Below are 144,179 nucleotides of genomic sequence, written 5' to 3' on the forward strand. Positions count from 1 at the left end.
ACCTTGCAATTCTAGAGTATATTTTAAATATAAAATCTCTGTGTTGCATCGCTTCGCCGATTTTTCCGTACCCTTTCACGTAATCCTAATACGTCGATGGAGACGTCACAGGCAATAACTAGTATTTATGAAGGCGTCTCGGCGTTAAGTCTCGCATGGCTTGCCTCTGCGTTGCAGCGCGTTCTAAGGCGGCACATTTAAATATGAATATGTCTGCGACGCATCGCTCGACACGGCTAATAATCCTCGATTTTTCCGCGCACCTGCTCCCGCGCTAACGACAGCTTCCACGAGTGAATCACGGCAAAAGGCTAATTAACTGGAGTATTCTAAGAAAATGTTAATATAAGGTGAGATAACGATGAGATGTAGCGTGAATTACCCATGCCTGGATACAGCTCAGCATTAGTGGTGATCCTGAGGACTTGGAAATGTTTCATGCCTTTTAGTATCTTGCTGTTAATGCTCAAGTTGTAAAAAAAGACAATTGAATTTTGTGTGATAGAATCGAAAATGAATTTCTTGTTCAGAATGATGGTGTAAGATAGTAACGACATTTCACCTCGTTCAAAAGCGTAGTTAACAAGTTTCGTCCGATCCACAGTTTTCTTCTCGCGAGCTAACAACCCTGTGACAGGCATTTGTTTGGGAGTAATTCGACTCGCGAGAGACCGTTTCGGCGCAAATTGACGTCACCCCTCGATAAAACTTTTGATTCATATCGTTTGAGGACTGACGAACACAATCACGTTACTTCCCCTGTCCTATATTTTTTCCAGTTTAGGATGTCTATTCGGAAAAATGTTATCCCTCGTAAGTAAATTGTGATCTTTATTAATTAGCTAGCTTTGTGGTTATACATGCGCATAATTTTCTTTCCAATTAGTAAAAAAAACTATAGTAGGTACCAAAAAAAATAGTTCCTATAATAGTTCAGCGCTGAAATGATCCGGACTAATATAAACAGCAAAGACGCATGCCAGGGAAGTAGACTGCTTTTGCCTTAGAGAAACGTCATTCAAATTACGCAACGTTGTCGCGTTATTTTATAGAGAAGAAGTTTATGGGAGGACTTACTCAACTGATACTGTCATTTAAAACCTCTTAACCCTGACTTTAAAAGATCAAACGTTCACAATTTTGAACTTAAGAAATCGCTATAATAAATCAAATACTTACTCACCTCGTAACATCCAATAAAGTAATTCCGGCCTAAGGAAGCAAGAAGATAACCTACTTACTGATCCGGCGTATTCTATTTGCCTGTAATAATCGCGATGACAATCTCATATTACATAAAAGATTTGCCCTCTTTCGATCGAAATGCGATTTTCTCCCTTCAAAGTTATTGCCGGGTCGTCTCGATTTTTTCGCTATTGAAGAGAGAACGACACTACTATACGACATTTTTGAATGTATTCGAATGAATAAGAAATTTTGGCGCCACGGAGAATGCATAATACGTAAGCGGAGTGTAGGGCCAGGGAGGCAGGAGGGCGGCGCGAGCGGTAATGGGCTCGGGACGCCTCGGTATCGGGACCGCCGATTAATAGATAACACTCATAAAATTGTTTGTTCAAATAACCGACCCCTTTCATTTACTATTAAAGGGACTCCAGGTTTTTCCTTATTGTAAATAACATCTGAGCTACAGAAACGCGCTCCAATTTTGTTATAAATGAAGCACTGTTTAATGAAACTTAACACCACCAATTAGCTTTCAACAAAGGCTGCCAATTAATGAAACCATTCTCAATTTTATAAAATAACATCAGTTCCTGTTGAAACCTTTACCTCTAACTACCGTACGAGTGTGTGGGCTGTAGGTACCTACGGGGTTATCGCCGTAATATCAAAACAAACGTGACATCAATTACGAAGTGTATAACAGACATGAAGTCTGTTTTAATAGAATTCGGGTCCCTCGTCAAACAACCTCTCACCAATTGTGCTAATGTGAGTACACATCCAATACTCCTAACACTATTCAAACAAAAGTGGGCCGCTGGGTTCGGGCTATTCGCCGTGCGTGCAGCGTGTGGCCCGGGCGGGCCGTGACAATCGGGGAGATAACGCTGAAGTGAGCGAATTCGGCAGTCGGCGGCGCGTTTGTAGCATTAGCCTCGGGAATAAGTTTGTTCATTACGAGCGCGAACAATGCTGTAGGCTCGACGGCAGCGGAGGAAACGTGCGCCGACGCCGGTACAATGGGCGCGCCGCCTTATCACGCCGGAACGCGTCGCTCCCGGCGCCCGCCGCCTCCCGCGCCGCTCCCAGCTCCGACTTGACGTATGAGCACTGAATAAATGGGAAAACTTTTAGCGGCTGCCGTTATGGGAGAACGAACAATTGGTCATCTGTTGAGTGCGAGACGATGTCTAAACGTCGTTATCGAGCGAGAGCCAGTACTCTTCCTTTTGTTAATTACTACTGGCCTACTTACGGTATATGACAATGCATGCCTATTTATAAGCTGTCTCATTTTTTTGTTGCCGGATCTAATCATGGAAATTGATTGAAAATTTTACTCTCATTATAGGTTTCTTTGCAGGATACGAGTATTTCATACATTTTTTTTTTATGCATGGTGTTAAGTGAGATGTAGTCTAGGATGGTACATATCTGCCCTGTGAGTGCCTATTTACTCTCACCTTCAAAAGGCCCGGATAGTGTTTATAAATAACAAAAAGGAACTAGACAAGTAAAATTAACTAAGCTATTGTTACATGGCGATAAAAGGTAATTTGGCTGACGGAGATCAGGCACAGCGTTTGTTTACTAATCGAGGACGTCACCTAATTAATTAATTGCGTACTCATTACTTAATTAAGTAAATTGTGGTGTTTTCTACGCTGATCAAAATTTCTTAGGAACTCTATTTATATCATAATTAGACAACATTCTATAATTGTTTACCTATGTACGAGTACTTTGTCCAGTAGTGACCTTAAAGGGACAGCTTGTTATAGCTTAAAGTTTTGAACGACTGATTATTACGTATATTTACAGGTTTGTAATTGCTATGTAAGACTGGGTTGCACTATCTTACGACAAACGTCAAAAATCTGTCAAACTTCATACAAAAAGCACCGGTTATCGTCATAGTTACTGTTAAAGTTAGGTGGTGCAACTCAACCTAAATATTAGTGTCAACAACACTTTGTTATTCATACCATTCAGACGGAAATTGTAAAAATATGTAGTAAGATATACGTAATAAGTAAGGCATAATAAGAAGAAGATGAAGAACTCGAACTCGCTAAAACAAAAGAAGGTTAAATTCAAAGAAGAAAGAAAACAAAGGAATACTCAAGAAAGAAGATCTGAAAAAACAGAAGAATCCGCACATAATTCGGGTTTCGAGATAACGTAACCGTGCCGTTAATTGGTTCGTTGTCGACGAAACCTGCAAAATGTGCGGCGAACTACAACTTTATGAAGCTGCTACATGTGGAAATCACGACACGACACCATTTGCACTACAAGTTTTCTGAAACTCCTACATTTAGGAGTCAAGACTTAGTTTAATGTTTTACTTCCACCAAATTAAGGGTTAAGTAATAGTTTATTGTTCCTTGTTCTGCTGTATGTTTATAAAAAAAAACAGTTTGATCCGAAAGGTTCTACCTCATTGCTCTGTAATTATTATGCTGATTAACATACAAATACATATGTAGCTAAAACTAAAATAAAATGTAAAATAATATAATATGCTACTTATCTGTAATAATATGAAATGTAATTATTATTCTCAGTTTTAAATATTATTATTTGTAAAAAATATATGACTGTGTTCAACACACATTTCATTCATTATTTCCATTCTAACTAGACTAAAAAATTGAAAACATTTGATACAATAAATAAGTAAATACTCGTAATTACGAGTATAAGCTTAATAGTACTGTATCTTTTAGTGTATTTCTTTCATTCTTAATCTTATTTTGTGTGTGTCTTGTATAATAAAGTGTTATTATTATAATAATAATTAAGTACATCTCGTTGTAAATATTAAAAAGAAAACAAATAATAAGTTACACTACAAACATAATGCTACAAATATACTTTGTTTTATTGTCCCATGTATTTCGCAATTAAAATAATCCATACATACAAACACAATACATGCGAAAGTAACCCTAAACTGAAAAACTGATTTAGATTAAATTTGGTATGGAAATGTTAATGTAATGTAATCTTTTGTTAAAAAATGAATGCAGGTGAAGCTGCAGGTAAAATTCATAAAATTAAAATTCATAAAATTCATTTATTTTTGCAAATAGGCTTTAAAAAAGCACTTTTACACGTCCCAATATTAACCCTACCACTGCTTCGGGACAATAAATGGGCCAGTGCTGAGAAGAAGCAGCGCAAGAAACTCAGTCACTATTGTCAGCCTCCTTTTCAAGGGTTTACAGTCTTTAAAATATACAAATTATAGTCATAAGTATTGATGCGAGCTAGGTAGTTAAACATTCCAAACATTTTTATCTTTTAAAAACGGTAAAAGCTATTGCTGAAACTTTCTGTGATTTTTGACGGCTCTTGGTACAAGAACTTTTAAGCCAATATAATCTGTTGGTAGGGTCAATTTTTAAATCTAGTACTGAACTTCTATAACACGTTTTTTAACATTACTTCCGCATTATGTCCACAACACAACAAAATCCACTAAACCTCAAATACATGGAATGGAACCAACAAATGCCTACTCAGATAAAAAAAGTAAGAAAATGGGCTGTATGTTAATTTGGGTTACACTACAAAACAATATGATCTATTTTGACGGCATTTTCACTAGCACTTCGTTTTAATTATCAAGTTTTTAAAAAAAATAAGGTCGCGCGCAAAAAAAAACAACAATGTTTATATTTTGGGAGTAAAATTGGGCTGACGAGTAAAATAACCACAAAAAAATTTTTTTCTCTGTCGAACGCGAATTCGATTGAAGTAGAAATGTTTTTTTAAGAGTTCTCAGCCTACTGTACTGTACGTATTTACCTGTAACATTTTTAAGGCCGTAGAATTGAAAAAACAATCAATCAATTCACCTGTTCCAAAGAACAAACTCAATTAAGATTAAAAGAGGCCGCCTCAAATTACTGCGAACACAAATCGAAAGCGACTATTGACATGAATGTGCCTGTTAGTTTATTTTGAATATGCAAGTGCTTTTTTTAATTTGACAGGTGAGCGAGCACGCCTTACTCCGCCTATTGTGTTGTAAAAGTATCGAAATTGAACGAGCGCAGTCCATTTGGTGTCTGTATGAGAGCCGACAATACCCACGCCCAATACTGGCCGTTCGAATCTCGGCGAATATCCAAATCATTTTTCCAGGATTTCATTGCATTTTGAGCGGTGCCATACCCACTGATTCCTGAGCGTAAATCGCCGGTGGATACGTAACGTGATAAGTTAATTATACATTCGGGCTCTGACATTTTATTAACGTCGTTTGCGGCTGCGATGGAAATTCTGATTTTTTGCAATTCCATTCGTATTTTTGAGCGTATCTATTACATAAATACGAATGTAGTAAGTTACCTACTTATTTACTCCCCTTATACTTTACTTATTTACTTTTTATCGCCAATCAGATGGTATAATTTACTAAAGCCAATGCTTTTTATAAAACACTAGCTGACCCGGCGAACTTTGTTCCGCCTTAATGGCAATAAATAAGCAGACTTTTTTTTATTTCGAACGGGATAAAAAGTATCCTATGTCCTTCTCCTGGCTCTAAACTACCTCCCTGACAATTTTCAGCTAAATCGGTTCAGCCGTTCTTGAGTTATAAGTGGTGTAACTAACACGACTTTCTTTTATACAGGGTGTTAGGTAAATGGGTATATGAGCCGACACTAGCCCATGTTAACATGGGCATATAAATGGTATGGTGAAGTCAGAAATTTGATATCATCATTTAATTTTTTTAAATTGTCATACAAAATAAATTCTATAAAATCCGATTTGTATGAAAATTAAAATAATTAAAATGAAGATATCAATTTTCAGACTTCACCATACCATTTATATGCATATGTTACCATGGGCTAGTGTCGGCTCATATACCCATTTACCTAACACCCTGTATATACAGTGTGTCCGGGCATGTAGTGATCAAACTTTAAGGGCGTAATCTATAGACAATTTCATCGATGAAAATACTTCAAATTGGGGTCTTGACCCATTTCTCGCAAAATTACAAGGATTTAAGTTTTTAATTTTTAGTTTTCACCTCTTCCTTCAAAAACAAGTGAAAACGTGGGTAACTTAACATTAATAAGCAAATATTTTATATCATGCGATAGCCAATAAAATTATCTACTAGTAGAAGTAGAAAACAGACACAAGTTTCATACATTTTAAGGGAGTAAGAATGGATTAAATTAGAAAAAAACATGACTTTTTTCACTTCATTTTCAGTTATTTTCCAACACAAGAAAAACCAGGTCGTTAAGGTATGTTTTATTTGCATTGTATTATTAGTATTTGAGCCATTCTACAAAACGAATGTAAATTTATTAGTCTACGTCTATTAGTTTCGACGTAATTGTTGAACAAAGATACCCATTCCCAGCGGTTTCCATAGTAATCGGAATAGGTTGTGTGATTCTTTCAGGCAGTGCATTTTCGCATGTCGCGTGCGCTATGGAAACCGCTGGGAAGGGGTATCTTTGTTCAACAATTACGTCGAAACTAATAGACGTAGACTAATGAATTTACATTCGTTTTGTAGAATAGCTCAAATACTAATAATACAATGCAAATAAAACATACCTTAACGACCTGGTTTTTCTTGTGTTGGGAAATAACTGAAAAAGATGTGAAAAAAATCATGTTTATTTCTAATTAAATCCATTCTTACACCCTTAAAATGTATGAAACTTGTATCTGTTTTCTACTTCTACTAATAGATAATTTTATTGGCTATCGCATGATATAAAATTTTTGCTTATTAATGTTAAGCTACCCACGCTATCACTTGTTTTTGAAGGAAGAGGTGAAAACTAAAAATTAAAAACTTAAATCCTTGTAAATATGCGAGAAATGGGTCAAGCCCCAAATTTAAAGTATTTTCACCGATAAAATTGTCCATTGATCACGCCCTTAAAGTTTGATCACTACATGCCCGGACACACTGTATAGATATCGGTGCGAACGATTCAAATGTAAATCATACTTAGTTTAATTTTGTTCTCAAGTAAGTGACAATTATGTTTTTATTGAGAAATAAAGAATCTTTAAACCTTTTACCTAAAATATGAATAGTTATTGACACTTTGGATTCACATATTTCTATTGGAATAAAAGTTATCAGAAACGACGGTTTCCTTATAACAATTTACGGCCTGTTAATAGAGTCAATCATCTGGATTAACAGGATTACGAAGTCTTTATTAAGTAGGTACGTTTCATATTAAATAATTTACTCGACCTCAAGATTTTCCATTTCCATTGTAACGTAAGAAAGATAACCAAATTAAACAATTAGTTATATTGAAAGGGACTTCATGGTGATTAAACAATCTAAGAACTCTTCCGTTCTCTTAATTCCTGTATGGAATTGAGCTTATTAAAATAAGGGTTCTGCTTTAGGGATTATTTAATACTTACTAGCACAATATACACCACAAACTAGGTTTGACACTATCCTAAACGGCACAATTAGGCATCACTGTACTCAATCTCCATACTCCCATGGACGCAAATGGTGATCGCAGAGCGCAGTAATGGCCGCCATTCATCCCGATCTGCATTGATATGGCGTGTCATTACGCGGTCGCAAGCAACGCCTCTCTCTGTGCTGGCTGTCTCATCATCAATGTAGTCGTAGGTACGTCAATAGCCTATAACTGATACGTCTAGAACTCTGTTTATCTGGGGATATGACCCTTGACATAACGTGGTCTATAGGTTCGATTGTCGAATTAAATGAATGCTTAGCAAGTAGCCTACCCTATTGAAACATTTGAAACATCAGTAAAAGTACGAGTCGGCAGGTACTAAAATTATTTTGATATCCAATATCAAGTTCGTCCTTAATAAGTGGTCGGATTTCACTACTAGTGTTACATTATTTCTGATTTGTTCTTAATTTTGAAACGTGGTAAATTAAATACATAATATAATAAATCATTATTTTTAATAATCTCACACAACTTAAATATCTACGTCATATTGCTCACACTAGGCTTAAACTATTGTGCAAGCAAAGCTTACAAAGTTATGAGAGCAACTACTCTTCATCGCCAAAGAAAATAATAATAATTGACATGGCAACTATATTTTTGAAGTGTTTGTGTGCCTGAAGATAGAAGTTTTATCCAAATGGATAAGTTCAGTTGATCATAAACAAGGCATGAAATCTACATTTTTCTTATAGTAAATTATAAGCTGTTAATTGTATAACTTATACACCACGACCCAGATTAACATGGAGCTGCATGAATAGAATGATCCCATTTCATACTATTTATCCTTGTAATCGTACGATAAACTTATTATCCAGCTAAGGCATATTGCACATACGAGTAGTATGTGGATACGCTATCTCTGTAATTAGTCAATTAGCTTGTAGTCGTAATCTTAATGTAGATGCTATCAGTACGTACCTACTCGGCATAGTACGCGCGTGGACGTACCTAGGTATCTATTATAATTCAGAAACCTATTTCTTCCTATTTTAAGCAACTCTTTGTCTTATAGGTATTAATATAGCTATGTAGAGAACCCCAATATTATTAATAAATCATCAAAATGATGTTCAAAGCTATGGCTCTGTCTCTCTTGCATGCTTAAATAAGTGAAGTATATCATAATTTATTTGAGGAAGGGTAGGAGTACCTAAATCCGTCGTAGTCGCGTTCGTAGCAGTATTCATGTCGTAGCGCATACGCTCTCCAGCTAGTGTAACTCGTTTCTTCGTAGCACGAACGTTAAACGATTGGTGCCGAATGATAAAACAACATTTTTTTTTTATAAAAAATATAGCTTTTTACTACAACTTACAGAAGTGTTTAAAAGATTTGACACTTTTAGGCTGAGTTGCACCATCTAAATATAACTGTAACTAAGTATAACGATAACCAGTGTTTTTTGTATGAAGTTTGACAGATTTTTGACGTTTGTTAAAGTCAAAGTAAAGGTGTAACCCAGCCATAATAGTCTTAATTTTTATGGTTAAATTATTTTCTATCAGGGAATTCCCTTATTCAAAAAGGAACTAATACCAAAAACAAGGGATAATTTTTATCCTACAAAAAAAAAGTATAACATGACTAGACGTCCAATGAAGCGATTTGTTAGTATGTTTACCATGCAATTTGTAAAAGAGTGAAAATCTGTGTCTTTACACCTATGTGTTCTTTAAATCATCATGAGCAAACAGATATTTTTACAGAGTAGCGTATTTCATCTTAGTTAGACCTAGCAAAAAAAGTATCAACACAAAACACACAACGAATAAAATTTTCTCCTCTTTTAAGTCCGTTAGAAACACAAGTCCGTAGATATTAATTAATATTGCGCAGAGGGCTCTACCGAGATATTTATCAGGGTAAATAAATGAATAGCGGAACTCATTCTGAAAACAATAAAGTTTTCACCATTGTTCCTATAGAATGCACAAAATGCGTAGCGTTTTTCACACGCCATGTTTATTATCATCAATATAGCACTGAAGGAAAGTGGGTGAATTTTTTCATTGTATTTTTTAATTTAACCTTCATTCAAACTTAGTAGGCTATATCAATGTAATTAACTTTCCATCCATTTTCACTATTTCGCATAGGTAACATAGAATAATCATAACAAATCAACCTACCAGATAGTAATAAGCTCGTTATGACGGAATATCTTAGTAGCTCAGTGTATTTCCAAAACGACATAGAGTGACGACAATTTTCAGCACTTAACTTTTTAAATTGAATAAAAATGCAATTTCGTGCGGATTGCCGTGTAAAAGCCGCCGGTTTCGTATTCAGGGTGAGCGGCTTGCCTATTCGCGGGCAGCGCCATGAATAGGCGCAACGAGCGGCCGCGCATGCTGCCATCCGCCCATGCTATACTTGTAGGCTGAATGCGAGCATGCCGTCGTCCAATTTCGCACGCTAAATTGTTCATAACGGAAGTTCATATCCGGACGTCGGGCCGCCCTGCGCTTCGGGCAAGATTAGGCGGTAATTACCATTTCCTGTCACACAGGACGCAGACAACGTTCGAGAAGAAGCGGTTCCTCTCCAGAATCGTTCCGCGTTCCGGCCACCGGAGGAAGGAAAAATTACAATACATCCCCATTCCACACAATCGAATATTATTCTAGTCGACTGCTGAGATACTGAAATAAAAGAAACGGGACGTCTGTGACAAACATGCATTAGGGATTCATAGACGATAAGCGAATGTAGGGGTTTGGGGCGGCGTTCGGTGTGCCCATAAATTGAGTGTGTACCATTATTGAGTCGGAAAAACTGATTACGTAAGAATTGAGTAAAGCGCTGGGAAAGGTAGCCTCGATGTGCGGCGCGCGCGCCTCTCGCTGCCGATATGATTGAATAAGCGAGCACGGAGCTCCCTAATGAAACATATTGAACGTGTATCGAATCACTTAGGCGCCGGTGCGCTCCTGCACTCGCTTTTTGGGGCATGTCAACAAGCCGTAGGTGAGCCCTATAAATAACATTACGGTGGAGTCTCGTTTTAAGAGAGACAATAAATTGAATTAACTCTGCCAACTTTCAACGTCAAAGGAGAATAAAAAAATTCAACTTCATTTTACGGGCATAATTTCACGCGGCATCAGAGCGTCTTCCTTTGTGTCGCATTAGAAAATATTTACGCAAAGCTCGGCCTCGGATACCCAGAAAAAGGGGAATCATAATTATTTAATTAATGTCGTTAAAATTACGACATTTATGGCATTAGTGTACATTACTTTCAATCTACTCGCGCCGTTAAGTCATGTTTTTGTAGGTTGTCAACTGTTTTCAGATTTGTGTTGTGTCTCGGCTTTTACTTGTTTGTATAAAAATTATATTTTAAACTAAATATTTTCTGTACTGCTCATCGTGCTCGAAGACTTCTTCTATACCATTCGTTTACCATGTTTTGTCCAAACCGTTCAGCCTTTGACAGTACTATGGGGAGTGTCTGGTATATTGCACCGTCGAATAAATTGTACACACAGCAAAAAAAATATTTCAAATGTACCACTATACCTAAATTCTTTAGAAATTTCCTTAAATGTAAACAAACACTTCTGCACACAATTACACCATAATCACTTACGTGTTCATAATATCATACACATTATTTCACAAGCCCATGAAACCAACTTTATTCTCACGATTATACAAGTTTGGAATCAATCTTTAAACAAATTATTTTAGCAAAATATGTGGACGATGAAAATTTGTGAGACTTGTCAAATTGACTTGAAGTTTAAAATTATGTGTTATCTCCATGTTGTCTCTGACACATCAGTGTTGTAACCTGTAAGTCATAGACAATAATCGGTAAATTTAATCGATTTTATTTCAATTATTCAATCATTTTTATTACTGATTGCATTTAAATAGATTTAAATAAGGTCTTAATCAACAATGTATTTTTTCTTCATTGAATGTACTACTAATTGTTTAATGCATTGCTTTACAAAGCATTATAAATTCTTTCTATAGAGTACGTAAGTACTACAATAATTTCAAACCGCGATTAACGAGAGGTTTTGTCGCCTCACTAGGGCACAGATTAAAAATGTTTTAATGTCAGTTGGCCATATTTGTTTACATATAGGGAAATTTCTAAAGAATCCGACTTTAGTAGGTATCATTATAAGAACATTATTTTTCCGCATTCTGGTTTAAAATTAAGGCTGGGTTGCACCATCTTATTTAACTTTGACAAACGTCAAAAATCTGTCAAACTCCATACAAAAAACACCGGTTATCGTTATAGTTACGGTCAAAGATAAGTGGTGCAACTCAGCCTCAGTGTAGCTTATTAACTAAATGTTATTTCGAAAATAATTACTCTTCTAAAGAAAGTCATAAAAATTATGTGTGGCATTTTTTACATGTTTTAGTCGATATGAGAAACATTATTTACCAAATTCAATAAACATTTTTGTTCTGCAACTTCCGAGACTGACTGTACAATTAAACCAACTGGTCAGGCGGATAAATTGTAACAACGGAAAGCCTCTGAAAAAGTGTACTTTTTACTTTAAATATCGCACGGTATTCTGTATAAATAAATACATAGTTTGTTTTAAATCAATATAAACAAGCAACAAAATATTTTAAATGCGGTACATTACTTCTGACTCCAATATTACTTAATACATTTTTTCTGTGTGTGATTTCAGATTTTATCCCTGGATTCAGTTGGCATCAGCTTATGAAACTGGCGTTTGGTGTCTGGCATTGTTTCATCTTTTTGTATGTAATTGTCGAGCCTAGAAGAGGTTTGATCTTTTATCTGGCTGACCTGTGACAAACGATGGAGAAATGATCATAACACTGCACAGTGGCCATCATACATTAGTTGTGTTTTCGGCCAATTGGCAAGATTCGCCGTGAATGCGCGCCGTGATAAAATCATATGGATGATTTTAGACGACAATTGTATGGGATTATTGCGTAAAATCGATAAAATGGCGTGATAAACGCTTATCCAAGGCCTACAGGATAAGATATTTTTTAATTAAGGACAAGCTTTTAATATTTGTGGTATTAGTGCGTGTTGGTAGTATATTTCGTGTAGCAATTACATTAGAGTCTTCGTGTAGGCGAGAGCATGTAAATCACAAAGGTGCAGCGTGCAGGTCCGTCAAAAGGGGGCGCAGGCCGAGTTTCAATCAGGTCGTTGGCGCCACAAACACTGTGGTCGACAGCAAAGCTCTTTGAGCGCCGGAAAAACCCGCAGCTTTGCGACTCTTTGACCGGTGGGGTTTCAGGCCATATCTGCTATCACTAGTTTCAGGACTAAATGACTTTTAAAACATTTTTTTTAAATTAGTTAAAGTAGGTATGTTTGGAACCATATCTGGGCTATAACTAGGTAGGAATGTTTATAACTCAGTAATAACAAAACAGATGATCTATTTTTCTAAACTTAACGCATAGTCTTCCGGCCAATATCTACTTATGAAAAAACTTCCACTACTTTTTATTTGTAAGGTTGCACTTAAAGAATATTAGTAGGCACTAGGTACCTATTGATATTACCTTACAAAATTAATTCTAGATCATGTATCTAGACGTTTTAATTTCATTTCCATTTTACTTCCGATAATAAAACAACGTATCAACGTCGATGACCACTACGTCGTCTGTCACGCAAAAATTGAATCGCATAAAAATGGCATGTGGAAATCGTTCTTTTTACACGCTTCACCAGTTAACTTGACATGCAGCGGCAGGAAATTAAATAATAATGCAGTTTTCCACATGTATGTCCCGGCGCATCGTAAACTAATAACTGAACACAGGACGCTCGGGCGCTTCGCAGAGGATGCTAGTTATTAGCGTGGGTTTTGCTTAGTTACCTGCCTAAGAGCTTCTTTAATTTTCACTTAATATGAAGGAAATTCCACAAAGTGCAGAGGAAATAAAATTGATCAACGAGAAACGATAAGTTCCTTTGAACCGCAAAAAGCCACAGATAATGGTGGCTGCAAATTCATAGAGTGCAGTTACTTTTATTTTATAACTTTATTCGTCGCCTGGAGCTTATACACGAAGTGCTATCACTTAACTGTGTTTTATAAATCTCTATATTACCTATGTTTTACAGCTGTTTCCTGATTTTCGTGTAATACGTCACGATTCGTGTGCGATGGAGTCGTGCGGAATAAATTGGTGGCATAATTATCGAGTGGTCTGACAGATCCGAGGTGCGAACGCCAAAAATCAGTGCCGGGGAGACACGATGGTGACCACCTGAGTGGACTTGAGAAAATATTTTATAGTGCTCGCACAAGAAAGGAATCAAAGTAAGTGACATTTTCATTTTAAGTTAAGTATTTCACATGTTTTTTTTTGTCTTTACGACAAAACATAATAATGCATAATACTCGTATAAGGTTTAGTATAATAATACTGCAATTAAATTATCGAAATATAGGTGTGTACCTATTTTTGTTCGGTTTATTTTCATTATCTTTATAACTTGATTTTTTTTAGAGCATACTTAAGATACTTAGTGTAGTTGTCTGGAAGAGACCGGTATCTAGCGATAGGGCCATTTTAAAAGTGCTCAAACTTTATTTGCGTTTTTTTTTTTGTAAAACTAAAAATACATCGCATATTTTCCTAGTATTTACAAGGAGTACGTACTTACTCGTATATAAGTAGTACTAACTTAAGACTTTCATGGAAACTGAGACGGTTTCTATCTGCTTTGTGCTGCTTTTTAAGATTCTGTTATCGAACTAAGACCTTTATCAAACATATGCGGATATAATGCGCCGTAATCTCCTACTGTGTATGCACACTAGATACTTCAGTGCATATCCTCTTGTTGATATACCTACTCGTACTTTATAATTTATGGTTGTTTCGTTTCCATCTCATGATTGTTATGGTATTTGCTTTAAAAATTCGTTTTGCAAACTTTGCAAATAAAGATGTGATGACCTTTCTATTGTTTCTTTAGATATCAGGGTAAGTAGAGCTAATAACTGGTACTGAAATCGACTAATTAAGTGTACCTAATTAACTTTGTTTTTTATTTACATACATAGAAAAGTACTATTAATGTATCTTTCTTTATCCTGGAATTATAATCAGCTACTACTTTCCGAAAATATGCTGCGTTATACTTAACGCTAACGATACTTATAAAGAACAGATTTCTTTAACACGAATTACCGCAGCTCCAGTCAATCTGCGACTTTCCTATACATAAGATGTTATTACGACGCAATCAATAGAAATGTTGCAAGGTCAAACAATTCAAGTAAATGCTATCATTCGCTCTGAAAATGTAAATTGACTTTATGCGCAGTTTTATGAATACCAATGTGTAAGCATTTATTAGATTGTTTGTGCGCGTAACAGATGCAAATTGAGACAGATCACGACGCTGGGCGCTAACGAGCAGAGTGCTACCTACATGACTCTATATCGCTCTAGTGCCTACAATATAAAACATGTTAAATGTAAAAGTGATACACCACATGTAGAGATATGCAAGACTTGCACATAGTAGGTGTCGTGTTTAATGAACGCATAATCGATAGACCAAGAGGCGTCTCAGTGCAATTCAAATTCAAACTTAAATTCTTTAGACTTAAATTGTAAGCAAAGTTTTTATTGTGAAATGTTAAATAATAAGAGAATAGGTAATACCAAATTGTTTTTTTTGTAAAAGTATAGACCCTTTCCTATGTATGATATATGTACATAATTACACTTTTTCAGTTCAACATAACGTCTGTTTTTGCGTTATAGTAGTAGGCTAATAAACCTTTATTATGTAAAACCAAATATCCCAATAAGATTGATCAACAATGAGTTATCATTGAGAAGCATACATAATACAACAAGAACAATACATAAGTAAGTCCTTCTTAGACAGCCTTTTAAGGCCAGGTAAAGCGCAGTCAAAAGTTGCCACCTCAGTATTTGCGAACGGCTTTTTGTTTGCGTAAATCACAGAAAGTTTAGAGTGCAGCAAATCGTGGCATCAGGTGCGATACATTCACGCAAATATTTTATGAAAATACCAAGAATGTTATCGCTAAGGATGTGCTGACATCGATACTCTTGCCTGTATATTTTTAAGCACTTCTTGAAGGTTTTGAATACGAGTACCTACATCCCTTGCCATTTAGCCTTACAGTGTCATTAACAAAATAAAGAATTTCGATCCTAATACATAATTAGTAAAACTATGGTTATTTTTCAAAACAAAATATGCACGACTATGCTATTGTCTTAATTAAAAACAAATTGTGTTTAAGTGTAGCAATAAAATTAATTTACATGACAAAGTATGAAACTTACGACGTCAATCGTGGCTTGAACTGAAAGTGCTAAAAATAGAGACAAATCTCATCCACAGTAATTGTTTGTAGCGACAAAAAGCAATTAAAAAATAAATTAGCCGATATCGAGCCGAGTGTCGCGAGACATGACTACGGCGGCGTCGCGGCCGCATCCTACAGCCAAACGGTAAACACTTTGCTGTAATCTCGAGATGAGAAAACTTTCAGTTCTCTTAATTCAGAAACTTATTCAACAACCTAACAACCTTAGAGCGGACCGCCCGGCGGACGCAAGACAAACAAACTTACCTACTCTTTAATCTTACTCGTTCTGATACTACATTAAAATAAATTTAAAATATAAACTTTATTCCTCGTCTACTGGTTGGATTATAGGTGAGTACATTATAATTATAATAAAATACAGTCGCAATTAAATATCAATACTAAAAAATTTAAATTCTAAAAACATTGATTAGGTACACATCAGCATCTAGTAATTAGTAGAAAAGGGATGTATTAGTAGGTAGTTTCATTAAACAACAAAATTCTGTATGTTTTAAAATATAACTCTCAATATATTCGTTTAAAAATATTAATGATAAAATAATAATCCATAACATCAACTTACAATAATAACGTTGTCGCTACATTTCATACTCCGCTCAACACATATTTGTCAGGCGTAATCAGCTCACTGACAGCGCCGAACAGCTCTCGAGTGGTATAATCCTATCGGAAAGATCGCAGACATTAAGGGGATTAAGGTGCCTACGTAACAGAACTTCATGAAGACGCCGACACCTCATGTAAACAAAAACTTATCATTTGGCGCGGCTCGCCCTGCCGCACGCATGTCTCGTGACCAAATGTGCCTCCACGACGCGAAAATGGAAAAATAAGAAAAGAACTTTTACTGGAAGCAATTTGGATGTACCGTGTCAATTCAATTACTTGCGTTCAGCGCCCCAGTGTCGTGTCGGAGATTAGAGCAATGAAAAAATATTTCAGAAAAACATCTAGCAAACATTTAGAAATAGACAGGTGTGTACAGTGAAAATTAAACATGTTTTCTAAATATTGCATCGGCTTGAGTTTTCCTGGACGTCCATATTATAAAGACAAATGAGATCCCTTAAAGTTACTGACACAGTATTAATTAAAGGCATGTAAAGGGCACGCGCTATCTTTAGTAAGCTAGCATCACAACCAAATGAGGTCACTCTGACGCAGTTTTCTAGTTGACAACACGAACCATTCTTTGTCTGCCGAAAACCGATTGAGAATTGAAAAGACACGTGCGGCTGTTAAGCTGTGGAGATAATGTTGGAATTATTCTGTTCAGATGAGTCCGGCCAAGCGTCCGCTGAGCGAGTCGGCCGACCCGCGCCCGAGCGTCACCGTCACCGATATGGACACCGTGCACGAAGAAAATGATAACGACAATGACAGGTATTTTTATCATTCTTTTTTTACAAAAAAGTAACATGCTAATTTTGTGCTTCAGCACCGACATAATACTAACACTCACTCAAAAGCCTGAGTGCATCTCTAATTTTAATAGTGATTAGAAATGTTACTACACATTTTCCGGCTATCAAAAAGACTATTATTTCCCACCTCTCGTTCTCACTGCTGCAACTCCTGTGTAGCAAGGATCTACAGCTTATTTTGCGGCTATCAGTAAAAAATGTTTCCAGAAAATAAGTACTATAAAACCATTTCCAATTAGCATTATCTGAAATATGTTTTAAAACAACAGCTTTCATGCCGACATAGTTCCACAAACCAATAGATATATTTCAAATAGAATAATCTTTGTTGCGCTGATATTTCCACCGCTAAAATCAATGTTTTTACCGCTGTAAAATCAGATGCTGGTTAAAAAATGAAGCTATTTTTTTGAAAGCATAGGAAATGAATAACGTCGCTCGGCAGACGGTCGGCAGTCGTCATAAACAAAGCGCACTGTGGATTCTAACCATTTAATTAAAGTTTCTTTTGAATTTTTCTCCATTGTAACCGTTAGTTCAGCTTTATCTTATCTTAATACGGAATCACTCCCGCTTATTATTTTATGATGTTACTTTCTTTCGGATTAATTTTATCGATTATTGTAATTTAGTTAATGCACTAGAGAATAAGTACTACATTATTTGTATTACTCTGAAGGACTTAAGTAGGTACCTATATGTTTAGTCTTTTAGAGACCTGAATATCAGAAAAGAATCAGCACATAGTGTTCATATAAAATACTAGCCACCGTAGTGGGAATATTGTTATATTTTGTTATTCATGATAGGTTCGTGTGCATAGAAAGCTTAGGAAGACGTTTCCGGGGAACGTATGCACATTTTGGAGATTTTGCTCAAAGCCATGTAGTCCAAATAGTTCAATGCGACGCCGGTACAGACATTTCTTTAAATATTGATACTACAGTATGCGCTATTCCTTCAAGCGTTTGTTTAGTTTACAGAAATGGGTATCCGTAGCTGCCGCATTTTATTTGCATCATGAACATTTGCCTACCGATTAACTTTTTACTGACTACTTTTTATAGCAAAAATAGCCTTTGACCTACTCGTAAATAACTTTAGTCGTGAATAAAAATGTTACCAAGAAAATCAGTTAAACTAAAAACCTTTTTCCACCTTCATTTTTCACGGAAAAATATGCAAAAACTGCAAACTGAGCATCACAAATATTTTATCTAGCCAACAACAGTCCAACAACAGTTCGCTTAATGACCTCAACTCAATAATAAAATGTTTTGTACTCTTCTGTAACTGTACAGGCACTGGCATGGCGTTCATACAGTTAGTTGAATGTTTTACCTGTGGTTTTACCAAATACAAATCATTTACATAAGCACCTATTTTTCCCAAGTTTTTCTAGAAAATTCAAAATCAGAGCATGCTGTGTGGCACCATGGCGCATGGCAGTATGACGCGCATACACAAAGAGGGATTTTGGTGCGGAGGCAGCTTCGAAAATATTTATGACGTTTGATAGACTGCTTTGTGTAGATACTTACGCCAGATTTAGTTCCCGCCTGGTATATTGACACCCAATATCGGCGAAAATTCCTTTGATTTGTCAAGTTTTGTAAAAACTCTCTCAGTCAAGCTGTCCACAGCTTCAACCGTGTAGATTTCCGTCTATTACAAAAAATCATTGTGATTTGTGTATAATATCTACATTTGAAAAACATAACCCTCCTTCTGGCGCAGCTGTAATTTTAAAACTTTTTATGGGGAATCAATTAATTCAAATGTATACTGTCTAAAGGCTTTCTCCAAGGTCAAGTCTATTTTTATATCAAAAGTCGTTCGTTGAAAAGGTAACAGCCAGACGGACAAAATTAGTTTTGTTGTATTTTTTTTTTATCCACAACAAGGAAGCTCTTGGCCTGTATCTAACCTGATGGTAAGTGACGATCAGGCCGAAGGTGGAAGCGAGCTTCACCCGGAATCCTCAACCACGGAGGTTATTTCTTATAAAAATCTGTCTTATCTCACGGTTCTATTTAACCATGTTTTCTTTAACAGTGATGAATCGTCGTACTCAGACGTACACAGGCTCCGGGAGCGGACCCGGGCCATGCTGGGCACGCCAGCCGACCCGCTGGTGCAGCACGCCCATTCACAGCCCAGCAGCCGCAGAATGTCCTCTGACATGGAGGCAAAGCTCGCTGCCAACCTCAACACCAGGTAACACTGCAGTTTTTAGAAAAAGTTTCGGTTCATCATTTTTATCCGAACGCATCTTATGATACCTACTGGCTGATAGACTTGACATGCACAACAAAAAAGTAGTCTCGTTCCAAATGACAATTAAAACCTTTTTTGATTACTGATCATTTATAAAAAAAAAGTTACTAAAGTACGGCTCACACTGGTTTATCTTTTGTTTTGATTTTTGTAGAGTTCTAATTTCAAAATTAAGTTAGTAAAATTCTACCAATATTAAAATTTTTGTTTTGGTTGAGAATTTGTTTTTTCTGTAAGTTAGAGTTATATTTCAGTTAAATGATAATCTGCAATTAAGTTTAATACTTACTCTCTGAATCCTTTATTGATGATAGAAGAGGACTAGAAGTAAAATTGTTGGAATCAGAAATTTCGATTTTCGAGGAAGCAGTTTATTCTTCATCAATGAATCATGGATAACTGTGGTTTGTATTTTCAACAGGCGACCATCGGCCATAATCGCAGCGTTTCGCCGGCCATCGCAAGCGCTGGCGCTATGTGCGGCGACGCAGCGCCGGTTCCTCTCTGAGCTGGCGCCGCACTCGCGCGCCTCCGTCGCCTCCACCATCCACGAGCAACCGCCTTCAGCCGCCGACATATTGGGGCAGTGAGTACCAGATTACACAGCCATACCTTTGATTGCTACGTGGAATAGTGTTGATATTGAGATCAATGAGACTCTTATGTGCATTTCAATCTCGTAGAATCGTCATCTCCCGAACGTATCAGTCTTATTTACAAAAGGTCCTAAAGTATATTGGCATTTGGCGTAACCTTGGTCAGTTAAACCGATATTTCGGCACTATTGCAAGCGCCATGATCACGGAGGCGTACATATTCGTTTTAAAAATCTCTCCTCAGATGCAGAGGTGCAGAACACATAAATGAAAAAAAACCATCATTATACTCGTACACTGAATTTACGATCGTTTGCTGTTGAAAAAAAAAACATAATATCTGTTGATAATACCGGTATCAATAACTTTTGAAACAATGACGTTAAAATAAAATATTTAAAACACTACTAGTCAGTGTCACCTCGTAATCCTTTTTACAAAACTGTGATGGCCAGTTGTCACACTGCCACATAAATCAAAAGTAGGGGCCAGCTGCTCGCGACGCCGACACCGGACATCTTGTGTCAGGGCCACCGCGACCGCAGGCTTATGCCCTCTATTTTGCTTACCCAAATTAAAACAATTACAAAAGCCCTTATAACTGTTATAGTCAAACCTCGAAGTTCCGGCACTCCTAGGTTTGACTAGTCAATCCTCAGGTCTGACTAGAAGTCTTATGCCCGTTTTCACCATCAATCCCTAATTTTAAAGCGACTTTTATGAAATATTAGGCAATACCTAACAGGAATTTCGTTTTCACCAACACATAAGGGACACCTTAGGCCTTATGGGATCACTTTAAAACAGGGGCCCGATTTTCGGCCGCCTAAGTGTTAGGTGACAGTTATATTGTCAATGACGCTTATTCGGAAAAATGGAAACTGAATTAAATGATTTTTTTGAAGCTTTTTATGCAATTGAGACAGTGGAAACACTTTTTCACTCAAGTTTATTCAGGCGGCCACATAATAATATTATAGAGTGAGACAGGATTACATACGGTATAGATAGTAGGTATTGGTCACTCATAACTTCTCATAACCAAGCTATATTTCTGGCTTCGTTTGTAGTCCCTAGAGCCCTAACAATACCTTATAATTAGATATAATAAAGATTTGATAGGAAGGAGGGCTGCACTAAGGCTTTCTTGGCCTCAGTGGGGGTAAATGAAACACAACGCGGACGGTTGATATCTGGTTTATTACTGTTATGCTATTGCTATATACAAGATTTACACAATTCAATGTGTCCAGTCCAATGTGCCGTCGGTGTAGAGTGCCTACGGTGCACGTTGAGGGTTCATGGGCCAGTCGGCTAGCACGTAGGTCGCGGTCGATGCTGACGTGCTCGTACAGTATCCTTGTGGGCAAGTAAAATTTTAACCAATTTATATTTTTCCATGAGGGAAAAATTTTGCTTCATTTCTTTTTCCCGTTGTCGTTTTTATCGTTAAATCGCACAAAACTACACACAGAACTCAACAAAATATCTATCAAAATCAAGATGTACATTTATTTTTATTTTCATTTATTGTGGTGCAGCAGTCATCTTGACATTTACTTTTTTTAAGGCAAAGGAATTCCATTATGCACCCAAACCACAGATTACATAATAGCCCAAATGTCTTTTTTGACTTTGATAATAACTCAAAAATACAAAAAGACATTAGTTTTGGTCAACTATTTCTTAGTTTTACTTTTATTTCATTTGTTTCTGTGAAATACGTAAGATATTCCCAATAAAATATTTTATCGGAAAGTACCGGTTTTTCAAACGTCACTAGGCGCACGAAGAAACGCCACCTGACAAAAGAGTCCCTACTTAGGTTTACTATAGCATGGTGAAAACGAACTTAGGTTAGTGGACAGTTTAGGCGATCGTTTAACCAAAGTGATATTTAGTTAGCAAACGCTTATGGGATTGATGGTGAAAACGGGCATTAGTCAAAGCCCAAACATTTCGACCTTTGACTAAATAATGTTAGTCAAACCTAGGAGTAACTAATTTGGTCAGGCAAAGGTCGAAACTCAATTTAATGAAATCGGGGTTTGACTAGTCAAACCTCAATTAAGATTTTAAACTAAACTATACTTAATTCTGATCTCAAACTTATTGCATAGGCGTTACGACGGTCGGTTTTCACGCGCACGCGCAGCTATCTCTTTAGGTGAAGGTACGAGTAACTAAACTTATACAGTAATCAGGTTGGTTGTCAGTGTTTCTAGATCGATCTTGATTAATTACTAATTTTTAGGGTTCTGTTACCTCAAAGGATAAATAGTTTAGACCCTATTATTATGACTTGGCTAAATGTTGTCTGTCACCAGGCTCGTATCTCATGAATCATTCACTTAAAAAATAAATAATTCAATAAAATACTTAAATATTTAAGGGGGGCTCCCATACAGCAAACGCGACTTGTTGCAGTTTTTTACTTGATATTAATTAAAACGGAAACAGGTGAACCCTAGGTTGAAATATTCACATAATTTTAGTTGCATTTTAAAAATAAATCATAAAATTAAAATAAAATAAATATTTAAGGGGGCTCCCATACAACAAAAGTGAGCGAATCCGACTCACACATGGCTGGTTTTCTATTTTCCGTCTACTTTTGACCGAGTCTGTCAGTCGTTTCTAGGATTGACTAGGCAAAGCCCGAAACAGATTATTTTAGTTTCGACGTCTGACTGAACCGTTTAGGCACTTCTAGGTTTGACTTAGTCAAAGGCCGAAATAAGAATTTACTTCGGGGTTTGCCTGAAGGCCTTGGTCAAACCTAGGATATACCAGTCATTCCGCGAAGAGACTGCATATCGACCTTTGACTATGACATAACAACTACAAGTGACTCCTACTCGAAAATTGATCGTTTTTAACATGAAGACATGGGTTGGGTTGAAATATAATCATCATAATCATTTCAGCCATAGGTAGGACGTCCACTGCTGAAAAATAAGCCTCCCCCAATGACTTCCATATAACCGGTTGGCAACGGCCTGCATCCAGCGACTTCCTGTTACCTATAATGGGTTAAAAACTAATATTGATTTTAAAAACATAATAAATGTACCATAGTACTTCGGTAAAAAAAGCACTCCAATCGATTGACATATACCTATTAGGTCAAAATATTTCATGTATGTTGTTATCATATCGCACGTTTTCCATCAGATCTAAAATCTCTATAACATATCTTCGTCGGCAATCCCCTTACAAACCGAATTCACTTAAACAGAACATCAATGAGATGGTCGGGCACTTAGTGCTGAATACGGGAGCAGAGGCCTATTTAGAGGTAAATAATATTCAGTCGGATAACGTCATGCCGTCCGCATTATAGCGGGCACAATGCGGCGCCTACTACGCGTCAACACCATTCAAAAGCACACCCTTTATTTGTTAATAGAGAGACAGGTTGACAATGCCGCGCGGAGCATTCAACATACGCCTCCGATGAACGTAATTAAAATGTGAAAATGTTTATGTCGCTGCCATATCGCGAGGCCGCATTCGAGTTATCTAGTTAAATTCGAAACAGAGCAAGTTGGCAGTGAACATCCGATATCGTTTTCCGACGATACAGATATTTCATAGGGTTTTGTAGCGATATTTCTCTGCTCATTTTAATTCTAGGAACTTTATTACAAAGTATATAACATATGTTGCTTGTTACAGTGAGGCTTTAAGCAAAGCGCTATCGGCTTTGTACGCCAAACTAATAGTGGTATTAGGATTAGCCTTCCCCGTGACTGAAGTCATCGCAAATGGAGTCCCAGAAGCTTATTATCAGGTATGAAAATAATTATCAAAAAGAATCATTTAATAAGTATATAAATTCTAAAAATTATGTTAAGTAATTTACTTCTTTTCAGGGTTTCTATTTATACCTGTACTTGGTATCCGTTTTATTCGTTATATTCCAGTACGCAAATATTATGAGACAGAAGGCCGTCAGCATGATTATTCATACATACGGTAAAATATTTATCTAATTTGGTAGAGCTAAGACAATAAAAAGTAAACACACTTTGGGTGATTAGCCACATTTGCCTAACAAAATGCGACATTAAAATCACATCTTGTTTGCATAATTACAAACGCGAAGAATATTGCCTTCTTTAGTTTTCATTCCACTAACGTTTTCAGCCATTCGTATAAATGTACCGGAAAATTTCCTCTGTCCCCACACTCACACATGCATAGGTAGACTAATTACAAAATAAATGGAATCATTAGAGTTAGAGAAAAAAACACATTATATTATTATAGACTATTTTCAGATGACCCTGAAAAAGAGGATAAAAATGGTAAAACTACTCCTAATGAAAAACCTAAACCAAAAGAAACTATTGCTAGATATGGCAGTTTCTACCTCAGGCTTGGAGCTATTGGTGAGTCACTGACAGATTTCAGGCCATAATCCGAATGCTATTTCATCTCTAATGTTACTCGTAAACTTGTTTCACAGCTTTTGGAATCGGCTCTATGGTTCACAGTGGATTAGAGTTCGGGGAGTACTTTGAAATGACTGACAACTGCCGGTCGGTAATGTCGGCCGCCACGCCCGCGCTGCGTATGGCCCTCACCCTGGCACAAATGCAGTTCATATTCCTTACTAATAAAGACATCGAGACCGGCGCTTACAAACTCATACAAAGGTTCGGCTTCATGCACATGATCGCAACAAACCTCTGCGAATGGTTGTACGTGCTAGTTGAAGAGACGAAACACGAAATTCACCATTTAGAACATTCGATCATGTCTACACATAATAGCACACATGGAAATATTACCGAGTCATGCAGAAGGTCCAACATGATGGGAACCCTGCTACAAAACGCGTCTCCCTTCCTTTTTCCATGTACTATTGAATACTCGCTGATCTGCGCTGTCATACTTTACGAGATGTGGAAAGAGGTACGATTGTTATTATATTTTTTAATGTTGCTAGTCAACTCAGGCTCTAAAAAGTGATAATATTTTCTTTTTAAGGAACGTCGCAATATACCGTTAATATAGATCAAAGAAGCCTTATCATCACACTTCTTTACTTTGTAGGTCAAATGCACCCCGGAGGACTTTGAAAAGAAATTCAATTATGTTAAAAACAAGTCACGAAATAACTCCGTTACCCCGGAGAAAATACTTCAACAGTTTGGTAAGAAGGTCTTAATTTGGCAACTTTTACACTTATTTCCCGATATTATTTTATCAGGCCTTTAATTAGGTATTTGTCGAGATTACGGCTTGAAAACACAAAATAAACGTACAACGTTCTTGGAAAATATTGCCAGTTCTTTTTTGTGCAGTGTTCCAATCCCGCGTCCTATATTTTAATAACCAACACGACCGAGAACTGAAGCGTAAAGTATATTACTATTAAAGTTATGAATCTGTTATGACAGTAATCGCAACTACTGTGATTTACGGGTAGAGGGATAAGCTACATAATTCTATCATAGCTATGATAGGCGAAATAATAGAGTCAGTAATATTATTTTCACAGTAAATTGTAAATATTAGTGGTCCAATTATACCTAATTACTTACCTTTAATTGGACTTATCTACACACACTTCACTGCGAAAGTCTTGTACCCCAGCGTATTTGTTTTAAATAATCTTTATTCTCATCAGAACTCAGGTTGTTCTTTTACATATTGTATATCTCGCAATGTTTAAATTTTGGCTAAGGACTATATTTTGTGAATAACAAGACGCGAGTAACTACGTCAATTTTATACAAACCCATAACACAAAATAGGTATTATTGTTATTGTTTTTTTTTTTTCAAATCCTCCATTTGCCTCTGGTATACAGGGTGTCCTAAAAAGTAGTGTCAAGCCGGAGGTAGAGCATCACTAGGGCTATCCTCTGGGCTTCGGCTTGACACTACTTTTTGGGATATCCTGTATATTACAAAGGACCATTCTTCTGTAGTGAAGACTAAATGACATGATGATGATGATAATTGTTTTTTCAGCGGGCATGCTAGGGGTAGGCACGCCGCAGGGCAGCCGCGCGGCGCTGCACCACTTTTCAGTGGACTGCTCCCACGCACACCGCGGCCTTTTCGGTGGAATCCTCATCATCGTGCTGACTATCATATCCCTTATCATGTTCTTCGTCCTCGCCAGTAGCCCAGCTACGATTAATGTAAGATTTTATATGTACTCTAATATTTGTCAAAAAAAACCTCGTGTACAGACGACAGCACATCAGACTACACATATTTTGCAAATTCGCCCTAATTTTACAAACAGAAAATGTTTTTGTTTGAAGCTTTATGTGCCGTCACCTGTACACAAATACTTATTTAATTACTTGGCAAACAAATATTTTAAGACATTTAGTTAACTAACTGTGATATTTTTTCAGGACGCCATATTTGAAGTTAATATTTGTGAATTGATATTGTATTCGATCACAATACTAACAGTACTAGTGGCCTTAAAACAAATGAGGGTTTTGCCATACAAAAGAAAAGCACAAGGTAATGTATATAAAAGCAATATTTATTGTACATAAAAGGTATTTCCAAAGACAAAATAGAAGTTACAAAACATTTTTGTGGATCTTGTTTAGTATGTTGCTTTATTCAAGTCTCAGGGCAAGTTTTACAGGTTCCTAGTTGTAGAGTTTCAGATTATCTGACTTCTAATGGTTCTTCGAATGGTTACCGGTTACTTTATCTGCCAGCTCTTTATCTGAGACCTGTAATACCAATGTTTGTTGGCGATGTTGGGAACCCTATGTGATCTCATAAGACTCTATCTCTAACTCTATATCTTCTATTGTGTTTCTATTCGCTGGCACTTCAAGGGCTACCGCGTGTAGTGAAAGAGGTCCAATTTCTTATGAGAATAAAACAAATGCGCATTTTTTTTTTCGGTTGTTGGCTTTACACGGCTTGTGTGTTGCCACAAATGCGCATTAGAAGTTCATAAAAAATAAATCAACTGACGATCGTAGTTCGTACCGACAACTCTTTTCACTTGTTTTCTATAAATAAGTTTTTAAAATAGTGGTTTCGTTCCAGCGGTAAGGTCCATAAACAAATGCGCGTTAGAAGTTCGTAAAAAGTAAAACAATTGACGATCGTGCCGACTTTCACTTGTTTTCTGTAAGTTTTTAAAATGGTGGTTTGGTTCCAGCCGTGTTGGGCTTGGACACGTCGCTGCTGATCCTGGCGCAGACAGGCATGTTCGTGTACTGCATGTTCAGCCTCATCGGCAGCCACCACACGCTGCGCAAGAGTAACAGTGGCGGCCTTACTGGATTTTTCGCTGAGTTCTTATCTTTTATTCAGGTAAGAACAATATCATTTTTCAATGTCATTTTTCAGTAGAAACATTTTTGCGTCTTTGTTAGAAATAAGAAATGTAAGGTGGGCCGATGACCTCATAAAGGTAGCAGGAAGGCACTGGATGCAGGTTACTACCAACGCGATGTGGAAATTATTGGAGGAGGCCTATGGCCTATGTCTATGTGGACGTCCTGTGGCTGAAAGATGATGATGAAGTTTTATAAAATTTTATAATTATAAAAAAACAAACGAAGGAAAGGGAGGTGACCAACTTTCATGCCACTGTCACGGCTTGTTCCAATTTCAGTTTTGCCGAACGGAAACCGAACTTTTCAGTCAAACGGAAGAGTATAGGCTCGTATTATTATGGCATGTGTCCCTATAAATGTGTGTAATAAGTTTTAAATACAAGGTGACTTTGCAATAAGTATCCAAATTTTTAGAAGCGACTCAGAATCAGTAACTTCATCGCTTCTATTGCTTCGTTCATAGAAAAATATACGTATACACAGTTAACTTCGAACCTTAATAGACATAATGGTGCGCGAAAATACCTCAGCCTTAACCTTTCAAAATTAAGATACGGGCACCCGCGAAATAGATTTTCAATATTTTTTTTCGCATAAATACGATCCACGATTAAAAATAATTAAGATAAAGTTGTATTGTTAAATTGTTCTATAGAGCTTTTGGACACTGATTACAAAATCACCCTGTATACTCATAAATATGTGTTTCCAGACAATCCTGCAGTCTCTGTTCATAATCGACGCATGGTGGCGCCGCTGCAGCTCCTCTGAGCAGCGGCGGGAGAAGCCGGGCCGCCAGCTGGTCACATTCTTGCTCGTCGCCAACATGGCCATGTGGACCATCAACACTCTTGAGAAGGTAATAAGCATTAAAATTTAAACATGTTTGTATCAAAAATAAGGGGAATAAATACGATTCTGTCTATTATGTCCTTACTTGCACTGTAATAAAGAAGACAAAATTCGGAATAACTTGATGTCATCGGTGATATACTTATGTTGGACTAAATCGATTTTTAATTCATTACATTATTCGACACTGTTGTTACAATACTTAAAATTTTCTAAAAAAGAAGTTCAATCAGACAAAACTATTTATTGCACGTACCCTCGAAGGAACACAGCTTCCTACATTATTATTTCATATCATTATGTCTTCATATAGTAGAATGATTTAGGTATCCTGAAAGGTAATACGGCTGAAATACTTTACAGACTTATTCTGGTGTTAACTAAGCCAATATTGCATTATTCTAATGACCACTTTGGCAACTGTATGCACGACCACGGCCGACCGGCTTAGTGGTCGCAGCCGAACCTATTGCCTGCAGCCCGGAGCGAGCAAATGTTTTTGTGGCTGCCCACTGCCCGGGCCAATAAACTGCTAAAGCTAATTAAATCGACTCTACAAATAAATACATTCTACATACAGCCATTTAATCAAGAGCTAACATTTTCAAATATTTAGGTATACCTTGAAAGGTCCGTATGTAAAAATAAGTGTACTTTGAGTAAAAAAACGTCATATTATAACTCAAGGTTCGTGAAAAGAAAATCTTTAAATAACTTTTTATCTCGTTTTCAGAATCGAGCAGAGTTCAGGCCAGCCCACCTTGACTTCTACGGACCTTGGGCGTGGACGATCATCACCCACGTATCCATGCCGCTAGCGATCTTCTACCGATTCCACTCCACCATCTGTCTCTTCGAAATCTGGAAAAACAGTTTCAAGAATAAACCTATCTATTTAAATGTATAGCGCCGAAGCAGTCACAATGATAATGTTACGAATAAAAATAAACAACTTTATACCTATTTACGGGATTATTTATTTATTTTTGAAACCACTCATCAATTTATCAGGGTTTGACGTTGTGTCAATGATGTAAAATTTGTGGACCTAAAATACAAATATTTTAAATGATCCACATTTTGAATGGTTTTAAAACTCTTTAAAACAGCAAAACACATAAGACACAATCTGAAATATTATTATAGTTATTATTATGAGTGTATGTTGTTTAAATAAGTATTAAGAAGGACATTAACAGAACCGAATATTGACTGGAGATCGTGATGGCACTATTAACACGTCGTCCTTTGTCACGAGCCAATATCCAGCAACAATACAACGCTAATTACCTGCATTAACTAAACAGACATATAATTATTTCATTACTGTGTAGGTATATGCCATATGGTACTAACTACTAATGTACAGTGGAATTCACTTAGTTACCAGCTTCATCATGCAAAATCAATACCAACAGATTTTTTAACTGTGAAAATTATTCTTCATTATGAGAAATGCTTTCTACAAATTATCTTGGACGATTTTTTTACATAAGAAACATGGTTAACATACGAGTACAAAAATAATGCACAGAATAAATGAATGTATAATATCTGCATAATTCATACAAAGGATTGTATAGCTAGGTAGGTACCTACTATTAAACAATAATAATAGGACGTGTCTACAACAAAAAAAAATTATGACAGCAAGCACTAAAGGCTTCTATGAATCTCTTGACAAGATTTGTACAATAATTTGATTTATTTCAATGTAGCGTGAACTTTTCGATTGCAATGAGTAACGATGCCAATACACTAGGAATAACTCAGAACTGTATTAAATTTTATCCTGAGAAATTTGTAATATTGACTCAAGGGTAAGTTAAGTAAGGCTTCCTATGTGAAAATGTGAAATCTGAAAATTAATACCTCTAATTTAGTTAATAGGCAAGAAAATAATTTTCATAGGAAGGAAGCGACAATCAATGACGCCATCAGTAAGCTATGTGAGACATTCAGCCGCCTTACAAGATAAAATCATTATCTCGGCTCCTACGCAGCCCGATACAGATGAAAGATGCAGCGAATAACCGAAAAGATCGATAAAAAAAACTCGAGTCAAGTGACTACAAGATAATTTGCTTAATCTGCCATTTAATGTGCCGAAACGAACAATGGAAGACGTTATCGAGGAAGAAGTCGAATGGTGAGTAGATACAAGAATGATCACCTATTAATCATCGATCTCTATTGTTATTTGTGTCATTGATACGCTGGTGATGACCAAATCTGAAGTCTGCTTCTTAAAGAGCGACTGAAGATGCTACATTTTCTTCCTGATAACATGTGTCTGTTTGAAATTAAAAATCTACAACAGTCGAGTAGCCGATGCCGAGGATTAATTAAAATTACTTACTTAGAAATTCAGTTAGCATTCCTATATCTAACAAACAGCATGCACAGTACCTAAGCCCTGAGTCACACAAAACTAAAAAAAACACTAGTTATACGCAAAAAAAAAACCGTTTAATCAGTTCAAAGTGGTTGAATCTCACACTGGTGGCAACAACGTCTATTTTAGGATTCCACAATGATAATGACATTCTTAGGGTGGGTTGCACCATCTTACTTTGACAGTAATTATGACGATAACCGGTGGTTTTTGTATGGAGTTAGACAAATTTCTGACGTTTGTCAAAGTTAAAGTAAGATGGTGCAACCAAACCTTAGTATGGCTTTAATTTGGAAAATTTTTGGACTAGGTTAAAATGCAACCTTTACAATAATAATAATAAATAATAATAAATAAATTTATTCAATTAAACATTTGGATCTAACAAGGGGTGAACCCTGACACCGAAACTAGTAAAAAATACTATATTTTCAGTGTCAGTGATTCCTCGACATTTGTGGGCTAACATAGAAAGTTTTACATGCTAGGACTATTATAACATGGAAATTTCAGCTGGTAACATAAAATAACATTAAGGTGATATGAATAGGAGCGATTTTACAGAACATTTTATAATCCATTTTACAATGAATAAAAAGACTATTCTGTCGGAGTTGATTTACTCTAACTAATAATATTAATCTAGGCATGGCGAACAAAGAAGCAGACACCCCGCGAACACGGAACACTATGAACATGGCCTCCACCACTATCACCCGCATCGGCAAACTAGCACTAGTTTGGAACGCAAAATTAGACATAACAGGTGAGTAACTATGGTATTTTTAATTCTCTTTTGGACCAAGGCATACTGAACCAGTTGAGGTATCCAGGATGCTCTTTTTATTTCAATCTCAAATAAAAATAGATTTATTGGGTATCTACTATTACTTCATTTTCTATGTTTTGTAAAAAAACTAATTCCATAGATTAAGATTAGCCGAGATCAAACTCTGGCTTTAAAATTAAAAAGGTTTAAAAATTAGAGTGCCAACCAAAGCATCGCTTCGACATCTAATTAATCGTATGCTAAGAGATAAGAAGTGGGGTGTATGCAAGGCTAGAGCTGGGGCGAAAAGGGGGCGCATGTGGCTCGTTAGTGGGGGCGTCTGAAAGTGACACCGCGCCGCTAATTACCCGTGAGGACAACATCTCGGTCTCCTACAGCTCAGCAATAAATATGCAGCACCTAAATGAATTGTTGCAATCTGTTTCTTGCGTATCAAAAAATAAGAAAAACGCACTTGCTTGAAAAAACTCTTTCAGGTTGAATACTTGCCTAAAACAATTGAAAAAGCACCACATATGTATTTCAATGGAATATATCAGGTTGAAATGCTTGTCATAATTTCGAAATAACTATTTCACAACACTTTTACAAATAACATAAGCCTCATCGTGATGTCATAACTAGTCATTTCCATCACGTCACTAAGTCAGCAGTCACATCACGTACGACACGTGCTGACTAGGTATATCAGGTATAGGCACCGAGAACAGGAGCTTTATTGAACAGATTAAATCTTCTTCCATCTGATAAAAAATTGATAGTCATCGATAAGTTATGTAATTCAAATTTTCCATTATTGCAACCGGCAACATAACTGCTTACCATGGCACGTATGCATGCATGACATGCATTTAAGACGTTTAAAGTGGAAGTTCAGTTAAAGGCAAAGGCATTATTGTGTACTCAAATCAAATCTGTAACATATAATACGGCCTATTAGTATTAATATGTCGCGTACCACCACTAATTATTAACACACATGTATTACTCACTGTACCCGCTAACACATTCGAGACGTATGGCTACAGTCTAGAACGCGCTGCTCAAGTATTGACTACAGCGGTTATTTTTTGTACATATTTAAAAAACAAATTATCGGTTTAATACTGGCCAGTTTAAAGCGCCGATGAGTATTTCAAGGATTATTTTCGAACGGTGGATCGGTGATGAAAAATAAAGAGAAATCTAATATGAATGCGGCAAAAGAGAGGCGGGAGCGATCGGAACCGCTGCTTGCAGTGCCTGAGGATGAAAGGTGAGTCGCGCAGACGCTTCATTAAATCGCACTATTAGTCTATAAGCGCTGCAAACAAAACAACTCCGACGTAACATTATCGACACCCGTTTACCCATGAATAAATCCGCTCGCCTAAAATTCACTTTTAGCGATTCATTTATAACGCCGTTAACGAAGAAACATTTTGTTGTAGGTACTACATTGTGCTTTATTAGGAAGTAACTGATAACGTCTTCGTTAATATATTTAAAATGAATTGGTAACCATTGTCTTCGAATAATATGTAATTATAATAAGAACCATACATAGACCATATTTTATTGGTTATTTATTAAGTTTCTTTAACGAAAAAAGAAGGTTCTGTCAATAATTCAATTTATTTTAATCAAATCTGTCCTATAGATTTAAATCTACTGCCAAGTTGAACATTAATTGCATAACCAGTAGGTAAATTAGGAATTAAAAAATGTTTAAAATGACTTTTTTAGAAAACGTGGTAAAAAGTTTTCTTGTATATTTTTTAACAACAGTTGTTTTACTGTTATTTATAGAGAACACCCGCACCCGCCGCACTCGCTGCCGCGGCTGAGCGTCGTGCCGCCGGCCAGCAATAGCTCCAGCACCGACAACATCGCGGCGCCCGCGCCGAAACCCAAGCGGCCTCTGTCACACGGCGAGTAAGGAACAAAACCTCACTCTCTCCATATCTCCCTCACTCTCTCCCTATCTCCCTCTCTCTCCCTCACTCTCTATCTCCCTCCCCCTCTATCATCCCAATCCTCTCTCCCTTCCAACCCTTATCCCCCTCTCACTCCTTCTCTCTCCCTTTCTCTTTCTCTTCCCCTCTCTCCCTTTCTCTCCCTTTCTCTTCCTCTCTGTCCCTCTCTCTCCTCTATTTCTTTTGCAAATCCTATCCGTTCGCGATAAGTTTGCCGCTGGCGATATGACGTCACTCGAAGGAAAGCGTCTATAACTATAGCAAACTATATTGAATATATTTTTTATTTATTAATATTGATAAAAATTGTGTATTTGCGTAAAATAAGACACTTAATTGCGTTTAATCACTAACTAATTGCGTTTAATCGCGGTTGGGGGAGGGGACGCGCATTCCACAGACCGGCAAACTTAGCGCGAACGGGTAGTAACTGTTATTGTTTTCTATAGGTAGGTATATCTTGACGATTTTTTTTCCTGTCATACCTAATAGTTGTGGTCTTGGTGTCTGAAGATTATGCAACAACTGAAACACAGTATACAAAAACAGTCAACAAAAATCAACAATATATTACATACCTATTCTATTCCTAGCTGTAAAATCTCTACCATCGAAAAACCATTTTTAATGCTTTTATTATTCCATTGTCACCAAATTCGACTAATTAATCTACTGTATTCAATCCAATTTATTAACGTTAAATCAGCAAAACTCATTGTTACTAGAAATTAAACTAATGGTTTTCATATTTTAAAGCTGTTAATTGTGATCATATTTCACCCTGTTTCAGTGAATCAATGACCGTGGTACTGTCAGCGTTTTACGCTAAACTATTAATAGTTTTAGGAGTTGCACTGCCTGTAACGAGCACCATTCAAAATGAGCTCTATACCAATATTACGTCAGACGTAAGTACCAATTTTCTTTTTGTCTTCAGTTAAAACATAATTATTATATTTTACCTCGTTATCCCAAATGGACTAACCATTGGGGATAACGAGGTAAAATAGCCATTAACCATGCAACGCTCTTTTTCAGATCTTCACCATGTATTTATACATTATCAGCATGGCTTTCTTAGCTTATACATTCTACCATCTGAGAATAGCGAAAAAAGATTTGAAAAAAGGTATGTTTTCCCTTGACTAATTTGTTGGCCACTTTTTAAAGTTATAATTTTTATTATTGTCTATTAATGAAACGTTAATAATTGAAGATAACGTGAAACGCACACGCTATGGCAGTTTTTACCTGCACATGGGCGTGGCGGGATTCAGCGTGGGCTCCATCATCTACTCGTGCCTCCAGTTCGGAGGGTACTTTGACTTGTCGGGGGACTGCCAATTGCTCATCGTAGCTGTCAAACCAGCCCTGAGGATTCTGTACATGGTCGCGCAAACTGTCTTCATTTTCTCATACACAGATGTAAGTTACCCCTACGACAAATTGCTACGACAAAACCTACGAAATTTCTCGTAGCACTGATTTTCTTTCACCGAAATCACGTGATTTGAAACTTGGAAAATATTGCGACGCGACCGTCTGGCTATCGAAAACTTATTATCGTTTGTCTGAAGATGCATTTCAATAGAATGTGAATGTAGGATACTGGTACTTACGTACCTACTTTATAAAGCCTTAAAGCAAATACCTATGAATTAAATTATGTTTTTCAACGGTATTTGCTTAGATATTTATAGGATTCGGATTTTTTTTTCTTTTTGTCTCTTGGCTCCGACTCCAAGGTAGCAAACTCGGAAGCGCGCCTGATTGAATTCCCCCCGCTCGAAAATGCGGTAAACCGTTTGGCGGCAAGTCAATTGAGTTTATAAACCTTACTTCTCGGGAACGACGTCACAAATATTATTCATAATATCGGTAAAAACTAACAAAATCACAATGGCTGAAAAACATCTTTAAATCTTGCTAACTTTAACCAAATCGCAATGAAATCAATAGGTAGCATGTGCCGTATTCCATAGGTTTTAATGATTATTTCACTTGACGTTACTATGCATCTTTATCTTGTAAACTTAATATTTGCTGGCTTTGCTACAAATCATGTGTCTTAACATAGTAAGATCTAAAAAAATGCTACCACTTACATTAGATTAAAAAAACAAATATCGAAAGATACTCAAATAAAATGTGTAACATACCCAGACGCATTCTTGAGATCTAATGGAATTATCACGCTCGTTTATTTGTTTACTGCGCGTGTTTATTTACTTATTAGCAAATCTTTTATAAAGTAAATATAAGACTATGTCGCGACTTAGACAATACGTAGTAAGTACCTACTTATTATTATTCTGTGATAATACCAACAAGTATCGGCCCATATGCATCCCCATGGTCATAGAATATTCCTATGAAACAATGATATGTTACGGTTAATGTGATAAATTGAAAATTATTAATAATAACCGGTTATTATGAATAATTACCGACAGTCGCGGTAAAAGTGATAAATGAATCACATTTAACAGTGATTATTTAATAATTCAAGCTCAGTACTAACAAATTTCATAAAAGAGAACAACATCTTGTGTACGTGCTCGTGTACAGCCAAACTTTTGAACGTTTTGATATCATATATTAATATAAATTGGCATAATGAGTTTGGAGTGTTTCTTGCATAATATTAGTTTTCCATGATGCCTATAACATAATGTTTTGATTTAAAGTGAAAAATAGGTTAAGGTGCGGCGGGGGTGGCCCTTGGGCCACCCCTAAGCCGCCTATTTAGTTTTATACACACATAAATGACCTCATATTAATCACATTTACCAAATCATTCGGTAATTATTCATAATAACCGGCGATTATTCATAATTTTCACATTTATCACTTTGACCGTAACAGATACACTAACTACATAAAACATGAAAGGTCGGATATAGAAGCCCATCTCCACAGCGTGAAACAATAGGTTTGTGATTTACCTATATTTTAAAATATTTAAACCCGTTTTAGATTTTAGATCCAATGCGAGGAGTGGTCCTTGATAGATTTGGATTGATGCATTTGATCGCCACGAATGTTTGCGAATGGCTCAATGTGGTTATACAAGAGACTAGAGACGACATAGTCGCAGTTGCTTACGATCGACCTGCTCTTCTGCGATATGCTAACATCAGTGGACCAGCACAGACCATAATAATGGACGAAGTTGACAACGCAACCTTCATTGAACACCTCAGCTTAGCTAATATCACATCGAACGAAACAACCATGCGAAACTGGACATGTGATGTTTCAGACATGATCACTCCGCTGATCCGAAGCGTGAACCCTTACTTACGGCCGTGTGGAGTGGAGTACAGTCTCTTGTGTTCCATCATCATTGCTGTGATATGGAATGACATCTGCACTGTACCAGGATCGGTAAGTTCGTATTTTAATAAAACTACCTATTAAGTAACCAAAAAACGTTTAGTCTAATGCGCTTACGACTATCTGTTCTTTTACAAGTAATCATTTAAACTGACTTTAGCAAAAATTCAAAATCGTTTAAACATAACAATAACTAGATGTTTGAGAGTTAATGTTTGTACACAGAAATTCACCAAGAAATCTAACAGCAGTCCTCAAACGTTTGGCATAGAATCGCGACGGTGCTGCGCGCGGATTAAATCCAACAACCATTTCTCCGTGGACTGCGGGAGCGCACACAAGGGCCTCTTCATGGGCGTGGCGGTCCTGGCGGGGACCATAGTCAGCCTCATGCTGTTCAATGGGCTGTTCCAGAATCAGAAGCACGTTGAGCTGGCGTTGCTACAGGTTACTGATTTGCTTTTTCAGTTTGTGGTCTAATCATTATGACCGTAAAGTCTATAAAACATACTAAGTTCATAAATAGGTTTACTTATCTGTTATTATTTTCTTTTGATATAATTCTAGTGATGGCTTAGTTCCTATTTGTCTTTGATGCAATATCTTGACACTAGGGTGTAGGGTAGGTACAAGGCAGGTTTCTGGTAGGAATGAAAAATAGATACGAGGACCCCTTATGCCAACAGATTGATATCACACGATCCAATTTCTCTTAAGGCTTTTTATTTCAATTGATAAATTGAAACTCGTTTCATAATATTGTTCTGTTTTTGATGTACCTACTTGCCTACACAGGTAAATTCTACTAAAATTACCATTTATTAATTACAACTCACAAAATCTAATTTCCCAGACTAGGGTAAGTGGGGCTCTAAATTCGGATGGTTTTTTTTTCGTCATAATTCAAATTAAACAACTCCACTCAGGTGAACGTCTGGGAAACGATTCTCTTCGTGCTGATGACGGCGGGGTCGGGCGCGTGCATCCAGCGCATGCGGACGCTGCCGGCGCGCCGCGCGGTGGCCGCGCTGCCGCTGGAGCACGCGCTGCTGCTCGTCACGCAGTGCGGCGTCTACCTCTACTACCTGTTCCAGATCATCGGCGCCGGGTTCCTTATACAGCGGTACCCGGAGGGGCGGCGAGCTACACGGTACTAAACCCGTTGTAAAAAGCCAATAGCTTTTTTATGTGATATGGCAGACGAGATACCTGGCTGATGATAACGATCACCTGATGGTAATCAATTGCCACCGCCCATGTACACCCGGAACATCAGTGAAGTCACAAGTGCGCTGCCAACCTTTTACTCCCATTTCCTCCGATTAGGCTTCGGTACCCTCACTCACTAGGCGAAACACATCGCAAGCGCTGCTTCACGCCGGTTTTCTGTGAGGCCGTAGTATAACTCCGGTAAAGCCGGTTGCCGGCTTGCGATAGAGTAGCGGTTCAGACAGGAGGGTGCTTTTGCCAAATATTAGGTAGTGTAATAGTAACATAGATACTTGGAAGGTATGCCTTTTCACCATTTAAATTTCCCACCTAGCCTGTCACATTAGCCTTCTTAAAAAGTTTTACGTACAAATTATCTGTTTATTATATCTCCAATTAACTTAATTGCTATCTTTCCGTTTCAGAATACTATCGCCTCTCTGCGCATTAGTGCAAAGCTCTTGCCAGACTCTCCTGGTGTTGGACGCGTGGTCGCGGCGCTGCGCCGGCGCGCCGGGCGGCCGGCGCCCGGGCCGGCAGCTCGTTACCTTCCTCTTAGTGGGCAACTTCGCGCTGTGGCTCTTAAATCGAGTCAAAAACGCTAGAGCTGAATTTCATCCGCTGCAAGTACGTATAAAAGCGCACACTGGCGTATCTAGAGTTCTTTTTCCAGGCCGGCGCACGGTGGTCCCGATTTAATAAAACATGGACATTGATGCTAGAAGCACGAAATTTTTTTTGATGGTTACTGCTATGATAACTAGTAAGGCAAAAAAATATTACAATCCTACGACGTCTATTTCGTAGTAAAAAAAAATATGTAGATATTTTTTGTATGGAAGAAATTACGTTTCTGTAAATTTTTCGAAATTCTTAAACGATGTCAAAATGCCGATCACACATGTTATAAAACAAGTGATTCTGAGTATTTCATGCGAAGATACTTGTCACTTATCTCTGCGTACTTTTGAGTTATCGAGGGTTGAAAAATCGATTTTTTTATATTAAATATTTCCACGAAAAATTGCCAAAATTACAATATGGTGTATAAGGGACACCTTTGATGACACATAACAACGACTCACACTCGCGCGCGCTCGTATGCATCAGCTTTTAATAAAATAAAATAAAAAATTAAGGGAAATACTTAATACAACATTGTATGTATAGGTCCGCTGGCCGTCAAAAAGTAGCTTATACGAGAGGTTGCCCAATTTACAATATGTCCATCATTGATAACTCACACAAATATCATCTCTCTCTGAAGGATAACAAGTTTTTTTTGTTTCCAGAAGCTTTTGATAGGATGGAAGCTCATAAATACTCTCTGAAGTGAGAATGAATCTCAATTTGCGATATTGCCATTTTGACAAATTACATGATGTAACTAGCGCTAACGTTTATCTTCAGGTAGACACAGTTTTAAGTTAAAAGATTGTCTACTATTTCACACTGTTTTTCGTTTTGGAACAGTTCTTTGATTATAGGTAGTCGCTAATTTCGTTTTGTTAGACTCTTTCGGTTTAGCACATAAAGCGTAAACTAATTCCTCCTCAGAATGATCTAAAAGTGTTAGAGAGCGCCTCTTCTTCTGCAGAAGAAGAATTTTGCATAAATCTTCAAAAGGTTTTTTATTTATAACAGAAGTCGATGGTTGCACATCTACTTCCGCAGTCTCATCAACTGGAGCGTCTTCCTCGGTGTTAACGTTGTCTATGCGTTGTGTTAACTCGATAAAAGAACATTTTTTAAATCTAATTTTTACATTTCGGCCAGACCATTTCAGACTAAAATGACGAACGTATTGGCATTGAATTGTCTTCCGAAGATTTGAGTAATTATCAAATCATTAAGTCGTAATTTTACAAGAAATATATCAAAGAAGATATGGTCTGCTTCCAGTAGAGCCCAAAAGACATTTTTGCACCAGAATTCGCATTGGCTATACTCTGAAATTGTCTGGCCGAATTGTAAAAATATGTTTTTTACCGAGTTAACACAACGCATAGACAACGTTAATACTGAGGAAGACGCTCCAGTTGATGAGACTGCGGAAGTAGATGTGCAACCATCGACTATTAGTCCCTTGAAGACCCTGCAGAAGAAGAATTTTGCATAGACCTTTTGAAGATTTATGCAAAATTCTTCTTCTGCAGAAGAAGAGGCGCTCTCTAACACTTTTAGATCATTCTGAGGAGGAATTAGTTTACGCTTTATATGCTAAACTGAAAGAGTCTAACAAAACGAAATTAGCGACTACCTATAATCAAAGAACTGTTCCAAAACGAAGAACAGTGTGAAATAGTAGACAATCTTTTAACTTAAAACTGTGTCTACCTGAAGATAAACGTTAGCGCTAGTTACATCATGTAATTTGTCAAAATGGCAATATCGCAATTTGAGATTCATTCTCGCTTCAGAGAGTATTTATGGGCTTCCATCCTATCAAGAGCTTCTGGAAACAAAAAAAACTTGTTATCCTTCAGAGAGAGACGATATTTGTGTGAGTTATCAATGATGGACATATTGTAAATTGGGCAACCTCTCGTATAAGCTACTTTTTGACGACCAGCGGACCTATACATACAACTTTGTATTTAGTATTTCCCTTAATTTTTTTTTATTTCAGTAAAAGTTGATGCATACGAGCGCGCGCGAGTTCGAGTCGTTGTTATGTGTCATCAAAAGTGTCCCTTATACACCATATTGTAATTCTGGCAATTTTTCGTGGAAATATTTAATATAAAAAAATCGATTTTTCAACCCTCGATAACTCAAAAGTACGCAGAGATAAGTGACAAGTATCTTCGCATGAAATACTCAGAATCACTTGTTTTATAACATGTGTGATCGGCATCTTGACATCGTTAAAGAATTTCGAAAAATTGACAGAAACGTAATTTCTTCCATACAAAAAATATGTATATATTTTTTTTTACTGCGAAATAGACGTCGTAGGATTGTAATATTTTTTTGCCTTATTAGTTATCATAACAGTAACCATCAAAAAAAATTTCGTGCCTCTAGCATCAATGTCCATGTTTTATTAAATCGGGACCACTGTGCGGCGCAGGCTTATTTTTAAGGGGCCTGTCCCCTGATGCTATGTCACGGGGGTGCGATTAGTATCATAGCTCATGAGTTAGCACTATCAACTATGATCTTCAAATCAGTAGCCCAACATCCTGGGGGCCGGGGGGCAAAAGACCATTCTGAGGGGGGCCGTGCCACCGCCGCCCTCCCGCTACATATCGCGCATGAAAGCGCATTCATCTTGTAGATAATAAATTCTTAAAATATTATGTCGAGATTTCTCGATTCATTACCAAATCATATTATTTTTTCCAGATGGAATTCTATGGAGTTTGGGCTTGGACACTGATCACGCATGTTTCGGTGCCGCTTCTTGTCTGCTACAGATTTCAAGCTACAGTTTGTTTTTATGAAATATGGAAGAACTCTTACAAAACTAATAAAGATTCAATTGATGTAATTGCCGAGGACGAATTTGAATTAAAGAATTATCATTTAGCCTAAAATATTAATTTATTGTTATTTTTTTAAAAACCCCACTTATATCTACATTAAAATACCTACATCCTAGTCACGGTAATACTATCTATACAGTATTCCAACTTGACCATATTTTTGAAATAAATGTCAACAGCCCCGCGGTACGTCACCGTATGACATCATGCGATAGGGCTGCCCACCTGCAGACCCTATTTTCATTACATCTGCCTATTTAGAATTTCTATCTAGTTTTGTGAATGTATTTTGTGATTGTAATTTTTATTTTATTTTGACAAACAAAATACTTCGTGACTGAAATAGGATAAAAATGCATGTTGTCTTGTCATTAGTAGATTTAATTAAAAAAATATATTTGTGTTAAGATTTAGTAACAAATTTTATAAATTTGCGACCGTAAAATATATGCGCCTCGACTGAGGCGTACAAAATGCTTGATTTATACAGGGTGTTAGGTAAATGGGTTTATAAGCGGACACTAGCACATGTTAACATGTGCATATAAATGGTATGGTGTAGTCGGAAAATTGGTATCATCATTTTAATAATTTTAATTTTCATAAAAATCTAATTTTATAAATTTTATTTTGTATGAAAATAAAAAAAAAATAAAAATGAGATCACTGACTTCACCATACCATTTACATGCATAAATGTTAAACATATTTATTTAATAATATGGGCTAGTGTCGGCTTATAAACCCATTTACCTAACACCCTGTATAAATAGGTACTATAGTAATCATTTTTATAAAAAAACACTTACTGTCTAAAAACAACACATCGTCCGTTTATTACTGTGGCACATTCGCGACACCCCCGACTTTTGCATGTCGAGCGCATACCGAGATTTGAATTTCGAAAGAAAGCTCGCGTTTCGTCGGTTTATATGAAGTTACAATACTGTATTCTTAAGGATCAGAGGTGAGAGTGCTTTTTTAAAAGTAATGTACGGCACCAGCAAATATAGATTTAATAAATAACCGAAACCAATAATTCCACAAATCAAATTAATGTAACAAAGAAATATGCCTATGCCAGAAATAATGATCTAGGTCACAAATATCACAGTCCCTGAACCGAGGGAACGTCCGTCACAGCCAAGCGCTCTAGCAAAAATGTCGCGGTGCGCGGGGCGGCCGGTTTCTCGTGCCTTCCCTCTCTAAGACAGAGACAACAGGATCGAACGATATGACGTCACGCTGACGTAGCGGGTGTTATTTCTAAGACGGCCGTTCCTGATCGTGCGGCGTCCTCGACCGCTGCCTGCTCCCCATCAGCCACGGCTTCTTCCGCGCGCAGCATAACCTCCCCGACGTTTGAAAACTGATCTGCGCAGCTCGGACCCGCCAAAGGCTGGTCATCGCAGCCCTGGTCCGCAGGAAGCTGATGCTCGGAGCCCTGAGGTGCAGCTTGAGGCTGACCCTCACCAGGTTGGTTCATCCATGTTCGGTTCCATAGTTATCATCTGGAATGTCAGTGGTATATGTTCAATGTATGACAGTTACAAGGAACCAAAGTGAAACCGTCGTTTCTTGAAGTTAAAATTCACAAATGTTAGTCGGTTCCATGGTAATCATCTGGAATGTCAGTGGTGTATGTTCAATGTATGACAGTTACAAGGAACCAAAGTGAAACCGTCGTTTCTTGAAGTTAAAATTCACAAATGTTAGAAAGATCACAGCCTTTTAGCACAATCCCATGCGTGCACTCATGTGATTGCGATAAGAGACCCAAACTGACGTTCAAATTAACTAAACTCAGATAGTGAATAATAAAATAAAAACAATTAGTGAAAGAAAATTACTAGTCCTACGAATAATAGCTCCGGAATGCTATTATCCGTAGATTAGTTAGAACAGTAAGCACAAAAGAGGCCCAAAGTTTGCATAATGTGCTTACTAACCCGTCGCCGTCAGCAGAGGCCATATTTGCATGCCAACACTACACCTTGGGTATTAAAAACCCGCGGCGTCTGCCTGGACAGAGCCAGAAACTGACAGAGGCCGTCTTTGCATGTCAAAATCAAAACTACGCATCTGGTATTAAAAACCATCAACGTCTGCCTGGACAGAGCCAGAAACTGACAGAGGCCGTATTTGCATGTCAAAATCAACACTAGGCATCAGGTATTAAAAACCATCAACGTCTGCCTGGACAGAGCCAGAAACTGACAGAGGCCGTATTTGCATGTCAAAATCAACACTACGCATCAGGTATTAAAAACCATCAACGTCTGCCTGGACAGAGCCAGAAACTGACAGAGGCCGTATTTGCATGTCAAGATCAACACTACGCATCAGGTATTAAAAACCATCAACGTCTGCCTGGACAAAACCAGAAACTGACAGAGGCCGTATTTGCTTGTCAAAGTCAACACTACGCTTCAGGTATTAAAAACCAGTCAGCGTCTGCCTGGACAAAGCCAGAAACTGACAGAGGCCGTATTTGCATGTCAAAGTCAACACTACGCTTCAGGTATTAAAAACCAGTAAGCGTCTGCCTGGACAAAGCCAGAAACTGACAGAGGCCGTATTTGCATGTCAAAGTCAACACTACGCTTCAGGTATTAAAAACCAGTCATCGTCTGCCTGGACAAAGCCAGAAACTGACAGAGGCCGTATTTGCATGTCAAAGTCAACACTACGCTTCAGGTATTAAAAACCAGTCAGCGTCTGCCTGGACAAAGCCAGAAACTGACAGAGGCCGTATTTGCATGTCAAAGTCAACACTACGCTTCAGGTATTAAAAACCAGTCAGCGTCTGCCTGGACAAAGCCAGAAACTGACAGAGGCCGTATTTGCATGTCAAGTGAAGATTCGCCATCCTCCAAGAATGCTCCGCAAGCCCCTGGAGTCCACTCGCCGCGCCACGAGCCCATGTGCTCGGCGGCCTCCTGGGTTTTTCGATGCAGGACCCAGCCAGCAACTCCAAGTCATAGTGGTGATGCGCCAGCGCCCGTTCAAACTTGTATGGGCAGCACGTCGTTTACTTCAAAACACACGCTCGGCCTTCCTCTGCACATCAAATATTAAAAATTATGCACATATTCGTCAGGATCGTCTTCTTCGATGTCCCCTCGCGAACCGAACATTGCTCGTTCGTTCGCCGAACGCTCGCCGCTCCCTCCGGTCACGCCACCCGCGGGCAATGTCCGTGAGTATACAAGGGTAGATAAGAAAAGAAAGACAAAAGTTACAGGACCTTGTTTGTAGCAAACCAGACAAAGCACCAATATTCCTGTTCACTACGTCCTTCCTGGTAGTTGCTGCTCCTGCAGTCCACGCCCCCGGGGCCACCGCATCCACAGGAATGCACCTCTCGAAATCCAGCAAAGGCAGCGCACGACACTCAGGGTCAGGGCGCGATATTGTCAAACCACACATGTAATGCAATAAATGATTTGATTTGATTTGGAGTCGACGGTAGTACCTACTACTGACGAAGACGTGGGGAGGTTACCCACTACATAATTATTTTGTTTGGTCAAACCAAAATTTTCACCAAGACATGGTCTTGTGATCCATCACGAAAACTACAAGAACCATCGCGTTGCTTACAAGATTTTGAAAAGTCGTCACGTAGGTACGAAGTTGATTCGACCTCCTGACTTCCGATTCCTCGCATCACACGATAAGTCGGGATTCTATTAAAATAAGAAAGAAAGAATTATAAAAATAAAATTAAAACGCTTCAAAACTGATTAGGACATTAACGAAATGTCCGACCCGTTGTCAATCAAAATATTAACGGGTACTTTTTACACTAATATTGCGGGTATTATGCCACTGAGCTGGGATTCGACTCTAAGCAAAAACACACTTGAAGACCGCCTTCCACTCGAATCCCCCAACGCTGCTTTTGAAAGCGAGAATCGACAAGACCAATACAAAACGTGCAATATTTATTATTAGGCTTGTTCTTACTCGGACACTGAACGGATCTGTGACGGATCGCTCCGAACTAGTACAATTGGTCAAATGTAGTTAGTTCATTTTCGTACACCGATTTTTTTAATCAGATCGGACGAAAAACGTCTTTATTACTATCACCTTTAAGTACAATGTCGCAAAATACTCGCAACACACTCACAGAGCCGGATCCATCTCGCACGCGCGCGCTTGTCACCAATTTAACGTCTCGTTCACACCTATTTATTCGTGATCGGCTGTACTAAAGTGAACTAAAGAAATTGCTTCCTATTAGTACATAGTACATGTACTACACAAGCCTATTTATTACTCTTCCCATCATCCGGTGTCGACGGTGACGGTTTCGCAGTCGCGTCGCGCTGTAGGACCGCACTCTCCGTATTTAGTTTCCTATGGGCAGCGCCACCCTTTTTATGGCCCATACTGCCGCAAATGAGACACGTAACAATTCCATCACAAACAAGCTCCAGAAAAATATTGGACGGTGTCACTGACGGTTGCAATCCACCACACCCTCAAACGAGTCAATTCGCGACAAAAATTTCCCAAACACATCGTCGCGCGAGCTATGGCGGCGGCCGTACGAACTGTCACAGCGCCTACAAAAATCACTATGAGGGCTACGTGAATATTCACGATTCCCAATAGGACTACGACGCGGAGTGCGTACACATCGCCTAGGTGACCTACCTCGATACTCAATACTCAATCGATGCACACGTTCATTTAACGGCGGCATTCGATATTCGAACAAACCCGACGTTTAACTAACTTTTATCACGACACTGTTTACGAGAATAATCACGTTCTTTTTTTTAATCTAGACGAACGCCTGGTCATCTTAACTTTTAACACTGCACTGATAATCACAAACTAAGGCAAAAATAGATGGCAAAAACGGTTAGAACGCGTGGTCAATCCCACTTCTGATCTTAAGGATCAGAGGTGAGAGTGCTTTTTTAAAAGTAATGTACGGCACCAGCAAATATAGATTTAATAAATAACCGAAACCAATAATTCCACAAATCAAATTAATGTAACAAAGAAATATGCCTATGCCAGAAATAATGATCTAGGTCACAAATATCACAGTCCCTGAACCGAGGGAACGTCCGTCACAGCCAAGCGCTCTAGCAAAAATGTCGCGGTGCGCGGGGCGGCCGGTTTCTCGTGCCTTCCCTCTCTAAGACAGAGACAACAGGATCGAACGATATGACGTCACGCTGACGTAGCGGGTGTTATTTCTAAGAGTATGATATTATTACCGTGTCCTAGTTATATGGTAGTCTGGAGGTAGGTGGTACTCCGAGCGAGGGCCGTATCTCATTAGGGTACATACAATGGTGGCGCAACCTATCGCGCTACCAACAAAATGTCTGAAAATGTATCTTTTTTGTTCTAACCAATAACTTCTTCCAATTTGTATTTTTTTTTGTCGATGGAATCAATGGAATTGAACAAAGAATAGGTATATTGTTTAAGAGTGAGTAAAGTATCAGAAGTTCGAACAGAAACACACTGTCTTTACATACGAACGGTGCGCGGTGGTGCCAGCCACCATGGTGTCCTAATCAGTCCTAATGAGGCCTAGGAACGGACGTCCCAGGTATACGATGATTACGAAAATAAGTAATGTTCGAATCTCAGTTTTTTAACAGGCATTTGGGTTCGTATCATAAGTTTCCCCTTATAAAATTGTTTATAGATCGTAAATTCATTCCTTCGTCTCCATCCTTGTGTATTTGTATCTTTGTCGCGGTCTAAGCATGTAATTGAGGGCAAGGTGACACTGCCCGCGGGCAACATAATGGATCAGCTTTGTGATTGTTAGAATTTTTTGTTCATCAATAAAAATGTTGTCACTCCTTTATCTGTTAGACTGACTGAGGTAGAAAAAGGCTTTCCTGTTTATTTGTCAGTTACCAGTTTATTTCCATAAATATAAACTGATTTCAAGCAACTTGCAGGCCTTGCAGCCATCTTGCAGCTGAAGCAATGGCCAATGCTTAATCTTGATTGTTATATCTTTGGTTCAAAGTGACATTATCTTGTCAATTTCATCTTTGCTTGTCATCGTCAGCCTGTCTGTCAATTCTGTCATAAAAATTGAAATCTGCCTTCGATTCTGACCATTAAAATTCGTGTACAATTTTATTTACATTAAAATCGGGTATATTTGATTAAAAAATGGCTTCTGTAATGGATGTGGATGAAGAAGAAGTTGAAATGGCTTCCTCAAGCAGTGGAAAAGGCGATAAGAAAAGATTCGAAGTCAAAAAGGTGCTATTTTTTTTCCTAAATTACGCTGCATTACTTGCATTGTTTATTTCGTTTAACACTTAGATCTGTTCTGATATATACTATTTTCATTTCAGTGGAATGCCGTAGCTTTATGGGCCTGGGGTATGTATCCATAATTTAGATTTTGTTGGTTTAGTTAGGGGTATCATAACCTATCATGAAACAAAGAAGCTAAGTGATATTGGTATTCGATGTTATACTTTTTATTTTCAGACATTGTTGTGGACAACTGTGCCATCTGTCGCAACCATATTATGGATTTGTGTATAGAATGCCAGGCCAACCAAGCTTCGGCTACAAGTGAAGAGTGCACAGTGGCCTGGGGAGTTTGTAATGTAATTATTCTGTCTTTATACCTACCATATACATTTTATAATAATAATAATAATTTTATTATTATACATTTTATGCATAACATTCTTCAGTGTAACAGTATTGGCTGCCCATGTGTAGTAGTTTGTTATTATACACTTAAATATTCAGACATAAACTTCAGCTACTTTACCTAGACTGATCAATTTAACCTCGTAAGACCGAAGAGCAAATTTTGTCGACTTCTAAGTATCGCCGAATGTGCTTTCAGAAGAACGAACAATTTGAAGTCGTAAACGCCGAGCACTTCGAGTAAAAAATTTTCTATGTTAGAGATTTTCTTTTGCACCCATATTTTCAGGGACCCTATATAATAGTGCATAGAGCTTATTTTAGGTAAAAAATAATAAAAAAATGTTTTCTCTTAAAAGAACATTCGGTATTACAGACTTTAAAAATAAAAAGTAAATAAATTGTATTTTATACTTTAAAGTAAAACATAAATGTAACCTCCTTAATAAATTAATACTACATAAAGATACAATAATGATATAAATAAATGTAACTGAAAAGGCACAAGTATTTTAATTTTATTTAATGTTTCATTATTAGTACTTTTAAAAGTACTATCGGTTTTATAACATACAATAATGATAGGTTAGAATGTATAAGAAGTAAAGTGAATATTCATGTTAATTATAATATTAATTAAACTAAAAATCAGAACGTTCTCATGGTAAATTTTCTCAATCATATCATAATTTCAAAAGTCCAATATTCAATCCATCTCAATAGAAAAAATATACAAAAATAAAACTTTCACCATCAAGACCGAATGTTCCTTGCAAAGAACTATTATTTTCAAACGAAAAAAAATCTTACAAAACTTCTTCGAATTGGTAAAAATATTTTTTTTGCTTGTTTAGCAGTATTTTAACTTAAATTATACTGGTTAGTTTTTCAATTAAACTACGTTTACGTGAAGAAAAAAAAATAATCGTAAATCACGTCCTCTCGGAAGAACCACCTTGTCAAAGAAAAATGATAATTTGACAGTGACATTTTGTTTTTTTTACATTAATAAGTTCGGATACTTGATTTTGAATACTTTAAGCCATAGACTATCACTCTTTTTATTCAATAGGCGCGAATTTTTGAACTTAAAATTATCGCTAAAGTTTTAGTTCCTCTGAGGGCACATCCGGCGATACTTACAATTCACCTCCGAAAATGTCTCGGCGTTACTGACTACAAAGTTTCAGTTCCTTCTGAGGCACGTCCGGGCTTACGAGGTTAATTTAAAATTATTTTATCACAGACTATCAGAAATCATTGCATTTGCATATTCTCTCATATTACAGGCTTTAGATTCTGTTCTTTGTACTGTTTCTAGTAAATTTTTTAATTGTAAAGTTAAACATTTATTTCAATCTTCCCTTTCCACACCCATCAAATTGCTCACATTCTAGGTATCATTATATAATGTAAATTTAACCTGGTAATTAATTTAATTTCAGCATGCGTTCCATTTCCACTGCATCTCACGTTGGCTCAAAACTCGACAAGTCTGTCCATTGGATAACCGAGAGTGGGAATTCCAAAAGTAAGTAACTGTGTATTTCTTGTTACTATCAATACTCTATTTTTACAAACAACAATTATTTTTTGTCCTTTTTTAGCACTTACAAAATAATACATAGTTCTATTCTAAAGGATATAAGGCAAAATCCATGTAACTATGCAACGAATAATAATCTAGACTATTTTATGTTTCAGGTATGGACATTAATGACAAACCTATCTCAGCATCACATGAAGCCAACAGTAAAAGTAATATTTATGGGTTCATGATGTCATCTTTTCATTAATTTCTAAATAAATGTAACTCAATTAACTAGTTTCGTTCTTAATTTTGCACTATTTGTGAATGTAACTTTTAATGTAAAAAAAATTGTAATACAATATTAAAAATTCACAGAAATAGTATAATATTCCATCAGCCAATGACCTGTTTTTTTTTACTGTCTGAATTAAAGGGAAAAAAATATTACACATTTTTGAAAGAAATTTGAGGCATTTTATTGTGATTATCTAAATGAAAAATATTTCATAATAACTAATTTTGTCAACAATATTCAACTGCTTTCAACTAACTTAGTTACTTTACATTCTATTCCAATCAGGAATATCACAAAGCTAGTTCCACAACTAGCATAATTTTACAGACTATAATACAATACAACCACTCCACAAAATTGGGTGTGCTGTTTCCTTCCTTCCAGGAAAATGTTTACAGTGTAGGTATAATATAAATAAGGAACTGGCTTATTTTAAAAATATCGGACGCGTAAAACTGCATTAAGCGGCAATAAGTTTAATATGATACTTATTTAAAATAAAAATAATTAGGTATGTTCAGTAAATTTGTATTTCTGATAAAGCCTTTCAAATAAATTTGTCTTTTCCTTGAAGGTTGAGAGAAGACAAGCTAGATGTAAGACTATGCAAAACGTATGTGCTTCGAAGAGGCTTTCCACTAAATTCCTTAATCTATCAAATCTGTCCATGGTGAACAGCACTGGCGCTACCTATAGGATTTATACTGAAGTGATAATTAATGATTATTAATTCTCGAGAATTAGGCAATTGTCGAAGTCCCACAAAATAAAATGACTGCTTAAACAAAACTGAAACATCCAGAAATAAAATGTATCAAAACAAAATCAAATGCATATTAAACTTGTAAAATCAAATCTGCCTGCCCTGCATCTAATATTTCTTTCGTATTTCTAAACATACAATTTATGTAACTAAATAGTCTTATTAATTTGCCCATAAGTACGTACGTTATTCGGTAATTAATTATCTATAGGCAGTGAAACAACCTAACACTATCATACAAAGACAGTGTAAACTGCCGAGAACTCCCTGTCGAAGCGATAATAGAAAACAGTAAATTAAACTAGCTACATAAAAGTACAATGAAAATGCGTGTATTGTACCCTAAGAAATACATTTCTATCTACATTAAATGATAGGAATACGAAGGTATGGTCTCAAGTTCACACAGAGAAGTCGTCGCGTCGCGGTGCACAGGTCATTAAAGTTTGTTCGATCCAGAACAGTCCAGCTTGCCAGATGTCTTCTCACGCGCCCGCCAATTTCCTAACTTTGATGACAATAATATCTCCACATAGCCAACACTCACAAAACAAGTTAAATCCTAACCCAGCATGTAATAATTTTCTCTAAAACGAAACCAAAGATATTTCATCTTTTCCTTCAAAGTACCTATGTCCACTAAAAATTTAAATGTACAGTCAGCATCAAATATTTCGTGATACCCAAAGTAGCCAACGCTGACTGTACCTACATACGTCTTGGTATTTAATCCAGCCCGTTTGGATCGCGCGCGCACGGGTGACTTTTTTTTGTCGCCATGACAGTATTATCCGTTAGTTAACGGGACTATTCCCACCGCTCATTCCCACCGCTGCAACTCCTGTGTAGCCAGGATCTACAGCTTGACCGCCAATAAAAACCCAACCAATGAAGGTCAAGTTTGTCCCAGGGGAAAGTCATTGGACCCGCAACGAAATTAATCAGAAGAACATTGGAGGAATTCAAAGTTCTTTATCTGTTAGTTAGTAGTATATTATTATTAATATCTGTTTTTTTAACACCTAAGAGAAAAAGAGAGACTGACGGTGACAAAGTCACCCGTGCGCTCGCGTCGTAGTGAAAAATCGATAGGTCCGTGTCAGCTCACCACGGTACCTAACAATAACATTAAAGATAGTTGATGGTTGGTTGCTTAAACGTGGACAACACGAATAAAGGCACAGACGACGAAGATCAGTATGAACCTATGCCTCCTTGGGAAGTCTCAAGCGTAACAAAGTGCCTATTAATTAACTAATTATTTGTGTTCACATCACAATGTCAATTTTGTTATAAAATGAAACGTTTAAGCCTTTGGTGAAAATAAAAAAAATACAAAGTCCTAAAGGTATGTAAGTAGATAAATGAGGTATAAACATGCCATTCACTAATAAATACACAGCAAATCAACCACACCAGTGTCCATACAAAAGTTTTAGAAACTATAGTAGGTATGATCACTTAAAAGAGGAAAAACACTACATAAAATTTGGGTTTCATAAAGCAGGCTAGAGCTAGTTTCGGTTTTAAAATTTAAATAATTATTCACCTACTTTAGGACTTGGAAATTTAATTCCAAGAGATATTATCAAAATCATTCCTGGAGCAACTTTAAAATGCTATTCGAAGCACTAAACAGTTGGTCGAAACAAACGATAAAAATATAAATAAATATAAATGTGTGAAAGCACTTAAGTGAAAATTACTGCCGAACATTTTATAATTTACATACAGGTAAGTAACAACTACATTTACCTGTATGTAGACATTATTTCATATATCATCAAGATGAGATTAATTTATTTCATCTTCAGACCATTTAGTGGCAAACAGAAAATGGAAACAAAATTATCACTGCATATTTGGTAGCACTATATTAATTTCATTAAAACTATGCATTAGGTACGTACAGAATTTAAGTTTGCTCATCTTCAGCAAAATCCATAAAAAACTAATTAACTATATATTGCATTTATATACAAATGTCTTACATTATTATGAAGTGTTAAAATTACAATAATTTTCACTAATATTATCAGAGATTGTTAATTTGTTACATAGAACACAATATTGATTTGATAAGTTCAGTATCACAAAACTTATATTAATTTATAATCTCTTCAACATTGACAAGAATTACTAAGAAACAAATTCAAATTGATTATTTCAGTCCCAAAACGTAGGTACCAACCCATGACAAGGATTAAATAATTTGTGCTAATGAAATAACAAGTTCAATATTTTCTATTTTAATCAATAAATATTTTCATGGAATCATCAAATAAAATCTGATGTCTATCACACAATACTTAATCAGAATTTCAAGTCACAAAAATAAATACTAGATAAAATATCCTAGTCAGTGACAATTAAACTAATAATTGAATATTAACGGTGGAAAAGTAACCATAAGGTATTTGCGGCTGTCAGTCTGCTGATATAGCAGTAGGCAAATCAATTGTACGGCTCTCATTGCCAAAAATTAGCCTTAAGCGTTTCATAGGGGGCAGAGGACGGATGGGACTGTGCTTACGATGGCGTTCTTTTGAACGACGCCTTTTTTTAAATCGACGCACAGTTTCCGGATCTACACCTTCTAATCGTAACACTTCGTACTCGGGCACCTCAGCCGTGGCGCCACAATCCATCACCTCCTCCACTACTGGGCTCCTCTTCACCCGTAATGTCAGTTTCAGACCTCTCCGAGGTGGTGTGCACGGACACTCGCTGCTTTTATTAGAATTATCTGCTAACCAAGGAGGTCCAGAGTCAGCCTCTTTATTAGAATCTTCGTTTCGCTCCGTTGATTCTACTTTATAACTTTTGTTCACTTTGTTATCTTTTATTTCACTTGGGTTAACATTTTCTCTAAAGTCATAAATCTCACTTCTGGAACATGCATTATTACCACTCACACAGTCAACTTCTATTTTTTGTTCTTTAATTTCAGGTCTTTCTACTGGACTATTTGGTTTGACTTCAAAGGGTGTAATTGTTTCTATGTTTTGATGCAGAGATTCTTTTGTATCACAATCACCTTCTTGCTTTACATTTACTACAATGCCTTCAGTATTAGTTTTCATAAGCTTATGGTGGCTATTTGTTATTTCAGTTTTATTAATTATTTTATTTAATTCTATTTCACTTATATTTTCTGATTCTACCTTAGGAGTGTTGAGGTTTCTATCTTCTTCTTTTGCATCATCAGTTTTGACATTATTTTTAATTTTGGAGCATGTAAGTTGATTACTGGACTCCAGAAGCCGCTTATGGCTTCTTAAAACTATACCAGTGTGAGAGTCTCTACTACTTCTTGAACTGGTTGTACTACAACACCGTGATGGTGGAGCTCTCTGCTTAGTTGAACTTGAGTTAGTTAGACCGTTAGCAGTGCGATTGCTATCAGTGCGCTTCCTTAAACGCTCACCTCTACTAGATGCAGAAGACTCTCTGCTTCCTTGGCCTTCTTTATTTGCTGAAGCATCCATAACATCAGCAATACATCCTTGAGCTATTAATAACTCAGCATCGTATTTTGTCAAACCTTTCTGTTTCATTTCCTTCATGCTCAGTGGTGAAACTATATTCGAATTTTGACGACTGGACATTCGAGATTTTTCAGAACTTTTTCCGTTTTCAATCTTTTTAGTCATCTTAGCTTTTGTCCTATTAATTCTGTTATCAGTTTCTCTAAATCTATATCTAGTTGCTTGTTCATCAGTGTCTGCACTTTTGACTGAAAATGCACCTTTACCTCGTCTTTCACAAGTTTCACATTCACAATAGCAGTTTCCATTCCCAAAGAAATCTTCACCATAGAAGCAAGTTATTTCTTCTCCAACCTCTATATCTCTTAAAACACGTACAAATGCTTTGCCTCGATCAGTGGCCTCAAAAGTACAGTTAGGTCTGCAGTCATGATTAATATATGCAGCAGGCCCAAGCCAAAGTTGAGCACAGTTTTTTCTACAACTGTACATTACAGAAAAATCATTCTTTCCAGGATGAAGTAGTTGTTTTTCTTCATCTTCTGTCATTTCTGCTATACATCCAACTAAAAAATCTATTCTTTCATGCTTGAAAAACTTTTTGGTTGTTGAAATTTTTGCTCCAACTTGACCTTCTAATGAATATCTATAACATGGTTCTATGACAAAACCAGCCTTCTTATCAAATACTCGCAGGTAACGATAAATCTGAAACAAGTTATGTTATTGTTTTATTTTATACAGAATACAATTTTGTAAACCAAAATCAATCAAATATGTATCATTAAACAATAAATGGTGTATTAATACTGAAACAGCTGTACCAGATAAAAAGAATGCTTATTTAAAAAATAATTAAACTACAAACAACAACCTGTTTACAATAAATACTAACATGTTCTCTCAGTTTACTTTGCTGATGTTTATTTTTGCTAAAATGTCTTGGCATCCAGTCTCCATTGGCTAGTTTGGAATATGCTTTATTGTAGTCTTGAGTTTGAATAAATTCCTTTACAATATTCTTTAATTCCTCCTTGTTTGTTTTAATTGGTCTATAGCGGATATTCATTTTATGGGTTGTGATACCAAGGTAGGGGTCAACTATCAGAGCAGTCGCCAAGTCGTCGTAGTCCGAGAGCTCGCGCGGGGTCATGCCCATTGGCTGCATTTTGTGGAGCACTTGCCTCCCTGGGTACGTCGCTGATCCAACAACCATTCTGAATTAAACCTGAACAACAAAGGACGAGAAAATCTTATTAATGAATGACTTTACTAATGAACAGTACTTTTATGTTATGACAGAGTTAAAACTTGGAAATTATGCCCAATACTTTTGTAAATACATAACATGGTTATCACTAACACACAAAACCAAAATTCATCAGCTTTTTACTAAATAAATTATAAAAGGACAAACATGGCGGACGATCATGAAAGCCCGAAAACGACACGTCAAATCTTTGACACTCATTCTCAACGTTTTAGGCCAGATTTAGAGAACTATTGTTTGATGAAATAAACAGTATTAACATTCAACTAACTTAATCACTTACTAATAACATTGATCAAGGATCATAGTCATGTTTATTCCCTTCTAACAACTGCAGTATCTAGAAGCACATCCAGACGCTAACCTTTAGGTTATTATTATCTTCTTGCATGGGAAAACTTTTGTTTATTTTCCATTAAAGCGACTTCATTGTAGCTAACTATCAATTAAACATTAATGAAACCAAACAATGTTTATAATCTCCAAGGAAAGCTGAAAAACAACCATGTTTTCTTTTAGTTTCTTTTTTTTTTTAATACTACCAAATTTCCAAAGATAACAAAATTAAACAACTAAACCACCTTATTGCATAACTTTTTTTTATTGTTGTACACTATTTAAAATACTTATTTGTCGTTAGACGAGCCCTTGTATCGTTGTCGACTCGACTAAATTACCCTTCTTTTTTTACACAGTATTGATATTTAACGCGCAACGAGAGTTGAGGCCATTTACATTGTAGTCAAAAGAATCTGAAACGTCGAGTGGCAAAAATCGGTACTAAATCCAGCGCCCCGATTGCGCTAATTTGTAGTCTCCAATTCGTTCGCATTTCAACCCTAATCTACACTCCAGTCACGCTCCTTTTTCGTTCCAGAGCCCCGATTACGGTAACTTTTAACGTCTACAATCCAGACACGCTTCATCGATTCTGCGATACGATTGGTCAAAACAGCTGACGTACGCTGTTTACGCTGGCGTACGTCAGCTGTTTTGACCAATCGTATTGCAGAATCAGAAACGCGTCTGGATTGGAGACGTTAAAAATTACCGTAATCGGGGCTCTGCTGATGTGCAATGCAGTAAATATTCGTGTAGCGCTTGACATGCGTATGAGAAAAAGTAGCTTTCTGCACGGTAATACCAGTAATACTAGTATTACAACAAATACATAATACAGTATTACTGCTTTTTGTCAGATTTTACTCAAAGGCGTTTTTTTACCCAACGTTCGCGTAGTCTGTTCACGCGGGCGGCTAACTTCTCACTGCTCTGCGCGGCAGGTCTTGTCAACTAGGTGGGCCTGTCGGGCAACCCATAACCCACAATTGAGTGGGCCGGGGCCGTCGAGTCATTTGCCCGGGCCACGATGCAGGGGACATCTTTAAAAACTCCCACAGGTGGGGGCTAGCGGGGCATTTGCCCGGGCCCATTCTTTGGAAGGCCGCTCTCGGTACTTCTCTGATCAGCAGAACTGACTGAGCAGCGGCATGGAGCAGAACGTAACCCACTACGGCGGGCCGAGGGTCCTGTTGTACCAGGGCTACGAAGAGAAAACCTGTATAAAAAAAACTGGAGGAGGGGATTGGGGGTTTCCGTAGTGTAGTGTGGATGAGCAAAACATTTTTGCCGACATTAAAAAAAATCTAGCCACACCGGAGAGTTATTAACGTGACACATTAGTACCCTGAGCCCCGATTACGGTAATTTTTAACGTCTACAATCCAGACACGCTTCTCGATTCTGCGATACGATTGGTCGTTCAACAGCGTACGTCAGCTGTTTTGACCAATCGCATCGCAGAATCGAAGAAGCGTGTCTGGATTGTAGACGTTAAAAGTTACCGTAATCGGGGCTCTGAGAGAATTTTCGGGGCACAATCGGGCTCGAATAATAAGCTATCTAATGGTGTAATTTTCATCCACCTAGACCCAACAGATGAAAATGATGTAGCCAGGATAACGTTTATCCTGGCAGAATCCGTTTTTCTTGAATACTGCCGGAACGACCAATGGCTCAAATTTAAAATTTCGGGCACATTTACACCAGATAGGGCTCTAATTAACTGCATCATTATGTTAGATTTTTGAAAGGAGACATTTTGCCAGGATAACGCACTCGAAACAGCAACAATAAAAAAATATATTTTTGAAGCTTAAGAGATAAAAGGACTTTACATAAAGGTAAGTTTATGAATAGAGACCAATATTACGTTGATATAAGTTTTTATTTGGTTACATTTTAATGTTAACAAATATTTAACAGCTTGGTTTGTTTCAGTAGGTACTTCCAGTATCTGAAAAATAACCTCATTACTTTTTACCTTTACTACTAAGCAGAGTCTTCAGTGCGTGTTTTGCTCTAGACCATTTTGGTTGAATGTTAACATAAGTATTGTTTTTGTCCTGGACCAATAAACTTTGTCTTGGATTGTTGATTGTGTAGTGCAAAACACGCGCTGGAGACCCGGCTTTATCTCTGCTGTTTCAGTAATTTCGTGCTATGTTTCATTGTTTTTTGTTTGCGGAGCTGGAGGAGACTCACACCTATAGGCTTCGCAAATACTGTTGATACTTAATTGTCGCTAGTATGGGTTATGGAGTTTTCATTATCCATTTCTTCATATTGATCATCTGCTGTTGAAAGCCAAGTTGTTTTTGAAATCTGGAGAAAATGGACTATCACTATCATCTATGCTGGAAGCAGAAGTAACAAGAGCTGTAGGTGGTTCCAGGCTTTGTATGTCCAATCTATATAACATTCTATTTATTTCATACCTAGCTTTACATTGTAAATGTGGTGAATATTGTCGTAAACGTGCTGCAATATATAACCCAAAACTTGTTAGATCATCAGCAGGATTTTGTGAGATATTTTTTCTTTCCCTAATAACTCTCAATGTTTCCACTGCTTCTTTATAAAATGAACTCTGGCCATCTGTTTCCCTTTTTTTCTTTTTTGGTAGCGGTGGCTTAGATGGTAGTGCTTGAGTTAATAAACGCGGCGGCGTTGGAGTTCTCTGTGGCGGCGGTGGCGTTGTAGTTCTCTGTGGGTAATGCCAACAATGTTCAAGACAGCGAATATTTAATTACAGCCCCCCTAGACAAAACGCACTTTTTGATCGAATCGAAAATCGAATCCGTCAAAACTCCATACAAAAAAGGGGCTTTTCGCCACTTTTCGACTGGTTTGCGATTAAAATTTGCACTTTGTCTAGATCCACAGATGTGTCGCGTCTGATTGACCAAAATGCATTTGGCATAATTTAAAAAAATCCAGCTTTTAAAAAACACTTGACAGTGCAAATCGACACTTAAGTAAGGCGATGCATGCCGATTTTAAGTGCCACGTGGCACATTTAATAATGAAAACTTAAGGTGAAATATTACCAGTGCCCCGATTGCGCTAAAAATGTTCATCTTCAACGCGCCCCCGGACGAAGAACGAACATCAGCTGTTTTAAAAAATCCGTATCGCGGTGTTGTTTTGACAACTAGTTGAAACGAAGCATAGACGTAAACAGAGAGCAGCTGCGCCTTCGAGTAAAGTTAGAAAATTCTTCAAAACAAAGTAAACGTCATTATTTTCTGTCAAAAGTAGTGCAACCAACACTTGAACCATGTGCTTGAACTTCCTAATCGACCTTCGATTTTAGATAAATATCTCATGTGACAATGAAAATACTAACAATCCATTTCCGTTTTTGTTCTCGCTCTAATCAAATGGTGATTCTTTGCGATAGAACGAGATGACATGACAGGCAATGGATAGTTAACACTGTGGCCGATAGTACGTCCATTACCGTGATACCGACTTTGCACCTCAGCTGGAATGAAAAACGGAGCGCAACTGGAGAAGAAGCGCCAATGAATTGGAGACGTTAAAAATTAGCGCAATTGGGGCACTCGACTTATTGGAGTTTTCAAATCATGCTTACCTCACTATTATTGATGTAAACTATTGGTGTATTGCATGACATTAAATCCTCCATCTCCTTGTATGCATACCATTTTGTTTTATATACCGAGTCTGCGCTGCTGCCTGTTAAAAATAATATACAAACTTGTATAGCCAAACAAAAGTTTGTATGGCCGGGTCTCCAGTGCGTTTTCCCCTATACAATCAACAAAAACATGTCAACATTCAACAAAATTGCCTACAAAAATGTTGACATGTTTTTTTTGATTATGTAGGGCAAGTCACGCGCTGGAATCTCGACTTACAATACTGTAAAAAATAAAAATATAGTAAAAGGAATTAATCAATAACAATTAATTAATTAACAATATTGTCGTGTCATATTAAAATACAAGAAATAGAAACAAACCCATCATCTTTCTCTTTTCCCGGCTGAATTGATTTCGAAGAATAGTCCATTTTACATTAACTTCTTTTATTGAGATGCCCATCAACATCGCCACTTCTGCCAAGGCGTCATGTCGTTTGTTTTTAATTTTGTGATCCCGCGATTGAGTGTTCCATATCGCAGGTCTCTCTCTTATAAAGCCAATGAAGCTTAAGATCGTTTCTTTATTCCAATCCATCTGTACTTGCACTACACCACCAAAAAAACTATGAAATAAATAAAACCTTGCTGCCAAACAAAACACACAAACACGTACAAGCCGAGCTAGCGAATTGTCAAAATGACAAATGTGAAATGATTGATCTGACCATCTGACAATACAGTTTATTCTGCCCCTGACCCACGTGAGAGTGATTTTGTGTACGTGTTTTCCATCGGGCATGAAAAGCAAAAACATTGTTGGTGCAAACATAAATGTGTAATGAAACAATGTTTTGTCTACAGACAATTTTAATCAAGGTTGAATAAAATTGTTGATTGTGTGAGGCAAAACCATTGACGTATTATACGTACGATGGACTGGGCATACCTTTAAAATAAACGTGCTTGCTTTAGCACATACCAAAAAAGAACGTGACTATCGTCTATCCCTCGCACCTCCCACTCACCCACACACCTCTCCGCTTTCGCCCCGTTCGTGCCCCGATTGCGCTAATTTGAATGTCTCCGACAGGCTAGTTGTCCTCAACTTTTGTTGTTGCGCGTCCATTCTAAGTAATATACACTATTTGTTTAAAATTAGCCAATAGCTCTTTATACCGTATTCAACCTTCATTTACAATATCTTTGGTGACTCGAAAGTGACGCAAGAACTGTCAAACATCACATCACAGCTGACTGAGCGAGCAAGCGCAAGCGCTAAATATTCAATTTCAAAAACAAACTAGGAAAAACTACAAAAGTACCTATTTATCAAAGTGGGTAAGTAAGTAGTATTTTAATAAATAAGTAAAAAGTGAATATGTCTATTTTCTTAATCAGACAACTATGAATTTTATTTAGTGATTAATTTTATGGCGAGGTTAACTTATGTTATCAACTATTTAACCTTATCATACTTATCACAAAAGTTGCTTCCACACGAGCTTCTCATAAAATAGATAAGCGACCGTGTGGTGATATTTATCATATTTATCCAATTTTATTTACAACAGTATATTTTGTTTGTTCACAGAGCAATAAATTGTTGAATTTTGCACAAACTATTTAAGCATAAGGGTATTTATTTACATGATTAAAATTTATAAAATTTATTTCCTCTATTCTCGTTCCCATTAAATCCTGCATACTTACCAAGTAAGGCACATTAGAATACTTAATTGATTTAAAGGTTTAAAAAATGCCCAAATCATTTTCAGTTTTCACAGATATACCTACTTAACTGGAAAAATGACTCATTCATCTGGTTCGTCTGGGAACCTCAAAAATGGTATTATTGATTTTACTGCTGGATCTTTGGGTAAGTTGAAGTTATTGAATAAACATAAAAATAATTATACTTCCAATGTGGTGTGTAAGAGTGCAGGACTTAGTATATTAGTAAAATGAAAATTAATAAAACTTAATTTATTCCATAATCCATATTATTTTGGTAAATATATTTTTCTTAAATTTGCGTTAAATGTTATTTACAGGAGGAGTAGCAGTTGTGTATGTTGGTCAGCCATTAGATACAGTTAAAGTGAAAATGCAAACATTTCCACATTTGTATAAGGGAATGTATCACTGCCTTAAACAAACTTTAAGAAATGATGGGGTTATAAGAGGCTTATATGCAGGCACCACTCCAGCGATTATGGCCAATGTTGCTGAGAACTCAGTTCTTTTTGCAGCCTATGGATACTGTCAGAAATTTGTTTGTAGTGTTACTGGAACAGAGGTAAAAATCATACTACATTGGTTTTATAGTGCTAGTACATCTTTTTCTATTTAGTCCATAAATTAATATAAACCGCAAATCTTAGTTTTAATGACATTGTATTAAAAAGACATTATTATATTTTATCTAATATTATAAAATATATTTTTACATTTCAGAATATCGAGCAACTGTCAGCATTGGGCAATGCATCAGCAGGTTTTCTGGCTGCATTCTTTTCCTCATTTACACTTTGCCCAACTGAACTTATCAAATGCCAACTGCAAGCTATGCGGGAGGTCAATGTGCAAACTTCACAAACAGCTGTATGGTGATTTGTTTTGGTATCTGTTTAGTATAACAAAAAAGGCATATAAGTCTGGGTTGCACCATCTTATATCAACTACATATAACCAAAATCTAAAGTCAGTCAAACTCCATACAAAAACACCAGTTATATAAAGTTACGGTTAAAGTTTAGGTGGTGCAACTTAGCCAACGTGAACAAACTACCCATTTTTGTTGCAATGTCACACCTATTACAGTGTATTAAAGTATATATGTATATTATATTAGTATATTAAAGTAACATCATCTATACTATCTATACTAATATTATAAATGCGAAAGTAACTCTGTCTGTCTGTCTGTCTGTCTGTCTCGCTTTCACGCCTAAACCACTGAACCGATTTTGTTGAAATTTGGCATAGAGATAGTTTGAGTCCCGTCCCGGGAAAGGACATAGGATAGTTTTTATCCCGGTTTTTGAAACAGGGACGCGCGCGATAAAGTTTTTCTGTGACAGACAAATTTCCACGCGGGCGAAGCCGCGGGCGGAAATCTAGTATTTTTATAAATTTATAACAATTTGTACAGTGTACTTGGGCAATTTTACTCAAGAGATAAGTTTATCTATATTTTTGAAGTAGATTTAATTATCAGGAAGTATCCTAATCAGTAATAGTCCATAATATGTTTTTATTACGTCATTTTAATATAGACAATATCTTTAATATCTAATTGGCCTTTGCTATCGGAGCTCGCCGCGGAGGCACGATTATTATCTGCCTCAGTTTATCGATGTATGCGCCACCCTGTATGGTATGGGTGTAAGTTTCTAAATGATTAGAAAATGTAAGACTTAACCTAGGCGCAGACCACCGATTTTTATTTGGCCGATAGGTCGGGCTGTTGATCAGTATGGAGATGTATGAAAGTGCGCACACTATACCGATTTGGTATCGGACGATTCTTCATACAAATTAGAATCGGGCCCAACTATCGGCCAACTAATAGTCGGTGGTCTGCGCCTAGGTTTAGTAAATATTATAACTTAATATAGGAAAACTTTAAAACTTCTAGATAATGTTTCACATAATTCGTTTTATGACCTATAAAAATATGGCGGGCAAGTTGTTTCAAAAGTAACTGTTAAATTAATTAAAAAACAAAAATACCAGTGGAATAGAATTTGTATAACAAATTAAGTATTGTTAATAACTTACAAAGTGCCCACTTGGCCCTCCCCTAGATCATTTTCATAATATCGATATTAATTCGAGAACTAAATATAGTTAGGCCCGGTTTCCACCAAAGCGAAGCAGAGCGGAGAAGTGCTGCGCCGTCAAATTTTTCTATAGAATTTGACAGCCGCGGCGCAGAGCGGAGCTGTGCGTAGCGGAGAACAGAAGTGGAAGACAAGAGAGAAGTGAAATCTGATCGATTTCAAAACACTTCTCCGCTCCGCCTTGGTGGAAACTGGGCCTGAATGCGCACATAATTATACAGGGTGGAAACGATAAGTGATCTCACTCGAATAATTCTAAACTATACAATATATCAAAAAATTGATTACTGATCCTGAAAGTGCTTCACGAGCTCTATCCAACGCCTTCCGCCCCGGGTGCCAAGCATCAGGGGGTGACTTGTCGCGCAGATTAGTGCTCACTGGCGCATCTGCATGCCAACCCATGCTACGCCGCCACTTATCGTTTCCACCCTGTATAGCACACACTAATTATAAAGTCTCAAGAAACCAAGTCTACTCGTTTAAAATAGCATTATTTTTTGTTAAATACAGTATACTAGCTTTTGCCCGCGGTTTCACCCGCGTGAAATTTAGTATGTCACAGATCGTCATAAATTATAGCCTATATGTTAATCTGGGTTATAAACAGTAATACTGTAAAGTTTCAACAAAATCCGTTCAGTAGTTTTTGCGTGAAAGAGTAACAAACATCCAGACATCCAGACATCATGACATCCAAACTTTCGCATTTATAATATTAGTAGGATAGGATAAAACTTGTTCCAACATTGTCCTGTTTTGTATACCTAGCTAATAAAGTAATTATAAATACGGTCCCATTAATTTCCATAATAAGTATCTTTATTCCATTGCAGGTTAAAGTGACTCCCCTACAGTTAACGCAACAGATTTTTAGGCAATATGGGATACAAGGTCTATTTAGAGGACTTGTCCCGACAATCATGAGAGAAATGCCAGGATACTTTTTCTTTTTTGGTGGTTATGAAGGTAAGATAATAATAATAATAATTTATGTAGTACAGAGGTACAATGCGCTAGCTACTAAGAATACTTATTGTCTGATTCCACTGATTCCACCCTCGGCTTGCCATTGTTGTTTCACTTGCCTGTCTCATACACATTATGAACCCAGTCTGCGCCACGTACGAATACGTGATAAATAGACAGATCTTTATGCAATGTGAGGAAGATCATCAATACAGGGTGTAAATCCCAGGTTGGCAAAAACTTTAATGAACGTCCGCCATAATATCAGAGCCGAAGTTAACAAGAGTAAATTTTATTTAATCGATTTTTTTTAACAAGCTGGATTTTTACAGGTACAAGAGAACTACTCAAAAAACCCGGACAAAAGAAAGAAGATATTGGCTTCGTAAAGACCATGATAGCTGGAGCCGTTGGTGGATTAGTCCTTTGGACTGTTATATTTCCTACTGACGTCATCAAATCTCGAGTACAAATTTCTAACAAGAGCCAAAAGTTTTTAACTGTGGGATATGAAATAATTAAAAATGAAGGTTGGTACATAATTTTACAAATTTTTATTTACTTAATAGTAAATCTCCACTTACCTAATAACAATATTAGTAAATCACTTGCACTAGTTAGATTACATTTTTGAAAAAAAAAAATTTTAAGATTATTAGTAATTTGTGTTACAAAGTCCCGTTAGCCCCTCGTACTAAGCTTATTAATATGCTTGTATCACGAGTGAGCTCACCACAATAGTCGAGCGGCGGCGGCGGCGGGGACCGAACCCACATTCCCCGGATCACGAGTCGGCCAGTCCGACCTCTTCACCATTCGGCTATCGTGGTTTTGAAAAATAAATACATAAACTAGACAAGCTTAAAATACTTACATTCAGCAAAATCTCAAATAAGTAGGTGTCGTATAATCGCAATAATGGGAAAAACATTATGAATGGGTCAAAGTGGGTGATAATGTGTCTTCAATGCAAAATAAGCGGATGGTATGTAATGAATAACTTCTTTTTTCAGGTGCCTTAGCTCTTTACAATGGTTTAAAACCTACATTAGTGAGAACTATACCAGCTACTGCTGCTCTTTTCGTAGTCTACGAATATTCCAAGAAGTTCATGCACCAATCATTTGGAGATTGACATTCTTCTGATATTGCAATTAGTGCTGAATTTATAAATTTTTATACTTTATTTAGTTAATTGACCTGTACAAACTGTAAAATTTATTATTATTATATTTCTAATCTAAGACTATTAAAAAGTTATCGCTGAAGCGAAATGTTGAACTTGAGTCTTTCATTCTCAATTGATAAATATCTTACCACGTTTTGTAACATAAATGATTTACGAATTTTTATACATTGTTAAAAACGCTCATATAACTCATTTCCAATGCGTTTACGCATTTTAAATATTTTAGATGTCTAAGATGTATGTCACAAAAGTCACAAATAGTAGGTATCTACTTTACCAAGTACCTATCGCTAGTGAGGTCTTCTATGGATAGGCTCGAATTTACTTGTAACCCTATTTTCAATGAAAAAAGTAGAATTGCCTTATATTAATGCATCATTAGTACGTTAGTTTCAAGCAATAAATGATGTCCACTGCAGGACTAACAAATATTTCCACAACGACCAGGTTTCCACCAGAAGCAGAGCGGAGTGTCGGGCCGTCCCAAATTTTTCTATAGAATTTGACAGAGGCGGCGGAGCGGAGAGAAGAGAAGTGGAAATAATTAATTCTGATTGGTTATTCAAAACACTTCTCTGCTCCACTCCGTCTTATACTTTAGTTGGTCTATCTTCTCCTTATTTTGAAACGATCTTTTTTGGACAGTCTGTATTTCTATGCATGCCCAATTATAATTATAATTTTCTTTTGACGTTGTCAATTGCAATCATAATTGCGAGAACCTATCTCCAAAGTGATTTTGATAGAAAACAACAAATCAAGATGCTATGATTATCAAAATATTCATAAAACTTAAGGGTTGCATCCTAAGTTGCATCTTCTAGTATATTCAAGCTGTTAGTCATGTCATCAGACGATTACCAGGTGCAAAACATTTATCGTTATTCTAGGAAAAGTTATAAGAAAAACCACAGAGAGACGCAAGACGATATTAACAGTCCTAGGAACATCGAAGTAACAGAATTATCACCCAGAAGTGATGAGAGAAATAATGGCCATGCATTTGGTTCGCCTGGCTGCAGTTGCGATATGGATTCTGAAGGAGAAGTAGCAAGTATTTTACACAAAAAGTGCCCTGTCATAACTCTTGCTCAACAACAACTTCAAAGGCTGCTTGACGAGACAGACAAACTGCTTTGCGACAATACAAGATGTTGCAGGTAGGTATCTACCGGGTTCTACCGTCTTATTATCATGGATGAAAGGAAAGCTAATAATAGGTAGGTACCTACAGAACTGAGTGTAAGTGGTAGTACCTACTTATTATTATTCTGTGGTGTAAGTAAATAGATTCTGCACATCAGTCAAATTACAAAATATTTGTGGCATAATAGCGGGTTGGTAATCACTTATATTTTTGAAGTGAACTAAACAAAAATACTATTTAATTTCGTAACGCTTCTCGGTAAAATGGAGGTACACACACGGCCAGAGTTCCAGCTACCCTTTTCCGGTCATGTTGTCTTGTTACATCGCAAAGAATTACCTACCATTTTGATGAGATCATGAGAGCGAAAGAAAAGACAGAAATGGATAACTTGCAACTCAACTCTGGCCCACTTTTAACCCTACTTCTTACCTTACATTAGCTACCCTACCATAGCCTGTTCTGCTATCTGTACTCTGTAGCATAAATTTCTCTAGCTAGAACGAAGAGAGATTCCTGGGATAAGCGAATTAGTTATCGCTATGCTAGGTACTTTCCAGTGTTGGCACTAATCAATTAATTTTTTAATCAATTAATTAATTTGATTAATTTTAATCATGATTAAATTAATCCTGATTAAAATAATCATGATTAAAAAAGTAATCATAATCATGATTAATTTGTTAATCATTAATCAATAATCATTAATTTGATTAACTTGATTAACTTCTTAAATGTTCTATCGAAAACAATGTTAAAACATTGAATTCTAATATTAGATGTTTGGTTTTAGGCTACAATTCTATGACAGGTCATACCTAGATAAATATAAGGTAACCTAGACTGCCCCCCGCCCCCTTCCCTCGCTGAAACTTCCGGTGCAGTCTTCCAACCTCCCGTAGGAGGATATCAGTCCACTTCCCCTACCGTTCCAGCACTTACTTGCAACCCCACACTCCCACGTCCCACCACATGCCCCCCACCCCTAGCCTCCCCTGAAACTTCTGGTACGAAGTCGCCTGCACCTCCCCAACACGCAAAACCTCCTTGCTTAGCAACCCCACCCTTCTATTGAATTGCCCACGCGTGGGCCTCCCCCCGAAACTTCTGGTACGAAGTCTCCTGCACCTCCCCAACACGCAAAACCTCCTAGTTTAGCAAACCCACCCTTCTATTGAATTGCCCACGCGTGGGCTTCTCCCCGAAACTTCTGGTACGAAGTCTCCTGCACCTCCCCAACACGCAAAACCTCCTAGCTTAGCAACCCCACCCTTCTATTGAATTGCCCACGCGTGGGCTTCTCCCCGAAACTTCTGGTACGAAGTCTCCTGCACGTCCCCAACACGCAAAACCTCCTAGTTTAGCAACCCCACCCTTCTATTGAATTGCCCACGCGTGGGCTTCTCCCCGAAACTTCTGGTACGAAGTCTCCTGCACCTCCCCAACACGCAAAACTTCCTAGCTTAGCAACCCCACCCTTCTATTGAATTGCCCACGCGTGGGCCTCCCCCCGAAACTTCTGTTACGAACTCTCCTGCACCTCCCCAACACAAAACGTCCTAGTTTAGCAACCCCACCTTTCCGTTGAATTGCCCACGCTTGCGCCTACCTTGGGAGGGGGGGGGGGACTTCTCCCCTATCGTCAGCCAGCCCGCTTAACTTCTATCCTGACCCAATTTTGCTGGAGGATACCTGAAGAATAGAAGGAATTGTGAGAAACAAAACTAGTGCGATAAGTGTTTTGAGTAGTGAAAATTGACGCAGTTTTTTGGGAAAACGACAGTACAACTCCAGATCCCCCCTTTGCTAGATATTTTATAAGTCGCGGGTACCTTTTCATACACTCCCAACCCTTTTCTTATGAAAATAGTAGATAGTTAATCAAATAATCAAATTAACGATTAATGATTATGATTAATTAATCTTAATCAAAATTTTTGATTAATGATTAACTAATATTGAAATTACCGCGGAAGATATAGACACAAAAATTAAACAACTTGACACGCGTAAAGGCCCTGGTCCAGATGATATTCCACCCAAATTTGTTCGATATTGCTCTGAGGAACTGTGTTCTCCTCTTGCCATTATATTTAATAAATCTATTAAGTCTGGTATTTTTCCCACTCGCTGGAAGGTCGCACATATTATACCCATTTTCAAAGCGGGTCACTATGGAGCGAAATTGAGATTTATGGACATAGCGATTTTTTTCACAATTTCTATTTGAAAAAAATACCTATCGATAGGTTACGTTATTCTGATGAATAAATGCTTCACAAGTTTTTCTCTAAAACCAATAGTTTGACTGGAAAAAAATATTTTCCATTTTCGTTGTATGGAATGAAACATAAAGTGGTCGATTTCGACTAAGCCTTGACAGATCTTGCTTTGAAACTACTTAAGCCTTGTTCTATGGCTTGTTGACTGTAATCCTACGCTATCAGCGCGCATCCAAAGTTGCCCGTTCACAAGTTATGAGGTTCTGAAAAATTAAAAAAAAGTAAGTAAAAGTGACTTTTTTTTGGAATATCTTTTAAGATTTAACAAAAATATAAAGATTTTATACGTTAATAATGTAAATTAACCTTAAATTACTGCTAAAAACACATTTTAATAAACTTAAAAGGAATTAAATCAGCGATTTTTTTTCACAATTTCTGTTTAAAAAAAATACCTGTCGATAGGGTATGTTATTCTGATGAATAAATATTATGAACGTTTTTCTCTAAAACCAATAGTTTGGCTGGAAAAAAATATTTTCCATTTTCGTTGTATGGAATGAAACATAAAGTGGTCGATTTCGACTAAGCCTTGACAGATTTGCTTTGAAACTACTTGAGCCTTGTTCTATGGCTTGTTGACTATAATCCTAGACTAACAGCGCGCGCACAAAGTTGCCCGTTCAGAAGTTATGAGGTTCCGAAAAATGAAAAGTAAAGTAAGTAAAATTGACTTTTCTTTAGATAAGACGACAAAAGAAAGGTTAATTACATTACTAAAGTATATAATTTTCATGTTTTAGTTGAATCTTTAAAGATTTATACCCAAAAAAAGATACTTTTACTTACTTTAATTTTCATTTTTTGGAACCTCATAACTTCTGAACGGGCAACTTTGGGCGCGCGCTGTTTTTGCAGGATAGTCAACAAGCCATAGAACAAGGCTCAAGTAGTTTCAAAGCAAAATCTGTTAAGGCTTAGTCGAAATCGACCACTTTATGTTTCATTCCATACAACGAAAATGGAAAATATTTTTTTCCAGCCAAACTATTGGTTTTAGAGAAAAACGTTCATAATATTTATTCATCAGAATAACATACCCTATCGATAGGTATTTTTTTTAAACAGACATTGTGAAAAAAAAATCGCTGATTTAATTCCTTTTAAGTTTAGTAAAATGTGTTTTTAGCAGTAATTTAAGGTTAATTTACATTATTAACGTATAAAATCTTTATATTTTTGTTAAATCTTTAAAGATATTCCAAAAAAAAGTCACTTTTACTTACTTTTTTTTAATTTTTCAGAACCTCATAACTTCTGAACGGGCAACTTTGTGCGCGCGCTGTTAGTCTAGGATTATAGTTAACAAGCCATAGAACAAGGCTCAAGTAGTTTCAAAGCAAATCTGTCAAGGCTTAGTCGAAATCGGCCACTTTATGTTCTATTCCATACAACGAAAATGGAAAATATTTTTTTCCAGCCAAACTATTGGTTTTAGAGAAAAACGTTCATAATATTTATTCATCAGAATAACATACCCTATCGACAGGTATTTTTTTTAAACAGAAATTGTGAAAAAAAATCGCTGATTTAATTCCTTTTAAGTTTATTAAAATGTGTTTTTAGCAGTAATTTAAGGTTAATTTACATTATTAACGTATAAAATCTTTATATTTTTGTTAAATCTTAAAAGATATTCCAAAAAAAAGTCACTTTTACTTACTTTTTTTTAATTTTTCAGAACCTCATAACTTGTGAACGGGCAACTTTGGATGCGCGCTGATAGCGTAGGATTACAGTCAACAAGCCATAGAACAAGGCTTAAGTAGTTTCAAAGCAAGATCTGTCAAGGCTTAGTCGAAATCGACCACTTTATGTTTCATTCCATACAACGAAAATGGAAAATATTTTTTTCCAGTCAAACTATTGGTTTTAGAGAAAAACTTGTGAAGCATTTATTCATCAGAATAACGTAACCTATCGATAGGTATTTTTTTCAAATAGAAATTGTGAAAAAAATCGCTATGTCCATAAATCTCAATTTCGCTCCATAGTGCGGGTGATAAAACAGCATGCGCTAACTATCGGCCTATAAGCATCCTCTCTTGTTTGGCAAAATTATTTGAGTCACTCGTCTACACTACTCTTTACTCTCACTTGAATAAGTATATCACGAACAAACAACATGGCTTCGTTAAAAATAGATCGACACTTAGTAATTTACTAGTTTTTAAAAACTATCTCTGTCAAACTTTTGCTGTTAGAGGCCAAACGGATGCAATTTATCTGGATTTTAGCAAAGCTTTCGATAAGGTTAACCATTCCTTGCTCTGCCAGAAACTATCCCACTATGGGATCCACGGATGTCTGCTACGGTGGATAATATCATATTTAAAAAATAGGACTCAGCTCGTTACTGTGAAGGGTTACACATCTTCACCCATACCGGTCACCTCTGGGGTTCCACAAGGGTCGCACCTTGGACCGCTCCTATTTGTCATGTTCATCAATGACCTGACTGACAGACTATCCTCTCATGCCCTCTTGTATGCCGATGATCTCAAGATTTTCACGAGTGTTGATAGGGAGAGTAATGCTCTGGTGCTGCAGAACGATCTAAAGGTTATCGATGATTGGTGCTCGTCCAATAAAATGTCCCTCAACGTAGATAAGTGTTGTGTTATCACTTTTACAAAAAAGAAAAATAGATTTGTACAAGTAGTACACAATTAATAAGGCTCACCGATGTACCTGCGCAGAAGACGAATTTAAGTAGCGCGGGAAATGCTATTGACCAATCGGGATACTCCACGCACGGCGCGTCTTCTTCCTGTGCCGGTATTGGTCCGCGCCGCGTGTCATGTTTGCGCGCGCTGTGACACATGTTAGTCAGCCGCCATAGTCTAGAGTGCGTAGACGCGTTGCAGACAAAAGTACACTTAGTGGCAAAAAAAGTGTTTTATTTTTGTGAGCCTCCAATCTCCGTACATCTACACATTCACAATTCATTAATAGATTCAGCATTCACTCTTCTCACATTCGGAAATTCAAATATTTATTTGCCATTTAGTAGAGTACAGTATATTAAATATGTTATGATAAATAAAATAAAGTGCATTATCGTAATTCGCTACAATTATATGTAGCATGCAAATATTAACATTTCTAAATTATTAGGATCAGGATTAAATACATCCCACAAAAATAATCTTACTAATATTATAAATACGAAAGTTTGGATGTCTGGATGATTGTTACTCTTTCACGCAAAAACTACTGAACGGATTTTGATGAAACTTTACAGTATTATTGTTTATAACCCAGAATAACATAATATAGGCTATAATTTATTACGATCTATGACAAACTAAATCTCACGCGGGTGAAACCGCGGGCAAAAGCTAGTAAATAAATTAATACATATTAGACGCGTACATTGCTCCGATCGATCCCAAAGTATGTAGCAAAAGCACTTGTGTTATGGAAATCGGGAACAACGACACACCACAAGTGTATTTATAATTTGTTTTTTAAGAAGTCTATTTATTTATTTAAATACTCTATTAAACTTTTTTTGGCAAAAAGATAAATATTTTATTCCCCGTAATTCCGTTACAATTGGCCTGCAGTGTAATTATGAACTGGGCGGGGCTTGCGCAAGTGCGACGGGGAACATAATCGGAAAAATTTTGTCCTTGTCTGCGTGGCCGAAGATTCACGACGCGCCTTATTAAATGTGTACTACACACTCTTACTACATACGCGATCAATTAATATCCAGAAGGGACACCGTCAGAGACCTAAACTCTGATTTTTAATTCGACGGAATTTTGACATTTCAGAAGTGTTGCCAACATTGAAACATTCCCACTAAGGATGGAGAGCATTTTCACAAATTAAAAAATAATCCTTTCTTGAATTTAAGATTTCACTTCAAAAACTAAAGCTTAAAAAAGTACTGATCATTTCAAAATGGTTATTTGAATTTTTGTTATCATATTTTAGAAGTTACAAAAAAAATTGGGAAATTATTTTTCTATTACTGGACTCCCTGGCCAATAATCCATGGGTTACAAACCTTTTTTATGAAAATCCTTTTGTTAATAAAATCTTAGCTTCATAAAATATTCAATTTAACAAGATGCCAATTTTATAATCCAAGTTGATTATGATGACGATAATGATGATTGATGATCAATACATATTTTCGTTTATGTTAATATGTTGTTTTACTGTGTTACAAACACGTTTTTTTCTATTTAATCTCTAAAATGTACATAATAATTAGTGTACATTGAATTCACGAAACAAACAATAGTTCATTCTTGTAAGTTGTACTTGGTGAAATTTAATTTCATATTATTTATTAATAATTCAAAGCAAAAAAGGCTTATAGATGACCCACGCTGAATTGTCCCACCAAACTCAATGACAGGGGGGCGCTACCATCGTTCAACTATATGGTTTCCAACATGGCAAAAATCTGAACCAGCGATCCGGTATTGACGGTGGCGCCCCACTGTCAATGTCATCGACAGGACAGTCCAGTATTTTGGAACTATATTACATCTGAATTGTCAAAAAATGACAGCTGTCAGAATTCCGTCGAATTAAAAATCGGACTATAGGTGTTTTGTTCGACGAGCAGCTAACATTCCGTCCACATTACGACCAAAATGTTAAGAAAAGTAATCGTGCCTTAGGATTTATAATAAGAACTACTAAAGATTTTAGGAAACCTCGCAGTGTGCTGTATCTGTTTAATAGTTTAGTCAGAAGCATTCTAGAATACTGCAGCCCGGTGTGGTCTCCATATTATAACGTCCATATTGAAAACATAGAAAGAGTCCAACGTAGATGCTTATGATACATATCACGCAAGAATCACTACGGTCGTTCACTAAAAGACTATAGTGAAAGGTTAACGGAGTTTGACGTAATTCCTCTAAGTACCCGCCGCAGAAGATACGACCTACTTTATCTGCATAAAATCTTGCACTCCCGGATAGATGCTCCAGATCTTCTCTCCTCACTCAGTATTAATACCAGACATAGATCCCGTGGGTCGAAGTCTAACATCTTCGCAATACAGGCATACAAAAACAATACTTCTTACTACAACCCTCTAGTCAGGATGTGTCGCGCATATAATGAGTTGGCTCGTGCAGGCAAGGACATAGATGTATTTAATAGTAAATTTCCTCAGTATAAAAAGGCTATATCCGACTTGCTCAAAAATGACGAAACGACAGCGTCTCCCGGTGGGAACGGTGGGTAATGTCTTCTGGGTAATCTTTTGCTTCCGTCGTAATCACCGCAATTAGTATAAAATATCTAATAAAATTTCATAATATTGTGTTGTAACTGTTAGAGTTAAGTTAGAACTGTATTTATTTTTGGATAGTACTTGTAATTTAATTTAATTTATCATGCTGTGTATATTAATTTTGGCTTACGGTCCAGTATGTAATTAACACTTTTTCTTTACGATGAAGCCCAGACTGTAAACTGTTTGTATACCTATTACAAATAAAAAAAAAAAAAAAAAAATCATAATCAAAAAAATTTGATTATGATTTTAATCATTAATTTTTAATCATTAATCAGATTAACTTTTTGCCAACACTGGTACTTTCCCACCAAAGATACGCGAGTGCGATTATACCTACGTGGCCAGTAAGTACCTAGCGGCGTACGAGGGGGGGGCGGTCCGCCGCGGGTGCCAAGCATCAGGGGGGGGGGGGGGGGGAACAGTCGCGCAGATTAGTACTCACTGGCGCATCTGCATGACAAGGATGATGGCCATGACATGTCATGTCATCATATCATGATGCGATTCGTATCATCATCTATCTATCATATACTCAACATCAAATAAACCGCACCTTCCGCGACGCGAACTTTAACGATTTTCTTCTGATACAATCATAGTGCCCCAACAATATTGGTGTTATTTGAAAGCCCAATAAATTTCCTTAAAGAAAAACACATTTAATTTCTTAATAAATGATTAACATATACCATAAATGTGACTTGAAAAAATACCTCACTTTGGGCCCACCTATGGGATCAATTAGACCAATTTTTATGGTTATAAAACCAAATAATGATCTCACGTGTCCTTTTTAACAGATGGATAGCGATTAATCACAACTTAACAGTTTTATAGCCATAAAAGTTGACTTTAGCGTAACTAGGTACCTATTTTTTGAAGAAGTGACTCTGGATCCTTCTAAAGACACATTTTTGGGGCAAAAACCTTTCCTTTAATGAAATGAAGGTTAGAACTAGGCTTTTAAATGGTGCCAATATTGGTGGGAAGTGGGGTTGCATACGTTTGAAAATGATTGTCGCGGGAGGTGCGATTTATTTGATGTCGAGTGTATATCCTGGAGTTACCAACCTGTGCTACGCCGCAACTGTACGTGGTGAAGAGAGTAGGTACAGTCAGCGTCAAATAGCTCGTAGCACGCAAAATGTCTTAACAATTGACAACACCATCTTATTCCAATTTTAATAGACGTGTTGCGAACTTATCGGCCACTTTAGGTGTAACGAACTATTTGACGCTGATTGTACCTAGTGTTAAAATTGGCCAAGCGCGTGTCGTGCCACGCGCAGTGTAGGGTTCCGTAGTTGTCCGTTGTTACCACAATATATTTCAGAAGCGGGCAATTACTTCATCTAAAGTCACTTTTCATATTTTCTTCTAAGGAATTATTATGAGGTACGAAATTTTACTCTTATTATTTTTTAACACATGAGTTAAACGACTATTACTTAAACTAACTGATCTATCTTAACCGTTATAGTTTTCCTTGAAAGTTCATAAAAAGCACTATTTTTATGAAATTTTTCAGATTTTTCAAGCCAACAGTTAAGATTTTAGAGGGGGGGAGGGACGCCCTACTCGAACAAAAATTGGCACTTTAAACTTAAATTTGTCGGCGTGATTAATATACATACCTCCACTATATTCACTCCAAATTACACATCTCTAGTGCTAACAGTTTCCAAGCAAAACCTCGGATGGACAGACATGACGAAACTATAAGGGCACACTAGCCCACTACCCACCCCATTCTAGGAGCGAGAGTCGAGCCTTTGGCTTTATTAATCAGCGCGGCGATAAATAAATGCTAAGATATTATGTGAATGTCTAACAGCGCTGTTTTTAAAAATGGCTACTTAACCGTAATGTAAAACGGCGGATTATACAATCTGTCTGCGACATCTACATAGTTACCGTGTTCTATTAGGTTAACCCTCTAATCAATTTTATTTCAGATCAGTATACGACTTTCTGTGTATTTGTAAGGATATTTTACTGAAACAAGACAAATGCCAATGTGCTTTAATTGCCCTTATTGCCGTGGCATTCTTTACCGGAATTTTAATTGGTGCTGCCACCTGCGGCTCCTACCTTGGAAGATTCAACAGTCCTATTTTAACGTGTATTGATAATTTCTTTATTCCTGAGCGTTATACCTCAATAAAAGAATCGTATCTCAGCATTACTTAATAATTTATGTAACTTATTTAATTTACTTTGGTATTATTACACGTTTAGTTAATTTAATTTACTTTAATAAAAATAACTTTTACTTACTTACTTACATGTTTATTTTTATTCATTCCAAATTCCGCTTGTGTAATAAAAAGTAGGTAGGTATGTAACCTTAGTTAAGTAATTAAGAAGTTGCATTCTTCCCCTATTCCACATATCCCTACCGACATAATAACCCCATGGGAATTGACTAGGATTTTTTTTCCACTTAGAGTAGGCGCACACCGTTGATTTTTAGTTGGCCGATAGTTGTGCCAGATTTTAATTTTTGTATGAAGAATCGGCCAAATCGAATCGGCGTAGTGTGCGCACATGCCCATACTGATCAACTGCCCGACTAAACTATCTATCGGCCGACGAAAAATCAACGGTGTGCGCCTACTCTTATACCAGTAGGGATATACAGGTGTCCCAAAAAGTAGTGTCAAGTAGGGCTACCCAAATCATCGTGACTTTTGATAGTTTTCGAGTTACGTTTTTTTGTACAACAGAGGATTTTAGTTTACATTCGTATTATGGATGTAAATACTTCAGAATCAGCTAGGCCTAGTATTCATCTAATAATAATAAAAAAATCAGGCATGTAACTTGCTATCAAAAAAAAAACATACGGGTCGAATTGAGAACCTCCTCCTTTTTTGAAGTCGGTTGAAAATCGCGGAACATAGGTAGGTACATGGGGGTGATGCGGATAGCCCTATAGTCTTTTTCACCTAAGATGATCCGTATGACGTTTCGAGTTTGAAAGATTTAGAGATGTCACATAACTAAACCATAGCGATTTATCTATCGATTTTTTTCGAAGAGTTAGTAAAACCTACTTTTAGAGAAATGTTTTGTATAGGTGTTATTTAACAAAAAACATGTTTTTTTAATTACAAATATTATTGTAACAATTTTTATTCAAATTTCATGGTTCGTGTTCAAAAAAACGATTCCTAAAAAGTACTGGTTCTGTTTCTTTAAATTAAAAACTATTAATTTATTTTCAATGCGTTTATTAAAGTCAATAATCGAAAAATATAGTTGATTTTTGTGATGTTTTTAATAACTAAGTATTCACTGCAATCGATTAATGAACCGCGGAAATAATCGATTTTATCATACAAGAAATACCCCAGCACTAAATCTATTCCGTTTCACACATTGCGTACATTAAATAAAAAATATTTTTACATCGTATTTAATTAAAATATAATCAATAGACTCAGATTTTACTATATATTTCAAGACAAGTAGTTAATTTATTTTTATTATATTGCTAATAAAATACAAATATTTTTTCAAAAATATTCTGCATATGTAGTATGCGTAAAATGGATAACCTTGAAGTGTCATACGGATCATCTTACGTGAAGAAAAGCGCGGGAAACGTCGGTTTGTTCGGTCGTCTTTTTTTTGCTCTTTTGATATTTTAATTATTTAAATAGTGTATTGTATAGGATCAATTGTAAAATAGTGTGTATATTAATTATTTGTATATATTTAATATAAGTAGTGCTAAAATTCCTGTTTATTGGTAAGTTTTTCACTTTTATAAAAGTTGCATGGATGAGTCCGACGATCCTGGCGGGACTGGCGTCCCCTAGGTATCTAACTTTGTTACCGTCTCACAATGCTCTGAAACTGAAGGATCTCAAAGAGACACTGATTGTTCGGATGCTGGTCAATCTAACTCTACTCGGAAACGTTCCATAAACCGCAAATATTGTAAACATTGCAACAAAAAGAGGAAACATCATAGGTCAAATCTAAATTCATCGAATGAAGTTAATAGTTGTTTATGTGACAATGAAGGTAATCAGCCCAATATTTTCATTAATCCGCCTGATAACTTTCTAGTTCCAAACTCTCCCATGTCGGAACCTACTGCAATGAACTCCACTGAAAGCCCAAATTCTCGTGTACCGACTTTTGTAGGCAGATCTCGCTACGAAGCTTCTGATGCAGCCCCTTACATAATCCATGTACTTAACCCTTAACCACTGACGTACGTACGTGGTACGTCGGTCAAACGGTTTTTCGTTCAAAACTTCATTTTGTGCGGGAATTTTTGCGTGTCCTTTTTGGTAGTTTCCTAGTGGCCAGAGATGCGTGTGCGACGGGAGAAAATAGATGGGTAGCACGTCCCTAAGTAGGAGAGCTAGACCACCCGACGTATGTGGTACGTAACGTCAGTGTTAGTGTAACTTTTTCAACATCGCTTTTGTATGTTGGTCCATAAATAAAATTAATTGTTAGCAGTCTAATTTATTTACTTGGCCTTCTATATATAAAAAACCTTATTTACGTCAAAGATTATTACAAATGACGAAGAAATTAGCAAAAAATCCGGTGGATGAAAATTTTTATATTAATTGCGGTTTTCGAGGACAATCATCATGATGGTGAAGGAGCTTTAGTTTGTGGCTTTGGATTTGACTACTTCTGAAGATTGTATATCATATTTTTATATTTCCTAGCTAGTTTGAAGCACGGCAAACTGGTGACCAGGTCATCAAACAAAGAAAGACCATAGAAAATAGCCTTCCTAAATGAACTGTATTAAAAAGTGACTTAATTTGTGAATTATTGCTATTGTGATTTTTTCCTGTTTAAAACTGTTATTAATCTTTAATATGGCCAAAATAGAAGTTCCTAGTGTTATCGAATATTTTTCTGTTGATTTTTAAAAAATGCCTGTCTAACTTTTATTACATCTGGAGGATTTCACCAATATCATACTATTCTATTAATGTTACTATGTTTTTTTTACTATCTCTGTTTAATATAAACATGTGTAAATAAAGTAAATTCAAATTTCACCAAAGTTACTCTCTATTGATACATCGGGAGGTCTTCAAAGTTACGTACGTATGCTGTACGTACGTCAGTGTTAGTGTAACAAAATGACACGTCAGTGGTTAAGGGTTAAAGATCAAGACCCATCAAATGAGCGTCAATCTAACATTCACCCGATTTCATTTGGCCAATTCTTGAAAAAGAACAATTTTAAAAATATAGTTAATGGCAGTTTGAAAAAAATTGGTAGAAACCGCATTGTAATTTCATTCTCAAATTTTGAGGATGCAAACAGTTTCGTTTCAAGTTCATTACTAAAAAAATATCAATACAAAGCATTTATTCCAGCGGCTAATGTGACCCGTATGGGGGTGGTTAGAGGAGTACCAACTGATTGGACTGATGATGAGGTCAAAACTAGCATATCAACTCCCATAGGTTGTGGTGATATTTTAAAGGTCAGGCGGTTTAAAAGGAAAATGACAAGCAATGGAAAAACTGAATTTGTCCCTACTGAGACAGTTGTCCTGACCTTTGATGGCCAGGTTTTACCAAAACGTGTGTTTCTATGTTATAACTCGTTACCTGTGAATTTGTATATATATCCAACAATCCAATGCTTCAATTGTTGTAGATACGGTCATGTCAAAACCCAGTGCCGGTCTACCCCAAGGTGCTTTAGATGTGGTCAGGGGCATTCAGGAGATAGTTGTACTAGTGAAGAAAGTGTTTGCTGTCTTTGCTCAGGTCCTCACTGTGCTACAGACAAAAAATGTCCAGAATTTGATAGACAAAAGGGAATTAAGGAATCTATGGCTAAAAATTGTCTATCATATGGTGAAGCCTTAAAGTTACATCCTCCCATTAGTAAGTCATATGCTAGCGTCCTAATGTCTTCTCCCCCTCCAACCCCATCAATTGGGTATAACTCTAACTTACCTAATAATGGCAATAGATCTTATAATAAAACAGTCTACTTAAAACCCAGAGTCCCACCTAAACATGGAAAGGGCTATGACCGAGTAGCCCATAATGAGTTAGTGAAAGACTATAATGCTCCTCAACCTGAAAATGGATGTGCCTTAAATAATAATGAACCCGATTCTCTTTTTAACATGCCTATTAAAGACCTAATCATTGCTTTAATAACTTCACTATCTAAGTCAAATTTAGTGTCTTTACCGCCCAACATTGCCATATCTAACAATAGTACACAGGAAAATAATTCACAAAATGGACTTAAGCACTCTAGTGCTGCAGTGGAACTGCCGCAGCATTAGTAGTAAGAAAAGTGATCTTTTGTTTATAATAAATAAGTTTAAACCTTTTGCTGTGTCTCTCCAAGAGACATGGCTACAACCTCATGTACATTTTAGAATACCTGGCTTCTCATGTATAAGAGAAGACAGAAGTGATGGCTACGGTGGTGTAGCTATCCTTGTTAAAAGATCTATTTCCTTTACCCATATACCCATTCCTCAGCATAATAGTGACTTCTCAATTATAGCAGTTAGTATAAGTAATATTTCATTTGTGTCCCTTTATATTCCTCATCCATCATCAGCAATATTTGACGAAGTTGAAAGTATACTAGATAATATTCCAAAGCCAGCATTAATCATGGGAGATCTCAATGCCCAGCATCAATCCTGGGGCAGCTCTAATTCAAATTTTTATGGTTCTAGAATGCTAGAATTATTAGACAGTTTAAATTTATGTTTATTAAATACTGGTGAGCCTACGCGACGAACTTCACCTAACGAAGGTATTAGTATACCAGATCTATCAGTTTCTACACCTGACATAGCTTCTTCTTTAACTTGGGCAACGCTAAGCTCGTCATACGGAAGTGATCATTTTCCCATTGTTATAACTTTTCCTAATGAAGTAGGTAAATCATACGAAAGGCGCCCACCTCGTATGAAGTACAGGTTAGATGATGTAAATTGGTATGCATTCCAACAAGAAGTTCAACGCCAGATCCCTTCATTACCTGCTGTTAATGGTAGTAATCATTCAGAGTGCGCGGAAGCAATTTCTCAATTGTTAATTAAAACAGCTGATAGAATGTTTGTTATTAAAAATCCCAACACAAACAAAATCCCTTCCCCTCCCTGGTGGGACCAAGACTGTTTGACAGCTGTCAAAAATAGGAAAGAGGCAGAAAGGCGCTACAGGGCCGAATCTACCGTTGAGAATTTTGACTATTTGACGGAAGTAATGACTGCCACTCGGAAATTGCTTAAGAAAAAAAAGTGGGAAGGCTGGCAGTCCTTCTGTTCTTCAATATCTCCTGATGTTTCCCCATCAGTCATTTGGTCTAATATCCGTAGATATAGGTCTATCTTTAATGAACCCCAGCCTTATAACTTGGATGATTGTATTATCGATCAATTTTTAGATAAATTAGCTCCTCCTTCTGCTCCGTTAAGTATCGCAATTACAAACCACTCTTTGAACAATTCTCTTGAAAGTAATTCTTTAAATGAGCCTTTTACTCTTTGCGAATTAAAAGGAATTTTGTCTTATGTCAAAGATTCATCCCCCGGCGAAGATGGAATTCCGTACTCCTTCTTCTCTCATCTTAGTGATTTTAGTCTTTCTTATTATTTAACACTGATAAATTCTATAATGTTAAACGGTAATATCCCGGCCACATGGAAATCGCAAGAAATAATTCCGATTTTAAAACCTGGTAAATTAAGATCTGACGCTAATTCATACAGACCGATTGCACTTTCTTTAGTAATTTTTAAATTGGCTGAACATCTTGTTAAGAACCGCTTAGAGTGGTATGTTGAAAGCGCAGGGTTGTTAAGTATCAATCAATATGGTTTTAGAAAGGGTAGAGGGACTATGGACAGTATAGGAATTTTTACTACTGACATTCGTCTGGCATTCTCATCTAATGAGTCGCTTTTAGCGGCCTTCTTAGATATTAAAGCTGCATACGACAACGTCCTAATTAATTTACTTATTAATAAACTTCATCGTCTTAGAATTCCATCTATGTTAGTTAATTTTGTCATTAATATCCTCTCAGAACGGTATATCAGTGTATTTCATGATGATCACTTCTGCAAAAGGTTTGTTTGGAAAGGTTTGCCACAAGGATCCGTCTTAAGTCCCCTGTTGTTTAACTTGTATACATATGATTTAGATTCAGCATTAAATAATCAAGTCAATATACTACAGTATGCTGATGACCTACTTTTGTATGTCTCAGGTTCCTCCGTGCAGAACTTAACTAATTCCCTGACAAATAGTTTACTTGTACTCAAAAGCTGGTTGGATGAAAATGGACTCAGTATTTCGGTTCCTAAAAGCGCTGTAATATTATTCACTCGAATGAGAGTGCCTCCAACGATATCCGTTCGTTATGATGGTAGAGACATCCCAGTTAAAAATGACGCTAAATTTTTAGGTGTAACGCTAGACGCAAAACTAACTGCCGTCCCACACTGTTATAATATAGTTGCTAAATGTGAAAAGTTACTTAATATTTTAAGATGCGTTTCTGGAGTCTGGTGGGGTGCCCATCCAGCCTCACTAAGACTATTGTACAATGCAATCATAAGAAGTGTATTAGACTACGGTAGTTTTTTCCTAGAACCATGTAATTTAGTCGGTTTAAATAAATTGGATGCAATCCAATCTAAAGCACTTCGGATTGTGGCTGGTGCTATGAAATCGAGTCCGATCAATGCCCTCCAAACGGAATGTGTTGAGCCACCGTTGAGATTACGTCGCCAATATTTATGCGACAAATATCTATTTCGCGTTCTTCAACAATCAAATCATCCAATATACAGTAAACTTAACAGATTATCCGGTTTAGTTGATACTTCTTCTTATTGGTCTCGCAAATCTCCACCTTGCTTAGTTATAAGTTATCGCAAATTTATATCCATTCAAGCCCCTGTACACAGATCGTGCTTCCTTCCGCTTTTTTCTGTTAGTTTTGAGTCCCTGATTCTTGCTCCGACAGTACATCTTAATTTAGACGTAAACAAGGATGACCACAATGCTGATATTAAATTTAGACAGATATTAGATGAGAACTGGCATGATTGGCATCATCTTTACTGCGATGCATCTAAACACTCACCAACGGGTCACGTTGGAGTTGGCGTATTCCATCAACAATACCGAATTTTACAACAAGTTAAACTTCCTCCTGAGTCGTCTGTTTTTACAGGGGAATGTTTTGGAATATTTAAATCCTTAGAGTATGCGCTTCTTATGAAATTAGACAAAACTATTATTTTTTCCGATTCTAAAAGTGCTTTGCAAGCATTATTAAAATTTCCGTTTAAGAGTAATACCAGTTATCCTGTTATCATGGAATGCAGACAATTATTATATAAATGTCATTTAAACGGTTATTCAATACATTTTGCGTGGATTCCTAGTCATAGTAACATTACAGGAAACGATAAAGCCGATAAACTAGCCAATGAAGCGATTGAATGTGGAGATATTTATCCTTATACTAATTATTGCCATGATTTAACAGCAGCCCTTCCCAAAACTTATCTCAGGTCTGCCTGGGAGGAGAATTGGGAAGTGACTAGTCAATCTAAGGGGAAGCATTATAAGCTTATTCAACCATCTATTCCTTTTAAGCCATGGTTTGCTAAAATGAATCTTTCAAAAAGGGTTACTACTACTTTGACAAGAATGAGACTTGGACATTTGTGCACTCCAGCACACTTGGCCAAAATTCATGTTATAGACAGTGATATGTGTTCCTGTGGGTCTGATGTGGGAGATATGAACCACATATTTTTTAATTGTTGCCTTTATGACCGTTCCTCTTTTATTAACTCACTTTTATCCATCCATGTTCCTTTCCCTACCTCTATCACTTGCCTCTTAAATTCTAATGATTGTAATATCTATAATATTCTAGCTGCATATATTACTCATAATAATATTAAGTTGTAAATAGTGTATATATTTTATTTATTAATATGTAAATACTTGCTTTTGTTATCCTTATCCGCTATAAACAATGATCCTATCAAATAATCCTTTTGTTCCGTTTCCTTCCGTAATTTTTAATAATTCGTTTCCCTACCTTTTAACCTAATCCCACCCTGTCCAAACGCAATGTCCGCAAAACCAAACGCAAAACATACGCAAACGCAAAACTCAAGATCAAGAACCCTGTCGTGGCTAAACGCAATCCGCGAGAGCCAGAAAGAAGAAAAAAAAAAAAAAAAATCTTACGTGAAAAAGACCACAGATTAGAGAGTATGTCTAAAGACAGATAGGAAACGGCCCTAGTATTGGTTAAACGATAAACAAACTGGTACCGAGCTAGACTGTCCAGTAGGTGGCGCTGAATACAATATGGCGTCTGCCGCCCACAGATTAAATATACCTGTCATACTTTTTTATGATCCGTTCCTTTTCATGTATTGCGGTTAAAAATAAAACTATTGAAGTATCAAATGAAACTTTATTGATGAAATATAACATGAAATATTTTGTTTACGAAAATCAATAAGCATTAAATCTATTGGATTTTAAAAGATTACAGTTACTGTTGTGATTACAGTACATTGTTTTAGTTTTTACATAATGTACTCACGGCTTGACATTTGTATGTAACTCATACAAAATAAGTTGCGTTATGACTTATAGTAAAATAGTTTTTAATGTTCTCCATAATTTCACACGTTCACTCTCACTTTGGTTCTGTCCAATCCAATAGCCACTGTAAGCAGGCTAGATCTACACGTTTCTCACCACCTGTAAAATATATGAAATATTTGTAAATTTGGAGCAAAAAGATGCACATGTCTGTCACCGTAAGACTGTAATCTCCTACATCATCTACATTCTACACTAATATTATGAAGAGTACAGCAGATGAACAAGTGATCTGTCTTATCTACCATACCTACTTACTGTCTGTTTTGTTTCTAGATTTGCACTACTTTGTTAAATAAAATTAATTTACCTTGTCAAATGTGTACTTGTCAATCAATTACATGTACATTCACAGAATCTGGATTCCACCAATGTGTAATTAAATAATTAACTTTTATTTGATCCTACTCGAAAAGCGTCAGAGGATAGGGTTAGAATCATTTTGAGGGTGTTTTAAATTTTAAAGGTACTTACCAAATGTTCTTATCAACAGAAGTTGTTTTAATTGTTATCTGGGTAATTCATCTAATACAAATCTTCCTAATTTAATGCATTTATGTCATGGCATAACTTGCAAATGAAATGAGTTCATCGTTTGTAATCAAGCATTCTTGGTCTGGTTTTATTGCTTATATAGGTTTCTTCTAAACTTATTTAAATAGGAAGTAAAGGTTGGTTCATCTGGATTTTAAGTAACAGTTGACAATAGTGATCAGCACCGGTGATTCCATAGCAAGCACTTTTATTGTATTTGCAGCTTAACACCTTATAAGTTCGATATTAACCTGAAACAAATAGGTACTTAAATTCACTGTATAAAACACGTATCATTCACTGTGTCCTGCAATCTATGCCTGCAATGTACCTACGTGTATTGTATTTTGGGACCAAACTCCAAAGTATGTTGTTACTCCATGAAACGATCCATATTTAGTTTCCATTGATTTAAATGGAGTTATGAATGATATTGTAATGAAGATTTAATCCTTTGTGTGGTTCAATACTTGATAAAACATGATGTTGCTGCAAGCTGCAATAACCTTTCTCGAGTGGATATCTTACTTGAGAGAAATTTCTTCTTAAAACAAACATCAATCCAACTGGCAATCCATGCACATGTAGTTCTTATTAATATTGATTGAGAAATTATTGATTTTAATTAGATAAAATTTGTTAGAAAAACACGTTTTTTCGATGAAAATTTTTGACTTTTTTTTTTTTAAATTATGTCACAGTTGTAGACTTGAGACGGAACTAAATTGATTAAAGTGAAAATTACGACTTTGAATTAATATACTTTTAAATAATCATTTCATTTATAGAATGCAAAAAGATTCAATAAAATAATTTATAAATAAAAGTTGAAGTTGTAATTCGAAAATGTTTACTAACTTGATTCCAGACACGCAAAAGACCATTGTCGCATACAAAGGAGAACTATAAAAAAAGTCACTTCCTCTCGGAACTGTCAAAAAAATTCACTCTCTATGGAGCTGTCAAACTCTATGGCGTTTCCACCCCGTGAAAAAGACTATAGTGATGTTCTATTGGAATCTTTTGCTCCATCCTACCTAATTATCTCCACTGATTGCACTGGTGGAGTTGGATTTTTATTTCCATTTATCGTTACCTACCAGTAGTAATAAGTGTAATAAAAGTTTTCTAGGGTTTTGTGTTTCTTTAATATTAGGACATAATAATATGAAATGCTTATAAAAAAAACTTAAGTTATGAAAACGATTTTCGTTCGTTCGTTTCAGCCGAAAGACGTCCACTGCTGGACAAAGGCCTCCCCCAAGGATTTCCACAAAGACTGGTCCTGCGCCGCTGGCATCCAGGCACCTCCCGCGACCCTCACCAGATCGTCGGTCCACCTAGTGGGAGGCCTACCCACGCTACGTCTTCCGGCTCGTGGTCGCCACTCAAGAACTTTATACTTACTTATTACCTACTTGTATTTCACGAAATAGGTGAACTATGGTTACCTACCTACATTATTTTGAATAGCAGAACACCTACCTAGGTGAACCACTTTGGTGTTCCACGGGTCAGAAGGGTTTTTAAAGGCTTTTTTTGTTTGATATTAATATCGAATGTCTTTAGTCAAATTAAATAAATTTCAGATCCAGATAAGACTGGATAGCTAGTTACGACGAGCCGCCAAAGTTTAACAAAAGTACAAACCTAGAATAGAATTGCATAGAATTACCTACTCTCTTTCTCTCTCCATTCCAGTCACTGAACAAGTAGGTAATTTAAGCCAGTGGACAAATCTTTAATGCTAGGTCATGAATTAAAAATAAACCATTTAAAATCAATTATTTATTTAAGTAGGTATGTATGTACTTAAATTAATTTTGTTAGGGAATCAATTTCATCAATTAGGTTCTCTTTAATAAACCCATGGGAGTTTCAATTTCTGGTGGCTATCAAAACGCCACCAATGAACTTGCGTGATCATAAACATTATCTATTCATGTAGTGATTTTTATAATAGTAACACCACTTGACCATCCAGACTAATAGCCTATTTATGCCAATATAATAATAATTTATGCTAATTAGTAGTATATTAAAAGCTCAGAAATAAAGGCTTGCTTGTATGTCATGTGAATAATAGGAGGACTAACATATAAAATTTAAGTTACTAGGTAGGTACTGACACTGGTGTAATGAATGATATCTTGGATGAGGTGGAGGTGATGAGATAAAACTGGAGAAATATTTAAAGATGTTTACATTAATTTAATAATACTATATTATTATTAGGTTAAATTAGAGAATTAGGTTCACATAGCAACACTCCTGTAACACAAAACATTTTTCAAAAAAGTGAAATAACTAAACTTGATGTATTTTCGGGTGAACTATACAAAATCCCTTAAAAATTATTATAATTAAAATCTAAAAAGAATTATAATTTATAAGCTAGTCACAGTAGTGTTACATTACTTTTCCTCACACCACTCATTCTCCTTACGTACTTGATCTTCCTCCGCAGCTGTAAAGTCATTTTTGATGTTAAATGTTTTGCGGATTTCTTCAGGAGATTTGCCTTTGATCATATTAGCTACAGTCTTACATGTCACATCCAATAATCCTTTGATGTCTAAATAATTAGCAGCTAATATCAGTTCAAAGAGAGTGCCTTGATCCACTTTCAAAAAGTCAGCATCCCAAGAAGAGATATCATCTGTTCGCTTTTCTTTGTTTTCGTCATCTTCTGGCAATGGAGGATCATCTTTATGGTATGTGGCCCACTGAATCACTTTTTTTAAAATAGCGGAATTTACATTGGGTAATGGAACGACTTCTTCTTCTTCATCGTCGACGCCGAGGTCCTCCAACATAGTTTTGATTGTGACGGAACATTTTGCGATTTCAATATCGACGGGAAATACTTCATTGTCCGAAGACTGCAATTTTATATTCGGCATCTGTAACAATCATACATCCAAAATTACTTTCGAGCTTAGGGCAGACGCCATTTTACACCACGAAATTATTTTAGTTAGATGGACTTACCTTTCAGCGCTGATTAACCCAATGCGTTTTTAAGAATACTTTTTTAGGAATGACTGTGACTAATCAGAATTTAATTCGATCGATTTTCAGAAGTAAACCGGTAAAACAAGAAGCAGATTGGACTGGACTATTTTTTCACCATTTTCATACCCACAGAGCGAGTCAGCAAATCTGCTTGCCTTGTTGCTTGATAAAGGCAGTGTTGCCATTGCTACGACAATTACCGTGTTTTACGGAAATTTGACAAAGTTGAAATTAAATCTATGGCCTACGGCAGCAAATCTATTACGATAGCAAACTCTACGCCAATTTTGAAAAATCTCTAATTAAGCCTAGGCGCCCAATTAAAAATCGGTGGTCTGCGCCTAGTCATGGCAAGGACATGGGGGGGGGGGGGGGGGCACTTCCACTTCCGCCACTGTAACGCATTGTAACGTTTTTCAAGACCTCCTCTCCCCCCAGATTGCATTACGTAACACTAGAACGCCCCCTTAGCAACAAATACCACTTCTCACTTTAAAAAAACGCTATTTTTGTTTTCACCCACCAGAATGGGTGATAATGGGTAAATACCCAAATCACCCAGTTTTAACCCAATTGGGTGAAATGGGTTTTTACCCACTACCCATCTGCAAACGTTGTGATAGGGATAGAGACATGCGATTTTTGGTTTTACGAAGGTAATACGATAGAGAATAATACAAAGTAATAAAAACCATCGGTTATAGGGGCATTTTTGGAGAAATTTAACAAATAACCAAAAAAACACGAATTTAAAAGCATTTTTTTTAAAGTATCATTTTTTATTATTTGTTGGCCTTTTTTGTGTATTTTATGTATTTTTTTAGTATCGCCTCTTATTTAGCATTATTGGGTATTTCGCCAAAAATGGTCAATTTTGCCTAATTTCCTTGGTATGAAATTTTTTTTTGTTTTTAACTATTTTTAGTTTCCCATTGCATTAAGTAACAAAAACCAAGCTAATATATCTAAAAGGGGTGTCATAATTCGTTTTAGAAACAAAGTTATAAGGTTATTAATTTTTGGTAGCCAAGGAAATTATTATAAATATTTTTTTCTCTAAGTTTTCTTCTGTGGTTTGCTTTTTTTTTGTTCGACCCATTTTTGTGTACCTTCGCAAGCAAACATACCAATGAATATTGTATCATTAAGACCTTTTTACACAACTAAGGAAGATAAATGCAGTAGATTGAGTTAAGAGTTAAAAACAAGTTGTTCTATATCTATTTTGATACCCATTTCTTAAAATGTAAATTTTAAACTTATTCCAATATAGAAATACTCAAAATTTGACTTTACGCCGAATTATTAATGGTCTTTTATAATTTCCTAGGCCATTTTATGCCACGGAAAACAAGGAAATTAGGGCCAAAGAAATTAGATTTATGCCTAAAAGACACCACAGACTAAAACCTATTTACCCTATGCATTTACTACTTAAATCATGGTCTACCCCTACAGACACTACATCTGTGTAAAAACACAATAAAATTAATTCATTGTTTAGCTGCAAAAAACCGTCCAAAGAAATTGACTTTTTAGTAAACAAAAACCCAAGGAGGGACGTACTTATGCGATTTGTGGCGAAACTGATCAACGGAGTACTGTCATGCCTCGATGGCCTCTTGGGATGAAATGGCCGAGTGTAACAGTGCAGTGCATTACATTCTAAGTTCTTTCGTTTCGTTACTACAATGGTCGAAAAGAAGACCCAGGGAAATTATACTTTTGACTCGGACAAGACCTTAACTTCACTTTATTTCCTTCCTTTAAGTATTTGAGATTTAAAGTTTTTATTTTCTGATAGCCAAACGTTTCTCAAATATAAAGAGAGTGCTATTGGAATGAAATTACGCTTCAATTTGTTATAATGTGCCTTCATTTTGCCAAACAACAGTAATGGACATAACAAGGAAATTAGAGAAACGACTTTTGATTAAGTTTTTCTACGGTATTATTTGTAGTTTCTGCTATTGTAATAGCAAAAACAAATAAAACTTTTGATGAACTTTCCCATAAAAATAGTTTTATACATATAGATATAAAAAAACATGTGTTCGCCTGCCTGGACACAGAAAATTTACTATTTCGGCGAAATACCCTATTACTGTTTTTATTTTATCAGGATATACCGCTTAGTTTAAAAGTTATTACGTTTTCTTTACAATAAGTTATTGGAAGAAAAAAAATCTCTAAAAAATAAAAAAAATCTCTCAATTTTTTTGACCTCTTTTTAGTCGATAAAAATAGGTCTAGTTTCATCTATTTTCATATGTACACTTTAACGTGACTCACACTGTATATGTTAGGGTTAATGTGATAAATTGAAAATTATAAAATATTATCATTTTCCATACTGAAACTGTCAATGTGCCAACTAGTGAGTTATTCTCGGATAAAAGTTTGGTCGAATCGGGCCTGAATGAACTATAGTTCAAAAGGAACCCCAATATTTTGATACGGGGTCGTTTAAGCTACCTACGGCCGCGGCCGCTCAAAAGATAGCTTTTCCTTTAAAAACACTGCAAAAAAAAATTGTCAGTGGCAACATTGATGATAAAAAAATCTTACCATAGATAACAGAAGTAGTCTTGTCAAAATGTAATGGCGCAAGTACACTATGCGGGAAATGAGGATCAGTACTGTTGTAGAAAATGCAATAAAAGTAGTATCTACGTTAATCTTTAAGACATAAGAAAGATATATCTTTTTGAATTATCCAAATCGGACCATTACTTACGAAGATATTAAGTAATAAACATAGGCCGTTTTTGCCGCTAAAAGTCAACGTACGCAGGGCCGCGTGACGTCATTATATCCGAATCGAGCGCAGCCGGCGTACTATTGGGATGGAAAATATTTTTTTCCAGCTAAACTATCAGTTTTAGAAAAAAACTTTTAATAACATTTATTCATCAAAATAAAGTAACCCATCGACCAGTAATTTTTAAAAGTAAAAATTTTGAAAAATAAGTATCGCTATGTCCAAAGACCACATTTTCATAGGATTCGATGGAATGCGGAGACGCGGTTGGGGTGAGTGTAACTTTATGATTGTTTGTATTGAACATAATAATACATAATATGAGGGATTACTAATGTTTGGCCAAAAAACGTTTCCCAAATTATCACATCGCAAACAACGTTTCGCAAATTTTCATTTGGCAAATTCTCATTTGGCAAAGCAACTTATTGCAAACTTTTAATTCGCAAATGTTGTTTTTGGCATATTATTGTTTAGCAAATTATTGTTTGGCAAAGTATGTTTCATTAGGCAAAAATATTTCACGATAAACTATTTACAAAATAATTTGATTGGTGCATAGAATGGATACAAATTAGCTTGTGGTTATTATTTTGTTTAGTGGGTAGTTAATATAAAATTTGTTCTACATTAATTTCCTTATTTCATTCTTTTTATCGAAATTTCCAAACGATTCATTAACAATAGAGGTGATTCTAGCGCTCGGCGGCCGCTGCCGCGGCACGCTTCGCTCGCCTTCGCGCATTAAGGGTCACTGTTCTAACCTAACCTAACCTACTTTTTTCTGTAATACCTACTTTTTGCAACCATACTATTTCCTGTAATGTTTTACATAAAATTCTTGTGAAAACCATGATCATGTGCCTTATACTTTGATTTGTGGGTAACGGTGGGTAAGTATGTGAAGTGTCAATTTGACCAAACAAATTATTTGGGATATAATATTTGGCAACATAAAACATTTGCTATATAAACATTTGCCAAGTAAAATTTGGCCAAATGATAATTTGACCAAATGAATTAGTTGCAAAAAGTACAGTTGCTAAAAGTTCATTTGGGAAATGAAACTTTGGCGATAAGTTGTTTGCGAAGTGAAATTTGGCGAAAAGTAATTTGGCCAAACGGAAGGATACCAATATGAGTGCTAATAACAAGTTTCTGGCCTACTAGGGGGGGGCTAGGGGGGGGGATAAGTAATACCCAGCTTTTAGCCTGGGGGAGGGGCAAGCCTTACCCAGCTTCTGGCCTTGGTGGGAGGGGGGGAGAGGCAAGTCATACCCAGTTTCTGGCCTGGGGGGGAGGGGGGGGTTAAGTCATACCCAGCTTCTGGCCGAGGGGGAGTCATACCTAGCTTATGCTTATGGCCTGGGCGGAGGGGCTAGCCTTACCCAGCTTTTGGCCTGAGGGGAGGGGGGGATCAAGTCATAACCAGTTTCTGGTTCTGGCCTGGGGGGGGGGGGGGTAAGTCATACCCAGCTTATGCTTATGGGCTGGGGGGAGGGGCTAGCCTTACCCAGCTTCTGGCTTGGGGGAGGGGGGGGGGGGGTCAAGTCATACCCAGTTTCTGGCCTGGGAGGGGGGGGGGTAAATCATACCCAACTTCTGGCTGAGGGGGAAGTCATGCCCAGTTTATGACCTGGGGAGAGGAGGGGGGCGGGGGAGTAATAGATAGGTAGGTACGTAGGTTAAACTCAGAAAAACTAAATAACAGGTAGGTATTGCGTGTACATAGAAATGATCTTCATAGCAATGTCTTGCTTGTAGCCTAGGCAGTGTATCTGCCTCAGCTATACCTTATTGTTAGAAGTAAATAAATTAATACTTATGGGCCATTCTTATTCTTACGCATTTTTGTGTGAGATGTAAGAATAGCATATGTTTTTAAAGAAAATCAGTGCACTGTATATTAATTTACTTAGTAAAATACCTCTATTAACTAGGCCCAATATCATTTTTATCATAAAACTATTAGAAGAATATTTAAAAAAAGTTACAAGTCCAAAATGTCACGGACCGTGTAGTGTGAGATTCCCGGATTTGGACATACAATATTTTTTTCTGAAGAGATGTTATGTTATTTTGATAAATATTACAGTAATTATGCAAGATTAATACATGTTATATAAGACTGTTAAAAATTTATATCAATAATAATTACAATTTTTGATTTTGAACACCAAACATTGTGTGAGCAGTTTTTGTGTCACAACCACGTGCGCCACTTTAAATATGCGTAACTCGGTAAAAAACTATCTTTGATATTGACATCCCTTGCTAAGTTTTTTTAGAACAGTAACATTGTCATCTTATTAGATTTGCAAATGGCTGAACGTAGTGAGTGAGCCGCAAAAAATTATTTCCTATTTATTTGAAAAAAGGGACAACCATAACACGTCCATCCCGTGTACGGTTATTAAAGGTAGGTATCAATGTCACGCTATTGTATAAAACATAATTATGTACCTCATGCAGTATAGTTTCAGATAATTGCACAAGATCTGCTAATTCACAGATAGTTTTTTGGATATATCGGACACGTTCCAAATTGTCACGGCCATGGTATTAAAAATGTGTCACTACCGCAAACTATTTAAGTAAATGGTCGTGACATTACAACGCGTGGTTGTGACATTCTATTTTTATTATTTTAATAGTTTTTGTTGTTCTGCTAAATTATTTTGTGTATTGTGCAATTTTTAGGAGTAGCCTTTTAGTAAGTGTACTTATTTTTCGCTAGTATGATTTTCTAGATGCCACGAAGGAAAAATTATTGCACTTTATCATTTCTGCAGTAATATCAAATTTTACTGAGACAGCTCCCGGTAAAGGCCCTGCAGAGGTGGTCGGAGTTGTTTTAAAAAGAATTGCTATTAACCATATTTTTAGTGGTACGGTGACTATGAAACATGTTTAAGTTGTCAAAACCAACTGTTATGTGAATCCTACAGAAATCTCATTTGATACTCAATTGATCTGATTTACTAATTTGTTAAGCATATTATCATATCGAAACCATGTAGGTAGCATATCGGAAGCATGATCAGATAGTGCCAATAATAAAAAGTCTATTTTTTTATTATCTAGTAGATTATTAACTACCTGACGGTATTTTTGATCTCAATTTTAATTAAATTTTTGGATGTTCAGGAAAAAGTACATATTACCAAATAACACCTTTGTTGATGAAACGAATTTAATGTATTTTATTGTTAATCAATTTAAACTATTATGATATAAATTTAACAACATAAATATTATTATTTACAGTAAAAATGTAAAACTGTCACATCCGTGTCATGCAGTGTCACAGCCGTGTTTACGTAGGCTATTTTGTTTCCTTTCCGAGGGCTTTAAGGTTGTCCATATACATCAAAAGTATGCTTTTGGTTTATACTTTCGATACACATCGCAAAAAGTTTAAAAAAAAAATCTTTAATTTTAAAAAAAAATTTGGCACAAATTTAAGAATGGCCCTTATACATTTTTATATTGTACTTGGAAAAATATATGACTAACAACACTTATGAACACTTTATTTGAATAAATCGCCAAATATACCACCGCGGAGACCCCAATCGCGTCTCCGCGTTCCATTGAATCGTATGAGCGTATGGATTTTTTGCGATATTTTTCACAATTTCTATTTTTAAAAATTACCTATCGATAGCTTACATTATTCTGATGAATAAATGTCATTACAAGTTTTTCTCTAAAACTGATAGTTTGGCTAGAAAAAAATATTTTCTATCCACGCAGTACGCCGGCAGCGTTCGGATCGGATATAGTGACGTCATCGTCCCCGCGCCGGGCGGTCAGTGAACTTTTTTAGTAATTTGGCCATAACTTCGTCAATTTTTGTCGTAGAACAAAAATTTTTGGACTGTATATTAAGGATTTCTTAGACCTATAAATCTGCATTTACAGCTAAAAATCGAAATGATCCTCATTGGCCAAGACTATAAGCATGAACTTGGACCATTTTCCGCATAGTGTACTTGCGCCATAAATCATCAATGGACAAGTTTCCATTTTTTTTCTTATAATAAATCTTGAAAATGTAAAAGCTTTCGCTAATGTCAGTCGCCGCGTCACCAGTAATTCGATTCGATCGGAAAATGGCAGCCAAAATGCACATTGAACCACCAACGACGCGGCGATATAAAAGTTCATTCAAAATCGAATAAAAGTTAAAAAATGTCTATGACTTTGCGATTGTTTTTACTTTTTTTAGCTTTTTTTTTTTAAATTTGTTTCTTCCTTCTTTCTGCTCTCTGTTTACGTCTATGCTTCGCCGCAGGGTGCGGAAACTTCCATACTAGAAAACTTGCTTCCAAACAGCGACTTCAGTCGATAAATTCCAACACTTTTTTTTTTTTTTCTTCTTTATGGCTCTCGCGGATTGCGTTTAGCCACGACAGGGTTCTTGATTTTTGCGTTCAGTTTTGCCATAAGTTTTGCGGACATTGCGTTTAGACAGGGTGGGATTGGGTTAAATTTAAAAGGTAGGGAAACGAATCAATTACGGAAGGAAAGGAACAAAGGATGGTTTTCATAGGATCAATTTAGGTGTGATATAAGAACAAAATAATAAAAATAAAATAATATTTACATAAGTACAATATACATTACTATTTACAATTTTATATTATTATGGGTAATAAATTCGGCTAGGATATTATAAACATCAATGTTATTGGTATATAATAGGCAAGTGATGGATGTAGGAAAAGGAATTTTAATGGCTAAAAGAGAACTAATAAAAGAGGAACGATCATATAGGCAACAGTAAAAAAATATGTGATTTAAGTCTCCGACGCCAGAACCACAAGTGCACGAATCATTATCAAGTACATGAATTTTAGCCAAGTGTGCTGGAGTGCACACGTGACCAAGTCGCATTCTAGTTAAAATGGTAGTAACTGTTTTGGAAAGATTCATTTTAACAAACCATGGTTTACAAAGGATGGATGGTTGAATGAGCTTGTAATGTTTCCCCTTAGATTGGCTAGTGAACTCCCAATTCTCATCCCAGGCAGATTTGAGATAAGCTTTGGGAAGGGCTGCCGTTAAGTCATGGCAATAATTTGTGTACGGATGTATATCTCCACACTCAACCGCTTCATTGGCCAGCTTATCAGCTTTATCATTTCCTGGAATATTGGTATGACTAGGAATCCACGCAAAATTAATTAAATGACTGTTAAGACTACATTTGTGAAGTAATTTCCTGCATTCTGTAATAATAGGATAATTAGTATTGTTCTTAAATGGAAATTTATGTAATGCCTGCAAAGCACTTTTAGAGTCACAAAATATTACAGTTTTGTTTAATTTCATAAGGAGAGCATACTCTAAAGCCTTAAACAGTCCAAAACATTCTCCTGTAAAGACTGATGATTCTGGAGGGAGTTTTATTTTCTGGACAATATGATATTGTTTATGTTATGCGCCAACGCCAACATGACCCGTTGGAGAGTGCTTAGATGCATCGCAATAGATATGATGCCAATCGCCCCAGTGTTAGTCTACGATCTGATTGAACTTAATGTTAGCATTGTAGTCATCCTTATGTATGTCTAGGTTGAAATGAATTGTCGGAGTAAGAATAAGGGATTCAAAATTTACAGAAAATATCGGAAGAAAGGAGGTTCTGTGGACTGGGGCTTGGATTGATATAAATTTACGAAAACTAATAATCACACAAGGAGGAGATTTACGTGACCAATAAGAGGAAGTATCAATTAAATCATTAAGTCTGTTGAGTTTGCTATATATAGGATGGTCAGCAAATTGAAGTACACGGAAAAGATACTTGTCACATAAATATTGGCGGCGTAATTTCAATGGGGGCTCAACACATTCAGCTTGCAAGGCATTGATTGGACTCGATTTCATAGCACCAGCTATAATCCTTAGCGCTTTAGATTGAATCGCATCCAATTTACTTAAACCAACTAAATTACAAGGCTCTAGATAGAAACTGCCATAGTCAAGTACACTTCTTATAATAGCATTGTATAAAAGTCTTAATGACGCTGGGTGAGCACCCCACCAGACTCCAGAAACACATCTTATTTCTTAAAATATTTAAAAGCTTTTCAGATTTTGCAGCAATGCTATAACAATGAGGAAGCAATACTTTTTAACTACCCTAAAACGCTCTAGATGTCGCTGCTCCTGTTTCCTTCATATTTTCATTTTTTTCTTAATTAAAATATATTTCAGAATATTGTTAATTACAATGTGAAAACTTTTTTTAAAATGAAATTAATTTGTTTTAATTTAAAACTGAACGGTGCCATTTTTTGTTATAATTTACATAATAGAGTAGTAGAAATTACTATTTAACATATGGCAACTTTGTTTTTCCTCCAAAATGGCCGGTGTTGTTTTTGTTAGGTTGAATGCATTCTTGTTTTCTTAGCCATCGTTTATGAGTTCTGTGGCCCTATTAAAGTATTGAAGAGTCGAGTCAAATTCAAGTTCATTCCTTCGTACCTGCTGCTGTTCTGGTTCATCGGAGTTTTGTTCGTTCCTTCGTGAATCGCGAAGAAACTTTCTGTTATGTTCACAAGTGATCTGAGTTTTCTCAAAGTGCAAATGCTTTTTTAGTGTTGTTGAAAACTTTGCGAAAAGACGCTTTTGGTGTATAATATTATGTGTGTTCATAAATAAACTAAAATTATTAAATTGAAAAGTTTTTGTTTATTTGCATTTCCATGTGCAATGTAGAATTTTTCCAAATCCATTGTTTTGAAAATAATACAATACGTACACCATAAAGATAAATACTTTCAAAATAATGGATTTGAAAAAATTCTACATTGTACATCAAAAAAACAATAATTCTTTGAAGGTTATGAGGGCCTATGTGTGCGTGAACTGTGTGTATGTGTGCGTGGACTTTATGTATGTATGTGTGCGTGGACTATGTATGTATGTGAGCGTTACGTACGTAGGTTAAGTACAGGGAATCTAACACCAGGCTGTCAATTAGTAGGTTCAAAAATTTGACAGAGAGGGTTCTCTATTTCCTATGTATTACTTTTCTCTATGCTTCGCCGTCAAACTAACTGTCAAAACGACATCGCGATACGGATTTGTCAAAACAGCCTTAGGGTGGGTTGCACCATCTTAGTTTAACTTTGACAAACGTCTAAAATCTGTCAAACTCCATACAAAAAACTCCGGTTAACGTCATAGTTACGGTCAAAGTTAGGTGGTGCAACTCACCCTATTGGTTTTCGATCGAATCGAAGCTTATCACCGGGGTTTTAGTAATCGCAATGAAAAAGGCGGGTGTTGCGATTCGATTCGATTTTGATTGAGTCTTAAATGCATGTTGGCTAAGCCTTTGTATGGGAAATTTCAATCCAGTCTTTCGATTATCGATAGGTAGGGCTTTGCGATTCGATTTTTTGCCGTTTGACTAAGCCTTTTTTGTTATCGACCTCTTTTGCGATTTGTTTATTTGTTTGCGACTGGTTTGCGATTTTAACCCATTAACGCCCAAATGAAAACTACGGTCAATTTCACATAGCCAATGTTTATTTTCTTTATAAAAATACTTCAGAAATAATACTAAACAGAAAGAAAACCAAAAACAAAAGTTAGGTTTTCAGGGGTGTACTAAGTTTTGTACAATGGGCGCTTATGAGTCATATTGAGCAAAGTCTTCTCCATCTTAGCACAGTGTTTTCAGGCACTTGCCATAGGCTGTTTTGACTCTATTGAAACACACAGTAATTTTAAGCGGTCAAATCGGCTTGTTTGCTGGTTTATTTTGATTATAACCATTATTTCATATTAATTTCTTCTCCATCAACTAGAGCAAGATTACCCACTATTATTTATCTTTTATAGGTCAAATATGTGCGCTACTATAATATTTGCGGAATGCTAGCTGATCTAAGCGACTATATGAGTTTACTATGCAGTGCAGTCTGCATGCATTTGAAATTGTCATGTCCGCCATATAAGCGAACAAGACCCATCCACCGCTTTTTTCCTTTTACCTCAGTTTGGTAAAGTTCTATAGACTATCCATCTGATCTAACCCACTAATCTTTTTATTATACTGGAGCTGGACACCCAGTGGTGCCTAACTCTACTTTTTTTTATCAAAAGACCCCATATAATGACCTTTCCCAACGGTTCTAAAGCATCAAAATTTGTTCCAATAGTACCCACATTATTATCTTTCAATCAATACTAATAAAATTATGTTTGCTTTGTCGAATCTGTCACTAGGCTTTTTGTGAAAATCTTTATAAGTAATCAAAGGATACCGTTTGGTTCTGCTGTCACGTATGGTTCCAAAAACTATGTAACTAAGTCTCTTTAGGTCGACAAACAGGTCGTAATTGGAAAAACAAAATGTTTCTTTTTGTTGTCTGTAACCCTATAAATAAAGAGCTATGTTATTGGAAAAAGAAAACAATTATTACATACAAGAACTATGAAGAAATAAGTAAACACTCTAATAATAATGTCATTATTTTACTATTTTACGTAACATGTCAAGCGCCCATTGTACTAAAGTTAGTACAGCATCACTTTGGGAGTTATAGCATAAAAAAGGGTTATGCCCACTTAGTATGGGACCTTTGGCCTGAGGTGGACAGACATTACAGCATGTAATTTGTTATTTATTAAATAGTCTATACCAGTAAGAAACATAATATAAATGTCATTTTGTATCCAAGTCCTTAAAAAAATTTTTTTTTGCTTAAGACTAGAAAGGTTAGAAGCAAAATAAAACACCATTTTTTATTATTATTATTATTTTAATCTGACTCATGGGTCAACAAAATATTGTCTAGGAACTAGGCAGGTGGAAATACATGTTCCTGATACCTTGCCCAGCTCAAAAACCACAAAATTGTCATAACATGAGCACAGCAACCTACTGTTATTCGGCCAATATAAGGACAAATGAATCCTCGTCCCATCATGTGTTTGTTGGGGCTCCACAGCATGTGTAGCAGCTCGATCAGCTCACTGCCATCAGGGATGACATATTTGGTCTGATCCCCGCAGCTGAAACAAAGAAATTAATTATGGTATCATTCAAATTCATTCTTTGAGATATTGAGATGTGATGTCAATTTTTATCTATCAGTAAGAAGTATTTGTATATTATTATTATAGAAAAAAATATACACTTTGTTCAAATATATCAAGCCAATGTCTTTAATAAAATATAATGAAAATAATTATGAAAAAACTTACTTGACGAGGTGAAATCTGTTCCATTATTACATTATTTTCGAATATGTGATTCTCTTTCCGTGTTAATATGCAGTCTATGGAACGTATTTGTAACAAAGATAATCCACGTTACCAGTGCTAGTGGTTGCTTCTTCATTTGAAATATTATTTGTCCTTGATTGGTGCAGAGCCACACCGTGGTCACGGTCCAACATGAGTGACAACATACACTGCTGTTACCAATCTAAAAAAAAAGGTTTTATTAGGATTATGGTAATCTACAGTAAAGGTAGTTGATCAAGTACATTGTAAAAGGTATTCAACAAGTCCACACGCTCATTCAATAACTTACCAGCTGAGGAGTCATCCACTGACGTTATAACAAACTGAACTTAATAAGCTCTAGGCTATGTCGCCTCCTCTGCATCATGTCAGCTATACAATTGATACATATCATAGGTTCCTCATGAGATTGAGGAATTGCTGGTTGCATTATCCAAAATCGGGCTGGGGTTAACATTGGGGCTCGGGTCGGAGTCCATACGTAAGCCGTGGTCGGCGTTTAGGCAAGGTTCGATGTCCGAAAGTGAGCCATTGGTCATTGGTTGAGTGAGATTCGTAGTTCGAGAGTATGCCAGGGTCATCGGGAAGGGAAGCATCGAGGACCATGGTCAAAAAAATAAAGTCGTCAAAAGGGAAACTTATACAACACTCTTCTGCTTTTATTTTGGCAAAGACTTGGTTTTGAGAAATAAACAACACTCACGATGAAAAATACAAAACAAAGCGAATGACAGATAACAGCTGTGACAATATTTTCAGTGTTGCCATGCTAATAATGTGGTGATGAATAAAAATAATCGATATAAAAATCGATAGTATTTTTTGATGACGCGAAATAAGGTGTGTGTGAAATAAGGTTTCATTTAGTTATTTAAATATTTTTGGTAGTGTTATTGGAATATTAAAAACGTTTTATAAATGTCATTTTAATGAATACGTATTTAAAAAAATACTACTTGTCATAGTCGAAAAACAATCGATATGAATCGATTCTTACCGATAAGATTCATTTTGGCAACACTGAATTGAGTGTTAAAGACAGGAAGTTGTAATTATCACTTAAAGTACTATTTGAAATGGATTTTTATAAAGGCAAATTGATACAAAGTTACACTAAGTGAATACTTTAAAAATTGATTAAAATTTTTTGGCAAATTCATATTTTCATTAGCAGCTTGTCCACGCCAGGCCAGAAATGAACATTGTCCTTTCCATGAAATGAACATTTTTATGTATTTTTTATTAGGATATGTTGTTAGCTAATACACTAACAACTTATTCGGTATTTTGTGTAACTTAAACCTTGTATAAAAAATTGTCAACTATCCACTAGGAGATACGAAAAAATCACTGAAACGTAATCGCAAAATACCCCCTTAAGATTTTATAATTATGTTCTGTTTCATCTCAGGATGTAATGCATAGACCTTCGTTTACCGATTGGAATTATTTCCAGAGTTAAAATACCCTCTAAATCAGATTTATCGTAACTTAAAGTTGTGTACAAATTATTGTACGGCGGGCGTTAATGGGTTAAAGTGCGTTTTGACTAGACCCACTGTATAAAAAAGATGTGCATCCGTTCATAAGAGTAAAATTGACCATTTATTTGGAATATTCATAATAAAGAAATAATATTCCTATTTCACAAACAAATGAATTGTAAATTCTTCTTGATGAAATAAATGTCTTAAAATAATTTGGGCCAGGCAGGGGGGCCTCCACTCCTGCTGCCTCGAGGCCTCCAGACCTCTAAATCCGGCACTGGTCCGTGTCATGAGGTTTACAATATTTACAATAAAAGATTTTTATTACATGTATCAGATTTATATTTTTAAAGATTATATTTTTTAAATGCAACAATAAAATATATTATTTTCCCTTAGTTGTAAGTAGCACACTAATAGCTTAGGCCTAATACACATTGAGTACAATGAAAGTAGATATACATTCAATGCCCTAAACGGCATAAATAAATAAGTCTTTCTAATTTCTATTCAGTAACTAAGTATTAGCCTAGGCGCAGACCATCGATTTTTCGTCAGCCGATAGTTTAGTCGGGCAGTTGATCAGTATGGGCATGTATGGAAGTACGCACATTACACCGATTCGATTTGGCCGATTCTTCATACAATTTAAAATCGGGCACAACTATCGGCCAACTAAAAATCGGTGGTCTGCGCCTAGTCTTATATCAGATAAATATAAAATTATAGGTACAATCGTTCTTAGGCTGCCTCTTTTAGGCTCTGATTATTAGTTAGTATTAGTTTCCTCTATTTTATAAAGATAGATAAAGGAATTTTTAGAAGATTTCCCGGGAATAACATGACAAGATAAAACTAAACATTACATACTAATAACACTTTGGCAATTTTGAAATTTTCATCTAAATTACTTTACCTAACTTCACATACGATTCAATAGAATACAACACCTACACTATTCTCTAAGAGTCATGGACTACCTACCTACTATCATTTTGGGATTACAAAAGGTCTGTTAATCCAAGCCAAGGAATGTTAATCCTGACTTCTGATCATGAGCAATGGCTAGATTATTATTTATTTATTTTTTATTTATATTTTAGTGAAACAATTCTGATACACAGACAATTAAATAAAATATTTTGTAATGAAATACCTAAGTACCTAAAGAAAAATTCTAGAAAATCTACGTTTTATCGAAAGTAGTTTCATCGAATGTCATTTAACATCGAAGCCGTTACAACGAACAGTCATTATATCGAATCATTGGCCTGAAACATTGAATGGATAAAATATCGAATGTTTTCTTATCATCGAAAGGTATATTATATTATATTATATCCATCGTGTTCTTCTCATTTTCTTTTTTTTTTTCTCTTTTTCTCCTCTTTCAGAATAAAGAAAATGACAAGAAGAGTAGAGATTCGATGTGACGGCTTCGATGTTATGTATTATTCGATATAAACGTAGAAAGTGCTATATTGGCCCAACTTGTGTAGGTATGTACCAGATTGTAATAATAATATATTTGTATGTAATATTTATTAAATGACGATAAATACATACATACTTAGGCATACATACAAGAATACACTTTACAGACCCATTATACTTTAAGTACCTAATAAAATCATGCTCTTACGACTCACCCACCACTGAGAGCGGACTGTATCTTTTAAAATAGGTAAAAGAGCTTTTGGTAAACATTTTGAAACGGCTTTCCTTATTTAAAGAGATTTATAGTCCACACTCAGTCGTAACCGTAAGTCGTAACATGCTTTTTGAAGATGATACAGTTTTCTCCTTAAAACTATAAAAAATCTAAGAAACTATTTTGATATTACATTTTATGTTCACCGAAAAATACATAATAGGTATAAATCTTTAGAAATTTCAAAATATTCACCTTATTTACGTACTTTGAACAATATTTTCATTGTGCATATAGTTGTTGTTGTTGCGTTTTGATTTGTCTTAGATTCTTTTTTCTTATTTGAAAGTCACTAACTCTAGTTTCTTTTGGATTGATGCTTATACGAAAATAATAATGTTGGTTAATGTGACATAATTATTATTCAGAATACAGTTTGTCACAAGCGAAATGTTCAATAGTTTCATTTAACTCCAGCAAGTTAAAGTGAAGTACATAGTATGTAGATTAAAATAATAATAGTACATCATAATATTCTAAATGCTTTTTGTTGCTGACGACATATTTTCTATACATTCATAATATACCTACTATTTATTACTTTAAAAATAAACATTGATTTAACAAAGTTCGATAAAATAAATTTAACAGATGAGACCATTTTTATCATTGATGTGTGGGTAGTATTTACTGTAAGCGTTTCTAGCATGCAGAGCCATCTTTTGACAGCGCTAAGAACAGATTTTTTTTAATACAACCAATGCAAAATAAAATGGTTCTATAAACCAAAGAATCCTGACGTGGCTTGACTTGTTAAATCTATTTCATCATAAATAATTTACAGTAAAAATTTGGCACACATTGCATCATTATGTATATTTTTTTAATAATATAGCCCTGGCGTTAACCTTCAACTATAATGTACCTTTTTTATTTTGAGTAAACGGAGGTCCTTGATTGCAAACCCAAGGTCCAGTGGGAAAGAAAAAGGCCTTGTTCAGACAAGGCAAGACAAGACAAGACTTTCGCTGCAATGTTGCTTTATTTTAAATTCCAAAGTTAGTGTAACAAGATTCTAATTCAGGGCTCTAGCCATCTATAGCGTAAAAATAATTATGCAACTTACACTGTAAAAAAGCACCAACGACTAGAATGATCAGATACAGTTTTTATGTTAAAATTCTTAAGAAAATACATATAAAAATATAGGTTGAAAAAAGGTAAATCATAGTTTGATTTATTGTATAGCAATTTATGAGATGCTAGATTAGTTTGATAATAATAAAATAATGTTATTGTTTCTAGATTATAATTATGTATAAAAAAAGTTATATACTGAATATTGACATCCTAGTTCCTAAATGGTAAAAAGTAATTTGGCTGTTATCTCTAGATTTTTGTGATTGTCTTTTTTTTTGTTTGTTTTACATAAACCCAAAATTCCATTCAGTTATTCAAAACAATACATTCAAAATCTGGGTCTTTTCAACCCGCATGCTCGGCCTAAAATGAGACGATGGAGACAGCCATTGCAGTGACAATAATTATTATTGTTGTCAATTTAACAACTTTTACGTGTTTCTTATTAGGTACAAAAGTAAATTGAAAAAAATACATCCTTACAAACTACAACAAAAATTATCACAATAATCTTTAAGCTTTGCTTTAAAACATACCAAAACAACAGGAAATAATATTTTATAACGTAATCATTTATAGTTTGATAGATATAAATACTTGAGAACTATTTTGTATGCCATTTAATTAACATTAAGCCTTTCCTTAACACGAAAAAATATTTTTAGGGAGGGTCTCAATATAGTAAATAACATAACCAACAAAACTAAGCACAAAGCGACATATTTTGATATATTGTCGCCAACTTTCATCCACCAATCAGAAAATAAGCCTAAACAAATTGTAACTATTCCCAAAGTAAAAGTTACAAGTCCAATAGAAGCATGCAAAACTTTAGTGTAAATTGGGGCAAGGTAATATTTGAGTTTAAGACTGTATAAAGCACCAATTCCTCCGAGCATGGTAGCCATCATGAATATCAAAGATGCCAAACCAAATTTTCCATGTAAAGAGGTGAAGTGAGGTTTATCAATTTTAATTTTATGTATAAGTATAACTAAAAATCCAATAGTGATAATAATACCTCCAATGGCTTGTAATACCCAGTGACGTGCGCTTCGAAGACGTATAGGCATCCACTCTGTTGCTAAATCTCCTGGAGTAATAGCATTTACAGCTGTAGTCATAAGGAATATCCACTGTAAATAAAAATAAATCAAATCATTAGAAATAAATTCAGTTCTTTGGCTTTATTACATTTTTGTTCTACTCCAAACATAAAATAAGTTGTAACTTACCCCCAACGTCATCAACGTGGGATGGAATGAAAATAGGGTGACTTCCTTTTTGAAACAACAATAAGTTATTATTCCGAGAATAATCAAGCCACACAAATTACTGATAAGGTTAAGGTAGCTAGGTTTCTGTGCAGAGCTCGACGAAACAAGACGAGATGTTTCAGAATCTCCATCAGCTGGTGGCATATCGGCGAAGTTGAGGTAGATTTCGACAAAAATTCCAGAATTTGGATTTACGAACTTTTGTCAAAAAAATAATATTTAGGGAAAATGGTGTGAAAAGCTAACTGAAACTGTGATTTCTCGTTGGAATTTTATTAATGTAGTTGGAATCAATTGCTGAGATAAAACTGTGAGATAAAATCACTTTTTTTTTCTATGGTGGCATCACAATACAATACACCACAGAGCACGCAATACACCATAGAGAAAAAGCACTGAAGCTAAAGATAAAAATGGAGACCACACTTGGAACAACAACTTGAGTCAAATACCTACTTATCTCTATCTCGCTCTCTGTGGGCCGACCTCTCTTTTTAGTGTGGACTGTATTATTGCTATCTCCTTATTGAAATCTCCTAGTAAATTCTTTGAAATAGCCAATTCACTAACCAAATCAGAATATAAACAAATAAATAATTAAATATTTGAACTACAATTACCTAGTTAAATAAAAAATAACAAAATTGTCGGCCGTTTAGGCTTAATGTGTTGGCGAATCAGGGAATTACAATCCCAATTTCTGGGAAATCGGTACCATGTGGCAACATTGGCCCATCATGGCGGTTGTTCACTATTTTGTTTATTATGCAGTTAATTTCGTTTGAGATTTTTTACAGGACATAATCATTGTTTTATCACAAGAAATGGTGCAAAATGGCAATGCCAGATTTTGTATGGAAGGTGGCGTCTTTTTTTTTCGCGCGGCCATCGACCAAACCTTATTTTTTGATTACAAAATAGTGTGATAAACCAAACTTACTATGACATGTATACCTCTAAACTCAGTCTGAACTGAGTTACGAGCATTAGAAGTTTGATGATTTTACATACTAGATTTGCTTTCTGCGCGCAATTTTTGTAAGAAATTGCAACAAAGCAGTGACATTGTATGTGTAAACAAACAATATCATCCATTATAGGCTCCAGCCATCAGTATGGAGCAGAATCAGCACAATAAAAAAAGACGTCACTATTTTGTTGCAATTTCTTACAAAACTTGCGCACATAAATCAAATCTAGTATGTAAATCATCAAACTTCTAATGCTCGTAACTCAGTTCAGACTGAGTTTAAAGGTATACTCATCTGTGTCATAGTAAGTTTGGTTTATTACACTATTTTGTAACCAAAAAACATGGTTTGGTCGATGGCTGCGCGAAAAAAAAAAGACGCCAATTTCCGGCATTGTCTTTTTGTAGTGCGTGGTTGCGGTAGTACGTGGTGTCCTGGAAATGACTTAAGATTCCACGCGTAAGTGTTTATTTCGTGATTTCCGACATTGCATCATTGTAAACATTTTTCACAGTAATTTCTTCCTAAAACGTTTTACCAGTAGGTATTTACACTTATTACCAGAATCTCATGGCAAATAGGGAAAATAAACTTTGTTGAGAGCAATACTGGGGAAATTGGAATAAACGATCTTGAGAGTGTTTAATTTTTTACTTTTATGACTTTAATATTAATTAACATGAAGTACGAATATACATTTTAGGTAGGTATGTGTATGAGGAATGTTGTTAAACATCGGGTTTTTAGCATAGGAAAATGTCTTAAAAAAATAAATAAATCGTATTATTACTTTAAGTAACTAATTTTATTATGCATTATACTTTTAACTTATCACTTCATTCATAACTAGAAAACGATTCTAAGAACTCCACTTGCAATTTCTTGTTCTTCAATAGATGATCAAGATAAAGAGATAAAATCTTTTTCAATTTTCTTTATATGGTCATAACATTTTGACCATTCCTCTGCACCAATTTGTGAGATATACCTGAAAACCCCGATAAAGCAGCTATCAAGAATAATATAAAAAACATAACCCTCCTTGTGACGTAGTTGGGTAATAAACTAAGTGTATCAAAACATTTCAGTCCAACTTACTGTCAACTCGACGACGCGCTTTAGAATCAAAGATTGACTTTGAATTATGCCTTATTTTACAATTCACATTGAAAACAATATGACTTGCTTGAGCTTTTTCGACTTTTTCACAAAAATAACAAATAGTCAAGAAGAGATTACAAAATTTTTGCAGCGGCTGACAGATTTCATAACTTTCTTTGACAGGTGACAATTAAACCATAGACAATTGCCATATGAAAAACACACTTTTCCAATATTTTTGTTTGGCATGAGATTCTGGTAGACCTATATCATTTAATGATACCTATGTCAAGAAATAAAGATTTTACATTAAGTTTCATTGACTTTGAGCAAATTTATATTTTTTGTTTATTTAGAAAAAGAGATTCTGCCCACAGAGAGCGAGATAGTGATACATAGGTTGTGCTTCAAGTAGGTATTCGGAGTGTGGCCTCCATTTTTCTGAACTGTCAAACAAAACTCATTGACAGGGGGGCGCCACCATCGTTCAATTATAAGGTTTCCAACATGGCAAAAATCGGAACCAGCGATCTGCGGGTCTAGTCAAAACGCACTTTAAAGTCGCAAACCCATCGCAAACCAGTCGCAAACAAATAAACAAATCGCAAAAGAGGTCGATAACAAAAAAGGCTTAGTCAAACGGCAAAAAATCGAATCGCAAAGCCCTACCTATCGATAATCGAAAGACTGGATTGAAATTTCCCATACAAAGGCTTAGCCAACATGCATTTAAGACTCAATCAAAATCGAATCGAATCGCAACACCCGCCATTTTCATTGCGATTACTAAAACCCCGGTGATAAGCTTCGATTCGATCGAAAACCAATAGGGTGAGTTGCACCACCTAACTTTGACCGTAACTATGACGTTAACCGGTGTTTTTTGTATGGAGTTTGACAGATTTTAGACGTTTGTCAAAGTTAAACTAAGATGGTGCAACCCACCCTAAGGCTGTTTTGACAAATCCGTATCGCGATGTCGTTTTGACAGTTAGTTTGACGGCGAAGCATAGACGTAAACAGAGAGCAGAAAGAAGGAAGAAACAAATTAAAAAAAAAAAGCTAAAAAAAGTAAAAACAATCGCAAAGTCATAGACATTTTTTAACTTTTATTCGATTTTGAATGAACTTTTATATCGCCGGGTAAATCCGCGAAACAGTAAAAAACTTATGTTCCGATCGATAAAAAAAAACCTTGTAGTTCTGGTAATAAATTCTGAAAATTTAACTTCTGAATAACGATTCATACACGTTTCCACCATAAGGCCCCATGATCCATATTGAATAAATACTTCAAGTTATTTCGATAATCAAGAAAACACGCACTAAACATCATTACCATCACAGTAAAAGTACTGACCTTTGCCGTTGTCTTTTAAATTTTTTTATTTTACCTATACACAGACCAGATTTTGATTATAAATTTAAAATGTACATATTTACCGTGACAAAATAACAAAATTATATTGAAATCGTATTAGCCAATAAAATGGAATCATGAATTGAAATATTGTCACGAGAAATCGTCATAGCCATCGCGGCAGCATCAAAGGTTCTTTAATGTGGCCGCGACGCGACTTATCCCCGCTTGTGTCCGCGCGTCCCACTCTTCAATTCGTTGCTCGTAACAGAACAGAATGCACGTACAATTTACGCAGCTCCGAGACTTTTTAAACTCCGAAAACGAGAGACACTCGCAGTTTGTCATCGGCTCGCGTCATTCCCATTTTGTGCGATTTGGTAAGTTTTATATATCGATATTTTTCTAATAATTAGCACTTTGTAGCATGTGATTACAATAAAAAAATGGCGATATTGAGGTGTCCCAATAGTGGTGACAATTATTTTTATATAATTTTAAAATCGTTTTCGTCATTACCATTAACATCATTACCATATCATTTAGGCTTATGGTGATGACACTTTGTATATGGTAATGATGACTATGAATGGTTTCCTAAAAGAACAATGGGACAAAACGTCCCCAGAACTGTAGCACTTTAATACCTACCTTATAATATGATAGTACATGATAATACTATAATTTTATTATATGACAGCTCAAGTGTGACATGCATGTCTCAGAAAAAAGTTATATCTAAAAAAAATCCATAAGCAACCCTGAAAAAATACATACAAAATCACTTTTGACCAACTTCAATGGGTATCACGACAGCTTGACCCCGGGACAATTCGACTCCTGTGACAACTCGACCCCTGCGACAACTCAAACCCTGCGACAACTTGATTTTTTTCAACACTCAACACTTTTGACTTACTTCAAATGGTTTCACGACTGCTGGACCCTACGACAGCTGAACCCTACGACCACTCGAACCCTCCGACAACTTGACCCTTGCGACAACTCGATTAAATTACTTTTGACCTACTTCAAACGGTACGACAAGTCCAAAATATTCAACTATGATACTTATTGTAAACCATTTAGCTCCATCAATCAATGCCTGAACTGTATCTACAATAAATGCTCAGAGTAGTCGCAGGGGTTGACGTGTCGCAGTGTTCGACTTGTCACAGGGTCACAAGTATAAGTTGTCGGAGGGTTCGAGTGGTCGTAGGGTTAAGCAGTCGTAGGGTCCAGCCACTAGCGGCGTAAGGGGGGACCATTTTGGGGTGTCTTACCTCCCCGCTATATGTATACCCAACTTACTTACATTAAGGACTTATGACGGGGGGTGCTGTGCTGTGCTATGCCCCGGGTGCCAACCCATGCTACGCCGCCACTGTCCAGCAGTCGTGAAACCATTTGAAGTAAGTTAAAAGTGTTGAGTGTTGAAAAAAATCAAGTTATCGCAGGGTTTGAGTTGTAGCAGGGGTCGATTTGTCCTTGGGTCAAGCTGTCGTGCCCTTTGAAGTTGGTCAAAAGTGATTTTGTATGTATTTTTTCAGGGTTGCTTATGAATTTTTATTTTTTATATAACTTTTCTGAGACATGTCACACTTGAGCTGTCATAATTATAATAAAATTATAGTATTCCATTCAATTTATTCATTTAAAGATAACAATGATCCACATGGTTAGTAAATGGGTGCCTTATACAACTATGTTAGTAATTTACTTATTATAACATACCACTAATTATCCAACCCGTTCGGTAAGAAGTAGCCGAAGGAAATGTCGGATAATAGGAGAGTCGTACCTCTCCGCCACGGTCTTCAGGATACTGTTGGGGCTCGCCCGTATCCTACTGAGCAACGAGGCAGTCTTCTTGCATAGGACAGCAAAGAAGCCGTCAGCATGCGACTGAGCAAACATTTCCGAAGCACTGCAGAAGCGAGGCAAGCCCAACGGCACCCTGAAACCGTTTTTATATTGGACCCGAAGGACGCTAAGCGATTTCTGCGAGTACGTGGTCCACAGGTTTCCCGTGTATAGACTCTGACAGTATGCTTTAAATAGAGTGATCTTGACCATGGTCATTACACCGGGCAAACCTGCGAGCCAACATATTACACCTTACTGCCAGCGCCCTTCGTTCCCTCTCGATATCAACATGATCTTTAAGGTCATCAGTAACGTAGTGTCCGAGATATTTAAATTTAGTGGCTCTGTTTAACTTTACCCCATTCAGCAAGAGGTCGGGTACCACGTTTGGACATTTACTGGCGGCCTTAAATACCATGTATTCGCTCTTCTTCACATTATACAATAAGCCATGGCATTTAGCATACGCTTCACACACACCCACCATCTTTCTGAGAGCCCCCATTGTTGGCGCCAGCAGTACCATATTATTATCAGCGTAGCTTATGTTGTTGATACAAACACCATCTACCCAGCATCCGATACGCATACTGCTAAGGGCAACAATGAGGTCATTTACGTATAGGTTGAAAAGCCTGGGAGACGTCAGCCCACCCTGTCTCACCCCGCACTGCAACCCATACTCCTCAGAAAAAACGTTAGCTCATCTTACGCTGTTAATCTGGTTAGCATACCAATAATGGAATATTTGTGATACTTCTGACGGGATGCCCTGCCTCCTCATCTTATCCCAAAGGATGTCATAAGACACAAGATCGAACGCCTTGGAGAGGTCGAGGAAGCATGCGTAAATGGGAGTCCCCTGATCCGTGTAGTACCTGACAGTGTGCTTAAGACTAAGCATGGCGCTCTCGGTCGACAGTCCAGGCTTAAACCCGAATTGAGCATCATGTGATTTTAAATATTTATCTAGTAGAGAGTCAAGCACACTGTCAAGGACCTTTGCCGTGATTGTTGCTAGAGAGATCGGTCGGGTATTAGCATGGTCTATCATATAAGGTAGGTATTAAAGTGCTACAGTTCTGGGGACGTTTTGTCCCATTGTTCTTTAAGCTTTGTTTTTAAATGAGAAGGTTTTTTATTAGTTTACGAAAAGACGTTTTTTTGTTCATTTCTTGTATGTTGACTATTGTGTAAGTCTAAGTAAGAGTACCTAGGCATATTTTTCAATCAAAATCCTCATTGGTGTAAATATATATTTTTTCTGATTCTGAATAATATTAGGAACGTAAAAAAATTTTAACTAATGTCCGTATTGTTCCAAATTCAATAAATTCATTAAAATATTGAATACATTTACTTTTATTTCCAACCCATTCTTTAATAGGTACGTGCTTAGCTAGGAAAATAACATAGATAAAATTGGTGTTTAGCTAAACAATTATATTTAAATTTTAGTTTTTAAGTAATTTTAATTTAATGTATTACTATAAAATTATATTTCGTCATCACCATTAACATAAGATCATTACCATTTTAATAAAATCATTACCATTAGGAAAACGTCATTACCATTTTGTGAAAAAATATTTGGACGCTTGTTACTTCTAAAATCACGATTGAATCTAAGGGCCTCACACTGATCTAAAAAGCTCATTGCTTAACCTTTCAGTTTAAGCTAGTTTGCACGCATCCCTGTAAAGTTTTTCAAAAAACGTAAAATAAATCTCGCGGAATCAAATCGGCGGATCCACCCCACCGCGTCGTTGGTGGTTCAATGTGCATGTTGGCTGCCATTTTCCGATCGAATCGAATTACTGTGGGTCTAGTCAAAATGCCATCGCAAACCAATGTGAAGTTTTCACTAATGTCAGTCGCCGCGTCACCAGTGATTCGATTCGATCGGAAAATGGCAGCCAAAATGCACATTGAACCACCAACGACGCGGCGATATAAAAGTTCATTCAAAATCGAATAAAAGTTAAAAAATGTCTATGACTTTGCGATTGTTTTTACTTTTTCTAGCTTTTTTTTTTTAAATTAGTTTCTTCCTTCTTTCTGCTCTCTGTTTACGTCTATGCTTCGCTGTCAAACTAGCTGTCAAAACGACATCGCGATACGGATTTGTCAAAACAGCCTTAGGGTGGGTTGCACCATCTTAGTTTAACTTTGACAAACGTCTAAAATCTGTCCAACTCCATACAAAAAACACCGGTTAACGTCATAGTTACGTTTAAAGTTAGGTGGTGCAACTCACCCTATTGGTTTTCGATCGAATCCAAGCTTATCACCGGGGTTTTAGTAATCGCAATGAAAATGGCGGGTGTTGCGATTCGATTCGATTTTGATTGAGTCTTAAATGCATGTTGGCTAAGCCTTTGTATGGGAAATTTCAAACCAGTCTTTCGATTATCGATAGGTAGGGCTTTGCGATTCGATTTTTTGCCGTTTGACTAAGCCTTTTTTGTTATCGACCTCTTTTGCGATTTGTTTATTTGTTTGCGACTGGTTTGCGATGGGTTTGCGATTTTAAAGTGCGTTTTGACTAGACCCGCTGGTGACGCGGCGACTGACATTAGTGAAAACTTCATATTGGTTTGCGATGGCATTTTGACTAGACCCACAGCGGGTCTAGTCAAAACGCACTTTAAAATCACAAACCCATCGCAAACCAGTCGCAAACAAATAAACAAATCGCAAAAGAGGTCGATAACAAAAAAGGCTTAGTCAAACGGCAAAAAATCGAATCGCAAAGCCCTACCTATCGATAATCGAAAGACTGGATTGAAATTTCCCATACAAAGGCTTAGCCAACATGCATTTAAGACTCAATCAAAATCGAATCGAATCGCAACACCCTCCATTTTCATTGCGATTACTAAAACCCCGGTGATAAGCTTCGATTCAATCGAAAACCAATAGGGTGAGTTGCACCACCTAACTTTGACCGTAACTATGACGTTAACCGGAGTTTTTTGTATGGAGTTTGACAGATTTTAGACGTTTGTCAAAGTTAAACTAAGATGGTGCAACCCACCCTAAGGCTGTTTTGACAAATCCGTATCGCGATGTCGTTTTGACAGTTAGTTTGACGGCGAAGCATAGACGTAAACAGAGAGCAGAAAGAAGGAAGAAACAAATTTAAAAAAAAAAAGCTAAAAAAAGTAAAAACAATCGCAAAGTCATAGACATTTTTTAACTTTTATTCGATTTTGAATGAACTTTTATATCGCCGCGTCGTTGGTGGTTCAATGTGCATTTTGGCTGCCATTTTTCGATCGAATCGAATAACTGGTGACGCGGCGACTGACATTAGTGAAAACTTCCTATTGGTTTGGGATGGCATTTTGACTAGACCCGCTGGTATTGACGGTGGCGCCCCGCTGTCAATGTCATGGATAGGACTGGTCCACAGATATGGATTACAACAATCGGTTACGATGATTTTACGAGGACAGTAGTACGAACACGGTAGAAAGAAGAAATTATTTTCGGATTGAGAATTGTAATTAACAGCACAAATTAACAAATAAATCAAGAAGTTAGGTTAGGTTAGGTTAGGTTAGGTATACGACGGCACTGGATTTTGTCGTTTAGAAATGTCTTCAAAGCTAGATAACTGACTTAGCTTTATGAAAGAAAACGTATTGGAAAAACTACGCATTTTTACATTTATTAAAAATAAAAAGCTTGAGTAGTCTTTTATTTTATAAAACTAGGTCAGGTACTAGGACATTTAAAAGTATGAAATTAGGTAGGTATGAATTACTAGTTGTACTATTTAACACAATGAAATAACGATCATTACTTTGATATACATTAAGCACAGTGTTGGCACTAATCAATTAATTTTTTAATTAATTTGATTAATTTTAATCATGATTAAATTAATCTTGATTAAAATAATCATGATTAAAAAAGTAATCATAATCATGATTAATTTGTTAATCATTAATTAGATTAACTTGATTAACTTCTTAAATGTTCTATCGAAAACAATGTTAAAACATTGAATACTAATATTAGATGTTTGGTTTTAGGCTACAATTCTATGACAGGTCATACCTAGATAAATATAAGGTAACCTAGACTGCCCCCCGCCCCCTTCCCTCGCTGAAACTTCCGGTGCAGTCTTCCGACCTCCCGTAGGAGGATATCAGTCCACTTCCCCTACCGTTCCAGCACTTACTTGCAACCCCACACTCCCACCACCTGCCCCCCACCCCTAGCCTCCCCTGAAACTTCTGATACGAAGTCTCCTGCACCTCCCCAACACGCAAAACCTCCTAGTTTAGCAACCCCACCCTTCTATTGAATTGCTCACGCGTGTCCCTCCCCCCGAACTTCTGGTACGAACTCTCCTGCACCTCCCCAACACGCAAAACCTCCAAGTTTAGCAACCCCACCCTTCTATTGAATAGCCCACGCGTGGCCCTCCCCCCGAAACTTCTGGTACGAACTCTCCTGCACTTCCCCAACACGCAAAATCTCCTAGTTTAGCAACCCCACCCTTCTATTGAATTGCCCACGCGTGGCCCTCCCCCCGAACTTCTGGTACGAACTCTCCTGCACCTCCCCAACACGCAAAACCTCCTAGTTTAGCAGAAAGGTGGGGCCTTTCTGTTGAATTGCACACGCTTGCCCCTACCTTGGGAGGGGGGGGGGGGGGACTTCTCCCCTGTCGTCAGCCAGCCCGCTTAACTTCTTTCCTGACCCAATTTTGCTGGAGGATACCGGAAGAATAGAAGGAATTGTGAGAAACAAAACTAGTGCGATAAGACGCAATTTTTTTGGGGAAAACGACAGTACAACTCCAGATCCCCCCTTTGCTTGACATTTTATAAGTCGCGGGTACCTTTTCATACACCCCCAACCCTTTTCTTATGAAAATATCTACTATTTTCGATAAGCACCATAAAAATAATTTTAATCAACCCAACAGACTAGCTATAAATTAACAAAATATCAGTTTTATCGGAATTATTAATTAACTGTCGAATCGAGTCACACGACATCATTCGATGACTTTGCGATTGCAGTACGATGATCCGATTATTTTTACGTTGCGGCAATCACTAAAATTCGCTAAAATGACACTAATGACGTTTAAAAAGTGGCACGCTCGGCTTCATAGGTACAAATTTTTTGACAAGCTGCATCTATCCATATCTGCGGGTCTAGTCAAAACGCACTTTAAAATCGCAAACCCATCGCAAACCAGTCGCAAACAAATAAACAAATCGCAAAAGAGGTCGATAACAAAAAAGGCTTAGTCAAACGGCAAAAAATCGAATCGCAAAGCCCTACCTATCGATAATCGAAAGACTGGATTGAAATTTCCCATACAAAGGCTTAGCCAACATGCATTTAAGACTCAATCAAAATCGAATCGAATCGCAACACCCGCCATTTTCATTGCGATTACTAAAACCCCGGTGATAAGCTTCGATTCGATCGAAAACCAATAGGGTGAGTTGCACCACCTAACTTTGACCGTAACTATGACGTTAACCGGTGTTTTTTGTATGGAGTTTGACAGATTTTAGACGTTTGTCAAAGTTAAACTACGATGGTGCACAGACCCACAGTGGGTCTAGTCAAAATGCCATCCCAAACCAATAGGAAGTTTTCACTAATGTCAGTCGCCGCGTCACCAGTAATTCGATTCGATCGGAAAATGGCAGCCACATTGAACCACCAACGACGCGGCGATATAAAAGTTCATTCAAAATCGAATAAAAGTTAAAAAATGTCTATGACTTTGCGATTGTTTTTACTTTTTCTAGCTTTTTTTTTTATTAGTTTCTTCCTTCTTTCAGTGGGTCTAGTCAAAACGCACTTTAAAATCGCAAACCCATCGCAAACCAGTCGCAAACAAATAAACAAATCGCAAAAGAGGTCGATAACAAAAAAGGCTTAGTCAAACGGCAAAAAATCGAATCGCAAAGCCCTACCTATCGATAATCGAAAGACTGGATTGAAATTTCCCATACAAAGGCTTAGCCAACATGCATTTAGGACTCAATCAAAATCGAATCGAATCGCAACACCCGCCATTTTCATTGCGATTACTAAAACCCCGGTGATAAGCTTGGATTCGATCGAGAACCAATAGGGTGAGTTGCACCACCTAACTTTAAACGTAACTATGACGTTAACCGGTGTTTTTTGTATGGAGTTTGACAGATTTTAGACGTTTGTCAAAGTTAAACTAAGATAGTGCAACCCACCCTAAGGCTGTTTTGACAAATCCGTATCGCGATGTCGTTTTGACAGCTAGTTTGACAGCGAAGCATAGACGTAAACAGAGAGCAGAAAGAAGGAAGAAACTAATTTAAAAAAAAAAAGCTAGAAAAAGTAAAAACAATCGCAAAGTCATAGACATTTTTTAACTTTTATTCGATTTTGAATGAACTTTTATATCGCCGCGTCGTTGGTGGTTCAATGTGCATTTTGGCTGCCATTTTCCGATCGAATCGAATCGCTGGTGACGCGGCGACTGACATTAGTGAAAACTTCACATTGGTTTGCGATGGCATTTTGACTAGACCCACTGCTCTTTTACGTCTATGCTTCGCTGTCAAACTAGCTGTCAAAACGAAATCGCGATACGGATTTGTCAAAACAGCCTTAGGGTGGGTTGCACCATCGTAGTTTAACTTTGACAAACGTCTATAAAATCTGTTGGTTTTCAACTCACCCTATTGGTTTTCGATCGAATCCAAGCTTATCACCGGGGTTTTAGTAATCGCAATGAAAATGGCGGGTGTTGCGATTCGATTCGATTTTGATTGAGTCTTAAATACATGTTGGCTAAGCCTTTGTATGGGAAATTTCAATCCAGTCTTTCGATTATCGATAGGTAGGGCTTTGCGATTCGATTTTTTGCCGTTTGACTAAGCCTTTTTTGTTATCGACCTCTTTTGCGATTTGTTTATTTGTTTGCGACTGGTTTGCGATGGGTTTGCGATTTTAAAGTGCGTTTTGACTAGACCCACTGTGGACTGGTCACGGCGGTGGCTTGTCGTGTTGTCGTCTTCCTTCATTCATCATGTATGATGTCTGTGACTGTGATGATCTGTGGTGATGATCACTCACTCACTCACTTGAACTCACTTCTCATCTGAAGTCATCTGTGCAGTGTGCACTCCACAGATATGGATAGATGCAGCATGTGTCAAAAATTGTATGAATCCGAGCGTGCCACTTTTTAAACGTCATTAGTGTCATTTTAGCGAATTTTAGTGATTGCCGCAACGTAAAAGTAATCGTATCATCGTACTGCATTCGCAAAGTCATCGAATGATATCGTGTGACTCGATTCAAAAATTAATTAATTCCGATAAAACTGATATTTTGTTAAATTTATAGCTAGTCTGACTGTGGATTAAAATAATTTTGTAGCGGTAGACGTTATTCTACAATTCTACATTATTAATTTGCAAATAATATTTTTGTTGTGCCTAATGTTTATGAAAGTAATGATCGTTAATCCATTATGTTAATAGTACTACTAGTAATTCATACTTAATTCCATACTTTTAAATATCCTAGTAAGTAAATGACCTAGTTTCATAAAATAAAGACTATTTTACTCAAGCTTTTAATTTTTAATAAATGTAAAAATGCGTAGTTTTGCCAATACGTTTTCTTTCATAAAGCTAAGTCAGGTACCTAGTTTTGAAGATATTTCTAAACGACAAAATCTCGGGCGTCGTATACATAGACTAGTAATAGTGTATACTGCGATCACTGACCTAACTTCTTGATTTGTATATTTCGACGTTATACAGTGCACTCTGTCTTCCGCGATCACTGATCTAACTTGTTTTATAATTCTTCTACTGCTACTTTATTCTAATTAATTACATATTTGTTACTCGTTGCTGTTAATTACAATTCTCAATCCGTAAATAATTTCTTCTCTCTACCGTGTTCGTACTACTGTCCTCGTAAAATCATCGTATCCGATTGTTGTAATCGGATTACATGAACATCACTCGACCATGTATGTCCATTTGGACATATCGGAATGGCACGCTTTGACTAGCAACTTGCTGTATCTACTCTAATCCATATCTGTGGTGCACTCACTTGCTTTGCTAATTTGCTTGAAGAAGTGTTCGTGTTGTGACTTGCTTGCTGCAATAAATGTTCCCGTTTTTTGAAGAAGTTACCGGTATTAACAAATTGTTTGCAGTTGTGACTATTTACCTATTCAATTACTTTAGTCAGTATTCAAGTATCTATTGTGAGTGTGAGGTGTAAAATAAACTTGCGTGAATGTGATTGAGGATTTCATCCTGAAGATGAGCTTTAAATTGAAGTAAGTTTTACCATAGTTTTATAAATTTATTCTAAATCACAGTAGTTATCACCACTCGTTTTCATTTTATTGCCAACACAACTTATTTATTTTTATTTTAAAAGTATTTGAACTCGATGTTTTATCATATTTTTAAAACCCAATTCAGGATGGAATTGGACGAAATATTATGTTGAATCGGTACCATTTTTTTTAAGTCTTAGATTGTAATTATTTGAGGTCATGGACTTGCAGTCAAATAATTATATTTCGATATAGTGATTCATTAGATAGAGTTAAGGATGAAGGCTCTTTTCATGGCATACATGGCATCAGCATCACAAGTTTTATTATGTATCGAGATAGAGCGAGATAGGCCTCAAGCCCCCGAGAATGATCCACCTTTTTTACTTAAAATTTTTATTTAATCCACTTCCATCCATAATGGCCCACAATTGTTTTTTAAATGACGGTAAGTAGGTATTTTAAAATCTTAATACGAATCAGTCATATAATTTTCTTGTACATTTGTACAATTTATAGTTCATTCAGCTTATGATGGTGATTTAGACAGATGAAACATTTTGTTTCATGAATCCAACTTCCTAAGAATAAAAATATGAGGTATAAAAATCAATCACTTTTTTGTGACTTTATCCTTTCAAAATACAATTAATAATCTTTCTCACTTAACCTAAACAAGAATTTCAAATACTTATTAGTTTATTATTTATTAAATTTTGTGAAAATTATCATATTACATGAAATGCATAATGCGTTAATCGGAACTTTTGCTCATAGGGATGGACAAGAACAATCGCAACCAATCAATAATCGGTATGGTAGTCATCTCACCATCTAATCCCAATTATTCTCTCAGGCAAGTCAAAGTTCAGTCAGTACGTGTGCGTTTGCCTTACATGGCCGGTTGTGTATTACGCGATTTCTCCACGAGTTGTATGTCATTCAATATTCTTGTTTTTATTGAATAAAATGCATAATATTTAATTAAATAAATAAATATCCTTGGACATTTTACACTGCGCTTCTAGTCCCAAACTAAGCAAAGCTTGTACTATGGGTACTAGACAACGGATATAAACATACTTAAATACTTTTTTTTTTTTGTAAATACACACTTATTATACATAGAAAACACCCAGTCCAATACAAACAAATATGTTCATGCACACAAATGTTTGTACTGTGCGGGAATCGAACCCGCTACCTCCGGAATAGTAGTCCGTTTCGAACCACTACACCAAACGGCCGACTACTACCGAATTCTTTGTGATTTATTGTGTAACAATGTTTATTCCATATCCAGATAATTAAAATTCGTAGATATAATTTTGATTTTTCATAGATAAAATTAAAAATCAAACAAATAAAAAGTCAATTAGATTTCTTAAGAAAATAAATTCTTGATTCTAAAAAATATTGATTAGGTTTAAAAGAAGCGTCTCACTAAATAGAAGTGTCATAATCACTTTCTTACACTGAATAGACTATAATTAATAATCATTTTCAATTTTTCTGAACAATTAATACTTCCTTAGCTTTGGCTGGTCATCCTCCTTTGAATTTCATTTGGTATAGCTCTTGCCTTTGAAGGTTTATTCAGGCTATGAAGCAGCTTAATTTAGCGTCAGTTTATATGGTATTGGATAATATTCATACAAAATAACCTTGATGTTTTGTATGTAGAAAAAATGATAGCGCACATGAAGCATTTTCAGGATCAGTAATGAACTTCTTTGATATCGTGTATAGTAGGGATATTATGGATATGTAGTTTTGGTTATGGATAATAATATTATACCGGTTACGGATATTTTTTATATCAGATATCCGAAAGTTACGGTTACGGATATCTGTGATTTAGAATGCAATTTGCAATAGTTGTCCAACATGGTTCATTCATGGCCAGTGGCCACACACTTTACTTATACAGAGTGTCCCAGAATGGGTGAATCAAACTGCTAGGGGAGGTAGCTCTACTAATGTACTATAGACTTATGTATTATTTATGTGGTAACACATCCCACTACGTAATCCACATATTGATATATGAAACCATGCAATATAGAGCGAGGCAATCACAATTTTAGCTAATAAAAACATTAACTTTACTTCACCGTGTCTTGTTTCTGACACTATACCTTTTAAAACATTTGTCCAATTTCGAATTATCGGAACACTGAAGTTTATTAATAGGTACTTTGGAGATGGTACGAAATACAAACACCACTAGATTAACGTTTACCAATCGTAAATACAATAAATGCTTCTTAAAATTAAGTTTTTATTTATTTTACTTTGCTTAAACAACCCTAACGCTTGAGCTGCGAGGTAGATAAATTCTGATCACAAAAAAATTGCGCTCTTGTGAGCGTAGTATTACGGTGCGATTTCGAATGCACCAGGTTCGTTGGAAATTTTGCATTATTATTATTACCGTTAAAATGTCGGCATCTGATCCTGATCAAAGGAGTGCAATTTCTGTTGGTACTATTATGTATTCTGTGCTCACAGCTCAAGCGTCAGGGTTGTGCAATGTAAAATAAATAAAAACTTAATTTTAAGAAGCATTTATTGTATTTACGATTGGTAAACTTTAATCTAGTGGTGTTTGTATAATCGTACCATCTCTAAAGTACCTATAATAAACTTCAGTGTTGCGATAATTCGAAATTGGACAAACAGTTTTAAAAGGTGTAGGTAGTGTCGGAAAATAGACACGGTGAAGTAAAGTTAATGTTTTTATTAGCTAAAATAATTTTTTTGCTACAGTTTTTTGTCATAATTATTTCAAAATTACTTAAAAAGTGTAGTTTTTTTAATTATTTAAATTACTGCAGTTAATTATTATTCCTAAATATTACGATTTTCCATTAAAGAAGGATAACAGTTCTGTTGGAACAATAAACCTTGATTGCGACGATGATCGACCGAGCGTGTATAGGTACACAGGCGCGTGGCGGCCCTGACTGATTTGCAACTTGAAGTTGTCGCGCGCTGTAGTTAATTATCTCAGCCGGCATAGGCGAGTGACGGAGGCCTGGTACAGGTACCTATTAATTACCTTAGTAATATATCTACATTTATTTAATTCCAACAAATAAAAACGGCAATGCGCGTAATCCATCGAGTTCCAGATCTACTCCCGTCCCGTCCGTCATCGCGTCACCCGATTTCCGATCGAGGAAATTCAACAAAAACATTCTAGGAGTCACGACTTTAGGACCAATAATGTTAAGGCTTGGTATTTCTGCTAAAGTAGGTATTTCGCGCTGTCAAAATCTGCGCGCGCAATACTTCGCCGAAGACAGCGCGCCAAAGAGCTCTCGCGGCTACACAGTATAGAAATACCAGTTGGTTAGGTTAGGTTGACTTCCTTCCGTTCAAGCGTCACACTCACAGCACTTTCTAATACAAATCATATCCAAGTGATACAAATTAAAACAACTTTCAGAATTTTTGGGAATATATTTTAGAATCGAATAAATATAAAATATAACTGCCAAAGTAAACACGGTTCAAAGAGGCGTGGCGTCACCCGACCTTCCGGAATTTTTAAGATTACGTCACCCGACCTATCGTTAGGTCCTCGGGAGCCTGAGCGATTGGAAAAACATTTTATGATCAGTTACTCTTAGTAGCGATTATTTAGAGCTTGGATAATAAATTATAGTTGTTGCAATTCACGAAACTTTGCATGTGGTTAATTACATTAATCAGTACACGCATCAATTTTGTTCAGTCTTTTTGTTTATTAATAAATAAAAATATCATACTAAAATTGCATACATATTTTTTTGTATTGGTCTGGGTGTTTTCTTTCCATAATTTATGTATAACGTATGTACGGGGCTCTGTATTGAAAATCACTATGAGCATCACACGCGGTTACCTGCCGCAGGCACCCGCTCTGAGCACTCATGGGAGTTTATGCAGAGGTCGCTAGAGTTTGACTTTGAGCTTTGTTTATAGTCATTACGAAGCAGATTTTGATGGGAAACTGCACTGTCTTGAATTCGAAAGGGTAATTTGACGGTGTTAGGGGAATTCTAGGAATAAATGCAGAGCCTCCTCATTGAAATTGAGACATTTCAATTTGAGATTTCACTTGACATTGATTGCAATCTGACATGGAGTTTTCAAACACTTGTAAAAATAAAAAGTAATTAAATCAAAAGCAGTAAGCCTCCCAAAATAACTTTCTACCCCTTTTACACGTTTGTCATAAATTATAATATTAAGGAATTGTTAAGCAAAATTTCAAGTAGATTGAACCAAATAATCACTGTCCCATACAAACTTTGCCCCCTTATTTCACCCCCTTCATTTCTTGACCCCATTTCGGAAAATCGGATGCCTACGTCATACAAAGAACACACCTTCCAACTTTCAGGTCTCTACGATATCCGTCAGTCATTTAGGACTAAGCATTTTTATTAGTTGTCCAATACTCTATCGTTCCAGGTATGTCATTGACAGGAGGGCGCTACTATCTTAATGGGTTATTTATTAGTCCCAACTTTATACCTCAGACTTGACATTTCAGAATCTTTTGACTTTGGATACCTAAGCGATTTGATATTCAGAGTCCCTTAATGAAATCAAGTTCTAAAATAACTTGAGGTGTTGTACCCGATCAAGCTTTTCATTGCAGGACAGTTAAATAGTTTTATTATTAGTTTCTTCTTTAAGTCTTGATTTGTCAGAGTAGGTAAAGGCTCCATGAGAGCAAAATTTAGCTTTATAATAGTTTTTAATTTTTTTCTTGAAATATTTGACGCCTTGTAATCTCTCGTTAATATAGGTCCACACAAATAAATAATGTTTGACTTCGACTTTAATAATTATGCTCTTACATAATTAGAATAATATAAGAATAAGAATTTTTCGGTTTTTATATAAGGTGTTATTTTTTTAACTGATCATATTTTACCAACACATCCTATTACCCCCTATTGGGTTAGTAGTAGTTTCGCACGATTTTCCTTCGCACGAATATGCGAAACGTCCCCTTTCAATAATATTTTTTTTTAGTAGGCGTTTCGCCCGGATGTATTAGAAGTATTAAAATTGCGTGCGAATCGACTCTTTTTTGAACTAGTAGTATGCGATTACTAGTTCTCAAAGGGGTCGATTCGCACCCGTTCGATTGTGAAAACCAAACTAATATATTTACTGTAAGTAAATGCTAAATAGTAAATATTAGTTTGGATTGTGAATATCCTATCCTACTATAATATTATAAAGGCGAAAGTTCGGATGTCTGGATGTCATGATGTCTGGATGTTTGTTACTCTTTCACGCAAAAATTACTGTACGGATTTTGTTGAAACTTTATAGTATTATTGTTTATAACCCAGATTAACATATAGGCTAACTTATGACGATATGTGACAAATAAATTTCAATAAATAAATAAGACGTGTCTAAAAAGCGAACTCTACCTATCGTCATTGGTTAAAATCTACAGCGCTGGACAAACTACTGTATGACGTTCGTAAATATTCATTCGGGGGAAGCCGTGAAACGCCATCTATCAACATGATATCTAACGGGGGTAAAACGAGGTCCACGCGAACGAAGTCGCGGGCGGCCGCTAGTTTATAATAGGTAGCTTTCCCTCCGCAACCTTATTGGTATTCCATGTATGTGTCTTTTAACTGATTTCTGTTAAACATTTCATGTAAAATTTGTCCAGATATAACTCCATTTACATCTGCATCTGTAAACAAGGGTTCATGTTCTCCAGCCCAGATGCCGAGTAAACAGAATCGTCTTTCAGTGACGTGCCCCTATATTTGACCCTCTGACCTAATTTTTTATTATTTATTTGTATCAGTGTGCTCTTCTAATAAGTGTAAGACGATTGTATGTAGGTACTATTAATATGTAATTTTAACTCATTGGTTTTGTCTCATATTTAAGGAATTTACTATGTATCATGAGTAGAGTCTTCGTTTAAAAGGATGCGAACGATTTAAATTTCAATAGGTAGACAAAATTGATAATTCTTAATTATCAAATATTTTAGCTTTCTCCAGTAACACTGATATTATTATACTGTGACTCATCAAAGTCATCATTGTCAAAAATATTGACAAATCGCGAACTGTCACGTCCAAAAAACTGACACGCGTCCGTCCTCCGTAAGCGCCACCGCGCGACTGATTGAGATTGTCCAAGCCGTCATGGACGATTTTTTCCACATTTTTTAACATAGTAACTAAATAAGACGCAATATAAAAATTCCATCCGTTAAAAGCCCTCAAGTTATTTCTGAACTTTAGTTTAGTAAAAGATTTAGAATCTCAAATCGCTTATTTTAAAAATAAAACCATAATTAGAAAACGAATAGAGGTAACTTTGGGAATTTATTCTATCGAGTCAACTTCATCAAATCGTGTTTCCATCCGTTAATAGCCCTAGAAAATATCCTCAACTATGCCCAATAAAAATCTTAGCCTTTAATTTTACTGTTTAGTACCTCAAAAATGAAAAATGAAAACCTCATTTTCGCCATTTTCTCTGCTACCCGGCCTTAAGAAAATGTTACTTTAGGTATCTACCTACTTAATAATGGAAAAAATCCCTCGATTTTGAAACATTCTTCATTGATGCTCCGCTCCTATATTCCTTGGTCTTATTAGTGTTATAATTTACAGGGAAAGTCGTACAGAATATTGAAGGACGTGATTATTCAGGTCATTTCTGATCGAATTGATCCTATAATATGGTATCCGAAACCTAACCGTTATGGAGATATTGAATTTTTAAGATTAAAAAAAAAATTTTTTTCTTTTGTCTTTTCTATCGATTTTATTGCGTTTGGAGCTACTAGGGCCCGGTTTTTTTATGTTTCCAGTTAGAAGGATAAATGGGATTGGAATGGGTTCCTGAGATTAGCGCGTTCAAGTAAACAAACAAACTCTTCAGCTTTATAATATTAACTAGCTTTCCGCCCACGGCTTCGCGCGCGTGGACTACATTATCTACATATTTTACGGAACCCTATTTTTTTAAATAAAATTTAGCCTATGTTGCTCGTGGATAATGTAGCTTTCGAATGGTGAAAGATTTTTTAAAAACGGTCCAGTAGTTTTTGAGCCTATTAATTACAACCAAACAAACAAAGTTTTCCTCTTTATAATATTAGTGTAGATATAATATAAGTAAAGTAGATAGATAGGCATTATGATGATATTTTTGTTTTATATTGACATTCACAAAAAGTGGATGCTGCAGGGCCTGCAGGTAATCCGGTTTAGTTGCTACGACTCACCGATATCGGTGTGGTATCCATGATGAGTCATCGGAGAGCATAGCACGGCTTGACACCGACTCCGCCAACCGCTTAGCCAGTTTAAAAAAAGATCAATCGGGTTTAGGAAGGAAAGAAACATAACAATATGAATACAAGCAAAACAAAATATGATGTTACCTACCTATTTTGAAATGATGCTTGCTAGGTACTACGTATTTTTACAAATTGCAAGTTGCAAGTGTTGCAACCATTTTTATGTTGAATGTGCGTGAAACTTGTGGTGAAACTGAAAGAAACAAATCATTTTCTTCTGAAGTTCTTGATGAACCGGTAACCGGAAAACACATAAATTATTTGCAGCCTTATATTTCTTAGATCCTACTTCCTACTATAATAAAAACTAATGAACGGATTTTGTTGAAACTTTACAGTATTATTGTTTATAACCCAGAATAACATATTATAGGCTATAATTTATGACGATAATGTGATAAACTAAATTTCACGCGGGTGAAGCCGCGGCCAAAAGCTAGTACCTACCTACCCCATAAAAATAGGTACTACTAGGTAACTTGGAGAAAAGATGTCATCAACATTGTCCTTGGTAGGAACTACTTTTGGATTGCTTGTAGCCTACCTACTATAACGTAGTTCTCTCCCACGACGAGCATAGGTACATCTATAATGATGTGTTTGTAGATGTAGATTCTGTAGGTATTATTTTTGTACTGTTAACCAATATGTTGAGTACCAAGGTCATTCGACTGTTTATTTTCTTATTATAAAAACTTGATTTGCGTATGAAACAAAATACCTATCTTGTCGTTGATTTTACATAATAGGTAGGTAGTGCGGTCAATGACCGTAAACTAGCGCCAGATCAAAGGATTCTTTCAGGCAACCTAGAAATCAGTCGCTTAGAATAAATGTAATAAAACGGCAAGGCGGTGGGTGTAAACTGATTAGAACTGTCTTAAAATTTTCGTATGGACTGGACTGGACCACTGCTGGACTATGAGCCTCCTCCACTGCCAAGCGTGGGGATATGGCAAAACCCTCCACTATAGTGGAGAAGGCTCATTCATGTATTACTTTAAATATAATTATTCGTTTGTGGAAAATGGAGATTGCATGAACTCCATAATGCAGTCGCTAAAGAGCGCGTAAAGGACACGTGCGCATTTAGAATAAATTAAAATAGTGATGTGAATCAGCAGATCGGCCGGTTATCGCGCTCGCTCTCGGCTCGCCGCGCATAAGCCCCACTCGCTCGCGTTATGTACCCTTTGTCTTTTTGTTACTAGCCAGCATCGCAATAAATATTGACGCAGTAAGCTCGCAAAGAAGCATGCGCTCACCGAGGAATGAATGATTGGGTCATTGCCCGATTTAGATACCTACTACGATCAATATTATAAGTTTACTAGTTATAACATATAATAGTAGGTTAGGTTAGGTTAGGCATTATTAACTTATGTTAATAATGCCGAACAAGGAAAGATATTTTTTGTAGATTGATGAGCAATTCATTTCGTCAAAGTTCACCACACAGCTAGGTAAATACAAATCGTAAATTGCATAAATCTGTTGTGATAGTAAAGGAATGGATTTATTTTATTTTCCTACTCACAGTCACAATATTGTTTTATTAAAAGTTTTCATTTTTAACATAATATAGGATATCTTAGGAGTTATTTAAAGTTTGCGTAAAAGGAGACCCTACTGTATGTTTTTGTATTACCTACAAGTTACTTTATGCCTATAGCACCTACCTAGGTACAAATCAAACATATGCTTGCGGACACAATGTTTATTATGTTTTTATTTTAAACTAAAGTAGATAGTCAAGATTGGAGATATTAACCTTTATTATACCTATCTGTTTGTTACTTTTGTAGGCAATTTAATTATGATATTGTATAATTGTAATGAAATTCAAATGGGACTGATATCATAATTCATTTAGTCTGCAAATGGGATTGGTATCATATTATGAAATAATAATATTAAAAATAAAATACTTTTGTAATTTTGAAAATTATGTACAATACATACTTAGCTAAGAAATAGACAAAGTTAAATACATAATTATAAATGATTAAGTTTGGTTTCATAATGTTAATATCATAAAGATCCTGGAAATATAAAACTAGAGACCATCCCTAATAGCACAGTAGCTAATAGGGTCCCGTTTTCATCCTTTGGGTACGGAACCCTAAAAACTAGTCTATACAAAATGTTAGGAAAATGCTTTCTAATGTCTTTTGACTTTTGTAGCTACTAACTAATAATAAAAACAATTCAACAGCCACGTTATCAATTCGTTATAATATTATGTCCAGATTAGGTATACGTAAATATAGGTAGGTACGTAGATAACGTAGATTAGGTAGAAACTTCTAGAACTCATAACAATCAGGTCCAGATTATAGGGAAGTATAGGTACATAGATTAGGTAGAAACTTCTAGAAGTCATAACACAATCACGTGTTACGTTTCGCTGATAGATAATAAGTGCAACAGACGACTCGCGTCGCGTCGTTCGATATCAATGGCCAATCATAAAGCAGCACTCCATGTGCGTTGTAGTAAAGGAAACTTCATTAATTAAATACAAGTTATTCCAATTAAATAGGAACTGCATAATATGTTGTAATGGCATAAAACCACAATTTTAAGTTATTAATTGGAGCGTAATACTCATACTTGTAGTTGGTTTCGTTACGACAGCTTTATGGAACCAGATTAAATACATGTAGGTGTCCATGAGGATTTGTAGGATAGATAATTCAAGTTCTTTCGAGCGAAAAACATTAACCCTGAGTTACACCATCATACATAACTTTAACGAAAGTAAAAAGTCTGTCAAACTTCAGACAAAAACAGCGGATAAGGTTAACTTAAGGTCAAGTGTTACTAAGTATTGACAGCTAATATTTCCAGATAAATTTCTATTTCATGGTTTACCCATGTAATGTAGGATGCGCGCGCGAAACTCGCGAGCTGGAAACTGTACTGAAACTAAATGAAAACTTTGTCTTTTCAGCACATTATTGGTGCTCTGGGCATCTTGGGTCGGCATGGGGGTGTCGAGCCAGCCCGCGGCCTGCTACGAGAATTCCAACTGCCCCTCTGGGTTTTACTGCGAGAAGGCCACTACTCGATGCCTCGAGTGCCTGCAGTGCGAGGTGTTCAAGCGCAAGCCTCCGCCAGGCGACGTATGCGTCACGTCTGTCGTGCATTGCGGAGGCTGCACAGAGGGGTGAGTGATTTCAATGTTCGACATAAAGGTTTTTTGTCACCGTTGAGGTAGCAGGTTCATGTAACTAACAGTTACATACATAGCCATACACATATTATTTTCTTTCCTGTTTCAAAACAATTTGTAAGGATTTATTTGCGACTTGTAGGGAATGTGAAGTCATAACTGATAATAATGGCGTCTGCTCAATTGGTGAAGATAAGATAAAGATATTTTGCATTAATGATCGAGTCATAAAATTATTCCATCGAAAATAAAATAATGATAGCAATTAAGTTCACCCGTTCTCGGGCGTTGAGCTCTACACTCGACAGGGTATTGAGTATTGCGTCATGCGCTCAGTAAATCCGATAGTGGAATAATTTGAAAAATGAAAACAGCTAATGCAATTTATTTTGTTGCTCTTGTCTATGAAGTTCTTAATTTTATAACGTGCACAAATGACATATGTTATGAAAATTGTATGTTTAATTACGTAGTTTAATTAAATAAAAACAGCGGAACAGCTAGTAAGTAAATGCATCACTCATTTGAGGTGTGGGCGGGCGGTTGTGGTTTCCAAATCAATCGTAATCGAATTGAATCATACCAGGATTAAGATACCAAAGAGGAGCTCTCTCGTTCTATTACAAGTTGATTTACCTACCGTCGTCTGTACTTACAAAATAATGAGTAAGTATTTGGCTATGTATGTATAATGTAAGCTGCAAGCAGGCGTGTACACCAAGCGTAGGTATAATGACGAATAGCGTCTACCATTGGTCGCCCAACAAAAGTTGAGGTGAACACAATAATCACACTAATATCAAATCAGTCAGAATACGCAAGATGTCAGCGCCCTAAGCGTATACAGATCCAAACCTTTGCTTGTGTGATGACCTAACTGTCTTTACTATAAGCTGCGCGCCGTGGACAGCAGCTGTACATAATGGGTTGCGTTATTTATAGGCTGGTTGAAGATCTGCGCATGGACAACGCGTGCGTGCCGGCGTTAAGCGCGCCGACCGCCGGCGCCGACGCCGCGGTGCCGGCGTACATGTGGGCCGTCGTCGGACTGCTGCTCGCCGTGCTCGTCGTCCTCATCGTCTACGTCGCCGTGAACAGGGAAACCTTGTTCCAGTTCATCCTCAAGATTCGTGCCAGTGAGTGCTCTTCATTATCGAATGGTGGTCGCGCGATATATTATTAGATTTAGATAACGCTACAGTGGGACGATAATATGCCGGATTTCCGATTATGTGACTTTCATGGAACTGGGCATTGTTTATTTATTTCATCTATCTTTCGAACACAACTGATTATATCATGTTGTACCTATTATGCACGTAGATTTACATTTTCAGTGGTGTTTCACAAGAAAGGAATCTTCTAACGTGTTTCCATTACACATTTTGTTTGTTTTACGTAGGTTAGGTATGTTTAATTGTGTCATAATATGGTATTCCTGTAAAAATATAGGTAGATTCTTTAATTTCTGATGTGAAATGTTCTGGATTGACTCCCGCCTAGACAACAGTTTTTAACGTATGATTCATAAAATCGGTCTCGCTGTTTCTTCAAGTTTCAGACTTCATGGATCCATGTTTGGAAAAAAATATTTTGACATAATCAAGCATTGAAAAGGTTAATTTAGGAAATAGTCTAAGCTTAGTCGCAGACCATCGACTTTTAGTTGGCCGTTAATCAGTATGGAGATGTATGAAAGTGCATTTGGTATCGGTCGATTCTTCATACAAATTGAAATCGGGCCCAACTATCGGCCAGCTAAAAGTTGGTGTAAATAGAAAGACACGGGTCTTAACGCGACATTTATTAATGAGTTACATTATGTACTCACGGCTTGACGTTTCGGGTGCTATGCTGCAGCCGTGGTCACAAGACCCGTGTCTCTCTATTTAAGTCGAAATGGAACGCGAAAGTTTAAAATCTTATAAAAGTTGGTGGTCTGCGCCTAGGCTGAAGCCTAAAAGGTTGAATGTTGAGTGTCGCGGTATGGTTGCAGCGACGTCGGTGCACAGCACTGCCGCAGCCGCGAGCCCCAGCGCGCCGGAGCCGCCGCCGCCGCCCTACACGGCGCTGTATGCGCCCGCGCAGCCGCCGCGATCCGAGCTGTTTGTCGTCGATGAAGGTACCTAACACTTGTATTTGTCTTTTGTTATTTTACTTCTTTATTTTTTTTTACTTTATTTAAGTTCGAACAACCTGCCCCAGAACATCATGCATATCATCATTAGGTCCTTTTACATTAGTCTCCGTAAGTAAGCCGTGTGGTGACGGCAGAGTATAATACATTTGTCACCAACCCCTACTCTTCCCGCGGGTGACGTCGACGACTTAGGGACTACACATCAAACAAAGAACAGGCAGTAGCGCCACAGAATAAGCGCTCTCTGAAAAACATCAGTCTTTTAAACTGCGATATCCAAACCGGCTGCTAAGCGTGGGGATTATGGCAAAATAGTGGAGGAGGCCCATAGTCCAGCAGTGGACTGTAAAGGGCTGTTGATGATGATGACGTTATTCTCCATGTCGTCCTATCGTCGATGATTGTATTAAGACTAAAATCCTAACATAATCCGACTCACACATCATCAGTTCCTTTAGTTCCATGTTGTCAATGAAGGTACAATTACACATAAGCATTTCAAACATAAGTCTCTATTTACCAGAGGAAAATGGAGGATTTGGCCTTCACTCCCCCCATGCTGGCGATAAGGTTTGGAGAGGTTTGATGTTCGCATATTTTTATGACCTTGCCCTAGCCCTAGTAGTTTTATGACATTTCAGAAAGGGAGTGGTGTTATTCTAATCTGCCTGAACTACAACGGCTAGATCCAAGCCGTACATATTAATTTTCATACACAATACATTCATATGTACCTATAGTCACATGGTGTCAGAGGAACACGAGGCATTTGTCTCCAACCGTGGAAAAGCCTGGGCATACACATTGCACTGGCCCTTATCTCTTTCACCGTTGTTAGTTGTCACCAATAACCAATAACTTAACTTCTCTAAAGAAACTCTTCATTTTAGCACTGAAAATAGAGTTACATTTCAGTTGTATGTAAAATTTGATTTTTAGAATTTATCAGTGAGTTCGCGCTCTTATGACGTCATAAGTAGTCCCTCCCTATTGCAATGCAATAGAAAACGTCGCGCTGGGACAGCTCATAAAAATGTAATTAGACTAGGAGTACTAGGGTTATATTCAAAATAATCATTATTCAACTTTGTAAATGTGTGCTGCTAATGTGCCATTTTGTAATAGTAAAATAGTTTTTAGCTTGCAAATGTTCATTGTAATAAAGTACCTATATTACTGCTAGAACTATGTTTTCTCGACCATTTGGCTGAGAATAGCCGTTAGCCTAGCATATCGTGCCGCTAGAGTCCAGTTTTCCGTGTATCAATATAGTTGTTTGTCGGCAGAAGCCGACCTGCTCCTGAAGCGCACGCAGGCGCCGCCGCGACCGCGCGAGGCCGCCGACTGTCAGGCCGCGCGGCCCTACAGCAACCCCAACTACATCCGAGGCCCGACCAGGTAACGCACTCAACTAGGATCGTCCTTACTCTACTGGAGCCCCTTAACTTCGAGCTCCTCTTATGTTTAACTTTCCCCCGGGACAAACTTGACCTTCATTGGTTGGGTTTTTATTGGCGGTCAAGCTGTAGATCCTGGCTACACAGGAGTTGCAGCGGTGGAAACGCGAGGTGGGAATAGTCCCGTACTAGAGGCCCTGAGCTCTGAGCAAGGGGCCACTTTTCCTTAATTAACCCTTAACCACCTACCAGGAGTCACTCAGACTACGGTGAATTTGTTTCTTGTCGTAACTAGTCCCATGCGCTGTAAGAGAATTAGGCTATTTTTGACAAATTTCTTACATCTTTTAACTAATTTACCTTTGGACAACTTAGTTTTTTGTTTAGAGTCTTGAAAAGAAAGGAGTCTGAGAGACTCCATGGTTATGTGACTGAAAAAAGTTTAACACACTTTTTTCAGTCACATATTAACCTACATGGAGGTTAAGGGTTAAAGGAAAAAAGAGGAATTGCAATTATACAATCTTAACAGCTATTTATGGTACGACGGGGTCCCCCTCGATCGCGGGGCCAAGGGCACGCCCAGAGTTCCCAGTGGGAAAGGGGCATGCACACCGTTGCAAAAGGAACTAAAGATCGTTTGCAGGAGCAAAGAACAGAAAGAATAATGCCGCGTCATGGATTGGACGCCTATGTCCAGAAGTGGTCTGACTATAGGCTGATAACGGTGATGATGATGCGCAAAGAAAAGAACCTAAATCTTATCCTTTGCGCCTTTCCAAGATCCGGTTCGTAATATACGGCGAGACTCTTATCTCGATCGACACAGTACCTATCATGGTTGCCCGCAATGGAAGTAAGGCGTAATGCAATAGAAAATTTGCATCAATTTAAAAAGTTTATGATTATCTCATATTTAAACAATTTAGCTCTGAAAAATTGTATTGAAATCGAAACCAAAGAAGATGCAAGCGCTTAAATGTAATATCAGCTGAGCGTGACGTCACATAATATAAGTCCATATTTACAATGAATGGAACGACACGCCACCACCACGCGTGCCGTTTTATCGCGGTAACTGACGTCATAATTCAATGAAAAATGTATTTTTTATCAAGTGTGTACTATAAAGATAAAGTTATTTATTTCCAAGAATAGGTATCCTCACCTATAACAATAACAACAAAAACGCTATTTTGTTCTGTTAAAATATTTAACAATCAAATTTCTTGAGCTCTGTAGAAACAGGCATCAGCAATTCCTGAACTTTTTTCACCATCAATTGTGAAATAATAAAAGAATTATGAATACATATAAAGTTGATAATGATGCTATGAAAATATTGCTATGACAGTTTAAAATTCATGTAAATGTGTTATTTTTTAATACAGACCTTGATGCGCGTGCGTTGCGCTGAGTCAGAAGCTTATCGGTTATCACGACTTGTAGCCTTGTAGGGCACTTCAGTCCACCAATAATTTCCATTTAATTGTGATCAGGTGATCAGGAGTCACGGCGAGACAAGCATTTTTGTCCGTGATATGGCTTAAATAATTTTATTACTCGTTTGAGCAAAATAACGGTTTCACCGATGTATTAAGAAACCTACTAGGTATTCTGATATTCAAAATAAAATCAAAACCTGCAAAGATACGCGGTTCCTTGGCCCGTTCACAAGCCCGTGGTCATAATTCACGACATTGCCCAATTTGAGGGCGAGGTCCTAGCAAATGTGCTATTTGTTGATAAGTAGGTATGTACATTGTACAAGACACAATGTATGATTTACAAAAGAATAAAATATGTATTAAGTTTAAACAAAATCCGCAAGCTAACTTCGGGTACACAATTTGTGCAAAATAACAAATAGAGTTGAGGACTGTAGCTTTTATTTAAATTACAATGACTCCACATATTTTGTAAACCATCAATGCCGTTTAAACTGACCACTTATTGTTTATATTTTTTGCATGCGGCGTGAAGTGTAAGTATTCCCGGATTATGTAAGGTAATTTCACGTTTGTTTGCACAGGTCCGAACCTGTTTTAGCGTGTGATAGACAGGTCTATTGCTTCCTTGCAATATAATGAAGAAGTATTTTCCTACTTAAGCCTATTGTCCAGGCATTCTTCAAAACCTTGTCAATATTAAAATAATTGTTTCGGTCTAAATAACATTTTATCTGTAGATATTCAATGTGTTTGGTTTCACTACTTTATGTAGGTATAATTTACCATATCTTGGTACCTACTTACTGTTTATTATAAAGTGTCTGAACGCTTATTGCTTTTAATTGATAAACTTTGGTCTTTTCCATTTGACATCACTTATGAGGTACAAGATAAACTATTAAGCATGTTATTATAATTTGATGTGCATTTTTTTGCAGTTACAACCAGAATGAGGAAGCTGGACCGGCGTCACCCCCGTTCACTCCTCAAGATGAAGATACTATGGAAAGCCCTTGGACTCCAAATGAAACCACAAACAACGTTGTTAGTGATTCGAAGTGAGTATGAGTGTATATTATGGAAGATTGCGACACGAATTTTATTGCGATGCATAAGATTTGACAGTTTTATTTAAAAAAAGTTTTAAAAAAGTTACTAAAAAGATTAACGCCCGTACCTATTCAGTTATTCACAAACATTATTATGAGATCTCACAGTGCGCGTGGACGCACAAGGACATACGAACCAATCACAGGGCTCTATTCAACGCTGTGCGTTTGATTTGCTTCTTCACTTATTCAAGCATTGTTTGTGAATACAGGCGTAATACCTATTTTAGCAGTTTTATGCAAGTGTGGTTCTAGAAAGCATCAAAATGTTCTAGCACTTTCTATTATTAAAGTAATTATCTTAAGACTAGAAAATTATTTTTCTTATCGTTTGAAGATATCGGTTCATATTCCGAAACCACATAACAACATTAAATGCGTTACTTCCATGCTCGATTTCAGCGAGTCTTTGTGATTTTTATTATTAGCTTTGAGTAGGATAGTGCTAACTAGTAATTACAATACTGGCTACGTAATTAGTAATTACGTAGCCAGTATTGTTGACCTTGCATTAAAAGGTTATCTTATCCCCAAGCGGCAACGCGGCGGCGCTGGCGAATATGGCGGGCGCGGCGGGGCCGGCGGCCGGCGCGCGGGCGGCCGACTCGGACGACGAGGGCCCGCCTGCCAAGACCCTGTGCGTCAGAGAGGTCAGATCTTTTTAAGATAACATTTTAAATTTTCGCGTTCCATTTCAACTAATAGACAAACACGGGTCTTAATGCGACATTCTTATTATGAACTAGCGGCCCGCCCGCGACTTCGTACGCGTGGACCCCGTTTTTACTCCTTTAGGGGTTGAATTTTGCAAATCTCGCCGTAAAAACCATCCTAGGACTGCAACGAACATTAAAAAAAATTTGTTAAAATTGGTCTAGGCGTTGTTAAGTTATGATGATGTGCTCACCAACACATTTTGCGATTTATTTTTAAGACCTGTGTTTCTCTATTATTATTTTTTATGTTAGAGTGCGCGCGGCGCACGGGTGACTTTATGTCACCGAGGGAATATTAATTACCCATGATAGTATATCTGTTTCTTCTACACCTTTATAAAGAGAAAAAGAGAGGCATACTGACGCGGTAACAAACTTCACCTGTGCGCGCGCTCCCTTATTAATTCCCAATATTTTAAACTTTCGCATTCTTTTTACAATAAAATTAAAATCGCGGCACTTAACGCGACATTTTTATAAAGTAAGATGTACCTACTTACACGACACAGTCGAAATGTCAAGCTGTGAGTACCTACTCATGAACATACTTAATCAAAATGACACATTGAGACCCGTGATTCTCTATTTTAATTATTCATTCTTATTAGTATAGTATTCTTATTATTTTTTTTAAATAATTTCCTTGTAGAATGCATTTAGCCACAACGGTGGTAAGCATGATTGTACCAGTCACCGTACCACCGACCGCATGATGTACCTATCCTCTGAAGTGCGGAAATGTTTCGTCATTAGTATTCTAAGAAGTCAACTATAAATAAAAATCTTAAATATATTTGACATGTATGAAATGTCTTTTTTCAGTGATTATTTACTTTGAAATTATTGGAAACTAGCTTTCCGCCCGCGGCTTCGCCCGCGTGGAATTTTGTCTGTCACAGAAAAACTATATCGCGCGCGTCCCTGTTTCAAAAACCGGGATAAAAACTATCCTATGTTCTTTCCCGGGACTCAAACTATCTCTATGCCAAATTTCATCAAAATCGGTTGCGAGGTTTAAGCGGGAAAGCGTAACAGACAGACAGACAGACAGACAGACAGAGTTACTTTCGCATTTATAATATTATAGTTGGGATGGAATTGAAATGCCTATTAAAATAAAGATAACGGATGTTTACTTTTCGATGAAGTTGAAATATTTAATTGTATTACATTCGGAGAAGTCAGGCAATCTAATCAACACGAGTAATTTATGTAATTCAATATTTATTTACGAGTATAATATGTATATTGCTGTGACAAATCACTTTATGTGCCAACAATAGATATACAAAGATGCCATATTATTATTGAAGGTAAGATTCATGGGGGTAGGAGGTGATGGACACGTGATGAGATAAGGATGACATTGAGGACAAAGGTGAAGAAGTGGATGAGGAATCCTTATCAATCCTGAGAAATCGATAGATGTCGAGTAAAATAATTAGGTGCCTGTTTCACATGCGCGTGAGTAGGAACCTGGAATTTTATTTAGAAACCAACCAAAAGGCCAAATCTCTCTTTTGCCTCTTGTAGATTAGGAAAGATCGTCCTCCTGCAGCGGACCCTGATCGACAATAACAGTTTCCGATATTTCGGCACTGTTGCAAGCGACATGATCACGGAATAACTGAGAAAACTGGTGAGTGCGACAGTGCCGAAATATCGGAAATTCGAAATTAAGGTACACGGTAGCGATCCATCAATAATAATATTAATAATGATTCCTGTGGCAGTTCTAGGGAGCATACTCGTGTATTAACATTGTCGGCCGTTTGGTGTAGTGGTTCGAAACGGACTACTATTCCGGAGGCAGCGGATTCGATTCCCGCACAGTACAAACATTTGTGTGCATGAGCATATTTGTTTGTATTGGACTGGGTGTTTTCTATGTATAATAAGTATGTATTTACAAAAAAAAAGTATTTAAGTATGCTTATATCCGTTGTCTAGTACCCATAGTACAAGCTTTGCTTAGTTTGGGACTAGAAGTGCAGTGTAAATGTCCAAGGATATTTATTTATTACTAGCTTTCCGCCCGCGGCTTCGCCCGCGTGGAATTTTGTCTGTCACAGAAAAACAATATCGCGCGCGTATTTGCTCACCGTTTAGACCTACCCTGGGCTACGACAAATATTTTAAAACCAAAATCAGCTCAATCGGCCCAGCCGTTCTCGAGTTTTAACCAGACTAACGAACATCAATTCATTTTTATTTATACAGCGTGTTAGGTAAATGGGTATATGAGCCGACACTAGCCCATGTTAACATTATGCATATAAATGGTATGGTGAAGTCAGAAATTTGATATTCTCATTTTAATTTTTTAAATGTTCATACAAAATAAAATTTATAAAATCAGATTTGTATGAAAATTAAAATAATTAAAATTATGATATCAATTTTCTGACTTCACCATACCATTTATATCACCATGTTAACATAGGCTAGTGTCGGCTCATATACCCATTTACCTAACACCCTGTATAGATAAGTATGTATTTACAAAAAAAAAGTATTTAAGTATGCTTATATTCGTTGTCTAGTACCCATAGTACAAGTTTTGCTTAGTTTGGGACTAGAAGCGCAGTGTAAATGTCCAAGGATATTTATTTATTACTAGCTTTCCGCCCGCGGCTACGCCCGCGTGGAATTTTGTCTGTCACAGAAAAACAATATCGCGCGCGTATTTGCTCACCGTTTAGACCTACCCTGGGCTACGACAAACATTTTAAAACCAAAATCAGCTCAATCGGCCCAGCCATTCTCGAGTTTTAACCAGACTAACGAACATCAATTCATTTTTATTTATATAGATTTATTTATTTATTAACGTGAGTGCGTTTGCGCAGGATTCGAACAACAACCGCGGGCGCGAGTCAGGCGCGGGCGCGGCGCCGGCGCTCGGGCCCGTCGTGCACATCAGCGTCGTCAGCAACTTCACGTCGCTGGAGCAACGCAACAACGTCAACCTGCCCGGGCACTAGCCCCTCGCCACGACCTGCTGCCTTGAAGCCCGTCAGACAACAACTTAGCAGTAATAAACATACACGGTCGCTTACTGCTCTTGCGGTCATAGTCAATTGCAATTTTACCGTGCTGCCAACCTTCGACTTACAAGATTACTTACTATTTTCAGGATTGCCAATTTCTGTTAGACTAATGCCCGTTTTCACCATCAATCGTTAATTCGTTCATCGTGACCCCTATGAAAACAAAATTCCTGTTATCTGTTACTTAAAAATAAGAGATTGATGGTGAAAACGGGCATTCATGTATTAAGAATCTTTAGCGAATCTATCCGTGATGCGCATAGTCCGAACTGTAACGTCTCTTGGCGGAGCCGAAGAGGCTTATTTTAAAACTTAAGCCTTGCCATACATCACATTTTTTACTACTTAATTTCTATGTTTTGCTATGTTTTTTAGTTCGTTGTCGTTAACTTGTGATTAAACTAATCTTCTATTTGCCAACCTTTAGCCATGCCATTTTAAATCAAATTTAAATTCCTCTCTTCTTCTTTACTGACTTATTCGCCCGAACAAAACAATGCCAAAAATATAAAAACGTAAAATATGGAGATTTGAGTGCGTATTTTAGAAAGAGGGAAATAAAAGTTTCGACTAAAGAGGTTAAGGTTTTGTACTTTATTGCTAATTAACGATTTCAATATTTCATAACGTTTTTCAAGTTTTGTAAAAAAAAGTTAAATAAATTTTTCTATCACTAAATTTTGATCTAAAATTAATTACATTAGCCACTATGTTATTTTAAGTTAAAACTAGTTTAATGTGGTCACCCGGCCGGGACCGCTAAAGCACTCAAGTGTGGGCAGGCGTATGACGTGCTCCCAGTCCGTTCAAAAGGTTAGTAACGACTGACCCACAGGCTGTATCAAATTCACAGCTAAAGTTGACCGGGAAAATACCGTCACTTTATACGCCTGCAGCACACGGCGTCGCTAGTGTTGTAGCTAGATGTAGTGAATATATCAAATACCTACAAGCAGTGTGCGTTATAACTAGTGATGCAAGAGATCGAGTATTATAAAGCTTATGACAGTAAAATGTAAACACTACACAGTATTAAAAATGAGTACATCGTTTTTGTAGGCCTTAAAGAATTCTTGCATTCCTAGTTATAATTTGTGATATTGTAGAATCATTTAATACGACAAACTTCATACAAAAATCGTAAAAAAGTAAAAAAAATATTGGTGATTTTTAGCATTAAGGTTTTGTTTCTTTTAAGATGAATGAGTTGTATTATATTTTCTATAATGTTGCCAAGGTGCTTCTGGTACAGTATGGGATTGTATTTGACATTCGCTGGCATTCTATTACTTGGCATCTTAGGCGATATCAAATGGGCCGCCAGCCGCCACTATAGCATCGAGCCTGCTCATTATTTATAATGCTCAACATAGTTCTAGCTCGTCTCGGCCCTGATTGCTCTAGTGAAGTCTAGGCAGGTCTTAAAACGGGAACAAAAATTATTGACGTAGTCTATTTTAATATTTAATTGCAATGTTATCTTTAAATTAATATAAAAGTCAATATTTTTTGTGTTACCTTATGTTATTGTGATATTTTAATTTTATCTTATTTAAGGAGTTGTGTATTTAAATACATAAAATGTTTTATTTAATTGGAGGAAAAAAAGAAAGAAAATTCACTAACTCGGACCACAAGCCTACGGCCTATTTGGAACGAGTTGCAGAAAATCTAAATAATTGCAACATTCGTCATATCGTCCCATTTACTTTTTGCGTAGAACCAGGCCTGTTCATCTCCGCGAGTTTACATCGAAAACAAAACACGCACGATGGCCCACCTACAGGATACTATTCGACAAGGCCTCACATACGAGCGAACATTGACTCACGCACGTGTATTCTTGTGTATGATGGAAGAAAATAATGAAAATGGTGTACTAAATACTGTGCAGTATTTAACAGCCTAAATAATAATAAAACACAGAATGTACTTTTTTATGTTGCCTCAAGACACTGAGAGGTAAATAAGTAGTTAATATTATTCATGATAATTCATGCTAAATCATGTATTTCCTCCGCCATTTTCCGCAGTTTGGCACCTCACGTCACATCATTTTACCGAAGTCAGCCCTATAGCTTCGGCGCAGTGCCGATCACTGACGTTTGTCAACAAAATGGTGCTTGACTCTTGAGACAGGCTAAATTACACCATATTGTTAATGACATTGAGCATACATTTTTTTAAATACCTTCGCGAAGTAAAACTTCTGTACGTAGTACTTATTATTATTCTGTGGTAGAACTTATAAACCTTATCAACGTGTGGTACACTAACACTTATACTTCTGAACTTGTACCTTTAGGGGCCGTTCAAGTATTACGTAAGCAGATTTCTTACCATTTTTTACCCCCCCGCCCCCCTTGTCATCAAAAGTAAGCAAAGCACTTACCCCCTCCCCCTATGCTTACGTAAACATTTTTAGTTATAAATGTTTTTCATATTGTCATTTTTAAAATAGGAAAATTCATGAAAATATTAGGTTTAACTGATACACATAGAGTAAGGGACAAAAAAATATAATAATATGCGGACTACGACTCTCAAATTTCAATGGGCAGTGTCGGCACGAGAGTTAATTATTAGACAAGTGAATAGCGCACGGTAATTTCCCTAATGAGCGGTAATTCCCCTAATCAGTTCTCAAAGCGAGTGCCTACGCATATGTATTATTTGCGGGAATCCCCGAAAAAACGTAAATAACTAACGATGACGTAATCATCATCTAGACCCCCCTACCCCCCATGTCATCCAAAATAAGCAAAACAGAGACCCCCCCACCCCCTCTTGGTGCTTACGTAATACTTGAACGGCCCCTTATCTATAGATAGTAACGTGGGACGTGTTGACGAATGAAATTTTAATTAATTTAGATTTTCTGCAACTTGTTCCAAATGGGCCGTAGGCTTGTGGTCCGAGTTGGTGAATTACTTCGATTAGAGCATTTATAAAAATGCCAGAGGAATTATGAGTACGGTTGCTAAATGGATTCTGTCAGATCTTATTTGATTGATTTGATAGAAGGTTAGTTAAATTTACCAGTGACGTGGTATACGCATGCATGTTATTTATTACTTTTAAAGAAAACTACTCGTATATAATACTTAACTAACACAGTACTCTACGCAGTGGTTGCATGTATTTATATTTAGTTTATTGTTGCAATAAAATAGTATGATATTCATGCAGACTGCTGTCAGAATTTATATTCTAATTAGCACATAATGCCTATTATAAACTAATCCTCATGTTGGTTTGTACAATTGCCATATTATACAGGGTGTTTCAAAAAAACCCCTAATAACTGAAGGGTGTTTAATAAACGTCTATAAAGAGTCCCTTGTTAATTTCTTACAATCATAGCGACATATTCTAATTTCGGGTAAATTTATGTAAAATAAAAATATCGATTATAAAAATTCCCATCACTAATTTGGGTTCATTGTCCTACCAGGAGTGACCAGGGGTGACCAGGAGCAACTTTCTATGTTCACGCCCCCGGCCACGCCTCATAAAACATTCTGTGCGCCTAGTATTACTAGGTATTATTTAATACCTACGGAGAAAAAAATTACACGCACGTCGTTAACAAAACAACAAGCATTCAAAATGATGGTTCACGGATGATGATGACGTGACCGTCATCCCATCACCCGTCTTCACCCGTGACGACACGGGCGTCCACTAGAACCCGATCGATGAAGAGCCCGTAAAATGGAGACGTGTCAAAATATCAAGGAAACACTGATACGACGGAAGCCGTCGCTGGTCAGCCGCCGGTCTACCTTCGATAAACTGTTCCCGATAAAGTTCACGGGCTTGAACTAAATTTCCATCAGCTCGACCCACACACAACATCATCTCATAATATTCGGAATTAGAAAACATTGCCATTGTAGCAAAACAACACAAAACACAAAGCTTTCGAAAGTAGTTAAACGATAGGAAAACACACCGATCACGCACGAAGCAT

The 144,179-nt window shown here is 36.5% G+C and overlaps 7 protein-coding genes and 4 long non-coding RNA genes across 21 annotated transcripts in view; 6 read left to right on the forward strand and 5 right to left on the reverse strand.

Moving 5' to 3' along the window:
• Window positions 1–13,892: 13,892 nt before the first annotated feature.
• On the forward strand, window positions 13,893–29,511 carry LOC135073626 (proton channel OtopLc-like). 2 transcript variants are annotated; one of them, XM_063967784.1, is made up of 14 exons: window positions 13,893–13,999; window positions 17,340–17,446; window positions 19,543–19,704; window positions 20,186–20,350; window positions 24,039–24,153; window positions 24,236–24,338; window positions 24,644–24,754; window positions 24,832–25,280; window positions 25,422–25,521; window positions 26,345–26,517; window positions 26,740–26,854; window positions 27,516–27,670; window positions 28,409–28,555; window positions 29,282–29,511. In XM_063967784.1, the coding sequence occupies exons 2-14, from the start codon at window positions 17,340–17,342 to the stop codon at window positions 29,453–29,455; spliced, it is 2,076 nt and encodes a 691-aa protein (XP_063823854.1). In that variant the 5' UTR covers window positions 13,893–13,999; the 3' UTR covers window positions 29,456–29,511. The 2 variants fall into 2 exon arrangements, with proteins under 2 accessions (XP_063823854.1, XP_063823855.1); XM_063967785.1 differs by lacking the exon at window positions 13,893–13,999 and adding an exon at window positions 16,837–17,038.
• A 1,041-nt stretch (window positions 29,512–30,552) lies between these two features.
• Window positions 30,553–41,791, forward strand: LOC135073302 (proton channel OtopLc-like). Of its 2 annotated transcripts, XM_063967422.1 has the most exons (11): window positions 30,553–30,697; window positions 31,590–31,709; window positions 33,522–33,647; window positions 34,479–34,596; window positions 34,727–34,817; window positions 34,905–35,113; window positions 36,665–37,075; window positions 37,250–37,471; window positions 37,951–38,174; window positions 38,659–38,860; window positions 41,582–41,791. In XM_063967422.1, exons 1-11 carry the CDS (start codon window positions 30,666–30,668, stop codon window positions 41,768–41,770), a joined length of 1,944 nt encoding a protein of 647 aa, XP_063823492.1. In that variant the 5' UTR covers window positions 30,553–30,665; the 3' UTR covers window positions 41,771–41,791. The 2 variants fall into 2 exon arrangements, with proteins under 2 accessions (XP_063823492.1, XP_063823493.1); XM_063967423.1 differs by lacking the exons at window positions 30,553–30,697; window positions 31,590–31,709 and adding an exon at window positions 32,757–32,988.
• Window positions 41,792–47,770: 5,979 nt separating this feature from the next.
• On the forward strand, window positions 47,771–50,376 carry LOC135073305 (RING-box protein 1A). The gene is made up of 5 exons (XM_063967428.1): window positions 47,771–47,976; window positions 48,072–48,099; window positions 48,211–48,332; window positions 49,827–49,912; window positions 50,086–50,376. Exons 1-5 carry the CDS (start codon window positions 47,884–47,886, stop codon window positions 50,096–50,098), a joined length of 342 nt encoding a protein of 113 aa, XP_063823498.1. The 5' UTR covers window positions 47,771–47,883; the 3' UTR covers window positions 50,099–50,376.
• Window positions 50,377–53,203: 2,827 nt separating this feature from the next.
• LOC135073300 (histone-lysine N-methyltransferase KMT5B) lies at window positions 53,204–56,263 on the reverse strand. 6 transcript variants are annotated; one of them, XM_063967417.1, is made up of 3 exons: window positions 56,093–56,263; window positions 55,354–55,686; window positions 53,204–55,166 (listed from the first exon to the last, which is right to left on the reverse strand). In XM_063967417.1, exons 2-3 carry the CDS (start codon window positions 55,672–55,674, stop codon window positions 53,397–53,399), a joined length of 2,091 nt encoding a protein of 696 aa, XP_063823487.1. In that variant the 5' UTR covers window positions 55,675–55,686; window positions 56,093–56,263; the 3' UTR covers window positions 53,204–53,396. The 6 variants fall into 6 exon arrangements, with proteins under 6 accessions (XP_063823487.1, XP_063823485.1, XP_063823486.1 ...); XM_063967415.1 differs by having other exon boundaries at window positions 56,012–56,263; XM_063967416.1 differs by having other exon boundaries at window positions 56,000–56,263.
• Window positions 56,264–57,936: 1,673 nt separating this feature from the next.
• LOC135073306 (uncharacterized) lies at window positions 57,937–60,941 on the reverse strand. Its single transcript, XR_010257610.1, has 3 exons — window positions 60,056–60,941; window positions 59,666–59,769; window positions 57,937–58,774 (listed from the first exon to the last, which is right to left on the reverse strand). It is a non-coding gene; the product is annotated as an uncharacterized LOC135073306 (long non-coding RNA).
• A 7-nt stretch (window positions 60,942–60,948) lies between these two features.
• LOC135073304 (mitochondrial ornithine transporter 1) lies at window positions 60,949–65,769 on the forward strand. Of its 3 annotated transcripts, XM_063967426.1 has the most exons (8): window positions 60,949–61,015; window positions 61,269–61,312; window positions 61,453–61,553; window positions 61,729–61,973; window positions 62,132–62,278; window positions 64,356–64,488; window positions 64,821–65,018; window positions 65,502–65,769. In XM_063967426.1, the coding sequence occupies exons 3-8, from the start codon at window positions 61,484–61,486 to the stop codon at window positions 65,621–65,623; spliced, it is 915 nt and encodes a 304-aa protein (XP_063823496.1). In that variant the 5' UTR covers window positions 60,949–61,015; window positions 61,269–61,312; window positions 61,453–61,483; the 3' UTR covers window positions 65,624–65,769. The 3 variants fall into 3 exon arrangements, with proteins under 3 accessions (XP_063823496.1, XP_063823495.1, XP_063823497.1); XM_063967425.1 differs by lacking the exon at window positions 61,269–61,312; XM_063967427.1 differs by lacking the exon at window positions 61,269–61,312 and having other exon boundaries at window positions 60,959–61,019.
• Window positions 65,770–84,838: 19,069 nt separating this feature from the next.
• LOC135073627 (uncharacterized) lies at window positions 84,839–86,253 on the reverse strand. Its single transcript, XR_010257665.1, has 3 exons — window positions 85,922–86,253; window positions 85,527–85,837; window positions 84,839–85,151 (listed from the first exon to the last, which is right to left on the reverse strand). It is a non-coding gene; the product is annotated as an uncharacterized LOC135073627 (long non-coding RNA).
• A 1,602-nt stretch (window positions 86,254–87,855) lies between these two features.
• On the reverse strand, window positions 87,856–88,767 carry LOC135073278 (S-phase kinase-associated protein 1). Its single transcript, XM_063967394.1, has 2 exons — window positions 88,578–88,767; window positions 87,856–88,489 (listed from the first exon to the last, which is right to left on the reverse strand). The coding sequence occupies exon 2, from the start codon at window positions 88,487–88,489 to the stop codon at window positions 88,001–88,003; it is 489 nt and encodes a 162-aa protein (XP_063823464.1). The 5' UTR covers window positions 88,578–88,767; the 3' UTR covers window positions 87,856–88,000.
• A 2,049-nt stretch (window positions 88,768–90,816) lies between these two features.
• Window positions 90,817–144,179, forward strand: part of LOC135073308 (uncharacterized) — a 58,474-nt gene continuing 5,111 nt past the window's right edge. The window contains exon 1 of the long non-coding RNA XR_010257611.1: window positions 90,817–90,902. This is a non-coding gene — a long non-coding RNA (uncharacterized LOC135073308). The remainder of the gene's footprint in view (window positions 90,903–144,179) is intronic.
• Window positions 100,128–101,443, reverse strand: LOC135073628 (uncharacterized). The gene is made up of 3 exons (XR_010257666.1): window positions 100,925–101,443; window positions 100,594–100,816; window positions 100,128–100,401 (listed from the first exon to the last, which is right to left on the reverse strand). It is a non-coding gene; the product is annotated as an uncharacterized LOC135073628 (long non-coding RNA).
• On the forward strand, window positions 119,601–141,806 carry LOC135073279 (uncharacterized). 2 transcript variants are annotated; one of them, XM_063967395.1, is made up of 8 exons: window positions 119,601–119,814; window positions 130,122–130,337; window positions 131,286–131,479; window positions 132,340–132,465; window positions 133,770–133,881; window positions 136,270–136,389; window positions 136,976–137,090; window positions 140,006–141,806. In XM_063967395.1, exons 1-8 carry the CDS (start codon window positions 119,798–119,800, stop codon window positions 140,138–140,140), a joined length of 1,035 nt encoding a protein of 344 aa, XP_063823465.1. In that variant the 5' UTR covers window positions 119,601–119,797; the 3' UTR covers window positions 140,141–141,806. The 2 variants fall into 2 exon arrangements, with proteins under 2 accessions (XP_063823465.1, XP_063823466.1); XM_063967396.1 differs by lacking the exon at window positions 119,601–119,814 and adding an exon at window positions 129,632–129,830.

This window comes from Ostrinia nubilalis, chromosome 7 (assembly GCF_963855985.1).
Source record: "Ostrinia nubilalis chromosome 7, ilOstNubi1.1, whole genome shotgun sequence".
In the NCBI taxonomy this organism is placed as follows: domain Eukaryota; kingdom Metazoa; phylum Arthropoda; class Insecta; order Lepidoptera; family Crambidae; genus Ostrinia; species Ostrinia nubilalis.

Coding starts and splice junctions, on each gene's coding strand:
- LOC135073626 (XM_063967784.1), top strand. CDS start 17,340: ATGAGTCCGGCCAAGCGTCCGCTGAGCGAGTCGGCCGACCCGCGCCCG. Junction 20,351..24,038: donor GCCGCCGACATATTGGGGCA/GTGAGTACCAGA, acceptor TGCTTGTTACAG/TGAGGCTTTAAGCAAAGCGC. Junction 26,855..27,515: donor ATACAAAAGAAAAGCACAAG/GTAATGTATATA, acceptor GTTTGGTTCCAG/CCGTGTTGGGCTTGGACACG.
- LOC135073302 (XM_063967422.1), top strand. CDS start 30,666: ATGGAAGACGTTATCGAGGAAGAAGTCGAATG. Junction 34,597..34,726: donor ATACCAATATTACGTCAGAC/GTAAGTACCAAT, acceptor GCTCTTTTTCAG/ATCTTCACCATGTATTTATA. Junction 34,818..34,904: donor GAAAAAAGATTTGAAAAAAG/GTATGTTTTCCC, acceptor TAATAATTGAAG/ATAACGTGAAACGCACACGC.
- LOC135073305 (XM_063967428.1), top strand. CDS start 47,884: ATGGCTTCTGTAATGGATGTGGATGAAGAAGAAGTTGAAATGGCTTCC. Junction 47,977..48,071: donor AAAGATTCGAAGTCAAAAAG/GTGCTATTTTTT, acceptor TTTTCATTTCAG/TGGAATGCCGTAGCTTTATG. Junction 48,333..49,826: donor TGGCCTGGGGAGTTTGTAAT/GTAATTATTCTG, acceptor ATTTAATTTCAG/CATGCGTTCCATTTCCACTG.
- LOC135073300 (XM_063967417.1), bottom strand. CDS start 55,674: ATGGTTGTTGGATCAGCGACGTACCCAGGGAGGCAAGTGCTCCACAAA. Junction 55,167..55,353: donor AAAGTAAACTGAGAGAACAT/GTTAGTATTTAT, acceptor AACTTGTTTCAG/ATTTATCGTTACCTGCGAGT.
- LOC135073304 (XM_063967426.1), top strand. CDS start 61,484: ATGACTCATTCATCTGGTTCGTCTGGGAACCTCAAAAATGGTATTATT. Junction 61,974..62,131: donor GTAGTGTTACTGGAACAGAG/GTAAAAATCATA, acceptor TTTACATTTCAG/AATATCGAGCAACTGTCAGC. Junction 64,489..64,820: donor CTTTTTTGGTGGTTATGAAG/GTAAGATAATAA, acceptor GGATTTTTACAG/GTACAAGAGAACTACTCAAA.
- LOC135073278 (XM_063967394.1), bottom strand. CDS start 88,489: ATGCCGAATATAAAATTGCAGTCTTCGGACAATGAAGTATTTCCCGTC.
- LOC135073279 (XM_063967395.1), top strand. Junction 130,338..131,285: donor TGCGGAGGCTGCACAGAGGG/GTGAGTGATTTC, acceptor CGTTATTTATAG/GCTGGTTGAAGATCTGCGCA. Junction 131,480..132,339: donor CATCCTCAAGATTCGTGCCA/GTGAGTGCTCTT, acceptor GTATGGTTGCAG/CGACGTCGGTGCACAGCACT.